General features: G+C 38.9%; 9 protein-coding genes and 1 long non-coding RNA gene across 14 annotated transcripts; 8 read left to right on the forward strand and 2 right to left on the reverse strand.

The window, feature by feature from the left end:
• Positions 1-364: 364 nt before the first annotated feature.
• erbb3a (erb-b2 receptor tyrosine kinase 3a) lies at positions 365-26,071 on the forward strand. Its single transcript, XM_088005579.1, has 29 exons — positions 365-750; positions 11,856-12,006; positions 12,272-12,465; positions 12,796-12,921; positions 13,562-13,627; positions 13,850-13,968; positions 14,447-14,588; positions 14,744-14,857; positions 15,708-15,825; positions 16,539-16,612; positions 16,702-16,792; positions 16,943-16,963; positions 17,595-17,803; positions 18,699-18,828; positions 18,965-19,058; positions 19,202-19,356; positions 19,438-19,494; positions 19,592-19,733; positions 19,821-19,931; positions 20,010-20,108; positions 20,270-20,455; positions 20,544-20,699; positions 21,498-21,576; positions 22,277-22,423; positions 22,517-22,614; positions 22,701-22,889; positions 22,987-23,049; positions 23,147-23,396; positions 24,446-26,071. Exons 1-29 carry the CDS (start codon positions 657-659, stop codon positions 25,198-25,200), a joined length of 4,230 nt encoding a protein of 1,409 aa, XP_087861705.1. The 5' UTR covers positions 365-656; the 3' UTR covers positions 25,201-26,071.
• Positions 26,072-27,593: 1,522 nt separating this feature from the next.
• On the forward strand, positions 27,594-36,453 carry pa2g4a (proliferation-associated 2G4, a). The gene is made up of 13 exons (XM_015010468.2): positions 27,594-27,788; positions 29,566-29,694; positions 29,825-29,930; positions 31,260-31,329; positions 31,418-31,510; positions 31,722-31,785; positions 31,920-31,998; positions 32,098-32,176; positions 33,958-34,091; positions 34,178-34,272; positions 34,970-35,097; positions 35,179-35,232; positions 35,350-36,453. Exons 1-13 carry the CDS (start codon positions 27,707-27,709, stop codon positions 35,410-35,412), a joined length of 1,176 nt encoding a protein of 391 aa, XP_014865954.2. The 5' UTR covers positions 27,594-27,706; the 3' UTR covers positions 35,413-36,453.
• A 4,571-nt stretch (positions 36,454-41,024) lies between these two features.
• crbn (cereblon) lies at positions 41,025-53,251 on the forward strand. Its single transcript, XM_015010467.2, has 11 exons — positions 41,025-41,164; positions 41,448-41,560; positions 42,356-42,558; positions 42,689-42,838; positions 44,205-44,361; positions 45,145-45,207; positions 45,309-45,393; positions 45,523-45,638; positions 46,611-46,675; positions 49,076-49,207; positions 50,759-53,251. The coding sequence occupies exons 1-11, from the start codon at positions 41,095-41,097 to the stop codon at positions 50,940-50,942; spliced, it is 1,338 nt and encodes a 445-aa protein (XP_014865953.2). The 5' UTR covers positions 41,025-41,094; the 3' UTR covers positions 50,943-53,251.
• A 9,255-nt stretch (positions 53,252-62,506) lies between these two features.
• Positions 62,507-66,294, reverse strand: LOC148159654 (oxytocin receptor-like). Its single transcript, XM_088005580.1, has 2 exons — positions 64,541-66,294; positions 62,507-62,755 (listed from the first exon to the last, which is right to left on the reverse strand). The coding sequence occupies exons 1-2, from the start codon at positions 65,385-65,387 to the stop codon at positions 62,538-62,540; spliced, it is 1,065 nt and encodes a 354-aa protein (XP_087861706.1). The 5' UTR covers positions 65,388-66,294; the 3' UTR covers positions 62,507-62,537.
• Positions 66,295-66,435: 141 nt separating this feature from the next.
• LOC106931996 (zinc finger BED domain-containing protein 4-like) lies at positions 66,436-70,223 on the reverse strand. Of its 2 annotated transcripts, none has more exons than XM_015010459.2 (5): positions 69,984-70,223; positions 68,958-69,072; positions 68,688-68,854; positions 67,362-67,476; positions 66,436-67,232 (listed from the first exon to the last, which is right to left on the reverse strand). In XM_015010459.2, exons 1-5 carry the CDS (start codon positions 70,050-70,052, stop codon positions 67,000-67,002), a joined length of 699 nt encoding a protein of 232 aa, XP_014865945.2. In that variant the 5' UTR covers positions 70,053-70,223; the 3' UTR covers positions 66,436-66,999. The 2 variants fall into 2 exon arrangements, with proteins under 2 accessions (XP_014865945.2, XP_014865944.2); XM_015010458.2 differs by having other exon boundaries at positions 68,688-68,851; positions 69,984-70,222.
• Positions 70,224-70,319: 96 nt separating this feature from the next.
• Positions 70,320-73,358, forward strand: vhl (von Hippel-Lindau tumor suppressor). The gene is made up of 3 exons (XM_015010460.2): positions 70,320-70,730; positions 72,046-72,165; positions 72,576-73,358. Exons 1-3 carry the CDS (start codon positions 70,544-70,546, stop codon positions 72,764-72,766), a joined length of 498 nt encoding a protein of 165 aa, XP_014865946.2. The 5' UTR covers positions 70,320-70,543; the 3' UTR covers positions 72,767-73,358.
• A 3,267-nt stretch (positions 73,359-76,625) lies between these two features.
• tatdn2 (TatD DNase domain containing 2) lies at positions 76,626-83,310 on the forward strand. 3 transcript variants are annotated; one of them, XM_088005582.1, is made up of 7 exons: positions 76,626-76,882; positions 78,556-78,870; positions 79,023-79,445; positions 79,749-80,678; positions 80,773-80,900; positions 81,872-81,978; positions 82,710-83,310. In XM_088005582.1, the coding sequence occupies exons 2-7, from the start codon at positions 78,571-78,573 to the stop codon at positions 82,766-82,768; spliced, it is 1,947 nt and encodes a 648-aa protein (XP_087861708.1). In that variant the 5' UTR covers positions 76,626-76,882; positions 78,556-78,570; the 3' UTR covers positions 82,769-83,310. The 3 variants fall into 3 exon arrangements, with proteins under 3 accessions (XP_087861708.1, XP_014865949.2, XP_087861707.1); XM_015010463.2 differs by having other exon boundaries at positions 76,627-76,882; positions 81,795-81,978; XM_088005581.1 differs by lacking the exon at positions 76,626-76,882 and adding an exon at positions 77,161-77,417 and having other exon boundaries at positions 81,795-81,978.
• A 1,977-nt stretch (positions 83,311-85,287) lies between these two features.
• On the forward strand, positions 85,288-89,519 carry ccdc174 (coiled-coil domain containing 174). Its single transcript, XM_015010466.2, has 11 exons — positions 85,288-85,433; positions 85,616-85,723; positions 85,812-85,912; positions 85,997-86,055; positions 86,481-86,634; positions 86,836-86,931; positions 87,343-87,479; positions 87,673-87,767; positions 88,015-88,162; positions 88,275-88,427; positions 88,801-89,519. The coding sequence occupies exons 1-11, from the start codon at positions 85,371-85,373 to the stop codon at positions 89,331-89,333; spliced, it is 1,647 nt and encodes a 548-aa protein (XP_014865952.2). The 5' UTR covers positions 85,288-85,370; the 3' UTR covers positions 89,334-89,519.
• Positions 89,520-94,025: 4,506 nt separating this feature from the next.
• Positions 94,026-98,979, forward strand: LOC106931993 (uncharacterized). Its single transcript, XR_001421166.2, has 3 exons — positions 94,026-94,203; positions 95,440-95,565; positions 97,716-98,979. It is a non-coding gene; the product is annotated as an uncharacterized LOC106931993 (long non-coding RNA).
• Positions 98,980-108,293: 9,314 nt separating this feature from the next.
• fgd5b (FYVE, RhoGEF and PH domain containing 5b) lies at positions 108,294-133,956 on the forward strand. Of its 2 annotated transcripts, none has more exons than XM_015010454.2 (21): positions 108,294-108,893; positions 110,578-112,966; positions 118,775-118,916; positions 119,331-119,389; positions 119,494-119,524; positions 119,638-119,789; positions 120,583-120,739; positions 121,983-122,073; positions 122,209-122,259; positions 122,701-122,759; positions 123,820-123,891; positions 124,143-124,211; positions 125,812-125,895; positions 126,040-126,119; positions 126,549-126,636; positions 127,245-127,382; positions 127,570-127,672; positions 128,912-129,048; positions 129,135-129,260; positions 129,892-130,046; positions 131,136-133,956. In XM_015010454.2, exons 1-21 carry the CDS (start codon positions 108,884-108,886, stop codon positions 131,170-131,172), a joined length of 4,230 nt encoding a protein of 1,409 aa, XP_014865940.2. In that variant the 5' UTR covers positions 108,294-108,883; the 3' UTR covers positions 131,173-133,956. The 2 variants fall into 2 exon arrangements, with proteins under 2 accessions (XP_014865940.2, XP_014865941.2); XM_015010455.2 differs by having other exon boundaries at positions 129,135-129,233.
• Positions 133,957-138,588: the final 4,632 nt, after the last annotated feature.

Below are 138,588 nucleotides of genomic sequence, written 5' to 3' on the forward strand. Positions count from 1 at the left end.
GACTTAAAAATAAAAACATTGAACATATTTTTACATGCCAGGTTGTTGTGTGATGCAGATTTCTGCCCAGGTCCTTCTTGAAAATGAGATCTGGAGGAAATAAAAATAAAAGAAAAGCCTGATAGCAGAGAAACTATTTGAACACTTAATATTTTAGTTGTTAATTAACTCCTCATAAATAATCATCTGAAAACTGCTTTTTGAAAATTGTTTGATTATCTAAAACATTTAGTGCGGCTAAAAAGAAGCGTCAGGTAGTCTGAGATTGTAGTCCGGGTTACAGGTAGGCGCACAAGCCCCGCCCACATAAATCAGTGCCGCAGAAAGCGCCGCTCCCGCCGCTGATTGGCTGCTGTCACTGAGCCGTAGTGATTCCTCCAGGTCAGACCGGAGCAGACGGCTCGTAAAGTTCCAGCTCACAGCTCAAAGCCAAGCTGAAAACACGGACTCGATTTTGAACCTTACCTCTCCTGGAAGCGAGGAGGAATAAAGAAGAGGAAACGCCAACTGGAATTAGTCGAAGAGGAATTTATTGATCTAAATGGACAGTCTCGGGTTGAAATCCCGCAGGACAGCTTTGGATGACAGGAATATTTTTCCCCCCTTCCAGATGATTTTGTGATGTTTGTTTGAAATTCATGAGCCCGGATATTTGAATGAGGATGACTGCTCTCAAGAGAAAGGTGCAGCAGGTGCTCTGCGTCCTGCTGCTGTGCGCTCTCCAGCTCTGCTGCGCTGACACGGATGGAGGTGGGTACACACACACACACACACATACACACACACATAGGCATCCACACACTATGTTCCTAATTAATAAGCTAAAACATTTACTCTGCGATAGCCCTACTCCCACAGCAGACAGAGCTTCAATCGCGATGGGAGGACACCTGCTTTTCAAAAAAAAAAAAAAAAAAAAAAAAACCTGTTCCGCAAACGTGAAACTTGTTTGCTGTGAGTCACCTGCACCTCTCCCACGACTCTGTGTGCTTTATCATGTTTGTCTCAATTGTTTCAAGGTTTTGCGACAGAGCCCAACCTTTTTAACCACCACGGGAGTCACAGTCAGGCCAAAGTATGTGCCCCAGATTGTGGAAAGGTTATCTAAGAAATGTTGAAAACACCTTTGTTTTGTTTCAATCGATAGTAGAGAAACTATTCAGGCTTGCTAGTCAAGTAAAAGAGAGAATATCTATCTATCTATCTATCTATCTATCTATCTATCTATCTATCTATCTATCTATCTATCTATCTATCTATCTATCTATCTATCTATCTATCTATCTATCTATCTATCTCCACCTGAGCAGAGCATCTCTGCAGCTTCTCCAGAGTTACCAGTGGTTACTTGGCTAATAGATTAAACTGTGTAAGATATCCAAAGTTTGGGATTTTATTTAATAACATAACTTCTCTTTCAACTTCTCCAAAACTTTCTCTCTCACATGTCTGCTGTTCATTAAAGTCTTCTACTTAATCTCTGAGGGCTTCACAGAGAAACTGGATTTATTCTCAGATTAAGTCAGACATAAATGGACTCTGTTCACTAAAAGTGACTTCTGGTGAAAGTAGGTTGTGCTGTGTTTTTTTTTCTTTTTTCTTTTAGGGCTGTCAGATTAAAAGACAGCAAATTTAAATCTAAAACTCATTTTCTGATTTTTATGGGGAAATCATTGTTTAACTGTTTTTAGAGATGCTACAAATAAAATAATCGAATGATCAATAAAGAAAAGCTGTAATTTGATTATTTCTTATATTTGGATGCAAAATAGTGCTGAGCGTAATTATGTATTTGTTTATTTTATGGTGTAAATATAGTATAGTAAGTATTAGTATGTAGTAATTTTCTATGCAAAATGTCAACTTTTTTAACATAATTATAGATTAACATCAAAATACAAATATGCTGCTTCATTTGTTGCTGGGTAAAATGTTGAGTAACTGATTGTGTGTTAATTTGGGGTTTCCAGTAGCAGATTAAAGACAGGGCCGGTCCAAGCTTTTACAGGGCCTTAGGCAGAATTAGCTTTGAGGGCTAAAAACATCAGTGCTAACAGTGTTTATATACAGGTTTGGTGAAATCTGGGAAATGGGCAGAATCTAACTGGCTGAGTTTAAAAAACAATCATGAATGATTGGTTATTGCTTGCTGAGATGCATCACAAAAGTACCACTTTATACAAAGAAAACTTGCTCATTCCCTTAAATATTACTTTTAAACACTTTAAAATTGGTTAATTAATCTAATCTGAAATATTCAAATCAAATTGAAAATTACTCTTGTTTTCACTAGCAAATCTAAAAAATGTCATCCTATGGTTCAATGGGAAGACTCCTGATAGTTTGAGAGCCCTAAGCAGCGGCTCAGTTCACTTATACCTTGGGCCGGCTCTGAGTAAATGCTTCCCTTTGCTCCAGGCTGACAGAGCTTTCTTTACCTGAGAGGAAAAGATTTAAACAATCCCAGTGCACACTTTAGAGGAGTGCAGTGCTTGACTAAATATGTTGCTTCTTGAGTGTATAGGCGAAGGCATGTTGAGATTTGTATTTGTGTGTGTGAACTTTGACCTTGTGTTCTTGTTGCCACCTGGCTGTTAGTGACTAAAGTGTCTCTGATTGTGAAGACAACAATGTGAACATGAGGTCATCGATTGCTCAGGTGACAGAGCCTCTGGTAAACGTCAAACTCTCAAAAGATTTCATGAAAGCAACAGATGAAAGAAAAGGTATTAGTTTCTAATATTTGATCCGGGAAGCTTTTTCATCCAGTATGAAACTTTACTAAATAATCGAACCAGAATTGCCCAAAGTTTATGTAACAAACAAAAGATGTTTCTGGTGAAGAAGGGCAGCGTTAGCTCGCCTCGCTAGTGAAGGCCTGGAGGCTAAAGCACAAAATGTTAAAATGATTTTTCTGGGGGGGTTTTTTAGCTGGTTATTTAATTTTCTCCTTTTATTTGACAAGTTTGGCAATGTTATTTGAATTTCAAATGTTAACTCCAAAATGCTTTAGGATTTATTGATTTTTTAGCCTTTGTTTTTACAGCAAATCTTAACATAAATTTTCAATATTCATTTTTGTTTTACATCAACCCGCCACATTTACTGCATAAAGATGTGTGTTTCTTGCAGTAGCATGATACTGTATTGGTTTTAGAAAGAAGTTTTAGAAAGTTAAATACAAGTTTAAATTTCAGTAGATGGGAGGGGGGATCCCACAAAAAATAATTATCCATATATCCATTATTTAGTTTTTAATAAAATCACTAGTTCAACAATAATGACTGTAATAGTGTCTCACATAAATGTAACTGAAATGTTTGTTTTATTTATACTTTTAAAACTGAACTGTAAAGGAACTTTTTATTAATAACTTGTTACATCGTTCTTCCATGCTCTGACACAGGAACAGTTTTGAAAAATTCAACCTTTATTTAAGTAAATTCAGTCTTTCAGGGAAAAATCTGTTATCAAGAAATACCTTTTGGGTTTTTTATAAACACATTGTTAGTTACGCAAAACTGAAATACCTAAGTATTCCCATAAAAGGCACCTTTCTGAATTACCTTCATCTTTCAGTCATGTGTAAGTTAAACAGATAATCCAAGACACAGTAAACCATGACGTCTTGTTTGGAAGTCGATTTAAATGTGACGTGACATGGAGGCCCATTTATTTTAGGCAGCTTTTGAAACGGGACAGACTAGAAAACGTGCTTTTCAAGTGAGATCAATGTGTCTGGAAAATATCAGCCAGAATCTTAACATTTAAATGACATAATGCTTCACATTTATCACTCCTCATGTCAAACATGTGTAACTAAAATCTTAAAGTTTACCTGTATTTATTTTACAAACAATCTTACACTGAAAATCTTGGCACCTTTATTGTCTCCCAAAGCAAAAATATGCAAAAAGAAAAAAATAAATACATACATTTACTTTTAATAAACTAGCATCACTTTGAAAACATTTCTGAAATATCCAACCTTGAGTTTGAGTATTTTTTATTATCTTATTAAATGACCAAAATGGAAAAAATAAGAGAAGATGACATGTGCACAAAGCAGATGTGTTAAGTCAAGAAAAGGATACAAAAAACCAACAAGTTTCACATATCTGCAGTCAAGGAAATAAAAAATATTAATAATTAATGCCAAATAATTTAATTGGTCACTTATTATAAAAGGTTAAAAGAAACAAAGGTTGTATGATGTTCTTTGTAAATCTTACCAGCACACACAGAATCTCCAACACTCACTTGAAGAAAAGTTGTAACTTTTTAGTGCTAACAATAAAACATTCCTGCATTTCAAAGGATTTTACACACAGAGTTGGAAATAAATGCAGTGTTGTATTTCTGCACATTTCTCTTACGAAGCAATGGCTTTAACTAATTGCTTTCCTCATCCTTTTAAGCATAAAATCAGGATAACATGTTTTCCAATCCAACTCAAACATGTTGCAGGCTTGTCAGTTTGGTTTCCTTTATTAATGTTGTCATTGTGCAATGAGGAACAGTGCATGACTTTTGTTTTTACTGACAAATGTTAAAGGTTAATTAAACATCCTGAACAAAGATTTAAAAAATAACTTCATTAGTTATTGTCAGAGTGATTTTCAGATGCATACACCGAAAAGCAAACCTGGGATTGAGCTTGATGGCAGTGATTGATGTGAAGTAACTCATTTGCAAGTTCATTAAAGTCGTTCACATTGGCTACATAACAAAGATCTTTAACTCCATTTATGCACAACGTGTGCCTGTAAACAGGCGAGTTAACAGAAGTGAACCAGCTTGTGTGTTCAGGTATTTTTCCTAGTGTTTGCAGATGCATGAGCGTGCACTCAAGGTATGCAGTAATCTCTTGCTGCGCTGTGCCAAGTTTCTGTTTACAACAGTCAGCGTCTCCTCTGCTTCTATTGAACTTGTTTATCTCCTCCTCCCTCTGTTCTTCTTCCTTCCCCTCTGTTGTTTTGCAGAGCTGAAGCCTTGGTAACAGATGAATGGAAAAAAAAAAACAGCCAAACCCGATCCAAGCTATGCTTTCATTATTGTGTCAGGTTACAAGTTAGCGCATGGGATGGCAGTGATGCCATGCAACAGAGAGTTCATTTGGCTTTTGATAGCTAGTGAGGCTCCACCACTTGGCAGCCTTTTTGAAGAGTGGGAAAAATACACAGATTGTTTGCAGACACACATCTACTCTTGCTTTTCACTCAGAGTAGAGCCATTGTGTTAATCCCTGCTTCTGTATTGACTCATTGCCTTTCACCTCATCCTTTTTTTCCCCTTCATCATCCATCAGCTGACTCAGGAAGTCCTCCTTTGATAGAAAAAAAAAAGGGGAAAAAAAATCTGCGGTCTGCGTGTTATGTAAATGTGAACATACCATATCTGTCACATTATGTTCTGTGTAATTTTACTCTGCTTTGTCACCCTGTTCCACATGCATACTCTGCATACTACACCAGGTGGAAAATTCTGGAACATAATGCACTCACAGGTGTTTCAGGCAGCTCAAGCGCCATATAGTCAACAGTTCAGTCATCAACTGATAACATCAAGCTGCTCACAGATAAACAGCATTACGGTCGAGTGGCTCGTAAAGTCATATAATTTCAAATATAGGCTGCAGGAGGGTTTTCTTTGAAAGCTTGACGCGTGGCACTCCCTTCACAAGCAAGCATTTACAAAAAAACGTTAAATGACGTAGCAGCTCGCTATAGAAACAGAAAATATCTACAGCTAGCTTAAGAGTTGAAAACATGAGAAGGGTTCACAAACAACTTTTTGTTATGTTTTCTGTTTTCTGAGCAGGTAAAGGGAAGATCTGACAAAAACTGAATGCAAACCAGAAGTAAAAATACAGAGAAGGGTGATTACTGGTTCAAGAATCGGGTTAGTCTGATTATGTGAGCGTGGCACAGGCATGAATTGTGACACTAATTGAGAATGACTAAAAATGACAGAAACCATGTTAGGAATAAAATAAACGGGGAGTAGCAACCTGAAAATCTGAAAAAATAAATACATTGTGATACACAAATCAACACAGATGCATTAAAATTAAACAAAATATGCAAAATGAAAAGAAATAACCAAAAGTTGCACATTTTTTCTTTCTTGGCAAAACAGCTAACAGAATCCAGTAACATGGAAGTGTGACAAGTTTATAAAACAGGACTCTTCCGTGTGTTTGCACATGCATGCACGCACATGCACTTTTCAGGTATGTAGCAAGTGCAACAAGCTAACAAAACAATTTTTGTTGGAGGAACTGCAAATAACGTCTTCTGTGAAGTGCTGTTTTTTCGCTCTTCCTTGAAAGAAGCTGCTGATGTTGCCTGTCATCCCACGTTAGTCATGAATCACCGATGCAGATCAGTCACACACGAAATGGGTCACAGAGTGCTAGCTTGAAGCTCTGGCGTATGAATTTCCTTATAATTCCTTTAGTTTTCAATCTCACCTCATCTAAAGTGAAATACTAAACTCTGAGAAATCATAACTTGTTGTTCTAGCTTGGCATTGGTCAAGGTCCAAAAAACAACATCCAGCACAACACTTCCTGTTAGACCAGTGTTTTTCCACCTTTCTTGAGTCAAGGTACATTGTTTTAATTGAAAAAATCACGAGGCACACCACCAACCAAAAATGCAAACAAAGATACTCTGTAGCCGCCTATATTACATATATAGTCATTCTTATCAAAGTGTCTTGAATAGGAATCAAATGAACACAAAAATTTATTTTTATCATTTTACATTTCTTATTTCAAATTGCACTTAACATGTCCACTTCAAAAATACACCTGAACAGTGCCACAACACTGTCGTGTGTGATGCATGAAAAACAGTGTTAGACAGCAGTTGTATAAAATTTCATTGCAGGAATAAATCTCACACTGTGGAAACTGGAGGAAACCCAAGAAGAGTTAAAGCAATAGTTCGAAACTTTTGAATTGAGATTCTGGTAAAATCTTATGAGCTCTTTATAAATTACCTGCAATGGTTTAGTGTAAATCCAGATTAGTTGGTTGGTGGGTAAAGTTACCTAGTAGTCCAAAGTGGGCTTCATTGTCTTAAAACAACTACAGTCTCATTGAGTTTTATGCTTTTCTAATAGTAGTTACTCTGAGCTTAACATTTCAACATGTTTCAGAAGGACGCTCATTGGTGGTGCACCACATCCAACATCTATTTCCGGTGTAAAAAAAATAAAAGATATTCTAATGTGGAAATAACTGAAGAAAAATGGGAAAATACCTTAAAGGTACAAAAACAGAGTTTGTATGAATTGCTATAAAGTTATTTTCCAAGGTGGCAGAAGTCTGTAGATGTATAGCCAGTTGATTAATCTTCTGGGTCTAACTGAACTGGATTTATACAAAAGAAAGATCTTTGAAGTAAGGCCTGTTAAAGACCTTGGAAGTCAAGATCTTAGTGGCAACAGATAACTCCTGGAGTCTTTGCTTAGTATGAAAACAACTCGTCCTGGAGGATGAAGCTAGTGATCCTCTAAAAGGAACCAAGACCACATTAGACTTCTAGCGTCTTAACAAGATCTCCAGTTTCAAAAACATCATTGTGGTTTATGCAAAGGCTATTTCATGAGGAATTACACCGTTGTTTAGCTTTGCTTTCGCCCATTATATACACAGAAGCTGCTGGAGTTTTGCATGGGAACTCAAACTAGTTGATGGCGTGCAACCAATCATCCTACCTGTCAAACACCAACTAGAAACTGCACATGTCAAGCTTTTCCAGTTAAGAGAAATTATGTGATCAAGAACAGACAGAGGAAAGAAAAATGAGCACAAGATCCTAAAACTACTGTGAAATTCTGGAGACTGGAGAAGCTGTAAAATGGGAGAAATGGGCTTTAGCTTGGCCACTCTTGGACTGTCTCCATCCCACCAGACGGACCAATCTGGATTTATAACAAGAAAATTATTAACGGCACGCACTATACGTTACCTTTTTAACAGTCCCTCAATTACGGATTCCGTAGAAAATGATTCAAACATTGTCTCTGAAAAGTTTGGCTTTGATTATCCTGGTTTTCAGTTTGCCAAAATGCAAAACTCAAAAAATAAAAGAACTCAGTTTGTGATGCTCATCCCCGGTAAACCCTTTTCCGTGTTTAGACTGAGATTACTAAGTTAACTGGATGTTGATGACTATGTTCCATCTGAAAAGGTTGGGCAAGCCTAACATAATGTCTTGTTCGTGAGAGCTTATAATACCTCTTCTGAAAAACAATCTTTGAACAGAATAAACAAACAAACCTGTTATGTCAGAAAGGTGACAGATCGAAACTGAAAAATCCTCTGAATAAGAAAACCATCAAGCAAAGAGATTTTTTTGTTTTATTTTCCTCAGTGGGTGAACTCTTTTATGTTCTTGTTACCAAGTCAGACCCAGTGAACCCAGTGTTCTCAGAAACTCTTTAACAACTTTCAGAATGGCTTTATAATCACTGATAAGCTCGTTGCCGCACTTAGAACACACTCGGAGTGGTTTTTCCATTCCTTCAGGGGACTTCGCATTAACATAGTTTAATTTCCAGGAGACTTAGCCAAAATTTAATGCTTCAAATAATAACTTAGGCGGTTATTCCTGTGAAACGAAACCCTCGCAATGTTTTTCATTAATTAATAAAAGAAGAACACGTACAGTGGGCTTTGACCTGGCTGTGCTCTAGAGTTAATAATCATTAGTCTTTTATGTCCTTGTTGATCCTGTTAGCTGCCTGCCTGCTATTTTGACTCACACAGGTTTTTGAGAGTCTGGTTTCCTGTGTTTTATAAATGGTCTTCAAAATGTGGGGAATTTGTTGAGATGAACACAATAAACAACTTTGCAGCTCAAAGAGTTATTTTATTCAATATAATAAGAAATTAATGCATTTAAAATGTTTAAATTTCAGAATGATCTGTGTATTTTAGCTGTACATAGTTTTTATGTTGTAGTAATAAAATGCATAATTTTTGCCAGTCTTTCTCCTTTCAGCATGAATCAGATTAGAAATCACAAAAATACACTTTTTAAAAATTCAACTTGTGTGTCTTACATATTTATAACTTATTAACGTGACCCCCCCCAAAACTGTCACTAAAACTCGCTGAACATGTTCCAGTGCAAGTTGCAAAACTAGCTAGTTCCCTTCAAAATAAATAACACAAGAATATTTTTTCAATATCTTGTTGGAATATTTTGTTAAACCATATGAGTTTTAACTATGCTTTGGTCATCTGGTACAAAATAATCTTTTTCCATCTCAGTGCTCAGAATAAAGGAGATTATAATGGAGTCAAGATTGATCAATGTAGAAAGACTGTAGAAAAAGAAATGGTCGATCATTCTTCTATATTGTCACTGCACCACTGGTGATTTTATTAAAAACAAATATTTATGTAAACAAGAAGCTATGATGAAGCTGTTTTCATAAAAGTTTTTTTTTAAGGTCATTTATTGTGTCACTAAATGTGGCTGGCAGCAGTGTTTTTGTGTTTCCGTGTTTCTATGCGACACTTGGTCATGTTGAGTTTGTCGTCCTTGTTTTGCTCTCTGCATCGTCTCCCGTGTTTCCCTGGTATTTGAATAGCAAAGCAGCCTCATGGTGATGCTGACTGGGTGAACTCCCACAGACCATAAACAAGGCTCTGGGTGTTTGTTGGGCAGAAGGACGTGTCCTGAGCACAATTCTCAACTTGTTTCACACTCTTACAGTAGATTCATTCATTTTCACCAATACAAACACACCCTCTTGTAGTAAAATGGCATAAAACGGTCTTTGTGAAAATAGCACACTGTTTGCTCATGAATCCCTCATTAAGACATCCATAAGCGTGTCTATCATTGAGTTATTTGTTGTGCTGTTTCTCTTCTAAACAACTAAAGATATGAATTTCCCCCTTGCGGGACAATGAAGTTGCATTTACTCTATATTCAAATGCATCTGAACACATTTTACATAAGAAAACAATCTGGTGATTCTTAATATGAAGAATATGAAGAGATAAATACAATGACTTGCAAAAGTATCCACACCCTTTTAATACTTTCACATTTTATCCCATAAAATTCAGTTTATTTTTAGGATTTTATCTGACCAGTGCAAAGCAGTGGATAATTGGGAAGTATGGGGGAAATTATAAATATTTTCCAAACTTATTTCAAAAATAAAAAATCTTCAAATGTACAGGATCTGGCACCATTAACAAGAGAGCAAATTGTTAATGGTGCCATATTTGTTGTTGATGGAAGTAGCCTGTTGGTTGTCCATGCCTTAGCTGTTGACGCTGGCTCCGCCCCCATGAGGACGTATATCAATCCCCTCCCAATCATTCCAGGGCGTTTGTCAGCAACTGACCAATCAGCGGTGGCAATTTGTTCGCAAGTGTACGTTCCTTATCAGGAGGAACTCATAACCAGTCATAGCTATGGGAGGAACTGACCTCCGACATCTTTAAAACACGGAAGCGTGAAAAAGGTCTATATTGACAGTGTTTATCATAACAAACACGCTGCGGTCAGAGAGATTTCGAGGAAAGTAATAGGAGGTCATGGTCCAAGATGTCAGTGGACGTATGCAATCCCGACAGCCGTTACCCAAAACGTTTAGAGGGTGGAATACAATTTATTATATTTCCAAAAACCAAATGGAGCCTAGAATAACGCAAAAAAATGGATAATGGCCTGCAGCCCGCCTCAAGTCGAGTTGAATTAAACTGATCAACGGCAACTAGTAAGCAGGAAGGTAACTGTTAGTAAATATTAAATTTTTTTGTCTTAACGACACTTCTTGATAGTCAAATCAAGCCTTGTACGATTAAATAGGCAAACAATTAAACACAAGTTAATAAATAAGACAAACGTAGGTACCCCGTTCTCATATATTCAGTTTTATCCTAAACAATGTAATATATTATCTGGAAGCTAACGACTCAAGGGTCCGTGCTAATTGCTAACGGTTCAAGACTCCTTGCTAATTGCTAACGGCTCCGTGCTAAGGGATCAAGGATAAACTCAAATAAACACAGCTCAGACTGCTTAAAATAACAATGCTAAACATGTAATCATTTCCAGATCAATGAGTGAAGGTAGTTATGCTTGATTTTATGTGTGTAAATTCCAATGGTAGCTCTTTGGCCTCATGAAAAAACATAGACTGATGTATCCAAGAGCTCTTACGCTACTGTTTATTTTTAAGCATTTTCCTGAAGGCAGGTTTTCACGAGCCAGTATTATTTAAGTCATTGCTCACCCGTTTTGTACGTTCAAAATGTGTCCAACACAGGGTTCACTCAGATTCAACCAGACCACATAATTTTTCCTCTTGGGCTTTATCGTTGATTTCTCCGTTGTTTCCCACTAATAACCTCACAGACCTGAGGTAGGACTCATTAGAGAATTTTCTTGCCCGCCGCCTTTACCTCACTGTTGCACTGATGAGGCAAAAATTACTCCAAAAATGTATTGGGTTGGGTAACTCATTGAGTTTTACTACCTCCGCCATTATAACACTGGTTGTTGGGGTTTGCTCTACTTCCGCATGGTGGCGGAGGCCATGTCGCCAAATACCGCTGAGATTCTTTGTATATGGCTTCTTTTCATTTTTATGAAAATGCATCAGCAAATCTCCATTTTGCTGATGCAATAATTGGATGGTTGAAGTTTGATGAGCTCTGTCGCGGTTTGACAGGTTTGCCTGCTATCCCACAATATAATGCACAGAAACGTATGTCTTTTGCATGTCTGCAAAAGAGCCATGGAGCATTTCTTTTAAATGTGCAATAGAAAATAGAGAAATATTTGAAATAATAGGAGTTTCTTGTTTTATTTCTCCAGTGGCTGTTTGCTCTGGCACCCAAAATGGCATGAGCACAACAGGAGACCCAGAGAACCACTACAAACTGATGAAGGAGCGATACACCGGCTGCAACATCGTGATGGGAAACCTTGAGATCATCTTGATGCAGCACACCCGGGACTTCAGCTTCTTGCAGGTGAGCCTGGGAACATCGGCTTCTGAGTAGAGCAGATTATTAGTAATCCTTTCACAGATGTGTCACTAGAAGAATGTCACTAACCAGTCCAGACATGGATGTAGAATCAACCGGTGCCAGAAACATTCCTACCCTGAGGTTCCCCGAGAAGTCGGGAACCAAATCAGTGGAGATGATGTCACTATGAGATCATTATTTGTGACTGAAACGCATTTAAGTGATGCTTTGTTGTCTAACGTGTGTTTTCTACTACTGAACCTTGCAGTCTATAAAGGAAGTGACAGGCCACGTTGTGTTCGCTATGAACGAGTTCAGCCGTCTCCCTCTCGATAACCTGCGTGTGATCAGGGGCAACAATCTTTATGAGGACCGCTACGCCTTGGCCGTGATGCTCAACTACCAGAAAGATGGTCAACACGGCCTTCAGGAGCTCGGCTTGACAAACCTCACAGGTATGCTGTATGCTATGTATGTTTAAAGTGTGGGAGGCTGAGTCAGAGCAGATAAGAGCTGGGTATGGCCCTCAGTTACTGTTGGAGCCCTCACATGCTCTCAGTGAAGCCGCACCCTCCAGAATGCCGTCTGTTGGTGAGGTAGCTGGAATGTGTCGTGTACAACCGCCCAACTGTCAAAGTAACGAGCTCTGTACCACTGCACTGCATTTACATGTGCTGTAGTAAAAAGCGAGTGCCAATGTCTGATGGGTTGAGTCATGGGCCTGTCCGGGCTTGCTCTGATAATTCTCATTCTTTTCCACACATTTGCATTTGTGCCGCCCACAGAGATACTTGAAGGAGGCGTCCAGATATTCGACAACAAGTACCTGAGTTACGCTCCACAGGTGAACTGGCTCGACATAGTGAAGGATGCATCAGCTGAGATTATGATCCAAAAGAACGGTCCTGAGAGTGAGTCTGAATTAATGTGCAAAAACATTTAGAAAAAATATGTTTTGTTAAAGCTGTCATCATGTTGTGAGAGTATGTTACGAGACAATCTGTGAAAAAGATCGAGCTCCTCCACATCCTCCCTGTGCTGCTATTATTTTATGAAGAAATGCAACACTTCCAGTCAAAAGCAACAAACAAAATCAATCAGAACCAGGAGGAGTGTCTTAGCGCTGTCAATCAACCTCATGAATGCGCTGGTAAATGTGGTAATGGCAAAGGATTACAGGAAAGCTGTTTATCTGCCATCATTGGCACCGGGAAAAGGCAGAGGAGCTCGATTTTGTCTCCGTCTCTTACTGTCATGACATAGTGACACTTTCAACAAATATGTAAAGAAAAAATTTAAGTTTAAAACGCATTCCTCTAATGACTCTATGCTGTTTGTGGCTTCAATTTATTGAATTGAGTAACCAAAATAATTGAATATTTTCATAATATCAAATTTTTAACTATGCCTATGTACAAACAAAAAACACGATTGATGAGTAAATCAGTTTGCAGGTATGATGTAAGTGTTTAAACCTGGTTTCGCTATGATTTGTTTTCACTTGCTTTCATTTGTAAAACTACATCTACTAACAGTAGAAATATTTTCCAGAGCCTTGTAATGAAGCATGCGGGAACGGGCCTTGTTGGGGACCAGGAAGCAACTCTTGCCAGACCTGTGAGTGACAGAAAATAAATCTTTATCTCTTATCCGTTAATTTTGCCACTCAACTCTCGTTATAAAAAAGCGAAAAAGACGACTCTTTGTAGCTTGATGAGTTACCTCTTTCACCGTATGCCAATTCAAACTTCAACGCTAATTCACATTTCATTGACTTTTGCGTGCCACATTGTACTCTCACTTCACTGGAAGGACAACAAACTTCCTTCTCTGTTTCAGTAACAAAGACCGTGTGTGCGCCTCAGTGTAACAGCCGATGCTTCGGAAGAAACCCGAGCGATTGTTGCCACGTTGAATGTGCTGGTGGCTGCAACGGGCCCCTGGATACAGACTGCTTTGTGAGTCTAAAACTTACAGTAAACAGATTTTAGACAGAAACCCTCTTATATATAAAATGAACAAATCAACTTTTTGATAAAGTTTTAGGTCAAAGTATTGCACTGTTTATTCCAACTAATGTAAAAAGGCTTTTAGTGAGAAAATGTAAGTATTTCTGCACAAATGTAAATATAAAAAGCCCACGCAGAAGTTGAATGTCTTTTTTTTTCACCGAAGTCTTTTAATGGTGCAATTTATGCAAATGACACTATGCTTTGCTGCTGAACATTTCCACCTGCTCTGATCTTTGACAGTTACAAGCACTTATTAGGAACTGCTTAATGATCTCCAATATCATTTTAAAAAAGAGAAGTTTCTAAATAAATGATAAAAGCAGTCATAAATGGCAATTAACCACTTAAGTAGCAAAAAATTAAAAACATGTATACAAATGCACAACCTTTGCACCTAATTGTTGTTTTATGTTGCGTCTTACAGGCTTGCAAGAACTTCAACAACTCAGGATCATGTGTGCTCCAGTGTCCCCAGACTCTGATCTACAACAAGCAGTCATTCAAAATGGAGCGCAATCCCAATGCCAAATACCAGTATGGCTCTATCTGTGTGGCCCAGTGCCCCCGTGAGTCCCCACACATAAATATAAACCAATTTAAACACAGTTATGATAGTCATAAAGCTCTGGTTATTAAGCTGCTATAAGTGTTAGCTCAGTTTAATGTAATTCCCTGACACAGTGCAAAGTATTTATTAATGTCGTTTTCTGTTTTTGAACAGCCAACTTTGTGGTGGATGGCAGCTCATGTGTAAGGAACTGCCCAGCAGATAAAATGGAGGTGGACAAAAATGGAGCGAAGCGATGCGAGCCCTGTAGAGGTCTCTGCCCCAAAGGTAACCACTTTATAAGTAGCAATATTGGCATGTTGCTTTTAATAACAAGAAATATCTGTTACACTAAATTACGATTTAATGCACACGGTAACATTCTAGTAAAGGAGGACAAGCTAGTAACACCAGTAATTAACATCTACAATGCTAATGGGGGTTAAAATGATTAAGAAGTTTAAATGTTAATATTAGGTGACATACCAACATTAGCATGTTAGATATCAATAATGTACATAATCTGTGACACTACAGTCTCCTAGCATTCAATAATAAGCTAGCAATAGCTAACATGATGCTAATCTATGTTTTCAAACTTGTATGCTGTGCTTAGCTAAAATGCTAACATTTCCTAATTTGGTAACATTGTCTTATTTTATAGCAAAATACTCGGAAAGAAAAACTAAATCTTTCTACTACACTAACAGTGCTTTATTGTAGGCTAAAATGCTAGTTTTAGCATTAGCCTCTTAGCTAACAGGAATGTGCCAGCTAACTCTAATCAAATTATTATATCAGAACTTTTCACTGATATGCTTCTGTGAGCTTTCCTTTAAAATGGCAATAATACATCTTCTATGCCTAAGTTATTTCTATTAGGAAACGTGAGGTCTTTGTTTTAAAGAGCATCTGTGAACTTATTTTGAAAGTGCAAATTCCAAAACCTGCTGATCCCCAATCTAGGTCTATCGTGTGTCTGAAACCTAGTAATAAGCCAATGGAGCAGTTATAACTTGTGGTTGAAAGTGTAAAATTAATTCTTTGTTGATCACTAGTTTTAATTATGCCAACATAGTATTATGTTTCTTGGTGTTTTTATTTTTTTTATGTATTTTTTCTTCCCTTTTTTTTGCAGTTTGTGACGGCACAGAAAAACAGAAAAGCAAAACCGTTGATGCAGCTAACATTGACAGTTTTATAAACTGCACTGTAATCAAGGGCAGTCTTGACTTTACGGTGCTTGGCATAGGAGGGTAAGAATAAATTAAAATGTATGAATTATTTTGTGTTACAAGCTGAACATTCAGAACTAAATTTACAGACACAACAAACGAGTTCATTCTCAGTGTCAGTTTCCCAACAATGTTTTTCCCATTCACATATATTCCTGCTTTAGTCGTCAAAATAAAATGAGTTAAAGGTTGTGATAGAACGCTTAACGACTGATATTGTGTTGTTAAATGTGTTTACCTTTAAAGTAGTACAAGATTGTGTCTGATTTCAATAAGAAATCTTAAAAATTGTTATAGATCTAAATTAAAAGCAGCCCCAGTATCAGCCACCTGCCTGAACAATGATCATAGAGATATGATGTGACAAAATGCGTTAAGATGTGGGTTCATTCCTCTGCTCATCTCTTGTTACTTCTCAAGCCCCGTCTGCATCAGGCTCTGCATAGGAAGTAGAGAAACATGATGCACAGGAAGTAGAGAAACATGATGCACACACAACAGTCTATAAGTTTTTATAGTTAAGGAATAATCCTTTAAGTAACATGTTCTATTTTAAAAGCAAAGGGAAAACTATACATATGGTTATTTTGCTCTCTGCACCAGTTACCTAAACCTTCCCCTCTGAAAATTCTCAGTTTATATTTAGCTTATCATGAAGCTTTATTCTCAGTGCTTCATTCAGGGTATTTTGCATTAAATAATTGTTTTTATCTTCTTTTCTTTTTTGCTCAAAGCGATCCTTACGAAAAAATACCACCCCTCGATCCAGAAAAGCTGAAAGTCTTTAACACTGTGCAGGAGATTACAGGTGAGTTTCTAAACTACAGGAGTGTTTTTAAGGTGCTGTGATATTGTTTGCATGTTTTTAGAGACTCTGAAATACAACTTGATTTTCAGACTACCTCAACATCCAGTCGTGGCCTAAAAGCCTCTCGAACCTGTCGGTCTTTTCCAACCTCCAAACAATACAAGGAAGAAAACTTTACTCGTGAGCAGCTGATGTTTTTCTTTCTTTGCCTCATTGTTTCTCTGAAGCCACTGACCCATAAACATGATTGTGTTCTGTTATTAATAAGCCTTAAATTGAACTGCTTTTCTTTTTTATTTCTTTGTCATGTGATATCTTTGCTTTCTGTAGTGGAGGGAACCGTAACAAAAGGTATGTTAAACACCTCAAAGTGCATCCTCTTTTTGGTGTTGGTGTGTGTTCATCCCATACTGGTATTGTGAGATTAAACTGGTGGTGGACACATCTGTTTAAAGTTTTTTTTTTTTGGTTTTTTCTTCTGGTAACCTGGGCAAAATCTGTTACATTGTGAAAGTGGTATCCAGTTTTACAAAGGAAAACAAAAATGCTAATTTCTCACTTGATTGTTCATATTTGGAGATTAATCCCAATCTATTCTGCTAATCGTTTATGTTTTTAAATAAAATTAATTTCTGTTTTGTTCCACTGTCTACTTCCTTTCGAGATTTCCCAAATTTAAGTTTTGCCTTTTCAAATGAAATGTGAAATTTCTTTTAAAGAAACAAAAATTAAAACAGGGATGTAGGAGACCTTTGGAAATAATCAGAATCAGTTTTGGTTTTGCCTTTGATGTGACAAAGTTCAGAGAAGAAACTCAAAACTTAGAGACTCTTCTGTATTTATATTTTCTATTGAAATGGCAAAACCTAAACGTAGTGAACCCACATAATACAGAACAAGTCTTTTTAAAGTAAGCCATTTGTCCAATTCAGCTTTTTGTTCACGCAAAAATACGCATTCACATCATCGCCTGCCGTTTCAGGGGCTACTCTTTCCTTGTGATGAATATCCCGTCTCTCACCTCCCTCGGGTTGCGCTCCCTGCAGAAGTTGAATGACGGCGGTGTCTATATCACCAAAAACAAGAATCTGTGCTACTACAACACTGTGAACTGGATGCACATCATTTCCAGTCCCCAGAAACAGCAGAATAGCCGCGTCATCAAGGAAAACCGGAAAGCGGAGCAGTGTGGTGAGTAGTGGTGTCATAGTGGATTTAGTAAACCTTTTCAGTGCTGGTGAAAGCTAAAGTTATTTTTATTTTTATTTTATTTAACTAGGAAAGTCCTTCTGAGATCAATAACCTCAATAAGAGATAACAAAATGATTAAAACACCGGGCAAACTATTAAAAACATTCACAATTTAAACTGTTGCTAAGGTGACCCTGAACGCTGTGGTTTTATGGATGAAAAACTGCATTAAAATACAGATGGAAATCTAATTTGTGACACAGAAGCTTCCTGCTAACAAACTAATGCAACCAATGCCTATATTTTACTTTACAAAAGAACTAAAATAAGTTTGCCTGTCAAATAAAACTTTTTTTTTTACATTTTTGACATTTTTACAGTCTCACCAATCAAAATATACAGCACCCTTCACATATGAAGGCACCAATTTTTTTGAGATGAATACAAGGAAAAATTTGTGACGATACTTTTGGCAATATGGCATATTTTTTTAATTCCTGACCTTTCGTTCTGTAAAATCCTTTTAGATTGTTCAATTAAAACGGTTTAGTTTTTTCTTTTACTTTTAAAAATCATATGCATCACTTTAAAATCACATATCTTTATGAATAATGTTTAACAAAAGCAACATAAATCACTTGAAATTAAACATGCTGTATATTTTTCTAACTGGAACAAAATCTTCTGTTGAAGTTGTACAGCAACTAGAATCTGTGGATTAAAAAAAAGTCACTTCATTTCGGTAACACGTCATCTTTCAGCCAAGAGTTCGTACACCTTGACCTGTGTTGCAAAATGTAATTTTAGTTCTGTGTTCACGCCTACCGATGTTACTTCTTTCCAGCGATGCTGAGGCTGCTTCACCACAATGATTTGTCTTTCTTCTCCCCTGCAGATGCGGATGGCCATGTGTGTGACCCCTTGTGCGCAGATGGCTGCTGGGGCGCGGGGCCGGATCAGTGTGTTTCCTGTAACAAGTACAGCCGTGGGGGGACGTGTGTGTCAGACTGCATGTTCCTCACTGGGTAGGTCTTCAAAAAAAAAAGTCACATTTAGGATAAATAATGCAAGTTTCAGCGGGGTGCCTTTCAGATTTCAGCTCTTTTTGCAGTCTGCTGAATATTATATATATATATTTTTTTTTTTTTGCTCTTAATGCAGAACTAGGAGGGAGTTTGCTACAAAGTCAGGCGAGTGTTTGCCATGTCATCCTGAATGTAAAGTCCAGGAAGGAATGAAGACTTGCACGGGGCCGGTATGATCCCTTTGCTGTTTTCTTACCCTTCTAGTTCTCTAATTGGTCAAAGTAGAAGAAGAGTAAAGTTTGGGCAAAGATCCACTGCTGCCCCCTCGTGGCTCAAATAGTGTCTCCGCTCTGTGTCTTTTGTCTACCTCCAGGGAGCAGATCAGTGTGTTGCATGCTCCAGCCTGCAGGACGGTCCACACTGCGTCTCCTCGTGTCCCGATGGTGTGATGGGCGGGGAGGGAGTCATCTTTAAATATGCCAGCAAACAAGGCCGTTGTGAGACATGCCACATGAACTGCACCCAAGGGTGAGTGACGATTACAAAACTGCATCCCTGCATGTGTATTTTCCTTCTTTAAACTGACTCTTCATGCATTTTTTTCTCCAGATGTACTGGCCCTGGAATCGGGGACTGTGTGGGAATTGCTCCTCGAGCCCTGACTGGGTAACATATCCTCTTATTTAGATACGTCTTTTATAGTTTTGATTTGGGTAATCATGAGGTTCTGATTGCATGTCATCCTTTAAACTCTCGTGATTAGACATGCAACCACCGGCATCATATTGGGAGTCCTCGCCACACTCTTCATTTCATTATCCATCTTTGTGCTGACCACTCTGTGGCGCCGAAGCATCGTCATCCGTCGTAAGCGAGCCATGAGGAGATACATGGAGAGTGGTGAAGTAAGTCGGCACATCCGTCTCGGGTTTCCCACTCCTGTCTGAATTTAAAGACGGCAACATAAAGTCATGCTTTGTGTGTGTCTTCAGAGTTTCGAACCTTTGGAGGAGAAGGAGAAAGTCCACGCTCGGATCTTCAAGCCCTCGGAGCTGCGTAAGATCAAACCTCTGGGTAATGGAGCATTTGGAACCGTCCACAAGGTGCACATTGCAGCATTCGTTTTCTACATCTGATTCCTGTTGATCAGTGTCTGAAGCCGGGCTCTCTTTACGTCGTAGGGCGTTTGGATCCCTGAGGGAGACACAGTGAAGCTGCCTGTTGCCATCAGGACGATTCATGATCGCACGGGTCGACAAAATTTCTACAAAGTGACAGATGTAAGTCAACTTCAGTGAAATGTTTGTGTTGTCCATCCATCTGAAATGATGCTTGAAAAGCATGTGAACTTGTATGGAAGAGAACTGGATTCAGTTTGAAAAAATGTGACTGAAAACTCAGATATTAAAGTCTTAATATGTAACGGGAATGATCTCCACAGCACATGACTGCGATGGGAAGCATGAACCACATCAACGTTGTGAGGACGTTGGGTTTCTGTCCAGGCGACAGCCTCCAACTCGTCACCCCACTCAGCAGTCAGGGCTCCATGCTGGAGCACGTCAGGAGCAACAAGAACAAGCTGAGCCCACAGAGGCTGCTCAACTGGTGTGTCCAGATAGCAAAGGTAAAGGACCAATGCAGACTCTGTTTTTTTTTTTTAGTTTTACACACACCTTTCAAAGACGAGTCACATTGTTCTTCTTCACCATCAGGGAATGAATTACCTGGAGGAAAACAGGATTGTCCACAGAAACCTGGCTGCCAGAAACGTTCTCCTCAATGACAACTTCACAGCACAGATTTCAGATTATGGCGTGGCGGACCTGCTCTATCCTGATGACAAGAAAAACTTTTTTAATGAGGGCAAGGTGGGTTTTACAGGAGGAGTTATGTATGGGGCTAATCAAGAGTATCAAAACGCCTTGAACTTTTCCTCTCTTTTTTTTTACACTACAACTATAGTCTTCTACGTATTTTATTTGGATTTTATGTGACAGAATAACACAGACCTACTTGGAGAGCAGCTGAAAGGCCTGCAGTAACTTTAGGGGAGCTGCAGAAAACCACAGCTCAGGTGGAAAAAGTTTGGTGGGACGCTTGTTTGTCTTCAACTTCACAGATTCAGCCTTTATGGAAGATTAGCAAGAAGGATGCTGTTGTTGAAACAAAGTTATGACAAATCCTAGTTATAGTTTCCCACCGGCCACGCGGGGGAAACATTAAACATTCAAAAGAAAGTAATTTAGTCAGAGGAATCATGGTGAGACACGGTGGAGGCAGTATTGTGCAGGGACAGGGAAGAGTTTATGTTAAAACCAGGAGACTGACAGCTTTAACTGCAAGAACTAATGAAGATTTATTCATTTGTTCTTGTGAAGATTCTTTTTAAATCCTCAATTTTCTACTAATTTTCAATTATGTTCTGTTTTGTGTGGATGTCACCTAAAATCTTTAAAAAATACATTGAAGTTTTTTGTTGTAACAAATGGAAATGTGAAAAAGTTCAAGGGCATGATTTTTTTCAGCTGTTGTAGGATACAGAAACAGAAAAACAGACATTTAGGAAAATTATTTTATGCCTTTTAACATCTATTATTTTCTATCTCCACTGTTTCTGTTTTTTTAACTGATTTCCAAAAAACAAATTTTTTTGTTCACATTTGCAGACACCAATCATCAAGTGGATGGCCTTGGAGAGCATCTTGTTTCGCAGATACACTCATCAGAGTGATGTGTGGAGTTACGGTAGGCTCTAAGTACTGACTTTATTTAAATGGGACCTATTATGCAGAGTTCACATTTTTAAGTTTTTGTACTTCTATTTGGGTCTCAAATAAGTCTAAAAAGACCCCCAAACACTAAAACTATCACCAAACTATTAAAAAACTAGCTGTTCTTAAGCAATAAATTTACCATTTCAAAAACCTCTTACTTGATCCACAGTTACCTAGCAACCCAAGCAGAGCTGCAGCACATCTGGCCAACTGGTTTTACCACTGTATGTGCTGTACAATGGCTGCTGGAAAACACAAGTGCATTGTTGTTGACTTACCTTCTAGAAACCACTTGCTGAATTTTTGCTGGCTCCGCAGGAGGCTCTACTTCTGCTTTTCAAAGATGTACTGTTGTATAATTGTACATCCGTTTGCAGCGATTTTCACGTGGAAGTGTAAAAATCGAGTGGTTGGCCATCAGCAGCTCATTTGGATTTAAAGTGACAAGAGGCCCCAAAACATCTCATTCTGAAAGGATCTCAAAATAGGCAGAACTGAACAGAGTAAAATCTCATGATCTAAGAATGATTTTGTGTAAAAAATTGTCATGAGCATGTTTTGTATCGCCCGTAGATCTGTCTCACCCTGTTCAAGGAAGTATAACCTGTCACTTTTACAAACTTAAAAGCTGTTTTCCTCAGATCGATTCAACATTGTCCTCTGGATCTTAGGTGTGACTGTTTGGGAGATGATGTCTCACGGGACAGAGCCATACTCCACCATGCGTCCACAGGAGGTTCCTGATCTGTTGGAAAAGGGCGAGCGTCTGTCTCAGCCTCAGATATGCACCATCGACGTCTACATGGTGATGGTCAAGTGTAAGTCATTTTAATTTTACAGGTGGAAGCTCGTTTTGGGCTGGTTGCAGTCCCACAGAAAACAGTTAATGACCTTATTTCTTGCTTATCCAGGCTGGATGATCGATGAAAATGTCCGTCCAACATTTAAGGAACTGGCTGGAGAATTCACCAGAATGGCCAGAGACCCGCCTCGCTACCTGGTCATCAAAGTAAGACCCACCTGGACTAGCACTGTGTTGTTTAGCGCTTGGTGCCAATGCAGCACGCTCATCTATAATTTTTCTGGTTCCGGCAGGAAGACTGCAATCAACACGATTCACCGCCTGATGAAGTCGCCCAGCGGAGTGCAGACCTGGATGAGCTGGATGATTTAGACTTTGATCTGGAGGACATTGGAGTTCACACCTCGGCGGACTGCAGGACTCCAGGACCTCACCTCCTGTCCAGGAGTCTGAGCCGAATCTCCAGGACCGACACTAACAGAGTAGGGGACGGTGTTGATGTTCCCTGGATTTTATGCCTGAAAATGCACTGCCTGCTCATCTGTATCCACATAACATTCATTGATTTTTGTTTTAAAGGTGGTGCTCAATCCATCAACCGTGGCTGGATACCTGCCCATGACCCCAGGCTTTGGAGGACAGGTAGATCCATTAAAAAGATTTTTATGTTTTTTATCAGCCCACATCATACTCAAACTACTTAAATGGTTAATCTCAAATTATCTGTTTTGTGCGTCAGTCCCGTTCTCGACTGAACTCTGCGCGCACCGTGTCCGAGAGCTCAGAGGGCTGTGGCACTGCGGTGGACATGGAGATGAGCGAGGACTTTTCTTTGCCAGGAAGTCTGAAAAGAAGACGCCAACGTGAGGACAGCGCTTACGTGTCACAGAGGGACAGCATGTCCGGTGGGCCCCCAGAGACCCCGTCGCCTGACGCAGAGGAGGAAGATCAGAACGGATACGTCCTTCCTGGAGGAAGCCCAGAAAGAGGTGACGATGCTCTGAGGTCTTAAAAAAGCTTTGACATGAGGTCGAGAGGTTTCAGTAAACCTGCTGAACCTGGTCAAGGGTTTGATGTAAATCTATTCAATAACACTAGACCAAAGTAAAATTAAAAAAAAGTTTAAATAAATGGAATATGTGACAAAGTATGTACTGAACTGGAATAAGAAAACTGGAGACCAGTCTTGGGTTTTGAGACGTACTGAACTTATTTGACAAAGGCCACAATGTCGAACATCTGTTTAAATCTGGACTGTCAACGTTAACGCATTTACGCATGCAATTAACGTATTAACGTTACATAGTGCAGATTAATCGAACTACATATTTCAGTATTTTGTGCTAGCCCGGGTGTGCTGGAAATGTAACATGCATGAATTACGCCGGTCACTCGGCTGGATGAGGACAAGCGGCTGTCGCCTCATCTCACAAATTTCAATAGGAAATAAATTCAGAGGGATATTTCTAAATTAAGGTTTAAAACAAATCACTTCCTTAAACCCTCCCTGAATATAAAAATGTGGAAAGCTGAAAATCTTCAGACATGTTTAGTATGCGACACTAAACATGTGTCGCATACTAAAGTTTCACACAGAGGAAAAAAACTGCCTCTGCACATTTTCAAAAAATGTTTAGGAATATGTTACAAACTTCTTTAAACTTCAAAATATTTCCTTCGCTTTTGTTCATATTTTTTTTAGCTTTACTTTTCTGTGGACACTTTTATCTGTTAAACATTTCCAAACCCTTTTTGTCGCAAAGTTAAGAGAAGAGTGTGCTTTGTGAAGATTCCCATAAAGTTCTTTTTAATTATTTATGATTGTAAAAATTATACTTAGACTTTTTTAAAAATTATTTTAAAAATTTTTTTAAAGGGTTTTGTTTCAACAGAAATGTTCCAGAATTTTGAAAAACACAAACATTTGTTACTTGCTTGATAATGTATATTGTAGGTACAGCCTTTTGGGATAAAACTTTATTTTAAACAATGCCTCATATTTAAAATTACCCCCATTTTTTTCTTTTTACTGTTTCAGACACCCTAATGTACTCATCTCGAGCCACTGCAGGCAGAATGGGAAAGTCTTACTCGTTGGGCCTCCTGGACAGCCCAGATGATGAAGAGTATGAGTACATGAACAAGCAAACAGCTCTGAGGCACAACCCCCACTGGCTGAGGTCGAACAAGAGACGAACTTATTCCCTATCGTCACAAGCGACAGCCTACTGCGACACGACGCTGAGCTTGGAGGTCGGAGGAGGGCAGAAGATGAGTAAGAAAAATCCCCATTCGGCCCAGCAGGGTTCCAAGGAGGTCCAGTATGAATACATGGACATCAGATGCAACGAGAAAGTGGACATCCCACCAGAGCACGCCCTCCCCCCACCTCCGATTCTACCGAGGACGAGAGGAGACGCTGCGGAGAGGCAGGAGAGCGGATATGTCGAGAGTGACGACTATCAGTACACGAACAGACAGACAGCGCAACAGCAGCCTGCTGTGGACAATAAGGAGCCCAGCAGTGACAACAGTGAGGTGGATCAATACGAGGACATGGACTGCTTTGCAGCTGTGTCACCTGCTGTCGACACAGTCGTTTACCAGAACATGCGGAGGCAGGGCGAAGTAGCGGTGGACTGCACGGAGATGCACCCGTCGGGCTTCGATCCCCACGTTGGGGTGCGAGTCGGAGTCGGGATCGGGGAACCTACGTCCACTGAAAGATCGTTCGACAATCCAGGATACTGGCACAGCAGGATGTTCCTGAAGTCCAACGCAGTGCCGACTTGAAGAACACGTTTATTTCAGTCTCGGAAGAGATTCATGAAGGACCTGAAAAAGGAAAAGAATCAACAAGCCACATAATGTAGCCTTTGATACAATCTCAATGAAACATAAAAAAAAAAACGTAAAGACTGGAATTAAAACCTTACAGAACATTTAATAAGGTGTGAAGACTTTGGATTTTTTTATGAACCTATATTACAAATGTTTGTGCTTTCATGTTTTTTGTTTTGTTTTAATAAGAATTTTATGTATGTTTTTAGCATAGATGCCCATATCATTTTGAGGGGGAAAAACTACTGGAAGTGCGTCTGATGATGAAAAACCTCAGGATATTGAAGAACTTTATCAGAATAAAGGCTGGCCTTATAATAACTGAAAATGATTATACATATGGAAGTAAACCTTTATAATGCTAACTGGTTTATTAATTTGTAAAATTATTATATCCACATGCTCTTTATTAGACCTTCATCATGCTTCCCTACCTCCATGATAGCAGGGATTGTGCGTTTATGTCAGCTGTGCAACAAGACATTTACAGTTTTGTAATGAGACATTATGGGAACGTTTCTCACCAACAGTAATAATAACTCTAGTAGATCTGCATTATTTCTCCATCGTTCTCAAAAATGGGCTTCTGTGCATTTTTTTGTCATTATGTTTTTGGCCTTTGATTTTGGGCATTTCAGGAGTTAAAAGCACTGCGTGTTTAAAGCACTAACACGAAACAGATTACAAGCTACAATTACTGTTTACATTTTCAGTAAGTTAAATGTTTTTGAGAACAATGCACGTCAATGTATGTTTTTAGACCTCTGTGAGTGATTACAAATGACATGCATTTTGTAAGCAATAAAGATAATTACAAACACTATTTGAGGTCTGGTTCTGTTTAGCCCTTATAATAGAAAGTCAAAAATATACTGCTCAAAAAAATAAAGGGAACATTTCACTTTAATTTTGTGTGTGGCTCCAAATCCAGGCCTCCATTGGTTAATACATTTGATTTCCACTGATTATTTTTGTGTGATTTTGTTGTCAGCACATTCAACTTTGTACAGAACAAAGTATTCAATGAGAATATTTCATTCATTCAGATCTAGGATGTGTTATTTGAGTGCTCCCTTTATTTTTTTGAGCAGTGTATATATATATATATATATATATATATATATTTATATATATATATATATATATATATATATGCTATTTATTCTATATATAAACTCTTTACACATAGAGTAAAATATTTCAAGCCTTTTGTTTCTTGTCATTCTGATCATTATTGCTCACTGATAACAAAAGCATGAAATTCAGTGTTTAGAATATTACACATCATTTTAAAAAAGAAAGCATTTTTAATGTATAAATGTTATGTAATGATCATTTTAGGGTCTCTACACAATCCTTATGTCAAGCTACTCCTGGACGGCATAAGCACTGTTCCTGGGCTAAGGAGAGAAATAATCTCCCTGTTCCTCAGTGGTCTAAACTACTCTCTTCAGATTAAAGTAAAGTTTGCATTTCATTTTGAAATCAAGTTCCCAGGAGGTAGAGTTGAGAGACACAGAATCCACACTGCTTGAAGTCTACTCGGTTTTGTGTTTTTATCTTCTGCATCTGTAAGCCATAATCATTCAAATGACAAGAAGTAAAGGGTTGAAATATTTCCTTTAATGTGTATTGAAGCAATATAATATATGAGTTTCACTTTCTGAAATGACTGATTAAAAGCATTGAACTTTTCCACAATATTCAAATTTATTTAAATGTGCCTACCTGCTACAACTTTATACAACAGGTGGATGTATAAGCATTAACTCATGGCAGATGATGACAAATACCTGACATACTTTCCAGAATTTTGTCTTAAAAACTTTGTATAATTTTCCTACACTTCTGTGACACACTGGATGTGTGGCCATGGAGATGGGAGCCAAATGGTACAAAAGAAACCAAAACCCAAAATGACATCAGTGGAGGCTTCTTGTTACACTTACCAGTAACTATGTTAAAATCTCTCTCTCTCTCTCTCTCTCTCTCTCTCTCTCTCTCTCTCTCTCTCTCTCTCTCTCTCTCTCTCTATATATATATATATATATATATAGATAGATAGATAGATAGATAGATAGATATAGATTAATATGTGACAAAATACCATCAAATAAAATAATATATTACTATTATTATTATTCTCATAATGGCCATGAGAAATAAAAATCATGGATAAAATTGGAAGTACTACAAAATTATTAATGGTAAAGAACTAGTGCTCCATAGAGAACTGCTTTGCAGAACTGTTATATGATAAGTTCGCTTGCCATACAATTCCCGCGTTTTTGGCGGGCTGAGTTGAGGTGACGTCACGCCGTAAAGTGGGAGGAGCTTGTGGGGCATCCGGAGGCTTTCGCGCGTACAGCGAGCAGCTGCGTAACGGTCTGAGCCGAGTTGATCTGCGGGGAGCTGTCGCTTCGTTGGGCCCAGGAGCGACGGGAAATTCACTGCCAACATGTCCGACGAGGAGCAAGAGCAGACTATAGCCGAAGACCTGGTGGTCACCAAGTATAAGATGGGGGGTGACATCGCCACCCGTAAGTTGATGAAAAAGCCGTTTGTGACTGGGACGACCTGCCCTTAACGGCCTGTCGCGCTGCCAGCTAGCGACGTTCCCCACGCAGCGGCAGAAGCAGCAGCTGCTTCTCCAGCTTCAGCCATGTGCTTTTACATTCAGGGAGCACATATGCTATCATAACCGACAGGCGAACAGGTGCAGCGCCTACAGTTTTATACAGCCAAGTTAGCCGAAGCTAGCTGGTGTATTTCAAGGTTGATGTTCGGGTTTTAAACGAGGGGAGCCTTTAAAACATTGTGAGATGCTAACAAACAAGCTAGCTCAGCTTGGTACATGGTTGTCCGTTAAACTAAACGCCAACGAGCCGAAAGATAAGAACGGAACCGACTGAGTCAGTCATTATAGCACGTACCTGAGTTACTGGCATCTTTTTCATTCAGTAACATTACAAATATGTATTTAAAGCCATTTCTGTTCACTTTTAATTTTAGAATCACTTATGCACCACGTTGAATGGCTCTTAACAGGCTAACATTAACTATAACATATGGAGAAATTATTTTTATGAAAATATTTAGGTCAGCAGACACATTAGAACTTAATGTTTTAAAATTAGTTGGGAGAAGTTTTTTTTCATACCTGGATGTCATGTTTGTTTGGCCTTTTTTAATAGTAAAACAAGAAACGCAGTTTAAGTAACTTCTCATATCACATGAATTGATTGTGAAATCAAGTAAAAAGGTGAACAGGTCCAAGCTTGTTACCCAGATTTTCCTAAGTTTAAATATTGATGCATTTTAATATAAATTGTCTTATTTTGTCTTTTTTGTGACATTTACGTACTAGTTGGTTTAAAAACATAATTTATTTTTTTATAAAAATAATATTTTGTAGGCATGGCTTGTCAAAGCTGTTAATCATCTTTAATTCACTTTTTGTCTGTTGAAATACTTGTAATAATACTTGCTAGTTTGCCACTCAAAAATACACTATTTTCCAGCCATGTAGGTAAGCCATTCTGTGTCCATTTATTTTTCTTTGTGATTAAACATTTTTGGGAATTATTGAACCAAATAGTCATTAAAATGCTCAGATCTAAAATATAATTTAATTAAATGTGTGTTCAACTCTGTGTTGAACCATCCATTTATTTAGCTTCAGATTCCTGTATGGACCAGTTGATTTAAAAGAAATGTGACAGATTATAACCCTGTTGGTATATTGTTCATTTTCGTCATGAACCTATCAGAGCAGGTACAAAATCATCCATACAAAAAAAAATCATACGTTTTTCTTCCATCAAAAAGTATGAAGCAATCAAAAGTACAAAGTGAACAGCACCCAACAAGAATATTCACTATTCTAATTAGAAAGTATAAACAGAGAATTATTTTTTTTCTCTCCATCTTCATTAGTGCACTTTGTAATGTGTTCTGGCAAAAAAAAAATGGCTACACAGAATCTCAGACTATGTTTCACATCAGGGCTTGTATTACCTGCCTGTATTATAGCTGCAGGTAATTACGGTATAAAGCCGTCCTTTGGGCATTGCAACACAGACTTTTGAGCAGCAACACAAAGCTTTGGGTGGATGGATCACAGATTCTGTCTCCGCTGCAGTTCCATTGCACCCATTCAGTATTTTGAAATACCATAACTTCTCATAGTAGTACACTAGCGAAGCTGTTGTCAACAGAACCCCTCATGTCCCTCAGTTTAACGGTGTCAAAGTCACACCAGTAGACCAGCTGCTGGGCTGACCCGCTTGTTAACTTGTGCGGTTTGTTTCCACACAGAGGCTCTTCGTAAGGTTGTGGAGGCAGCCAAAGCCGGGATCTCTGTGCTCAGCCTGTGTGAGGTGGGCGACGCCTACATCATGACCGAGACCGGGAAGGTCTTCAAGAAGGAGAAGGAAATGAAGAAAGGTGAGGAGACGGTGTCGCTTAAATCATCTCAGTCTGGATTGAGTTGATCAGCTGTTTTGAGGACTATTGATTGATTGAGATCAACTTGTGGATTGTTTCTAAATGAAGACTCCTCTCCTCTCTCTTCCAGGCATTGCCTTCCCTACCAGCGTCTCAGTCAACAACTGTGTTTGCCACTTCTCTCCCCTGAAGAGTGACCCCGACTACACGCTCAAAGACGGGGATCTGGTCAAAATGTAGGCGCCACACTGCAGTAATGTTGCTGCTTCCAGCGTGTTTTCCTTCTTTATGTCCGTGTTTTATGTTAGAAATGTCTCTTTGTAGCTGACTGTAATTAGGACATTTCCTTATTTCACCCACTTCAACACATCAAGTTTAGTCTGGAAAAAAAACAAGCCCAGAGCATGATACTACCACCACTTTGTTTCTCTGTGAATATTGTGGGCTATTATTTATGCACACTAGTTTTTCTGTGATAAAACTACTATTTTTGCTATTGTGCCTTAAAGTTAAAGTGTGGTTTGATCATAATCTAATTCTCCCAGTTGGTTTTGAGAGGGTTTACCAAACCCTGAATGTATTATTTAGAAGAAAATAATTGTCTGTCAATCATACTCCTTGTCCAAAATATGGAGGACTGATTGAACACCACCGGCACCAGGCATAAAACCATCCAGCTCCTTGCTGACATGAGTTTATCTCGTCTTTTCACCCATTTTGGAGAAAACTCCAGTTTTAGTCATTTTAACTGATATATTATTTGTGACCGTCTTCACTAAGCCGTAGTTGGTATAAAGTGCTGCTGTTGTTTCGTCTGCTTCTCCTGACTGGAACATTTGTACAGCGAGATTATTTTTGCTCCTTCGTCGCCTCTTGGCTCTTTGGCTTTAGCTTAAGGATGAGAAGCCAACCAGGAGCTTTATATCTGGTTGAGCCGATTCGCTGTAATTGGCAACTAGTGAACTCGAGAAGCAAAAACACTGAGATTAATCTGAACAGTGGTTCAACAAAGTCTTCATTACTTGGCCTGCAACAGTTTATTTGACTTTTAGGTAATATGTCCCATCAAAAGTTGACAATATTTTCAAATTAGTTGACATTTTAGCTACACTGTGCAAAATGTTCTGTAGGTGTTTCGATAGAGGCTGTTGTTGCACTTACTGCCACCATTTATGTGTTAAATGTTCTTAATTTCTACCTAATTATTTATTTCAAGAAAGTGCATCGAATCAAATATATTTATTTATTTATTTTTTTAAGTCCAAACGTCATGTTTATGCATTTAGTGGATAAAGAAATCAAATATTTTTCAGTATTTGGCCTGTAAATTGCAGTCTGATTGGTGCATTTTGGTTTCTAATCATGTCTTTAGCATTCATAAGGAATTGTTTTATTCAGTATGTTGGTTACTGAATATACCCCCTTGTCATTGGCAGAATCGTATCTATTACAATACTCCAGCTGTTAGACTTCCAAAAAGAGGATTCATAGTGAAATAAAAATGGCAGCTAAACTTCAGCTCTAAATGTTCACACTCCTCCTTGTTTTTTGTTTTTTTTGTTTAGAGATCTTGGGGTTCACGTTGACGGCTTCATCGCAAACGTCGCTCACAGCTTTGTTGTTGGAGCCAGTAAGGTGAGAGCTTTTTAAAAACAAAATCTTGTTTTTAGTCATGTTTCTGCGTCCTCTGGTTCATCGTTGCGGATCGGTTCTGTCGCCGCAGGAGAACCCCATCACAGGCCGAAAAGCTGACGTCATCAAAGCGGCTCATCTGTGCGCAGAAGCGGCGCTACGTCTCGTCAAACCCGGCAACCAGGTAAAACAGTCGTGTGGCTAAAAAAAAATGAATTCTGTGAAACATAAGGTTTATGTACGTCTTAATCTTAATCTCGGGTTTTCTGCTGCCTTTAAACTATTCAGAGCTGATTAGTTAACGCAACAGATCAAAAACGGCCTCATACGTAAAAATCGTAAAGATAAAATGCAGATTTTGTTATAAAATGTCTGATTTCGATTTTCTTTCTCAGAACACTCAAGTGACAGAAGCCTGGAACAAGATCGCACATTCGTTTAAATGCTCTCCTATTGAGGGTGGGTGTCTGCGTCGTCATGTAATGGGATAATGGTTATGCATTCATAACCTGTCAGATGATGTTTCCATGGCACTATATTTCATTCCACAATGTTCAGCATTATTCACTGCTTTTGATTTTGTGGTTTTTAAGGTATGCTGTCTCATCAGTTAAAGCAGCATGTGATAGACGGAGAGAAAACAATCATTCAGAACCCGACAGACCAGCAAAGGTACCGTCGTCGTCGTTTATTCTCAAAACGTTCACAAAGATTATTAAAGCAACGGATAAGATCTTCAAATATTTCTTCTTTTCTGATTGTATTCTCCAGAAAGGACCACGAGAAGGCAGAGTTTGAGGTACATGAAGTTTACGCTGTCGATGTTTTGGTCAGCACTGGAGAAGGGAAGGTAAGTCGTCTCTGCTCCTCACTGTTAGGCCTGTCACCATAACTAATGTTTCTGGACGATTAATCGTCCCAGAAGTTATCATGATAAACGATGATATTGTTTTGAGAGAATTTGCCAGTAATATAATGGTAATAATAAGGAACACATTCTCAAATATCAATAAGCTTTAAATTCCAATGAACATTTAACACTGGAACTGGAAGACATTTTAAATATCCAAAATAAAAAAACAAAAGAGAAACGACTAATAAAATGAATTATGAAGTCTTAGGAAACAAAATTATCCTTCAAAAAATGGTATAGTTGAGACCAAAACTCCAGACTGAAGACTTTTATCATCCAGATAAAATGATAAATCATGAAATTAGAAATTATTGAGTTTGTTTCAATTTATCATGTAATTAATTGATTTGATTATTGTGACAGGCCTACTCACTGTCACACTTTTTATTATTATTAAATATATCACAAGGACAATATGTAAACATGTTAATTTTCACAACAGAGGGTAGTGAATTTCTGTGCAGTAAAACTATTACTCAATAAATCAATAGACAGGTGTATATAAAGATATAATCCATGTTTCTGTCTCATATTTGTATGGCATTAGAAGGACTGGGAACTTTAGTTTTTCCACTGAAAGCTCTGGTTTGCACAATAAATGCCATGTGGGTGAAATTTTATGAATGATACTCTGATGTCCCATTCTCCTGAAGGCAGCACAGAGCTGCACCACCAGAAACCGACAGAAACGCTGAAGAGAAGAAGAGCTATGATTAATGTAGTTACTGTTCTATCCATGTTTTAATGCTGCAGAGCTCAGTCGGTTTGCAAATAGATCAAAGTTTAAACTGGCATGTTGAACATCTTTTATCTGGTCATTTTGTGGAATATTTAACAACTAGAAAATGGCAAAGAACAAGAATATTTTTTCCACTCTGATTGGCTGCTGTTAGACCTACTGATTTTAATCAAAATCAAATCAAATTTTATTTGTATAGCATATTTCAGCATCAAGGCATTTCAAAGTGCTTTACATAATTAAAATAAAAACAGCATGTGACGCAAACAGTGAGAGAGGAATAAAAAGAAAGTAATAAAAAGATAAAAACATAAAAAAAAACATCAAATACATTGAAGACATCAAGATGAATGTTCATTGCATTTTTCATAGACACCTGTGAAAATAATTTCTATTTCCATGGCTTTTTTGTTCTCTGGGATATTATTTTGATGATAAATACAGAAACGAGCATAAAAATCAAAACATCTACAATAGTGACAGTAATATTAATAATAAAATAATAGTCAGTGCAAGGTAGCCTGCAAATTCTTTGGTGGGGGGTGGAGGGACCTGGATATGGGATGGGGGCGCTGGCCCGAAAAAGGTTGAGAAACTGATTTAGTTGGTAATGTTGCATGTTCTAAATTACTTGCAAAAACATTGACTGAAAGGACTCTTATTTAATATTGAGGGATTTTTGCCTGTAAGACGACCCTTTAGGGCACAGACATTTTACATTTTGTTGTGCGTTGAAATGTACTGAAGTCTTATTTAAGTTTGAGTGTTTAGCTAATTGTAATTGTTAATTGTATCGTTAGTAGCAATTGTTTGCATTATTCAAAGACACTTTTTATTTAACTGTGGCAATAGCAACGTTCATTTCTATCACCACTATAAGTTTCAGGCTCAGGATTATTTTTTTTTTTGCTTTAAGCCCTGTCTAATTCACACTAAAGCCAATATGGAAAGTTAAACTCCACGTCTGGTTTATCTTCAGGCCAGAGACTCAGGTCTGAGGACAACCATCTATAAGCGGGACCCCAACAAACAGTACGGCTTGAAAATGAAGACTTCTCGTACGTTCTTCAGTGAAGTGGAGCGACGCTTTGATGCCATGCCCTTCACACTAAGGTCAGGAGGCAACATGTCACCTTTACCTCCCGTCTGAAGTGCTACATGTGCAGCAGGTTAATAAACGCCATCAATTCTTTAATCAGGGCTTTTGAGGATGAGGCTAAAGCTCGTCTCGGGGTGGTCGAGTGTGCCAAACATGAGCTGCTGCAACCCTTCAGTGTGCTGCATGAGAAGGAGGGTGAGTATCTTGCCTTCTGTTAGGTGTAGTTACGTCCTAGAAAATTACAAAATCACAATGTTAATTTCATAGATTGATATCACACAGAATCAAACGCTTTTTTAAGTGTTTTATTCTGCTAATTTTAATTTTAATAGCTTACAGCTAATGAAAACCCAACATTGCGTTTCTCAGAAAATCAGACTAATGCATAAGACCAATGAAAATGTCAGCCAAAGAATGACTAAAGTGTATTCAATGCTTGCAATACTTGATCAAAGCAGCGTGACTTGGAGAGAAATTGGCTTGTGGCTGCTTTAATAGCAGCCTTCAGGTTGTCTTCATTGTTGGTTTGCTGTGTCTGATTTTCTTCAGTTATCTCTGTTGCTTCAGCGCCTTACTCTACCAGGCTGTTTTACCCTCCACTCAACTTTCCATAAATACGAGCAGCCAGTCTTCTCCATGATTGTGTAGTTCTTAACATGATATTTTTGCATAGAAATAGAACTTATTGATCTTGGTTGAAGTCCAAATTTTCAGAGAAATTAAAGTTGGGGGGTTTGCTTCAGCTTTAGGCTTTAATCAACATGAATACAATCACTTAGTGTGTAAAGAATCTTTACATGTTTTCCCTCTCAAATAAATTCCTATTTTAACAATATATGAATTTATTAAGACACATCTTTACTACCTCTACTATTATTTTTTTTTCCTCCAGGAGAGTTTGTTGCCCAGTTCAAGTTCACAGTGCTGCTGATGGCCAACGGGCCTCATAGAATCACAAATGGACACTTTGATCCGGAGCTCTACAAGTCGGAGCACGAAGTTCAGGATCCAGAGCTAAAGGTGAGTCTGAAATGAGTCATAAAAGTTTCAACTTCTCATAAATCGACATTATGCATCCTGAATTTCTCCTCCCTTCTCAAGGCTTTACTACAGAGCTCTGCAAGCCGTAAAACACAGAAGAAGAAGAAAAAGAAGGTAACGTCTGGAGTGATGTGCAGTAAATTCTGGCACAGTGTTGCTTTTTGCTACTTTCAGCTGAAGATAACTAGTTTGTCAGTTTCCATATAACTTTAACCCTCCCGTGTCCTCCAGGCGTCAAAGACGGCAGAAAACGCAACTGGACAGCCGACTGAGGACACAGAAGCACCAGAATAAACAAAACTGCCTTTCCACACATGCAAGACCCCAAAGACAAGGGAGACAAAACACGACAAGTTTTCCGGAGCTCTCTGCCAGTTAAGCAAATTAACCTGACAGGTTTATTTAGAAATACCTACATTTGATCAATATTTGGCTTAACCCTTTGCTTTATTAATTGATAGAATCACTGGAGAAATGTTTCCTTTTCTTCCCTAACTTGGTCAAGGAATGGAGGGAAAATGAGCATGTCATTTCCTCAAAATGTGCATCAGATGTTTTTTTTTTCATGCAGTTTTGCCTTTTTCTTTTTGTATGAAAATCACCAAACTGAGTTTGAAACGTGATTAAGACTTAAGTTTTTGAGCTCTGCATAGAATTTTCTTTTGATTTATTAGTTAGAAAATAAGCTTATTTTGGTTGCTTTTTGCAGCAAAGTAATTGTAATGCATCTCCACTTGTTGCTAGTTCACAAACGTGTTTAAAACATCGAAAACTGGAGTCAACCCAAATTATTTTCCTTGCCAATATTATGCAGTAAAGGATTATATATTAAAATAAACATTTATATTTTTATTATGGCCAGATTTTTCTTTGAAACGTCGATGTTTTAATCCCTAGATTTTAAAAAAGCTGAACAGAGAATATTTTAGGTGTACAAGGAAAGGAAGTGGAAACAAACCTGACTTTAGGGAACAATCTGCTACATTTACTGCCATTCCCCTTTTTATGGTGAAAATAAACATCTATACTTTGTGATCTAGTTTAAAAACAGAACTTTTCTACCATTTACACCTGTAACACACTTTAGTCTTATGAATCATGGAGACTAAAGCTGTTTTAAAGTTTTGGAAAACTTGTCTGAAGACGAGTCTTCAGTCGAGACAGAGCTGTACGATCATTTCATGTCAGTTACCGTTTTGAGGTCTGAGAGAAGTGTTGGTTCATATTTGCCCACAATGAAATGCGTTGGGAGAAAAGCACAATGCTGCTTTTTCAAGCTCAACCACTGGGCAAGTAACTTTACACCTATGAAATGGAATAAAATGTTTTCATACACATCTGGTTTTCTTTGTGTTTTGTTCACCCTCAGGTTGTATAATAAAGAATTATATTTTTATACAGGTTAGGAAATGATGCTGAAGACTGTTGAGCACTTTGCAACACGAAATGTTTGAATAACAGGCAATTTCTTCAAATACAGTTTTCAGAGTATTTAATCTCCCTTTGAGCATGGAAACAAAGTTTGTAAGATAAAATTAATGAAAAAATATTAATTTTAATGTATTCTATGTGTTATACCAGTTGATATACTCTAGAAAATGTATAAATTTCACCACCAGACATTCACTTGCAGAAATGATCCATGAAACTTGCTGAAGTTAACAGGTAATTCCTAAAAGCTTGTAAGAGAAAATCACTTAACTGGATGTGATTTACCTGTATATATATCTCAGATATATAGCATATCTAAACCTGTAAACATTAAGATTCCGAACAAACAAGGTGCACTTTACAACCACGATTAATTTAACTTTTATAACTGAATAGAAAATAAAAAAAAACATTAAAATACAGAGTGAGATAAATCTTTACAAGTTAACATGTTTGAAGCAAGTTATTTCACTGATGGAAATGCTGAAAACAGGAGAGGTTTTTAAAAATCAGTACCTGAGAATAAAAACAGTAACCAGGAGAATTAGATTCATAATACCATAGTTTGATTCTTCATTACCTATTGGAGAGCATATTTTAATATATCAAAAGTTACATGAAATAGGTTGTTTATACCAGACCCAGTTTTGAAGATCATACCAAATGGTATTTATAGCTTTACAGTGAGTATTGTCTCAGTAACCGAGTCATGAATTGTTATTAATGCTAGATTTTGTTTGAAAAAAATATTTTCAAGAAGAAATCATTCAGCAATTTTGTAATAAATTTGCTTTACTTTTAGAGAGAATGGAAAAGAAAAATATTTGGGTATTGTTTTTCTTTAAAAAGGCAGGATTTAGAAATAAGTATTTTTATTTCTAAATAAAAACATTTTATTTAACGTTTTGATTTCTAAATAAAACATCTATTTCTAAATAAATGTTAATAATGGGAAATTTGAGTGTTTCTTAAGTTAATACATTTTTTGTCTATAAAGTGACAGTAATTTATGATCAAAGTCTTATCATTCCTTTAATTAGTAAAATCATAGCAATGTGAAACTGAGCAGTCTAAGCTAACCTTTAGATTTTCTCTGTATGTTTTGTCGACTAGCAACCGGAGCTGAGTTTTTTAAATTAAATTATTTAACCGTTTTAATAAATAAAATATTTTATAAGAAAAGTTATAGTACAAATGTTTATACACATGATAAAAGCCAAACAACAGAAACCGAGTTCTGCTTTTAATTTCTGAGCCGCCAGATTTTGATATACTTAATACTAAAACTATAGTACTCTCCTTTCCCGCTCATACTTCATCCGCCAAAAATGTCCCGTTTGTCCCGCAATGAATCCTGGGATACGATGGGCAGCGAAGGATACACTATTCGTCCTTCAAATCTGGGGAAAAGAATGACAAACTTTGTGGGCCGCATTTAAAGGAGCCTTCGTTGTATCGCTTTGACTAATCACACTTAAAGTGCGGCCTCCGAAGGATGTAGGCACTGAATTTTATTGGACAAACCCTACATTTCCCTATGCGCCCTGCGCCAGTCTGATGTGACGTCATAAGTTAATAAAAGTCGCGGCCCTTCGTCGTCACATCCTCTTTCCGTTGCTCTTCTCGCTTTGAGGTATGGTGGATCGTTTCACCGCGAACGAAATCCAAGTTAATCTTTGATATTTACAAACCATCTGCAGTTGCTAACCAGTTAATTGTGTCATTTTTACAGAAAAATCTCCACACGATGAGAGCCAAGGTATGATAAGGAATTCAATTTCTGTATTTTAGATGTTTGTTTCTTCTCGCGTTGCTATGCTGCTAGCTTGTATCTTAGCTTGGTTTCCCTCGCTTCTGATTCATGCCCAGTAGACAAACAGGATAATTTAACCTTAATTTATGCCGAATGTGTGATAGTTATTTACCTGTAATGGTTCAAAGTTAAGTAATTCCACCCAACGGATATTTATTTGAAAGAAGGCCTGTGCTGCTTTCCGTGCTACCGTTAGCGAAACCAAACCAGTTACTCCATTAATGCCATGTGTTTTTGTTTTTTGTGTTGCAATAGTGAGACTGTAAATTTTTAATATTTTATTAGAAGCACAACGTCTTCCTTTTCAAGCTGCCGTTAAAATATAAAATGTTTCAAACGTAAACAGTTTTTTTTTTCTCTTCTAGTGGAGGAAGAAGCGTATGCGCAGGTAAGCGCCCACTGCATGCCTACACCACCGTGATTATTTTATTTTTTTAATATATATATATATATCGGTGTAGGGTTTATTTCTATGGGGTTAGCTTGCTGTGGTAACTAAAGCTAAGCACGTGCAGTCTATTTTATCTACATTTAATTTGAGATGACATTTAAAAAGTCAAATAAAAACACCACATGCATGTTACAAATGAACAAAATCAGGGAATTTTTAATATTTTCTTCTGCAACTTAAGTTACTCAAATTGCATCAAAGCACATTGAAAGTTGACAAACGATCACATCATGGAATAATTTCTACATCTTTTAAATTATTAGTATAAAACTTCAAGGAAATGTTCAAAACATTATGATGGTTGGAATTGATACTAATTACTTGAATCTTTTATTCAGCCTAAAATTGTAGTCTATACTTTTGTATATAAGAGAAACAGCAGTCGAGATTATCGTAGCATGAAAAGCTCATTATGCATCAATGTTTTATCAAAGTAAACCCTGCAGGTAAATTTTGCTAGGAAGACTAAAAGCAAATAGGTAGCATTTGAGCAGCCAGTACTGCAATCAGAAATCTAACAAGCCCAGCTAGGACTTTCTGTACAACCTTTACTGAACACAAATTAGAGTATTTTATTAGTGGCTCATTTTAAACTATTTTTAGGAAGTGAAAAGTATTGATGTGCCAAGACAATTTGATAATTTATATACAAATTTAACTTTAGGGATCACGACTATCCAGAACAGACCAATGGGACACTTGTTTTAAAAAAGTGACTATTTCATACACCTACATACCATTCACATATTGTTGTTTTGTTTCTTGTCACTTTGGTTTGATATTGCTTCTTGTTTCCACTTAGATTTTTACTTGCTTGAGGCAGTTTATATTGGTGAATTATGACAACTGGTGATCCCTGAGCTAGTTGAGCCACAGAAAATTTGTTCACGTAATGAGGTTTCTTTACAGTAGCTGATGAGTAGATTAAAAAAAAATTTCACCGAAGTTCTTGCTTTATGAACATTTTTATTCATAAATGTTCTAGAGATTCAGAGTGAGCAAAAAAGCGCAGTCAATAAGTTTATTTTGACTGGACATTTTCCTCAAAGCTGCTGCTTTATTTCCAACAGGCTGAAGCGTAAAAGGAGAAAGATGAGGCAGAGGTCAAAGTAAGCCCTCATCGCTGCCAGCTGTGATCCATCTGAGGTTCTCCAGATCTACAGACCCATTCATCCAGGGAGTGGATCACTTGGAACATCTACTGAAATTGTGGCCAAGTCCTGACTTTCCATCGGAGGACAACTTCCACCGGGCCAAGCTGTGGATGCGTAACTGGAGGAAGGCAAAGATACTGGAAGGATATCAGAAGTACAGCTGCGTTGTTCATGGACCATAATACAACTTGTTTTCCAAACTGTCATGTGGTGTATTGAACAATAAATGAACACTGTTAAGTTTCCAAACAGTTCAGCCTCTTTTATTGTGTCAATATTTAGCTTCAAAGAAATCATGGCACTTAAGTTAGCCCTCTTGAGGGGGTGTGAAAGCTTGACTGGAGATGTATCAAAAATAGTGTAGGTACGGCTCCAAATTAGATTAGAAGGTAAAAACATTTATTACAAAGTGAAATATTGCAACTTTATTGTAAAAACAATATACTGAAGTAACAAGGTGTAGCAGAACAACCACTCAAGGTTTCCTGGGCCTCTAAAATGGTCTGTTTGGGTCAGGACAATCATTTGATATGACTAGGAGTTCATAGGCATTGATGACTCCCTTCCATAAAGACAGTAAACCTGAGCGCGTAAAGGTTCAGCAATGACTGCAACCTTGACAATATTTTCGAACAAAATCCATTCAATTGGAGCCTGTTTTATATGGAGTTGATTGAAGTTAATGTATCAAGAGCTACTATGTTTTGAGGAAATCCTCCATAGGGTTAAAAGTATGCTGAGCAGAGTCCTGCTTTTAAAGTTTGTATTTCACTTACAAAGGAAGGTCCCAGAGTTGTACAGAGTCCATACTGCTTGAGGTCCAGTGTGAATTTTACAGTCAGTAGTTTTGGGGTATCATATTATCTGCAGTTGTGGGTCAAAAGTTTTTTCAGAAGTCTTCAGCAAATTTTAAACTGAGAAATTTCCTTTATTTTTTAGTTTTGGAGCCTAAAGCTCAAAAACAATTTTCTAGAAAATTTCACAGATTAATTTAAAAAAATTTCAGAGAGTTTGGCGGAAATGTTTTCATTTTTCTCAAACACCCCACGGTGGCGCTCTTGCCTTCATCTGGGCCCCGCACAGAGAAGACGCCATAGAAGAAGAACTGGCACTGTAAACACAGAGATATGGCTGACGAGGGAGGCGGAGGAGACAACGTTGACAACAACATGGGGAACCATCTGCAGCTGTTACCAGGTAACAGACAGCAGCAGAGACATGTCTCACGGTGTCAGGAGGGGACAGTCCGTGTCCTCTTCCTGACAGCCGCGGAGACACCCGCAACAAAGGCCACTCCTCAGGTTTCAAAGCCGCTCTGGTCCATCTTTGATCCCGGAGCTTTCGCTTTCTGTCTTTGTTGGCATTTGTAAAGCAGCCCGTTTGGCTCCAGTAGAGTGTTTTTAGCGGCTGCGGTTGTGTTGGGATGCAGAAGGAGCGCTAACCCGTCTCTCTATGTCTTCACTAACTTGTGCCACAACAGACAACGAGGAAGAAGAGGAGGAAGATGACATGGAGACTGAGGATCGAGACAGTGACGAGGCGGAAAAACCCAGCACCATCACCTTTGACCCCAGTCTTCCCACATCTCATGCTGTGAGCAGTTTGTTGTAACAACCTTTTATAAAATGTGAACACATCGCTGTTCTTTTCTACAATATCAGTAGTAAGAAATCAGCGTTAATGCTTCCCAGAATTGAGATTTTAAATATCCAAAATAACAACACTGCTAACTATCAATAAGCTTAAGATATCTGAAAATTTGTGGAAAGTTTTACGTTTAAGGAATCATTTTATTTGTCCAGGTTGGACTTACTTCCTTTCCACATTCGACATTTCACTAATTCCTTTCTTCCCCTGGATTAATTATGTTTCTTTTCCTATTTGTGCCACTTTTGCTTTGCTAAAAATGATCATACCAACTCAGCCTTTTGGAGTGTGAACCTGCACCTCAGAGATAAGTGTTTTTTTACAGCCTCTAACTGGTTTTACTTCAGGAAATCTCTTAACAATTTCACAAAGCTTTTGCTGAAGAAAATCATCCCCAAAGCATGATGTTGCCACCACTATGTCTCATGCGGTGACGTATTCACTGATGTCCTCTCACATTCCTCTGAGGCCTTCACTGAACACCTACGTGACTTGTGGAGTTTCTTTGTAGTTTCCTTGTGACATGATGGTATAAAAATGTTCAAGGTGTAAACATACCTGTTGAAAGGCAGTGTGTTTTCTAAATCATCTGTCCTAGGAATACAAATCTTGATGATGAAAAAAGCCTTTTTTAACTTTCTAAATATTAATCTGCTACTGACTAGTTCCTGCTTTTCCACCTACATTATATTCACCTGTTGTCTTGTTTTTTTAACAATACCTTTGTTGTTTTGATTGCAGTACCTGGGTTCAGACATGGAGGAGTTTCACGGCCGCACGGTGCACGATGACGACAGCTGCCAGACCATCCCTGTGCTGCCTCACACAGCCGTGATGCTGGTACCGGGTCAGACGCTGCCCCTGCAGCTCTTTAGGCCGCAGGAGGTCAGCATGATGCGCAGCGTCATCCAGAAAGACCGAACCTTCGCCGTGCTCGCGCACAGGTACAACACAAAAATATAAAATTCCTATATCCCATATGTTATCTTCTCAGTCAGAGGAGCTAGATGTTGCTGTAATCTTTTAAGTTGTTCTGGGTCACCGGTAGTTCAGAGCTTCTGCATGTGTTTGCAGTGATGCGGGCGAGCCGGAGGCTGAGTTTGGAACAACGGCTGAAATATATGCATACCGAGAGGAGCAGGAGTACGGCATCGAAACAGTGAAAGTGAAAGCTGTTGGCAGGCAGAGATTTAAGGTCCATGAGATCAGAACTCAAGCAGACGGGTAAGTTTATTTGGTCCCATGAAGTGAGAAAGCAAAGGTCGGGGGACTGAATACTTCTTTTCACTTCTCAGCTCAGTAGAGACAACAGGATCTACTTTGTGTATTCATGGACAGGTTGTAAATGTTCAGGAATTATCAGATTACTGAGACTAGATAGAATGGAGACAGCTCAGTTTCTTGTTAATCCACATGCTAAGAAGTCCCTGAGCAGACACTGAAAACCCTAAATCCAGCATGAAAACTTAATATTAAGCATCTTAAAACTATTACCTCAGTAATAAAACAATATAGCTTTTAACTTTTCTGAATCTTGATTTAATTGACTCTAGAAGTTCACAGCTAGAGGGCAGTCTTACCCCTACATCTTAAATCCAACATGAGGAAATTCTGCAGGAGTGCAGAGAGTGCAGTAATGTTTTACTGCTTAAAAAAACAGACTTGCACACACTTCGATAAACATGTGCATTTATGCATGTTTTGCAGAGCAGCTTCCTGAAAGCTAAGGCTAGCATTAGGTTACTCTCTTTTTATGTGAATTGATGATATTCAAGTTTTAATCAAATTATTTGGTGCTCCTGTTGATTGCAGTTGGACAAAATTTAGTGAAAATTTTTGTGTGTGTTTTCTTCAGTAATTTATTAGTTTGCTTTGAACGACATAATGGAGATCTTGGAGAAGCTATGACATGTTGGCGTTAATCTAGTCTGAAATAACATATTTTCCTTTTTCAAGGCTTTGCCTTTAATTTATACATTTTAATCCTTTTAACTTGGGTAAATAAGCACATAGTTGGTTGGTAAAGAATTAATATATTGTACTTTTTATGCAATTAACGTATTTTCTGTTGACCCCGTTTGTAATGAGGGGTTGTTTGTTTATGAACCAAGGAAGTGCTACTGAATTAAGGCTTCTTACGTCACTGCTGGACCCATGAAATCCATCATTTTAACTACCATCCTCCTCTGCCCAGGAAATCATTGAGATTTTCTTTCAATATAAGCAAGCTCTTATTAAGACACATCTCCATCTTTTTACTTACGATTATATAATACACATAAATTGTCGGCCATAATCTTGTTATGACATCCTATTATAGCGATACCTCCAGAAATTAGAGCCCTTAAACTATTGCTCACTTAAATGAACCTTTTTATCTTGTGCTTTAAGTTCTCCTGAGAAGAAACATTTGTTTGATCTGTATTAAATTTACTTTGCACCAGTTACATAAGTTTTATTGCTCTTTGCTGGCCGCCTTGTTGCGGCGGCTCTCACTTTTTACATACTTCCTGTCACACACTTCCTAACATTTACTCAAGACATCACATGTTTGTGCTGCGATTCGTCTCCTTCCTTCTGTGTCTCTCAGAATCAGACAGGCCAAAGTGCAGATCCTGCCCGAACGGATCCTCCCGGACCCGCTCTCTGCCGTGCAGCTGACGCCCCTTTCCAGGCTCCACACGTCCCCCTCCTCCAAACTCAGAGCTCAGAGCTGCAAACAGGCCCAGCGCTGGTTGAGCCAGCAGGTCAGACGCTTCTCCTTGAACAGATGAATATGTGTGTGCCTCACTTCATACCAGAACCAGCAGAGTTAAATTAAAAACTGAAGATGCACAGCTTTTTTTCTTTCAGTCTCTCTCATAGTTTGGATAACAGAATAACTGGAGTTTAATATAAAATATCTGAAATACTGACGATTTCAGATATTTTATATTTCAGAAGAAGTGATGTGGAACTTCCTGTTTAATCCACAGTTTTTACTCTACATTGTTTTTTTATGTTTTATTTTTAAGCAGTTATGAAGTATGGTGGTGAAACCTTAAAGTGCTGCTGTGTAAGTTACTCAACAAGTTGTTGCTAGGTAACCACAAGTAACTGGGCAGGTTGTTGCTAGGTAACCACAAGTAACTGGGCAGGTTGTTGCTAGGTAACCAAAGAATGAGTGAGTGAGTTTTAGTCGATGCCACTAACTTTGTTTAGCCAGCCGTGAGAAGCTGAGCAGCTAAAGTCTTTCCTCTGCCTACATCCCCCAGAATGCTGTGCGGTTCTGGCTCGGAGTTCAGTGAAATTAATGAACGTCCTATCAGACGTATTATCTGTGATACATATTGTTATTTGCTTATTGTCCGGCCCTAAAAGCAAACAATACTTTTCAGGTTTTTTTGTTGTTGTTTTTTTTTTTACAAGTAAAAGAAATTCTGAACATCTGTTCAACAGCGTTGTGAAATATTGACAACTGGAAAAAAAAAAAAAAAAAAAATACTTGAATGAATTCAGTTCACCAGTGGTGGATTCGTTTCTGTTTCCAGAGGAAGTTTCACTGTGCCAACCTGACTCCATGGCCTCCCTGGGTCTACTCTCTCTACGACTCTGTGAGTGCTGCAGTCCGCTTATACAGCGCGGCCCATTAGTCACTAGAGAACATCTCGCTGGACTGAATGTAAACCTTTGTTCCCGTGGCTCGACCTCGCAGGAGTCGCTCATGAACCGAGTGAAGAAGCAGCTCCACGAATGGGACGAGAACCTGAAGGATGACTCACTCCCAACAAACGCCGTAGGTCAGCCACTCTCCGGCTCACCGCTCATCCATCATGCACGTCCGTGCGTGTTTGGCTCTTGTTTGTGCTCGTTTTGCTCCCTCCTGTTTATTTAACCCATCTCCTCTTCTCCTGCCTGGTTTGTGTCAGACTTCTCCTACAGGGTGGCTGCCTGCCTCCCCATAGACGACGCTCTGCGGCTCCAGCTGCTCAAGATCGGCAGCGCCATCCAGAGACTCCGCTGCGAGCTGGACATCATGGACCGGGTAAGCGAAGGCCGCCGCGTCCCTCTGCTGCGACGTCGTTTTCCTCGTGTTGTGATGGGATCCAGTTCCAGGGCTCGCCTGCGTTTCTCTCTGGTGTCTTTAACCGGACCTGTTTTCAGCTGGCAGACAATTTGTCGCTGCAGAGATTCATTCCAGAAGAGTTGATTTACTGCGAAACAAAAGTAAATGTTGGTTGATTTGATTTTAACAGCTGGAAAATATGGCAGAGGGGATGCCTTTTGTGTTTGGGGTGAAAGGTGAACACACTGTTGAAGAAGCTTTTTTTCTGAATACGTCCCTCCAGGCTTTCTTCACATGATTACGTTGCACATAACAAGGCAGTCTGGTGTTTGTCATCCTGGTTATTCTGTATGTTTAAACCCTGTGTGTGTGTGTGTCAGGGCGAGTTGGGACAGGAATGTCTATAAGTTCCTCCATGTTGGTGCAAACATTCAAATGTTCTGCATGATTCATTTCGGTAATTTATCAGCTCTGTGCAGAACATTTTGCAGGTATAGTTTGAGGGAAAGTTGCCTCTCATAAACTCAGTCGCCTCCACATTTACACATTCCTGTCATAGTGAAGGTTTGTGATTGGCTTCATAAAACACCAATAAGGTCATATCCTTTTGGAAACATAGTTTTTATATTATTAGCATTAAGCTGTTGTACAAAGACACAATTTTATGTTGATATCTGGCTGATAAATACCAATATCTAGGACAAGTAATTTGAAATAAAAAAGGAAAAGTAACCCTTTCAACATATTTTTAATAGAGGTCAGCTCTTTTTACTTGTAAGGTGGATGTGTTCAGGTTCTTTTTTTTAACAAACTTGTTTTCACATGAGTTTCTCTTTTTCAAGCCTGGAGGTTTAAGATTGAATTTTACAGCTTTGTTCATCAGAGTCGTCGATCGACATTTAACGTTTGACGCACATCACCTGTTAACTCGGCGTTACGTCTCCTCTTCAGTGTACGTCGTTGTGCTGCAAGCAGTGTCAAGACACAGAAATTACGACAAAGAACGAGATCTTCAGGTGAGGATTTATTTTGCTGTGACTTCTTTCAGAAGTTAAATATCAAAATTATCATTTCAATGGATTTCTGATTGAGAAATACATAAAAATGAGGACCGAAATGCAACCCCCGGGTGCATAAAGGAGTCAAGAGATTAAAATGAGATACTAAATGCTTTGAATGAAATCTACACAGTTGAAACCAGAGGTTTACACACACTGAATAAAAAGACACATGCTGCTTTTTATTTTCTTATTGTCTGAAGTTAAATCAGACCAAACATTTCTTGTTTTAGGTCAGTTAGAAAATTATTTCTTCAGTTTCCCTGAAGTTGTGAAGAAGTTTTACTTTGAAAATCTTAGATGTCTGCTGTATCCAAAAGACACACAAAAAAGTCCAGAACGAAGGCAAATTTACCAAAACACGGTAATCCGGTTAAACTGACCAGCCAGACGAGGAGGATTAGATATGAAAAGCAGCGAAGTGGCCCGCAGCTCTTCTAGTAACTCTGGAAGAGCTGCAGAGATCCACAGCTCGGGTGGAAAATCTGTCAACATAACATCTATTGGCCTTTCACTCCACAAAGCTGGCGTTGATGTTGGAGTGACATTAAGGCCATACGTGCTGGAAACCAGTAACACACATCATCCTGGACTCAGCTGGACACACCATCCCCACAGTAAAACACGGTGGAGGCAGCATAATGCTGTGGTTGATGTGATCATTTTTGTTCATTGAAGAAAATCTGTTGTAGGCTGAGAAACATTTGACTCTAAGCTCATCACAAAAAGCAATTAATCAATTAGTTGCATGAGAAATTAAAATGAGCTCGATAATTTCCATTGTGGTTTTACAGTTTTGATTACAGAGACATCATATTCTATTTTACTTATTATGTGTGGCTTTTATTTCCTTTTCAATGGTTTTACTTTTGAATATTTAAAATATCTCCCGGTTCCAGCAGTAAGTCTTCTTTACAAAATTCCGGTTTACTGGTTTTTGAGACTTGTATTATTACACTGTTCTCAATGCATCGCTTAAAAATGGATTTGTGGTTTGTTGTTTTACAAACTGTGCAAAAGTTTGAGGTATGAATAATCTTACTTAAAATGTGCAAACGTACTTCAATTTGTGCATCTATTCACACAAAAGTTGGCTGTTTTATTTGATGAAAAACAGCAGAATAAAGCAAACCTTTCTCCTCTGTAATCACTGCCATTACAAACGCATCGTGGTCGAGGCTGGAAGTTGTATAGAGTCAGAGTTACGTCATGAGTAAACACAGCACCTCCACACCGACAGCCTCTGTTATTTAATGTCATTTTCCAGCCGCCTGCGATCTGTTTTGGGTCACCTCTTTGTTCAGCAGCAACACACAAAGACGCCAAGGACACGGGACATTGTCCAGAGCCTCGGTGGATGTTTTTCCAGACAAAAGTGTGATTTAGTCACCAAGATTATCAGAGTTAACCAGCGATTATGTGTGCTGCGAGATCTCTGATCCTCTCAGAAATAATAACTGTGTCCTGCTAATGTATTTTCAATTAGGGGTCTGAGAAAAAAAAAACATAATTGTATTACATAGGAAAATCTTGACAGCAGTGATGTTTTTGAAAAAAAAAAAAAGAAAAAGCTTGAACGTCTCATATTTGATCGCATCAAAGTATCTGAAATTTACAGCATTGAAAAAATGTTTGTAGTTTTATTGCATCATTTTGAATAAACACAATACATTTTATAGTTAGGATTTTCTTAGCAAAATATGCACATATGATTATATAACAGGGCAAATTTAAATTCAAAATGCATTTTATTTTAACTCTACTTCAGGTTCCTGTATCCTTTTGGCCAAATCAGTGATATTAAATATCAAACTCACGTTGTGCACAAGCAGTAAACGTTTTGAATTTAGAAAAACGGTAACATTTTAGAGAGGGAAAAGCTTTTATTTAAAGCTTTTTAACATGTTTTGCATATTATTTTGGTAAATTACCAAAGCAGCTAAGGCTGCTGCTGAATTTTAGATTCACTTGAGTAAAAGGTTGATTTTAAGGTTTGAGTTCAAATTTGTGAAAACGTGATGATGCGATTTTTATTAGCCTGTTGGTATTAACCCACATTTTCTTCACCGTTGCTTCGCTACCATCTCTACTCGTCCTGAGCTCAGTGAACCTGGTGGCTAAGATCAGGTTGAGTCTCAAAAACTTTAAGTTTGAATCCATTACAGTTTACAAAATATGCCTGAAAGCAGCTCTTTGTGATTGTTAACCGTACATGGCCATGCAGTCCGAGGTGGTTGAACAAACTGCTGTACTCAGACACAGCAGGATTAACGCTTATATTTTAATTTCATTAATTTTTTTTTAAGTCTCCAATGAGTTTCTCAGCTGATGACTTGTTGCCCGTTTCTCCTCCACCAGCTTGTCTTTGTACGGCCCCATGGCGGCGTACGTCAACCCTCACGGTTACGTTCACGAAACGCTGACTGTCTACAAAGCCAACAACCTGAACCTGGTCGGCAGGCCCTCCACGCTGCACAGCTGGTTTCCAGGGTAACGCTCACTGTGTTCAGTTGACCTCTGACCTTAAACTCTTGTTAAATGTGTTTGGAAGTCAGCATGAATTCAGCAGTGTTTGTGTTTTGCTTCGTATCTGCTCTGGTCAGAAGTGCCTTTTCCTGTTCATTTAAACAGGATCTTCTGCTACAAACACAAAGATTCAGCCCCGTTTTGAAGGTGGAGGCTCTGCACAGACTGTGAAACCTTCACGGAGTTGTATTTCTAAATGGATCAAATGTACTGCTGCTGCAAAGGAACAAAATGTTTTTGACACCAAAACCATTGATTTGCTTTAAAAATATAACAACCCTGCCTTGTCTGTGCAAAGGCAGCAGTGCAGAGTCACTGTTGCTCTTTTTTTCTTCATCATTTCTTTTTAGATGATCTGCGTTTCGCTCAGCCTGTGTTGGTCTGTTCAGAATTTGCTGCATTTTTTTTTTTTGAGCAGGTCTCAGGAGGGAGTTTAGGAATTACAAGACATGGAGACTTTGATTTTGTCCTAGTGTGATTGAATTATTGAATAATTCATGTTCACTCTCGATGAACTCTGCTGAGTGTACTTTTAAAGTTAAATGAATTAGATCTAATGGTTTAGATTCTGGACTGGGATTCATTCGTGTAGAACTGCATGTATCTTTTGTAATGATCTTAAGACCAAAATAATCCAACTGAGACTTTGAGGAGTCAAAATAACACTGTGTAAAACTAAAAGAAAGGTGGACGGGAACGAACACAAACTCAGTAAAGGTTTCCAAAAACGCAGAGCTCTTTGGACGGAGGATCTTGAGGCGAATTCAGTCAGTGGGATTAGAGTTAAGAAAAGCTTTGTTGTGAAATTATGTTCTTATGAAGGCACCGTGTCCTTATTTATGTCGCACCTTTTGAGCAAAAGCAACTAAAAGTGCTTATGTGTTGAAGTTAACAGCAGCATACATTAAGATAAAACAAACTGAAACATATTTAGATTATACAGATTTTAAAATAAGGTAAAAAATAAAAATAAAAACTAGGCTAAGCACATGCAGCATCAAATGAAAATGTCTGTAGCCTTGTTGGGAGCATTAATGCAGCGAACGGGAAGCTTCTTCCTGATGTTTGGTGCATAAAAACTGATTCTGCTTCGTGTTTAGTTTTAACTCTAGTCCAGGCTTTTGCTAGTAAATGCTTTGTTAGGGAGATTATAAACTCTATTCTTGGACTGATGAGGTGATCTCGTTATTTATGCAGAATACCTTTTTTTTTTTCTTCTTTTAATCAAGTTTTAGCTTCTCAGGTGTGTTTTCCTATTGACCACTTAGATCATCTGATACTTCATGTTTAATGCTGGATTCCAGGACTGGATAAAGATGGAAAAACGATAACAAACATATATATTCAGACATTTTTCCTCATCCAATTGAGATTTTTAGTGTTTATACTTAAATAAAAACATGTACAACTGAGACCACTTTGGAAAAGGATGGATTTTTAAAATGAAAAAGTTTTCTAGGAACATTTCGCCACACGTAAATGATGATTTATTGTTGAATCCCTCTTTCCTCTCAGCTACGCCTGGACCATCGCTCAGTGCCGGACCTGCGGCTCCCACATGGGCTGGAAGTTCACGGCCACCAAGAAGGACTTGTCTCCGCCTCGCTTTTGGGGTTTGACCCGCTCGGCCATGCTGCCCCGCATCCCGCAGGGGGAGGACGAGGACGGCGACAAAGGCTCTCGCCTCTTCTGCCTGTGACTTCACACCATCCGTCCCTCCTCTTCAGAAATCGCCTCCCCGCGCCCCGCTCCTCCCGTCATTGTCAAACTGCGAATACTTTCTAACTTAATAGTCATCAGTGCATCGTAACAGCTGCAACATGCGGCAGAAAATCCATCGCAGCAGAAGAGGGGAGTGAGGGTGTGGTCGTCGAACAGCACTTTCCGGGGTGGATTTTAGGAGGACGGATGGAGCAATGAGAAGGAGACGAAGACCGACGGCCTGAACAGGCTGGGAACTCGTTCGACATCCCCGCATGCAGCAGCTGCACATCCAGCCGTTTCCTGTCCGTACGAAGCAATATGGCTGAAGGTTCACACTCCGACACACACAAATAAACACAAAACGGTCGCTTCATGCTTTACGATCTCTACTGTTCTCTTCCTGCAGCGCAGAGTCTCATCTGCATGCAGCTGGCACCGCGATAGCAGCCACTTTGTTTAGTGAACTTGTTGTCATTTCAGCTGTTTGTCTGAGATATTTAATCTGTCGTAGAGCAGCGGGGGTCGGCTCGGTAAATTAGGATATATTTGAACAGCGAGTCTGTTTCGGTAATTCACTTATTATTCATTACGCACAGGGTTGTATTTCAAGTGTTTATTTCTGCAAATGCTGATGGATTTAATTTACAGCTAATTACAACATTCAGTTCCTCAGAAAATTAAAGTTAGGTGGAAATGGACAGAAATGCCGCAGTACTGAAAAGTCAGGGCTCCTTTTGCATGAATTGCTGAATTAGTGCACCATGATATGGAGGTTCCTGGGTCTTCAGGAGGCTCAGGTTGGCTGGGGGAAGAGTAATGACTTGGTTATGCGTATCCTGCTTTTTAGAGCAGATAAGATGTTGCCTATTGTTCAGCACAAAGAGTAAGTTCTCGATGCCTCGTCATGATTTCCCCTAAACTCTTCACAATCCTTTCAACGCTGAAGTTATCCCAGTTGCTTGTGCACTTTTTTTCACAGTTTTTCCTTCCACCTAACTTTCCATTAAGAGGCTTGGATACATTGCAATATGATCAGTCAGATACTTTGGTTTTTTTATTTGCTATATTGTGATCGTAACATATCTGTATTTAAATTGTTTTTTTTTCTTGACTGTATTTAATATTTCAATTTCCTGATTTGCTTGTTTTTTTTTAAACCGAACGCCACAACCATCAAAATTAAAAGAAATAAACACTTTAAATATATTGGTGTAATGAAAAGGAGTTTCACCTTCTGAGTTAAATTATATGAAATAAACTACATTTTCAAGGATATTCTAATTTACTAAGAAGCATTCATGTGCGTGTAGATCTGTGATTACAGACTATTTTTGAAAATGTTAGATCTGATGTATTTTTGTATGCAAGAGTTTTTTGTTTTTGTTTTGTTTTTTCAGGATTAATTTAACATTCTTGCTGATGTGTGGAGGAACCGTGCAGGTAATTATCACAGCCATGTTTCCTTGTTTATCCAAACAAAAACCGGAGGCTAATATCAGAGATGATGATGATGATGATGATGATAATGTGTAATACACTTGATCAAATCTGCTGGGTTTGCATTCAGCAGAGGCTGTTTGTCCCGTCTGGTGGTTTGCTTCAGGAGTGAACATCAGATACGTATCAGTGCCTCAGGGCGGACCGTTTCACAAAGGTCAGAGCTAATTAAGACGGAGAGCAAAGCGGAGCGTTCGCCCTTATCCATTCATTTTGTTCATGACGTGTGGCATGTTAGAAATTCGGTGCCTATTCTAACAGCTCGACGGTCCTTTTGTTGCTGCTTTGGAAAATCTGCGAGCCAGTCCTGAACACGAGCTCATAAACAGCAACCCGGCGATAAGATTCACGGCTTATTGTTTCGTAGTTTCTGGGTTCTCTCACGTTTGCTTTCCATCGAACTCCTGGGTCTTTCTCTGTGGCTGTATAGAAACATGAGTTGTATTATATGACTGTTATTCTTCTGATTTGTAGATTGTCCTTTATCTCCCAATCCTCTTTTTGTGTTTTTGAAAATTGTTGGAATTTTATCATTTCGCTACTAAAACAAAGCACAGCGAGAGATCATATAAAAATTTGAGGCTGTTCATCTGCAAACATGTTTTTTTTTTGTTTTTTTCTTTGTTTATAGTTGACATTTTTTCAATGAAAGCTTCTTCTTTTTCCTTCTTATTTGCTGAGGGAGAAGGTTATTTACAGCACCGGTTTAGTCACAATCATTCAGCTACAAACAATTCAGAAATAGGGGAACAGTTTGCATGTTTTGTCTCATTCATCTGACTGGAACAATAAAACGAGAAGCGCTCAGCTTGTGTGAGGATATTTGCTGGATACTGAGGTTTTGAAAATGTTCAATATTTCATTCTTACTTTTTGGTAAGTTTTAGATAAGCTGGATGTTTGATTTTGCTTTAGTCCAAGTTTTGCTCTCTTTCCTCTTGTTTTCAGTATTTAAACTAAACTGAGCTAAATCTTGTACTGCACTTAGAAATATAGCTGGACTAATTTACTTAGGATCTTCAGTAAAGTGTTTTTATTTTTTAATTTTTTTGTAAGAAAACAGGTAAGACAAAAAATCAAATTCACGGCTGAAAAATTCTTGATTTGTAAAGCATGTCCCTTAAAGTTTAATGGAACGACTGACCAGTATACTTTTTCAGGTTAACTTGTATTAAAAACTCTTGATCCGACCTTTAATTCACACTTGTAAAACAAATGGCTAATTGTGAGATGATGAGCTGCAGATCTTAATAAGACAAACATGATCCTGCTGTGTTTTTAATAAAAATCTTATCTTAACTTTTATGCCTAAAAGTGGCTCAAAAAAAGTCCAGATTTTTCACATTTTATCTAAATTAAATTTACTTTTAATAATTCAATAGATTAGAATAGAAAAATCCCTAACTGTCCCGCAGTGGCAAAATTCAGACGTACCAGCAGCAAATTGATCGACAAAGTCAAAGAATGAATATTTACCCAGGTAAAACATATAAAGACATAAAATAAGAAGTAATATAGACAAAACAGAAGAAAAAACCCTTCCAAAGGTTTCTGTGGAGTGCAATTTAAAAAATATATAATTTCTGGCGAGGAATAAATGAGGACACATTCATTTCCTCTTATACCAGCTAAAATTACTGTCAGGTATGTCATGTAAGCAGAAAATGCAGACAGTGTCATAACTCAACATTTTGAAGAAGGTTTCTCTGCTTAGGCCTCAGACATTTGGTTCGTTGTGCTCCTGACTGTTGAAGTGAGAGTCTGGTGAGATTTAAAAGAAGATTGTTTTGGGAAAAATACGTTTAAATTAGTCATTTAACTTTATAGAAAATAGTTTCCAAGAGGGAGACGTTCAAATAAAGTTCATGCTGGAAGCAGACCACAAGATGCTAAAAGAAGTCTTCAAAAAAAAAAAAAAAAAGAAAACAATCCTCTCAAGGTTGAAGTTACACCTGGAATATTCGGATTATTTAAAATCATAAACTTGAAAACTGTGTAATATTTTCCTCCCAATTCACAATTATGCACCACTGTTTGTCCATCAAGCAAAATCCCAATAAAACAGTTTAAAATTTGGGTTTTCAAGACGTTTTCAAGGTGCTGTATCCTGTTACTTTGCAGACTTTGCATCCAGTCATTGGTCTAGTTTTCATTCCTACGTCAATCTAAAAGCAGGATGTTTCACTAAGCGATCAGTTGCCTGGTTCCAGAAAAGGCCTTTGCTTGTTTTTCCTGATCATTTGTTGCACCAGTGGCTAAAAATGGAGACAACCTTATGCTGCTTTTCAGGTTTCTGTCCAGACTGTTCGGTCTCACGCCACAGAGATCCAGACCTGATGGTTCTGGACGTCTGTGGTTTTATAAAGCTGGGACGCATTAGTGGAGTAGTGCTTTTAAAGAAGAAGCTAGAAGCTCCTTTCTAATTCTAACAAATCCAAAGAGAGGTTGCCCTTGCTCCTGAGCCATCATGTCTACACACATCATGTGATTTTTGCGTTTTATGTCTGATGTGGACGCAAATATTCGCAGGCTCATTCGGAGCCGTCTGATGAGTCTCTGTGTGTGGGAGAAGAGATGCGGAGCCTCTCTGAGGACTTTAATGTGACGACCCTCGGAGAAAAACATTTCTGGTACCACTTTGAGATGCATTATATGACATTTCACCAACACACCTTGGTTATTTTTTTTTTCCTTTTGCTTTGTGTCCGCAGCAGCTGCTGGGTCGTCTTTTCATGTCCAGGAGGAACAGCACCTCCTAAATTATTGCTTTTTACTTTTTTATACCACAACCATATATTAAGTAGTTAGGATATCAGTGAGGAATTAATTTCCGACAGTAAATGAATTCCAAAATCGAAACTCAGACGTTATATTTACCTTCAGTACGCAGATAGATTCATATTTTAAACCCTTATTTCTGTTCATCTTGATGTCTGCCAAAAGATTGTGGCCGGCTGAATAAAGTGGATTATGAGGTCATTAGATCAGTGGATGTTTTCTTCCCTGATGGCACAGCCATATTCCAACAATGTCAAGATTCATCAGGATAAGACTGTGAAAGAGTCTTTCTTTCACAACACTGGAGAAAAATTAATCTAGAGACGCTGCAGAAGCGAATGTGTGCCAGTTTAACAAAAATATTAGCGTGTGCGACCTTTCTTGTTTGGTGTTTTTTTTTTTTTTTTTTTTTATTCTGACCAGGCAGTGAAAGAACAAAGCAGATCCAGGCTGTGATGTGCACTGAGCAATACAGCAAGCGTGGAGAACAGCTGTGCACACTACGTTCATTAATCACGGATGTCAGCTGGGCTTGTTACGGCACACGGGCTGCTCCATGTAAGCATGACATGTTCGCACGCTTAAGTGCTGCTTGTTCATACTAGGCTTCATTACCATCAATTACAATGCGCCCGCAGCAAAGATGGTCACAGCAGGACATCGTCTGAGTCTATGGAAGGTGCTACTGATTGACAACCGAAACCTCGTAGAGGTTAAACAGGGAAACTTCACACGACCGAGCTATTTTTGGACATTTCACTGTGCTGCTTTGTGCTGCCAAAGATTGATGAAAGACATTACTCCAAAAAAAAAAAAAAAAAGCAGCTCACTGACTCTACAGCACTGTGCCTTTCAGGAATGTTCATCCCTCTTGATCTTTTCAATATTTGTCACTTCACAGCAACAAATATCACCTTCGTTTTGGGGTGTTTAGAAGGGATCCATACTTTTGTTTTCATCATTCTTCACTCAGATACTTCCAGTGCCACTAACAGGGCACCTGATTAGTAAATCTAATGTGTCACACGCGATCTAATCTCACGTCTTGAAGGCTGAAAAACACCGCAGAGAGGTCAGGAGACAGTTGTGGAAAAGTTTAAAGGAGAGACGGCTTATAAATCAATATTCCAAGCAGAAAACTGTACAGTCTCTCATCTGAAAATGGATGGACAATACCAATACACAGCTGTCCACTTAAACTGACTGGATAATGAGATCGCAAATCAGAGAAGCAGCAGAAGACGATGAAGTGGAAAATAAAAAGCCTGGAGGACCTCCAGAGATCACAGCTCAGGTGGAAAGTATGTCGGTAGGATAACTCTTCGTTATGCAGTCCAGAAATCTGGCCCTTTGTGAAAGAGAAGCCAAAAGAAACCTGAGTTAGATCTGCAAGACGGATCAGTTTCAGTTTAGCCGATAGAGCAAACGTGTAGAAGAGGTGCTCTGGTCAAATGAAACCAAAAGTAAACTTTTCAGCTGTTTGCGGAGGAAAACTAGCCCTGAACATCCCCCTGAACACACCATCCTCACTGTGAAACAGCAGTGGCAGCATCAGGCTGTGGGGGGAGTTTTCCTCAGAGGAGGAAGGGAATCCAGGCTAAGCTTATAAGAAGATGAATGGATCAAAATACAAGGAAATTTGGAAGAAAACTAGTCAGGCTCCATAAAACGTGGAGCTAGGTCAGAGGTTCGTCTTCCATCGTGGGTTAAAATCACCTAGTCAAAGTACAGACGTGAATCCGATTGAGAATCTGTTGCAAGATCAACTGTGGCTGAGCTGACTGGGCAAAATGTTTAGCGTGCAAAGCTGGTAGAGACAAACTCTAAAAGACTTGCAGCTGTAACTGCAGCAAAAGGCGGATCTACAAAGTGCTGACTCGGTGGAGGGATCAAAACAAAATGCACACCACACTATTCAGATTTTTATTTGGAAAAATATTAGCATTTTTGCTTACACTATAATTATGCACAGCTTTAAGTTAGTCTAGCAACACATGAAATAAAAAGAATGTGCAAAGGACGTAATTTTTGGGAAAAAAATAACTCATGCTTATTTACATTTGAAGACGTATATCGCATATTAAGTGATTTGTAGCAGTCTCTTAAGAGTCAGTGGAAAAACGTCTATTGGCTTTGCAGCAACAAGAAGCTTATTTTAATTACTGCATGTTTCCAATGGTATTTTGACCATTCATGTTTGCAACGAGCTCAAAGTCTTTGCAGCTTACGAGACTTCTGGTCAAGCTGCGAAATGTATCAAATCGCAGTTTTAATGGTAATTTCCACATGTGCAAATATGCAAAAGATTGCTTGGACGCAGCATTCAGTAGACCAGTACATTTCAGGTGGCAGAATCTGTTTTATAATATTATTTGTGAGTAGCTGGATGGACTTTCACTCTATTTTACTCCTCTACACCTGACATAGACCTAGGAGAACTAGATGGGTCAGCGAGATTAGAGAAAGGTGAGGGAAATGTGGGTGAATCACAATCCTTATTTCAATTTTCATAAGTAATGACATAAATAGTGGCACTCTAATCATCAGCCATCTCAACAGATTCAAGTCACAACTCCAAATATTAATATTCCTCCTTCCAGTCAGAAGAAATCTGCCTGCAAATAACAAGATGACATTAAATCTGAATCTACCAGCAGTATGAATAATTCTGGACAAATAAGAACGATGTTTGTGACATGTTCAAACAGCAACTCTGTAAACACGGTTTGGTTTCACTTTATTTTTGGTCACTTCAGCCTGCTGAAATATTCTTTCCTGTTTGGGTCAACAAAGAAAAATATCTGAACAGGTTTCCCCAGGCACTCATTGTTTTTTTCTTCACAGTTTGTTTGCTGTTTAGTGCATGTAGCAGCGTGATTGACACTGTTTGGCATAAAAACTGACATCCAGTCTAGCTTACAGGACATATATGAACCATGTTTGGGTTTCTCTTCCAACACAGTTGATCATTTTCTGAGTTTTTAAGTCCAGACTGGTCCCACCATCTATGACGGCATAATTGGTCCATTGTAGATAGAAATAACGAGTACATTTTTGCCAAAAAAGCTCAGAAATTTAGAGATTAATCTCATCAAATCTCTCATTGCTAGAAGGAAACTTGGAAATCTCTTGCATATGAAAAGCTGAACATTTGCTAGAAATTTTTGGATCACTCTTAGAAATTATATATATATATATATATATATATACATATATATATATATATATATATATATATATATGTATATATATATATAAAATCTTTCAAAAGTAATTTTTTTCTGCTTTTCAAACAATTCCGTCTTTTTTCCCCCAAAAGATTTCTGAGATCAATCTGAACATTTGAGATGACGCTTGCACATTTTCGACTTCTCAAACTTAAACATTTCCAAGTTTCCTTCTAGCAAATTTCTGAGTTTAGTCTCAAAATTTCTGAGTGCCTTTGCGGAAAGTTGCTTACTTTTTCTACAATGACCCTAATACGCCGTCATACATCATCAGCTGCAATAACCAGCTGATAATTGTTTAATTTAGCAAATATTGCCTGATAAAGCCTACAAAAAAAAGGCTGCTACGCTTCTTCACTTGAGCTTGAAGCGTCCAGACTCTCCTTCTTGATGCTCTTATCAGAGTCTGTTATTTCTGCTCCTGAATCCTTGGCAGAGAGCTCCTTCTCCATGCTGTCACCCTCTTCTTTGTGGTCCTCCTCCTCTCCCTCCTCCCCATCCTCTCTGTCATCACTCAGGCAGGTTTTGCTTCTGTCTCCTCGCCTCCTGCTCAGGCCGTTCCTGGCCAGGCTCCTCCTGACGGTGGACGGGTCCACCAGGGTCCCGCTCGTCACCGCCAGCTCGGAGGTGATGTCGCTGCTGGACATCTTCTTGTTCTGCAGGCAGATGAGCTTTATGTGCCGCTCGTCGGCTCCGCTCAGCTTGCGCGGTCGGCCGCTGCGCTTCTGGTCCTCCACGGTGCCCGTCTTCCGGTGCTTCTGCAGCAGAGCCTGGATGGCGCTCTTGGAGACCCCCGTCTGCCGGGCGATCTTAGCCTGAGAAAGTCCCTGCTGGCTGAGGCTCACCACCTGCAGCCGGGTCTCTATGCTCACTTTACCCATAGAGCTAAAAGTCTCACCTCTTCTAACAGGAACAGGCCCAGTTCATGGTCCAAACAGTCCGCGGTTTCTGCCCATTCAAGAGGCTCTAAAGCACCGCGGACCCACAAAAAGGAAAGTGCAAACAATACGCAGACAAAGTAGACAACCAGGGCGCTTTTATGGAGGAACTAGTGTGTGAGGAGGGAGCTGTAACGAACACATGGACAGTTGTTGTTTTGGAAACCAGGAAAAAAACAAAAACATGTCGAATTCCTGTTGGAAATTACTTCATCACTTATTCTCTAAAAGATCAAATGAAGCGCTTTGTCGCCAACTAGCGGTCAGGAGTACGAACGTCCAAACGACAACATGAAAGTGTCATGGAGAAGAAGCAGGAAAAATATATGGTTTACGTTTTTATTTTATTGTTGTTGGGGGTTTTTTTAACCAAGGAAACTCTGAAAAGTATTGCGTGCTTTTCTATTCAATCCTCTTGAGTCAATACTTAGCACAGCCTTTTTCTCTGCAATTATAGCTCTTTGCTAATTACCTACTGGTGAGTCAGTCTGGATGGAGAACATCTGTGAAGAGGTATTTTCAAGTTTTGACAATGATTCTCAGCTTTATTTAAGTCTAGACTTTTACTGGACCATTGTAAGACACATTCTGGACATGAACTGTTTAAACTTTTATCTTTAATTTGGTATTTGCACTATTTGCAAAAACCATCCGCCACAGAGAATTTCTTCCCTGATGAGGAAAGTCCTCAACTATGAAACAAAGCAAGAATTTTTGCAATGTCACATCAAATATTTTTTTTCTGTCTTCATGAAAATGACTTGAAATACGTGCACATTTTGTGCTTTGGTTCTTATTTCATCTCCTCTCTAAGTTAATATATTTATACTTATGTCTATATGCTGATAGTAGTTGAAAACCAAAGTCAGATTCCTCATTTGTGCACACTATCTTGGCCAATAAACATATTCTGAATCTAACATGTGTTCTGTTTTTGATCCAAGCTTCTTGTCTTTGACTGTACAACTCATTAGTTGTCTCTAATAGAGTGTGTTTTTTTACAGCATCTCTTTTTTTATTTAGGTATCCTATCTGGCTTGAGCTCTCGTAGTTGCTGGTTATCTCTTGAATGCCCAAACCAGTTTGCCTTCTCCTGGGTCATCTATAGGACCTTGGCAAAGTGGCAAAACATTTGAAACAAGTAGTGCTAATAATGTTTGAACCTATAATTATGGAGTCTAAAACTGTTTAGAGATTGCTCCAAAAACAAACCCTCTCCCAATATGTGTATATCTGCAGCTCTCCCCTCATGTTCACTCAGTTTGTTGAACCAAGCCGGTGTTCAGAGTACCGGCCAATCCTACGAGTGCTGTCAAACAAACCCTTTTCATGTTGATAGAGAAAAAGTAGCAGATGCAGTCAGCCATAACCACTTACCAGACATTAGCAGGCGTTGGTCCTGTCCAGTTAAAAGACATCCAAGAACATTCAGCACTACTTGCTCAGAGATTTAGATGGATATGTGATCCTGTATGTATAAGTTTAATCTTGTGCGAATTGCAGATAATCTACAAATGTATATAAATATAAAATAACATGTGCACCTAACTCATGTTCTTAAAAATAGATGAACTTGTCATTTTACACTGAAAAAAACAAAAAAACAAAACAGTGTCATTAATGTTTTATTAACCCAAAATGACGTGATGTTCATCTCATTCTGGTGTAGCTCTCTCAAAAGGTAAATAAGTGAGTGAATAAGGACACGACTGTAGAGCCAGGGCTTCTCATCCTCCTCTTCTAAATGTTTGAATTATTCCTCCCAACACTTTAATTGTGTTTCCCACACTCAGGGTTTTGAGAAAAGAAAACATCTCCATGTAAATACTCACTGCCAATACTCACCCTATTATTTCTCAAACTTGAAACGCCTTACATGAATCAGCAGCTTAGTAAGGAAGAATGATAGACTTTCTGTATCCTTACTTTAAAATTAACCTTGATAAACGTCATTCAGACTCCTTTGTTATCACACAAAGAGAAAAAGACACAACAGCACTGAAACGTGACTTGTTTTCAGCTGGTGCAGTGAAAATAAATCCGGCAAGTCAAACATTTCTCATCTTGCTGCTGGCAAGCTGCGCTACTCGCGTTAAAATTCCTCATCAGTCTGCAAACCTGGAGGCGACACGTTCATTCTAGATGTTTAACAAAGACAGCTACAAAGTCCAACTATGGCCAGTATGGTCCTTTAAACATTTAATTTAAACAGGAATATTCAAGTCTGGCTAGTTTCCCAATTCCCGCTGAAGAAAAGCAGCCGACGCCATGATGCTGCAGCTTCAGTTTTCATTCAGTTTAATAAAGCATTTTGAAAACAATTTATTAAATTCTACTTCACAATTATATAATAATTTATTATGGTCTGTCACATATCCCAACAAAATACATCGAAGTTCATGGTTGTAACACAAGTTGGGATTGTTCGTGGGGCAGGAATACTTTAGCAAGGCAATGTAACACACAGTTAATTTCAAGTTTATGCCTATAATATTGTTTTCATATTTTTATTTCATACGACCTCAGAAAGAAAATAGATTTATTCTTCACTTGTCAGAAAATTCACCTCCATCACAACAAACATGAGGACTTTTTTTTTCCAGAACAAAAACATCAAACCTTTTTGTACATTTATACAAAGACTTTTTGTTCTTTAGCTTTTCCAGCAGCTTATTATTGAAGAATGAAACACAGATCCAACAAATGAGAATCACTCTGTGGTTGTGGTTTGTTGTGTCCGTAATATTTCCTTCCACAAACCTTTGTATATATAAAAAATAAAACATTATGCAGCTGAAATCAAAAATAGGAGCCCTCAAAAGTCCGGTCTCTTCGAGGCTTTAGAAATATCCTGTTACATAAAAAAAAAAAAAAAAAGTCTTTATCCAGTTGAAAATGCTCCATTTAAGTAAAATCCCCTTTCAGACCAACATCTGAAGGAGACTCTGTCCACATCTCATTTACGGCCATCCATCCCTGATTTGCTCTCCTGATGATTGCTTCAGAGACAAGCAATAACGTTAGAAACATCAACAGATAAATCATATTTTGTCTTCATCTCTCTGTCAAACACAAAGAGAGCTCAGCGTAAGCTCTTCTCAGCATGCAGGTTCTCCATGTTAATCCCCCCACCCCTCTTTGTGACATGACGTTACAACCCCTCTGACTCTGAGGCGTTTTTAAAGCTCGTATACAAAGTGCTGACAAGCGTCACTTCCTCATGCATCAGATCCTTACCGGCAGAGAGCGGCGGTGGACGCAGGAGCTTCACCAGCCTCTTGGGGAACTTCCCGCAGAACAGGAGGTAGATGCAGGGATTGGCACAACTGTTCAGGCTGGCCAGCAGCATCAGGATGGTGAAAATCGCAGCTGGAGGAACAGAGCTAAAAACATTTAATGTGTTTGCACTGAAATCTGATGAAAATGTGAAAGAGTCATAGCTTCCTGTATTAATTTACTCAAAAAACAAACTAAGCTCACAGGCCTGCCAGGCCCCAGAGGATGTTTGACCTCTGACACAGAGAATAGATGCCACAAATTTACATTCATCATTAAATTTAAAGAAAAATTTACAGAATTTTTAATAATTCAAAATTTGTAATGGTATTTCATGTTCAATTTGAAAGAAAAAAAAAACAACAACTAATGATTGCACAGATACAATTATTTATCTTTCCATTTTATCAACAGCAAAGTAATTGGGTAAATTAAGTACAAAAGCAGACTATATTACACCTACGGCTGAGCAATATTTCTTAAAATACACATGTGATAATGTGAACTATCTTGTCCAGTTAATATTGTTGCATAAATATGTTCCTCAGATCTGTTTATGCTGTTTTTGTTTGTTTTCTGGATGGATTATTAATAATGTAGCTGTAAACTAAACAATACATAAACTTCCCTGCTCTATTAAGTCTGCATTGAAATACAGGAGTCTGGACTTTATTCTCTTACAAATAATGAGAATGTAAGTTTTATGAACAGATAAAAGTGTTACAAATTCAATGTGCAATAAGTTAAATAAACATAAGTAACAGAATAATTTAATTTAATGTATAAATTGTTGTTCAGTATATGTTAAAAGCATATATGTTTACTTAGGAATCTAATTTATTGTTCTATAGTTCTTTGTTGCAACAAAAGATGAAGTCATTTATTTGTTAAGCTTTCTCAGTCAGTCGGTCAGTTTAAGTCCAGACTAAAAACGGATTTGTTCTCCCTGACATTCAACACCAATTAAGGACAAAAGCTAAAGGGGGGAAGAAAATCACTGCAGCTGATAATAAGTATTGTTTTGGTTTTTATTCATGTTATTAATTTTAGGTATTTTCTGCCAATTTTATAATTATCTTATTACTTTTTTTTTTTTAAACAAACTTAATTTTATTTTCTGTTTTTTTATAATTTCCTGTGATGTTGTGTTTGTTATGAAGCTCTTTGGTCACCTGAGGTTGTTGTAAATGTGCTAAATAAATAAACTTGGTCAGTTTTGCTATTTCAGAGTTACTGGGTGGGGCTTACAATGGAGAAATTAAGGCGATTGGTCTTCAGTTAAGCAGGTTAACCAATTAGATGTTAGGGTTAATGTACGTCATAGTGGCTTGTTGCATAAGAAAGAAGAAATTATTAAATACATTCAAAAATAGTCAACAGTATAATGAAGTCGAATTTTAATTGAAGATTTTGCTCTGCTTGTGTTTTAATAAATTATTAACACTTTTAAAAATTTATTTAGCACATTTATTCAAGTGATCCCATCTATAAATATTAATTTATAGGACTAACTGAGGGGCCAAACTTAATTCAGCTCAAGGCCATATAATCTTAGGTTAGCTATGTCAGTAAATATAAAATAATGAAATAATAATTATTTTAACACACAATGACATCAAATAATTGTCCTATGTCATTATTTATGTATTTGAAAAAGAAGCACACTTTATTTTTTATCATTTTTGTTTTGATATAATGCATTACATACATATAAACATTAGATTTTTTTTTATTTAACAATCATTACATTAACTTATTTTATTAGATTAGGGAGAGAATTAATGGCCCAAATCAAATTTCGCTTGGGCCCCCATTCAATTTCGGACCGCCTTTGTTGTCTATAAGGAAAAACGTGGCAGTAATTTTGCAGTAACTTACTCTCTTTAGGCGCATTTGCGTCCCAGGCGGACCACAGCTGGACGGTGAAGAAGGGAGCCCAGCAGACGATATACACCAACACAATGACCACTGTCATCTTCAGCGTCTTCACCCTGGCTTTGGACATCCCGGCCACTCCACTGGCTCTTGCGGGCAGCGGCGCCCCGACGCTCACTCCCTGCCTGTGAGTCTTTCTGGACAGGTTGGTCTGAATGGCTCTGCAGATGCGCACCTGGCAAACCACAACCGTGGAAACCGGCAGGATGAAAATGACCAGAGTGGTCCAGGTGATGTAGGTCTGCAGCCCCCAAGGCTGGATGAATTCCGCCCAGCAGTCAAACACACCGGGTGCGACCTCCACTTGGGAGAAGATAAAAACCTGCGGCAAGCTGCCCACGAGAGAAACCCCCCACGCCACGCACACGGGAACGTTCAGTCTTGAGCGCGCCCGCTGAAACTTCACCATCGGGTTGCAGATGGCTTGGTACCTGTCCACCGTCATCACCACGATCATATAGGTGGAGGAAAACATGCCCAGGACCTGCAGGTACTTCACCAGGCGGCACATCACGTCGGGTCCCACGAACCGGTCCGTGATGTCCCACATGAGCTGTGGGCACACCTGGAAAAAGGCGACCACCAGGTCCGCCAGGCACAGGTGGAAGACGAAGACGCGCATCCTGGACATCTGCTTGCGCTGCCGCCAGAGGACCAGCAGCAGGGCGGTGTTGAGGATGGCGGCGGTCACGAAGATCGCACCGAGCAGCGCGATCTCCACCCGGGCCAGACTCTCGTCCCGCGGGACGTCATGCGCATCCACAAAGTCGCTCTCATTTAGCGGACGCATTTTAACTTTAAGCGTCTGGAATAGAAATAGTATATATATACATATATGAAACCTGTTTAATTAAAAGAAAAGTCCTACATATAAAGTTGGCAAAACTCTCGTTTTTTTTATCTAACTTAAATTCTACACGTATCTTCTCCCTGCAAAGCCTTGATCAAACTTCAGCTTCTCCAGCTATAGTCATTTTTGTCCACCAGTATTTTGCAGGAGGTAAAACGCTGCAGAAGTTGAACTCTTGTTTTGGTCTCCTGAGCTGCGCCCCCTGTTTTTATACTGGAGATCAAACTGGGTGGAGCTCACTTCCATTGCTGAAGGTTTGGTTATTAGGTCAGCAGATGATAGATAAGATAAACAGGTTACAGACTGATACATATGAAACCGTTTCCATGAAAACAAACTCAACATGCAGATTTGCTAAATGCCACAATGAGGGAACAAATGTCTGCCAAATATATCAGTTCCAGTGCTTGTTTTGGATTTTTGATCAAATGGGACAGTTCAACCTAATACTTCTTAAAGTTTTAAGTTCTTACACACAGTCAGTAAGTCAAAAATCAGATATCGACGGGTAAAATGTTCAAACTAATCTGAGAGTTAGCAAAATCTAAGATAAAGCATATGAAATTAATTAACTGATGTGATAACAATAGTATTTGTTAAGGATTATTAGACTTTGTCAGTTCAAAATTGGAATACGGAAAAAAAAAATCAGAAAACTTAATACAATTCCTTGATAAAGAATTACCATACTTTTCCAAATGTGGAAAATGAGAGAAGCCAATTTCATACTTCTCCAGAGTTTTTGAGACTGAGTAGAAATCCTGTAAAGCAGGATTTCAGAGTAAAATAACAGGAAATAAATTCTGTTATTTTGCTAATCTCCAAAATGAACATATTCTATTCATCTTGGAGGCTGGCAATTATATTAAATGTTTCAGAAAAATAAAATCAGGGAGAAACGTATGTCTCTAGTACTGTTTCACATTGATGACTGCTGCTCAGCAAAAACACACTTTTAACACATTTTAGAAAACGGTAATTTCTAAAGTTCAGTTGCATTGTTAATTTATTTTTTCCCCAAGTGTTTCCTACAAGTATCACATCTGACATCTTTGCCATTGGAAAAGTCTTTAGCCATGAAACCTTCACTTTGGACAGCTATTGTGTGTTTTCAGCTCAACAAAAGCTGCCTCACTGAAAATACAAACAAGGCTCAGTACCAGCCTGTTTCCACCTCTAAAATAAACTTTATCGCCTCGAAATTGATCAACTTCTTTGAGCTTATCTTTTCCTGTTGAGCTGGTTTGGAAGAGTGTGACTGGCTTTTGTGCTCTTGTGCAAAGGCCCCCCAGATCAGATGCATCAACAGAGTTCCTCACCACTAAAACTAACGAAAGGACAAAGCTAAGTGTACATCTCTGATTCAAACTTCTAACAGGCGACCATATTAATAAGGTCACCTTTCCTTTAATGCCCCATTATTTCATGAGAGACCTTGTGTCAGCAGCGATCCTACCACCAGTAAGTGTTTCAGGCAAATACGCCACTCCCAATAGCATTGTGGGACGTTCGGTAGTATCATCCACATAACATATTGACGGCGGTCCATATATCAGCAGTCAAGGTCAGAGTCTCCGTCTTCTATGTGAGCTTTGATCTTGGACATCTGGCCCTCGTATCTCTGTATCACCATATCCTTTAGAGTCTGTTTGGATGGAAGAGTATATGTGGGATCCAGCAACGCCACAAACTCCTTGAAGCCACAGTCATCAACAATGGAAAAAGGCTGCGAATCCTTCACTAGCATGTTCACCAGAGCCTCATCTAGCTCTCGCTTCCGGTCCCCTAAGACACAAAAAAGAAGACAAGCAGATAAAACAGAAAAGCCACGACAATGTGAAGCAGAAGCATATTGTAATTTCTGTTTTTTTTTTTTTTGGCAATAATGATAAAAGTACGAGAGATTTATGCTACCTTTATTCGCCTTCCCCTGGTTAACCACAGCTCCATGCTTGGCAGTGTAATGCCTAATCATGGAGGAAGTACTTCCGTGATATTTCAACTCAGCTGAACACACCAAACACAGGACCTGTATGAAACATTGACACATTACTCTAAGGCAGTGTCTCTCGGTTCCGGTCCTCAGGGACCACTGCCCTGCATGTTTTCGGTGTTGCCCTTCTGCTGCACACGTGACTTGAATAAGTGGGTGATTAACAGGCTGCTGCAGCTCTTGATGGCATGCAGAGGAGGTCATGCAATCATTTGGATTAGGTGGTCTGGAACAGAAACGCATTTAAAATATGCATGGCAGTGGTCCCTGAGGTCCGGAATTGACAAACACTGACCAAAGGACAACTCAAGCACATTTGTGGCTAGTTTCCCTACTACAACATTACAGCCGTTTCATAACGGCTGTAATGTTGGGGCAGATGGTGCATCCACTAGTAACAGTGTTTTTGGAGCTCCTCAGAGCTCACACATGTTATTTGCATTGGTCATTTTTTATTGCAAAACGTCAAAGTTTATCCTTTTTCTGCTTACCCAATAACTAACGACTTATCTATTTGTCATGTTCCAGTTAAAAGCTAAAGCACAAATGGTAAGGACAAATCATATTTTATTTATGGTAATCCCTTTATGTATTAATAGTTATTTGTCAGAAATTATTTGAAATAGGTTCTTTCAAAAGCATTCTAACGACTGGTTATGATTGATATTTTGCACTTTCAGTATTTCATGGGTTTTATGTCACTAAATATAATGATATATCCCCTTAACATAGATCTAATATAGACCAAAGATATTGTACTACACTGATAGATACCACTGTGTATGTATGTTCCTATGTTCAGAGTTGGGTAGGGTACCCAAAAATTGCACTCAAGTAAGAATAACACTACTTTAACATATCTTCACTCAAGTAAAAGTAAAAAGTAGCCATTCAAGAAATTACTCAAGCAAGAGTAAAAAAAGTATTTGGTAATGAGGCTACTCAAGTACTGAGTAACTGGTGAAACCATTAGTCATTTAATATTTAAAATTACATCAGACAGACCAAAATGTAAAATTATTTTGTATTTTATAAACCAAAATGGAAATAATTCTTATAAATTACATAATTACAAAATAAGAACATCGGAATAAACATTTTTCCAAGTCAATTTCTAAACATACAGCATATAAAAAATACTCCTAAATGTGTTTTCTTTCCCAAAAAGTTACTGAAGTAAATGTTACTGAGTAAATGTAATTACCCAACTCTGCCTATATTAACTATCAAAGAGCCAGCACTCCTACCTTATCAGGCTTGACCAGTTTAAAGTATTCCCACATATCAGAGCGACCTTTCTTCCTGTGTTGCCCCCCACTGTCACGCAAAGGCAAAGAATCCACAATGGAAGAAGGTTGTGAGTCTTTCACCAGCATCTGCACAAGAGCCTTGTCTACATCTGGCTTCTGATCTACTTAGATAGATAAAGACATACACAAATAAAAAGACAATGAATAAAAAGGAAAATGTAAAACAGACCTGTGGTTCATTAACAATAATTAAAACATTCATCCTACCTTGGTTTGCGTTCCCATGGTTAACCGTGGCTCCATGCAGGGTAGAGAAGTGTCTAATCATGGATGAAGTATTCCCATGATACTTCAGCTCACCTAAACACAATGAGCACTGGACCTGTAGAGACACAATTTGTAAATTAAATTTCTGTTTGAGTCTAAAAAGCTGTACCCTAATGGTGATACCAGCCTACATCAATAATAGGCTTGTAGCTCACAAAACTGGGGAGGCCAATGTGGGAGGAAACCGGAGTACCCGGAGAGAACCCACGCATGCACAGGGAGAACATGCAAACTCCATGCAGAAAGACCGGGGCTGGGAATTGAACCCAGAACCTTCTTGCTGCAAGGCAACAGCTCTACCAACTGCGCCACTGTGCAGCCCAAGATTTATGCAGCGCTATTATATTACTGACGATTAGACAGACATCTTCTCCCGCTCCGAGGCAACCACTGCGCATGTCTGGAGCTCGGCGTGCGAGTAAAGGTGGAGGCGATGGGTGACAACAGACACTAAGTCACGTTATTGCTTGGATTTTACGGCGCCACCTTAAGACCCTGAACTTCACATTTTAACGGAAAAAAAGCGCAACGCGACAGTTTAGTAGAAATGTAGTGAAGTAGAAAGTACAGATACTTACTGTAAAATGTAGTGGAGTAAAAGTAGAAAGTACCCATTATTAAATCTACTTAAGTACAGATACACGAAAATTGTACTTAAGTACAGTAACGAACTACTTGTACTTCATTACTTACACCACTGGGTCCAGATGCCTAAAAATTGCTAAAATCGCGGTCATTTACCGAAGTTTCACAAATCAGACACGTGGTTTTAGATATTCTGTAATCAGTGCAGAATGATTTAAACCAGGTTTGAAATGTCTTAAATATTTTTGTGTCTAACTAAAGCAGTTCAAAGATGCTCAAGGTCGTGAAAAATTAGGTGGAATCGCCCTTTAGTAATTTTCTCAATGGGAAGCTGTTCCTGTTGCTTTATTACTAATAAAAGAGCCAGGACAGCACACCTACCTTGTCAGGAGCGATCAATTTAAAGTGTGCCCACATGTCAGAACGACCTCTCTTCCTGGATGACTCCATGTTCTCACTCAACAGCAAAAGTGCACTAAAAGATGCTTACAAAATATTAATCGTTTCCAGCTGAGTTCAGGTGTCAGGGCCGCTGTTTGGGGTTTGAAACATTGTATCGAAGCTTCAGAAGCGGACAGCCATAGCATTGTTGTGGTTCTTTCTCTGCGCCACGCACAGCACGCTCGAGAGGCACGTTTTGATGGCCGTGATGTCGTACATGGCTTTCTAACCAATCAGAACACTGTTTAGTACTACGTCTCTTCCGGAAGAGAAAACACAAACAGCATAGTGGAGCTAAAGGAGCCAGGTGCGGGTTTTCTTTGCGATTTTTCTGAACTTAGTTGTGTTTTAAGTTTAACTAACAAACTAAACTGCAAAAAGAACAGTTGCCGTTTAACTGTTGGTTTTACTTCGGAAAAAAGGGGCCTGCTCGCGTTAGCTCCTCTCTTGTTAGCCACTCAGCTAATCTTGCTGCACTTTGGAGTCGGTGGTCAGAACTAATGCCTCAGGAGGGAGAGGAATCTCTTCCCCCGGTTCGCTCTCTGAACAGTGGGATTCCCGTTAATGTTGTCTTCTGTAATCGCACCAGCCGTGTTGTCCGGCCGCTGTGGATAAATTACGAAGGCAAGCCAACGAGTTACGCTGACATCCAGCCATTTTCGGGACGGAGAATGACAACTTATGTCGGTGAGTGAGTGAACGAACTTCCTCAGCTCACGGTTCACTGAAATCTACCACTTAATCGATTAATCAGTAAGAGAATCTGTTTTGAGATGGTGCATATTTCTTTCAGCAATAACAAAAGTGTAATTAGAAAGCTGTTTTTCTCTCTCAATGTCTTGTTTCTTGATTTTAAGTGAAACACATTGTCTAAGTCCACTTATTTTAAGTGCAACAACAGTATACAGCTGGACGAAGGCTGAATCTCATTTCACTTCATGTCTGGTAATGACTTAAATTTCTGTATAACCGCATCTTATCTTAAATCTTGACAAATATAGCCAGAGTAAACCCAAAAAACTATTTTCAAATTGCTTTCTTTAAGGCAAAAAACGATCCAGCTTAAACTGGCTCTGTGTGGTAAAAGTAAAGTGCCCCACCATGTAGATTAGAGTTAGGGTTATCAACTTCATGATAATATGAAGTTGACAAAATGATCTTGAAATGATGCAACATATCAAACGATATTACTGCAATCTATTAAAAATGAAAAGGCTACAAGACATTTAAAACCAGAGAAAAGTATATGAAGTCATCAAAAATAACAGGTAAACATGGAAATATTCATCAATGAATCTTAAATAAATGTTGCTTTTATTTATGTAAATGATAGTTGTCCCTTTATCTGTCTTAAAAGACAAGTTTGTTACAATAGAATACATTTTTAATTTAAAAGCACTGACAGGAAATATTGTCCTTTGAAACAGACATTTAGTTTACTTTCTTTTGCAAGGGAAAATTTAAAGTTAATTAAATTAATAACCTAAGTTACATCTGGTTTGTGATGGATTATTGACCTTTTGTGAGCTAACTAAGCATGTGGCGAAGCTTTAAAAAAAATTCTCTTTGAAAATTTTCTTTACAGGAAACCTTAATCATTCCTACAGAAGAACGTGGCTGAGATGGCCCAGTTTAGCCTTAGCTTTAATTTGCTTTGCTGAACATGAGTTCCTGCTGGTCTTGGAGCAGCTGCCCTAGATGTTATCATCTGTGCCAGGAAATCTCTCTCCTTTGGAGGCTGTGATCATGTGAGCAGATCTGTAAACATGATACACACGAGTCAGTAGAACGGTTTCAACACCCAGATCTCCGTTGTTGCAGAGGGAGGAAGATACTGCTTCAGCCAGCTACACAGATGTTTCAGACCTAAAGAGATTCATAAAATTCAGATAACTGGCTGAGGGGAAAATATCTTGTAGTGATGCTCCAGCTGGATGGTCAAATTTTTTTGTCATAAATGTTATTGTAAAATAATGTGTTATGCTGTATTTGTTTTTTTAAGGGCACCCTTGGCTCTTCAGAGATGCAGCCTCAGATGAGCCTTTAAAAGTCAACTGCAAAGAGCTGTATGTTCCCAAGCCATCCGGTGATGCGGCCGTTCATGTTAACATCACTTTAACGGGTAAGACCCTTAAAGATATTTAAGATATCTATATACTTTTAAACATGCATTGTGGAATTTATAGAGAAATAAGTTTAGTTGTATTTTTTTCCTGGGGCTTTAATGTCTGATTATACAGATTTTATTTTGTTATTTAAACATTGTACCTTTTATATTTTCTTTGACTTTCTAAAAGCTTCTCAGTTGTTTAATTATCAATATTTAATAACTTTAATAATTAATATGCACCAATCAGGCTTTCCTGGTCAATGTCAATTTTTTCTTCTCTATTATGTCTGATATTCTAATTTTGACCAGCTCATTACAGATTTCTAAAATACTTAAAAGCACAACAAAGTGCATATCTTTAATTCATGCATCAATAGACTGCATATGTGTTCATTCTTGACTTATTGTCTTTCTCTCACCAGTTGACAGTCTGAAGGATCGAGCTCTTTACGCTGTGCGACGTCTGGTGCGACCAGAGGACTACAGGAAGCTGGAAATCGCACGATGCCTTCATGAGGACCTGGAAAATCCACCCAACCATCAGAAAGATCTCCAGCGCATTAATCGGCGGGTAGAGCAGCATCTACTGGCAGAAAGCCAGCAAATTGGATGAGTGTTTGTTACATCTGGGCTTCAGCAGAGCAGCGCTCTCTCAAAGACACTAAAGACTGGGTCATCGCTGTTGATTTGCTGTAAAAAAGTGAGGAGACTCACTTTCACTTCCTGTCTTATTTGTGATATTTACCCAGCAGGTTTAGCAAAAATGTCTCCTTCAGGAGGTAATAATAAATTTAGCCTTCAATTAGAGGGCTTTGTTATGAATGTGAAAAGCTGTAATAGGATCATAGGTGGGGAGTAATTTCAAAACTTTATTTTTTTTTGTACTGATAGCAAAGTATGAGCTTGGATAGAGTATAAATGAATTTTTAAAATGTATATGCAACTTTTGGGAATTCTTACGTTTCCTCTCAAATTAACAACAAAATTTGAGGATTTTTGTTTGAGCTTTTCTCCCTGCTAACGTAACAGCAGAGAAAGCAAAGCTGAATTCATCAAGTCTTTAATTAAGCGCTGTAACATGAGCTTTTCTTTGCCTTCCCACCCAGCAGTCTGTTGCCTTGCTCTGAATTTACTTATAGCCACTTTATCTGAACTACTTTCACTGTTTATTTTTTGAGAATTAATAAATTTAATATATATCTGTTCCTGCTTGAAATTATTTTTGAAATGGAGTGCAACTGAACCCATTTTGCTCAGCCTTTAAATAACACAGTTGTGGTCAGAAGCAAAACTTCTCGTTGGCCATGAGTGTCATTAATTTGGGACCATTGATGCATGTATTTTTTTAAAGCAACACAACTTTTTGATTGTGGAGTTTCTCAAGCTAAAATCTTACCATTTGTCCTAACTGTTAAAACACGTCTTAAAAGTTGCAGTGAAATGACATGCTGCCATTTTGAAACTGTTGGTGTAGTCGTTAGGAAATGTCTAACTTTGAGCAGAAACAGACTGACCAAGGGGTTGTTTTTGAAATTTCTTACATCTCGGTGATAGTTTGTCACAGATTGCCAAAACTTTAGGATGGTTCGGTCAAATTTAGAGAAATTCTCCTATATAGAAACTACTTTTATAGTAGACAAATCAGGCTAATGGTGAATCCTATTAAAAACCCATGTACTGTGTTAAAACTAGCAGAATGAGATGTTAGCATTTCTGATAAGTGTTCAAAGATCCCACCTTAATTATGCAAGAAGCTTGTTGGTTTCCAGAAATATAAGAACTTTTCTCAACTCCCAATCATTAATATATATTTATATATGTGCCCAGTGAGAAAATCCACAATCAATTCAGACTTATTTCTTGCTTTTAAAAATCCTTGAAGTTATAAAAACTATTCAAATGAATCACTAAAGCTCAAAGCTAATATAAAATTCAGAGCCAAAATGACTACCTCTGACGAGAGCTGCAAAAGGAGCTACATGATCACAACACGTATGTTATATTTTTGTGACAGTTTTAAAAGTAAAAACCAAGCTGATTTATGTTAGAGGATGTTCTGACTCGTACGCCTCGTTTTTACCGCAAACTAGTTTTTATAAATGATTATTTGAAACTGGAGTTCAAACATTGTCCTCCAGTTTTACTTACTGAGATCAAGGAAACATTTAATTTTTTCAAAGAAGTGCTTTTCCAAATTATACAATTGTATGTAAAGAAAAAAAAAAAGCCACAAAGGTCATGTAATCCATCAGAATAACCTTCTAATTAATCCTAACACAAACATGTTTTACAAGATCTCAGTTAGACTGGCCAACAACGTCCCAGTCGGTGAGGCTTGCCAGTTCCTGAAAGTAGAGCTGGCTCCAGTTTTCTCAGCAGAGGCACCACAGCCAGGCTTGTTGCTAAGTAGTTTGGTAACACAACACAGGCTTGAGCGTGCGAGCCAGGTGCGAGAAATTGTGGAGATCATGCACCCAGAAGAAGGAGAGACGAAAAAACCATGGGTCTTAAAGTCGTTTCAGGCAAGAAGCATGAGTCTTCTGTTGCTGAAGAGAGTGTGTCTCACACAGACGGACAGTATTTTTGTTTGCAGGCATCCGCCATTCATAAATTTTTCTTCTTTTCATCAGTAAATCAGCGAAAGTCGCTGGATGTTTGCAGTCCTACCAGTTATGGTAAAACGGTCGAGGACCTGTGCTTGTACAACACTTCATCAAGTCTGAGGACTCCAAAGCACTTTTTGCTGCAATCAGTCATTCACCCATTCATACAAACATTCACGTGATGATGGTGGTAAGCTACATTGTAGCCACGGCTGCCCTGGGCAGTTTGACAGAAGTGAATCAGCAGTTAATCGCCCCCCAACCCCTCACTATCACCAGCTATTAAAAATATCAAATCGAAAGAGAAATTGAAGTTAATATTAAGTTGTATTCTGTGTAGTAGTATGTAACATTTTCCATTTTAAATAGATTTTTATTTGTCAGTGAAACTCTCAGCTCAACCCCGTGGCCGACTTGACACAGTCTTGGTCTGTCACACACTCTAAAAATCTGGATTAAAATTAATTCCAATTTGTGCTTGAAACTTGAAAAATGCATAAATGTTTAAGGAATAATTTTGCGATACTGTGTTTTGTTTGTCAGAGGATAAAAATCAGGAACAACACAGTCAGCCTGATGCCTCGTCTTACTGAATCTGCAGCTATGCATCTTGTTTCCTCCACAAAGCGAGGACACGGTAGGTATTACATCAAAGCTGGTGACGCATTCCTACTGTAGTGAATGTTTTCCCCACTACTCCACAGCCCATGTCTTTTTCATTAGATAAACGAAGATTCATCATTTTACCCCAAAACATGCCTCAGGACAGGAATGTTTTCAGCGATCGGGCCAGGAGAAACCTCTGCTACTGGCTCGTTAAGAAGAAGAAGATCTCAACATGTAAGTCTGGATTCAGGCTCTGACTGAAACACAAGAACAATATTTAGCATCTTGGTGCAACCCTCTCAAGCATGTGTGAATGGCAGCAATGAGATCTAGGCATTAAATCTCTTTTTACAGCCACTCCTGTTTCTCAAATAAACTTTTGTGTAACAGTCTGGACATCTGAAGTTTGTTCTCAAAGATAATTGATATTTAAGAAAAGGTTTTCCCTAAATGATTTCTTCTTTTTAAATTTAATGCATTAAATCAACGTTTTACATTAAAAAGCCATTATCTTGAGTGAGTGACTTCAATTTAAAAATTTTAGAAACGTGAATACATAAAAACATGTGTTGTAAAAAAGTTATGCTGTGAAAAAAACAAACAAAAAAAAATTTAATGCATTAAATCAACGTTTTACATTAAAAAGCCATTATCTTGAGTGAGTGACTTCAATTTAAAAATTTTAGAAACGTGAATACATAAAAACATGTGTTGTAAAAAAGTTATGCTGTGAAAAAAACAAACAAAAAAAATTCTAAACATGTTTCTTTTATTCCTTTATCTAGGTAAAGAATGCATTATGACTTCATACAAACATCCCTGAAATGTAAAAAAAAAAAAAAAAAAAAAAAGAAAAGCTCACCCTGGCATACATTTTAGTCCTCCTTCCATTTGTTTTATTTCAATTAAGGCCAATGCAGAATAAAACATGTCTGTCAGCTTTAGTTGTGTGTTATAAAGACTGAAAAGTCAGGTTTGACCCACCTTCTAAAAGAAATAAAATGTGAACTTTTCTTTTCGCATGTGTTGTAATAGTATTTATTTTTTTTAAATACATTTTTCTATAACGATGTGGCTAATAATAAGGAAATAGTTCAACTTTGTAATGTGTGATAGCCACGTCAATTTTTTTGTCTCGCTTCTGCTTGCAGGTCCCTGAAGTAAACCCTGGAACAAACAACCATACATATGCATAAACTCATATGGGAAATGCAGATTAGGCACTAGATCTAAGAAGAAAGTTATTTAATGAAAGGAGTCCAGCTGCAATCAATCTGTAAAAATGTAGTTCTGCGAAGCTACCAGAAGTAGTGGAAAGGTTCATAGCAATGTCAGCTTAAAACAATATGTTGCAGGGTGCTGTTCAGTTCTTCATCTGAAGATGGAAATACTGGAGAAAAATGCAAATCTAACTAAACGTGGCCGTTAATTTAATCTCAGAGGATGAGGTAGGAGAACATTGACAAGAGAAGGAAAGAGGTCCATGGTAACTGAGAAGAAGCTTCAGATTCACTGTTCAGGTAGGAAGTTCTGTCAAAGTAACAATGTTAAGTTCTCCACAAATCTTGGCATTTATATTAGAGTAAAAAGAAAACCACAATTCCTGATTGACTTAACACGTTTGAAAAATTATCTTACTTTGTTTTGCTTGAAAATGATGAAATATCTGCTTTCATGCCTGATACATTTCATCTGAAGTGAAGAATAAATTTTACTTTTAAAGCTGTTTGTATTTTGTCTAAAGTACAGGCTGCCCTTTTTTAGATTGAGGAAAACAGAACAAAGTCTCATGGGGACATGTGTTCTCGCGAGATTTGATTATTTGATTGCGTAAGCAGGGTCAAACTATTCTTTTTAGTAAAAAAATTATCTCCGTGTCGGGGTTCGTTTTAAAATATTTTTTGGAGTAAATACAACATCTAAAGTTTTTCTTTCTTTAACGGAGTTTTCATTTTGGTCTAACTGTGTAGTCCAGATGGCAGCAAACCGATAGGCAATCCGCCAACGTTCGTTGACCTCCCGCCCAGTTTAAATCGTTTCTGTCGCTACAAAAAGGTAATTAAACTCTTCATTTCTAAATGGCGCCAAATTCACAAATTGTATTTTTATCTCTTCATATAAGAGTGCGTAAAAATTAAGTCTTCACCTACAGTAATAATGGGGAAATTCCGGTAGTTTTTGTGCTCGAACCCTTTAATTGCTGATTGTATGAAGCGGTTATGGAAGTTTGCTAAAAAATGAAGGCGCTAATTCGCGATCTAAATCCGCTTTTATTGCTCTGAGGCTTTAACATACAGCTTTAATTTGGCTTCGGATTGTAGGTTTTGATTCGGGAAACGGCTAAAGGGCGATTTCACCTCATTGTCAGTGCATGTATTCAGAACGTACTTGATTTGCTTTAGTTTAAAAGCTACTCGAGCTTTTACAACACTTTCAAAGTATTGTTGTTTCTGAGCTGCACTAGGTCTAATATGGTCCAGATCCTCCCCAACCCCCCAAAAAGCACGAAATATTTCCATTTGTTGATCTTTCTCAAATCAAATAAAAATTTCACAAGTCACAAACCGGGTTTTAAATATTCATATATTCCTGTAGAATAATCTAATCCGATTTGAAGTGTAACTATTGTAGTTTTTACACTACATCAGATTACAGAAGCACATGGTCGCGAAAAATGACGTAGGAGGTGCGGAATATAAATCATGTTAAAATAGTTTTACCAATAAAGTTTTATAAAACATTTTGGGATTTGTAAATCTGGAACATAAATATATAATCTCTAAATGCTCCCAGCTGAAAACCTTCCCACGTAAATGGTGTGTAAGGATATGTGGCATTGTAATTTATTAAATGTGCATGTGTACAAACAAATCTTTTTAGAAAAATGTCTGACTAATAATTAGATGGCAAAATTGTATTTGTATAGGTCCCCTTCTAGGTAGGTTGACAACATAAGGTGGTAAAACTAACACCTATGAGGGATTCTTTATTTAATTTTGCAATTAATGGTCAACAATCACATTGCAGCAAGAAAATTATCAAAGGAGATAATATTTGGTTACTCTTTTTTTTAAAAATGAAAACAAAAGTTCCTCCAATGTACATCAATTTCATTTGAGATTGCTAAAAGTTCCAGAATGTTTTCCAAAGTGTTTATAAGGTGAAGTTCAAAGCTCTGTTCCGTTTTGTTTAGGATCGGCTGTACGACATGGACAACGCCAGAAAGAAGGTGTCCTTCAAGTGGATACAGACTGCTGCCACGCTGCCCAGAGAAGCCGGTCAGAGCAACGCTAGCTGTAACACTCCTTCAGACTGCAGTAAGCCAAGCCATGGAGACATGAGTGGTTTCCCCCTCAGTGACTCTCCAGGGTCGGAGCGCCTTGGAGCTCTGAGTCTGGACACGCCCAAAAGAAAAGCGGAGGTGGTTAGTGAAAGTGTGCCATCTGCAGGCAAAGCCAAGCTGAGAAAACTCTCCAGGAAAAATTCAGAGACTTTTAAAGCTATTAAGGTAATTTATTCTCTGTTGTGCTGTACTTGACTTTTAATTGTGATCGTTTGGTTTATGGATGTTTAGGTTTGTGTTTCTAATAGAGGAGATGAGATTAGTTTAAGTCTGCTTACAAAAACAAAACAAACTAGTTTTATTTTTATTTCGCTCAGAGTCTTCCTTCAGCAGAAATACGCCAGCAAGACGAATCTCCAACAAGTCAACATGTTCTGCCAACTTCACATCATTCGTTCATCTTGAAGAAGAAGGAGAGGACACCGGAGGAGGGGTCAAAGGCTATCTGCCGGATGGCACTGATTGCAGCCATCGGCAAGACGAGAACCAGGCTTGGCTCAACCGGAGTCCCCAGCCCCGCGGCCGAAAGTGGCTCTTTACCCCTGGCATCTGTTCCTGCACAGACTGTAGAGCAAAGCGCTGAGCCTTTTGACAGCAGCGTGGATGGAATCGGCTTCGTGAGGAGTCCTGGCGAGTACGAGGATGTTGGGTCCCTCAGCGAGGGTCACAGCACTCCTGTTCGGGTGTTTGAGGACACACAATCACAAAGTTCCAGCCCAGAGCCAAAAATATATTCAAGGGTAAGTCTGCTGTTTCCAGGAAACCTGTCTTATCTTTTTGAATAACAAATAACTATGCAGTGGTGTATTATCAACTCAGTTTTTTTTATTTTGTAGTTGATTAACGTCACATTGTCAAATTATTTACAACTAGGGCTGAAGGATTAATCAGATTAACTGTGATTAGTTGAGTCCTGCAACAATCGTCAACTAATTTAGTACTTGATTAACTTATCAGGAACTCATGAGTATAAAATGTGATGGATTTTATCTAACTTGTGAGAATCTCATGAAGAAGTGACACTGGTGTCTTATTTGATTCAGGAACTGGTTTTTGTGGAGACCACCCCCCAAGGGGAACTTTTTGCCCCTGAGGATGAGGCTGAAGTTGAAGACAGCTCACCGTCAGTCCCTCAGTTGGAGTTTATTTCGGACTCTGAATTTCCCACGCAACAGAACAGCCTGCAAAATTTGATTGCGTTAACTTCAACGTCTCTGGCTTCTGTTTCACCCTCCATCGAAAACGCTGCAACTGTGCAGACAGCTGCTGACGACACGCAGTCGTATTTATTGCCAGAGAAGAGGACGGTTTATATTTCATTTGAGCAGCCGAAGCAACCAGACTTGGAGCCTCTGAATCCTTTCGGAGCTGAACTCCAGAATTTCCCGTCATCTGTCCAGGCCAATTCACCGGATCCATTTTCTTTGCCGCTATGTTCAACTGAAAGCGTACGTAACCTCTCCGTGACCTCTGCAGCGCCACGGAGACAAAGTGACTGTTACTCTTCTATGCGTTTCCCTCCATCCTCCGAATCGGACGGCTCCGCATCCGCCAGAAGGTTATCCTTGGGGGCTGACCCTCTGTGGACCAATTACCCTGACCGCAACGTCCAGGCTGGCTTCATCGACACGCATTGTCATCTGGACATGCTCTACGGAAAGCTGGGCTTCAGAGGGACGTTCGGTCGCTTCAGGCAGACCTACAGCAGCAGCTTCAGTCCCGAGTTTCAAGGCTGCATTACAGACTTCTGCAACCCGCACATCATGGCGAAGGAGGCCCTGTGGGAAGGTTTGCTTTCTGAGGACATGGTGTGGGGGGCGTTTGGCTGCCACCCGCATTTCGCCAAGGGCTACTCAAACACTCAGGAAAGCAACATACTAATGGCAATGAGGCATCCAAAAGCGGTGGCGTTTGGTGAAATGGGCCTGGATTATTCCCACAAAAACTCTACTGACTCTTCAAGGCAAAAACAAGTAAGCGCTAAGTTAAGTTCTCCGCGGCGAAACAAACGTGATAAATTGTGTAGATTAGCTTCTCTAATGTGCAGAACGACTCTTCTCTGGACAGGTGTTTGAGCGTCAGCTGCGTTTGGCCGTGGCCATGCAGAAACCTCTGGTGATCCACTGCCGGGACGCGGACGACGACCTGCTGGAGATCATGAAGAAGTGCGTGCCCAGAGATTACAAGATTCACAGGTGAGGGAGCCTCCTTAAATTCGCTCTAGCCATCTATGTTTCAGACGTTATTTTGTTTCTGCGTCTGTTCATCAATTACCATTTAATTCCTTTCCACTTTTTCTTGGCTAATGCTGCTAAAATGAGGAGAAAGCCGTAGCAGTTTAATCTTGTTTCCTATATTAAAAAAAAAACAAAACAGGATTAGTTTCCACCTCTCCCCTTTCAGTCATGTCAACCTATGTCAGGTGTGGAGATAAGAGGAAACGGTGACAGTCCATCTAACTGGAGAAATATACTAGAAAGCAGGAATCGAATGCATGGCACCTGAAATATTTTTGATCTACCAAAAATTGCATACAGGTTAATTCTACAAATATGTCACCATGACGAATTCAGCTTGTGTAGTGCCGATTTGGCAAAGGACTGAAGTGAAGTAGATGTTTGACTGATGTTTTATACTGGGCATGAATTAAAATGCTACACAGAGTGATGCAAGCACAGATGGAAAAAAGATGAAAGAAGCATATGTCACACCTGATGGCATCATCGCAGTATTTACGAGATCACAACATTTTCTGATATACAGTCCAGGAAGTCTTTTATGGTTGCTAAATTAGTGCTGTGAGTTGTGATTCTGTTTATTGTTCATCTCTAGTAAATATAGTAGTGAGTATTTACTGATTTCCAGCATGGAAGTTAACAACGGAAATTTCTGGACTTTTAAATGGTAGAGCTGGGTTGTCCAAACGACCTTCCTGGTAACTATTTCGCTAGATTCCTTTCATCTAGTATTCCTTAAAAATATTAACGTTTGCACATTTCAGCTGTAAAATCTGAAGAGCTGCTCTGAATATGGATGTCTCCACGTGCATTTGATATGAGAAATCTCTTAAACACGCTTGTGTTTTCCAGACACTGTTTCACAAACAGTTATTCTGTGATCGAGCCTTTCCTGACAGAGTTCCCCAACCTGTATGTGGGCTTCACAGCTCTGATCACCTACACCAGGGCCAGGGAAGCCCGAGACGCAGTTCGCCAGATCCCTCTGGACCGTATCGTCCTGGAGACGGATGCACCGTATTTTCTGCCAAGACAGGTATGTCTCTGCCGAGGACTAAGGAGTCTTAAAAAAATATAAAAAAAGAACATTTATGGTCCGTACTTTCAGACATTTCTGTTACCGTGGCCGTGCAGCTTCTCATTTGCAGATTTAGCGTCATGCGAGTTCTTTTTTTTTTTTTTTTCTGTTGTTCCTTACGAGGAGAGAAGGTACACGGCTGTTAAGTGAAGAAATGCTGGACGAAAAACTTTAAGGTTGGAAGAAGATGTTAAGTAAAGCAAAGTTAAACTCTTTGATAGAGCTGGGTCTTCCTGAACTAGGTCTGTGAAAAATACAGGTTAGAATGGTAATTGTAACATTTCTAATGATTTTTGTGACATCGTATTTGAAGAAAATTAAAACAATATGAGCTACTCAAACTATTAAAAACTCAAACGTGGCGTCTCCTCCTTGGAGAGCAAAGCGACAGGCACAGAGTGCTAAAATGATCCGGTTTTTATCTTTGTGTCTAGGGAAGCGTCTTAAAGCTGTTTTTTTTTTTTTTTTTTTTCGTCACTACAGGGCCTCAAGCTGGCAAATTTAGGAAACTTTTAATTCACACACCTGAAACAAATGGCTAAATTGCCTCCTTGCCAGGCTATAAGGTGTTTGTCGATATGCTGTGGTGGATTTCCACACTATTCCCCACAATGCAGAGGTTCTCCTGCACCAGTCGCCCTTCATTTCACCATTACTGTTTTCATCTGCTTGGTTCTCCGTTCCCACAGGTTGGCAAAGGTGTGTGCCGGTTTTCTCACCCAGGAATGGGCATCCATACGCTACATGAGCTGAGCTGGCTGAAGGGGGAAGATGAGGCCACGGTGCTCAGCACCATCCGAAACAACACGGCTCTGCTTTACGGCATTTGATCCTTCCACAGGTCAACACTTGGCAAAAAAAACAAAACAAAACAGGAAGAAGAAAAAAAAACCGGTATGGTCAATCCTCAATGTGTTCTGCTAATGAAACACCCGGCACTGATTTTTGTTTTAAAGTTATCAATCCAACAAGCTCACATGTTGGAGTTTGAAGAAGCAATTTATTATTATTATTATTTTTAAAACCGAAATACTCACTTTTGGATCTAGTGAATAATAAATGTTTTAAGAGAAAAAGACAAAAAACACAAGACGCTGTACGCGCCTCACCTGGTTGTATTTTATGTCATTGTTTACGCGAATTAACTCAAAAGCAGTTTTAAGTTTTATTGTTTTCCATGGTGCCGAATATTATTTGTTCTAATATGTCTGCATGTTTATGTCGTCCGCCTGCTGTGCAGTGTAGTTTGGTTTAATGTGGTGGAGATGCATTAAAAGCCTTTAAGAGTTATTACGTTCTCAGGCGTGTTTTCACTCGAATTAGTCATGAGCCAGCGTGAGGTGAAGCGAGCGTGAGGTGGAGGAAGCACGTTCGGAGTTCAGCATGAGCGAAGATGGAGGCGCCTGTACAGACAGTCCATTAGTCTGTTTTTAAAACCTCCTCTTCGTCATCCCGCACGGTTGTTCCTAAGTGCTTTTTTGTTTTGAACACGATTAGTCCTGTCTGATTCTTCTCAAGGCCGGCTTGCCATTTAAGCGGTGTAATAATGGCAAAGTCTTCTTCTTGTGCATCGGGTTTGAGAAGAGATCTGTTCAAATACATACGTCCTCCATTTGTTCCTGTTCCTAATAAGAACGGTTTAAAGGGAATGTAGGTCGGAGCACACTTTGCTGAAGGCTTCAGCACGGACGTCGGAGCAGCCTGTGACCAGCCGGTGAATCTGAAACAAAAGTGTTTACCAACGTTGGATCCATAAGAGACATTCATGTTCTTGTCTCTGGTGGCTTTGCCTGACTTTTTATATAAGAAAAAAAAACCTAACAAACAGTGAATAGCAGCACTAAACGTTCAAGATAAAGTGCAGAGTAAAATCCTGGAAGCTGCTCAAATATATTTGGCTAAATGGAGCTCCCCTGAATCAAATTAACGCTAAATAGTCATTCAGCTACTTTTTCCTGGAATAGAGGTACGGGCGTACACAAGATTTTGTGAACTTTTTCTCAGCCTAAAAAGCTACGGTGCTTGGCAAAAATATTCACAGAGCTTTTACTTCCACATTTTTTTATTACAATCCCAAACTTTAACATAATTTAAGTTTTTATGTGATAAATGAACACAGTAGTGGAAGGAAAGGGAACAGAGGGCCACAAAAATAAAACCTCAACATATCATACGAGTGCCTAAATCTAACTTTATCAATCAAATCAAGTTGGTTTCATTTGTGTTGCACCAAATTACTTAATTGCTAAATGTTTGTTTCAGAGAAGTTTATAATATTTTAAGTTTAAAAGGGAATTTTATTAATAAACCCTGTCACATGTATCCCTTTGAGGACATTCAAAATCTTGATGTGGTCAGAAATGGAAATGAGTTTGAAGATCTTCTTCGCCTTCTTTTGCCTGAACATAAAACTTCTTTTAAAAGTTGCTTTGCACCTTTTATGTAACGCGTCCTCCTCTGTCATGGCTCACAGAAACATTTAGTTCAAGTTTACTAGGACCTGATCCGTCATATCTTGGCAGCACAAGACTGAATGTTTAACCAGTTGCAAAAATAAACAATCTGTCTGACATGACGTCCTGGCTGTTGATCCTATCGCTCCAGAGAGGAAGGTAATGCTGCAGCAGAGAGAGAGAGAGAGAGAGAGAGAGAGAGACCGATACATCAGCCTTATCTGCAAGGCTGCAGCAGCATCACTGGATCCTGAGGCAGGAGAGATTGCAAACTAGACACTGAGCTGTTTGCTCAGGATTTAAAATGTTCTTCTGATATGCTGAAATAAAACGTAGCATCATAACCTTGTTTTAACAAGGGAACAGAGTGACTTGAGGCTTGATTCAGGTTTTCAAATGTTCCAGATATAAACAGGATTCATAATGAGGCTTTTCTTTCTCTGATCTTGTGAGGAAAAGGCCACACTTATTTTGGGAAGAAAACAAAATTGTCAACACAATTTTTTCTCTGTTACTGTAAACCTCTACTAAACTCTGGGCAAAACACTCAAAATTGATAATTTCATATTCTTTATAATATATTTTCAATGCATTACATATTTTCAGCAATTCTAGGCCTATATATGCCATATAATGTTTAATAATATGTTAATATGTTTTCTTTCAGAGTAACCCAGATTTAACTTCTGGTTGCAAATAAACTGAAAAAGTTCTAATGCGAACATTTTAGAACATTTTATACCGTTTAGATGTCCTCCACGTAGTTCTAGAAAGTGTAAGTGTAGGACGTGTCCACTAGATGGCGGACAAGCGGCAGGCATCTAGTGATAAAGAATATTAGCAAAGAAGAAGGAGTTGGATCATGGCTATGCTAATGGTAACTCAGCAGTAGAGTATATGGTCCACTATAGAGTTAATATGGATAAAAAGAAGAAAACTCTTGAAGTAGCAGCTTCGTCGGTAAGTTAATCGACGTCTACATTGAATAATTAGTCATTTAGGCTTTTGTTATGAAGCTTGGCGTTTTGTAAACGATAAAAACAACTTCGATTAGCTAGGGCCTTGCTAACGCCAACTATAGACTGATATGCGCACTTTTATTTTTAAAAAAAGCTACATTAATTGGTTCAACGTTTCTGCAGCTGGTGGACCTTAAAGCGGAGCTTTACAGAAAGCAGGAACAGTTTAAACGGGAGAAACTCGGGCAGGAAAATGCTGAAGCTGGACTCAAGACGAAAGTCACCTCTAAGGTACACCTTAATTAATTTCTTGAAATATTAAAGAGTTTTCTGGCGATGCTGACATATTTGAATCCTTCTCTTTATTTTACTCGTTCAGAAACCTAACATCTTTATTAAGCAAAACGCTGGTGTGTCAGCTAGAGCTGCTAAGGATGCAGAGCAGCTGGCAGAGGAGCAGGTCACTCTGGATACAGCCAGGTGAGTTCATCTTCCACTTCACAGAAAGACTTAATGCTTTCAACCAGACAAGAAGATTAACTTTTGATTTCTGACCCATCACAGGCGTAAACTGGAAGAGAAGGCCAGACTCTATGACCAGATGACAAAGGGAGACTTTCCAGGTTGATTCTTTACAGACTCCGGATAAACTAATAATTATCTAAACCTCATTGTTTATTGGGATTTTATGACAGATCAACACAAAGTAGTGCGTAATTGTGCAGATAATACACAGTTTTAAAAATATTTTTACAGATGGCAATCTGAGCTATTGTGTTAAATGGAGAATTTCTGTAAACTTTCAAGTCACGTCACTGACGCTCAACTGGATTTAGATCTGGACTTTTACTGGGCCATTCTTACACTAAATGTGACAACCAAAACTAGCTTTGTTGGACCTTATGTTGCATGGTTTACATGTACTTGTATAACATATACAAGACATACAGTTGTGGGAATATGGATAATATGGATATTTTTCAAAGCACTGTTCATGTAATAAAAGGTTGCAGTGGCTTTGGGTTGAACTTCTCCTATTAATTGCCAGATGAAGAGACGGAGGCACTATACCTCGTTGACTTCACCCAGAAGATAATCAACAAGAAGAGAGAAACTCTTGCACAGAAGGAGATGCAGGATGAGGATGAGGATAAAGCCAGGTTGTCACCCATCCCTCCTCCCCAGAATCCAGATGAGGAATGGTAATGTCTGATTTTCTATATTGGGCGAAGAAAGTTTTATCTTTGCGTACTGCATCATTTATGGGGTTCATGTTTTATATGTTAAAAAAAAATCAAGCTGAGAAAACTAACTTATGTTTGTCAAATCTTTAACAATTTCAAGTCAAACGTGGCGTTTCAAATCATGTAAAATAACGGTAAATGGTATTTGTGTCTTTTCAGGGTGGATTATGTGGATGCTTTGGGACGGTCTAGAAGATGCATGAAGAAAGATCTGCCAAACTTTGTGAAAATGGACCAGGATCTTAACGGAAAAGGGTAAACAATGTAGAGAGATCAGCCACTCAGGCAGCACATAAAGACAAAAGAAGAGGAGGAGACTGGTCATGTTTTTGTCTACTCCTAATGAGAGACGAATAAACATCAATCATATAAAGCTGCATGAAACTATTCCTGTTTTTCTGTTAAAAATAAAAAGATCAGATAGTTTGTAGAAGGTGTCATTGGACATTCTAGGGTTACATTTTAAAAGGTGAATATCAGTGAAGCACGTTTTGGTTTCTCCTTTGGTTAAACAAAGACAGCAGTTCTAGTATGAAGTTAATTTGGGAAGTGTTTTCAATAAGGTGCCGTCATATCAAGTTGAGCTTTTTATGGCGTCGTCTTTGTATATTTTATTTCTTGTTCCATATAATCTGTTTATTGATGCCTTGCTGCTGCGCTCCATAGGATAATCCCGAACGACAAGACCTTACTCTCAGAGGACATGCGTCGAGAGCTGCAGCGGCAGGAGTGGGAGAGGGAGGAGGAGGAGGCCATGAAGAGGCCGGTTGGACCCATCCACTACGAGGACATTAGAGCACAAGGTGAGCAGAAACCTGCCAACACCGCAGTGATTCAGGCAAACTTTCAATACCCGTTTCCTGCATTAATGCACTTTGCATCTGATGCGCAGCAAATCAGTTTCCCATTTGGGACAATAAGACGTTTGAAGTTCCATTTTATGTGAAATGGTGCTGAAGTGTTTTCTTCTTATTCCCCCCCTCCCAACTATTTCAGAGGCCCGAGAGCTCGGTGTGGGCTACTTCGCTTTCTCTCAGGACCAAGAGCAGCGCAGGAAGCAAAGAGAAACTCTGGACATGCTCAGAGACCAGGTGGGTTCATCAATAAACAGGAATAACAAAACACACGCATGATATTTGTAACCATGAGGCGTGTAAGAAGCAGCATTTAAACATCCTGTCCCATGAGGAAGGACAGAAACCTCATGATGGAATCAACACCAGTTGACAATATGCTGGGACATGAAGTTATTTCTTCTGATTATACTGCAGACCAGTCAACTGAGCTGGTCCGTGCTGAATGTGAAATGTTTCCCGCTGCATCCGTTCTCTCCTTTAGACGACAGATCAGCGGACGAAAAGAGAACGGCTCAAAGAGAAGAGGCAGGCCGTCCTGCAGGCTCGACTGGCCAAGGTGAGGCAGAGGAAGATGAAGAAGGCAAAGCTGGACGGCACCGAGGAAGAGGAGAAGGAGGAAGAAAATCGAGGTCGGCATATGTTACTCACTGAACTATTAGATATTTTGCAGTGAAGTCGACATTACGTTTTTGGTTGTGACAGACATGTTAGTGAAGGATTGTTGTCGATCACTTGTTCCAGCGGAGGAAGAGGAGGATGAGCCAGTCGGACCGATCCCTCAGCCGGACGTGCCGCCAGAGGTCAGCACTCTGAAGAGGGTGGAGGTGGAGATCCAGGAGAGGAGGGACACCAAACCCGGAGTCCCTCATATCAGAGAATGGGACAGAGGCAAAGGTAATCCTCGTTATTTAAACGTTTGTAAGAAAACATTTACGTTAGTAAATCATGAATGTAATAAGAATTGTCCAATAATATGATGCAAGGGAAAAACTGTTTTTAGCTAACAATATCAAGCTGTACATTAAATAAAAGGCCACAACTTAAAATGTTTTTATGTGGATCTAATGTTTCTGTGGGTAAATTGGGTAATAAAACTAACTAGCTTCAGAAGGCATCTTCATTTTTAAATAATTTCTAAAAATGTTTTAGTACGTTCACAAACTCTTCAACTTAATCTTTTATGTTAGTACTGCCGTAAAGTTCAAGATCTTTGAATTTGCTGAAGTTTTCACTTCTTGTTTGCTTTTTTTGTATTTCTTTTTCCCAGAATTCATGTTTAGCGAATGGAAAACTCGACGCAGAGATGAGCGAGACTCTGAGTTTGCTCCTCCCTCTGCTTACTTCGCTGATGACAAAAGACCAAAACCAGGAAAGGCTAAAATTCATCAGAGTAAATCAAACATGTTCTTTAAGTCAACATTTCCAGAAGAAGTTCCCGAGACCAAACCAGAACCTCCTGCTGTGTCTTCACCACCTGAGCCCCAGAAGGAAAATCCCCCAGCATCCTCTCTGTCTACACAGCCCACACCTCCAGGAAGCTCCTTACCTTCAGCTCCACCTTTCATTCCTCAGTATCCACCGCCTCCTCCTTTCTATCCCCCGTTTCCTCCACCGCCTCCCTTTCAGTTTGCAGGACCTCCTCCTGCCTTTCCTCCGTTCCCCCAGCCATACCAGTACCCGACCCGGTACCCATCCCAGGAGCCGCCGCCTCCAGGAGAAGAGAGCCAGACTCAGCAGGTTTCTGGAGGCGCGCCTCAGAGTTTAGACGCCATGTTGTCCTTCTACAGGAACTCCACCTGAGGGCTTCTTCCATGAACATAAACACTTCAACTGAGCTAATAGAAACCGAGTCTCACTAAGAATTAAAGTATTTAATAAACAGGTTTCCATTGAAAACTGTTGCTTTTAGTTTTTGTTTTGTTTTGCTGTATTTGAAAATGTTTTATCTTTCATGCTGCTCCAAGTAAAATTCTTCATGAAACTACATCCAAAGTGGTTTGATCTTTCTGAAATGTGGAAATTTATTGTAAAAGTAGCCACCAGATGGCGCTTTACTAGTATGTAAAATTAAAAAGTAAATTTCTGGAGCTATAGCGACTGAAATTAATGATCAATACAGTAAAATTTTTTTTTGGTCTTGGAATAACAGAACAAAGAGACATTACATCATATTAAGCACATGTGTCAACCTCAAGGCCCGCGGGCCACATGTGCCCCCCCCCCTCCCCCAGCGTTTTATAGGTCCATGATTAACTTTAAATAGGTTTTAGAGCATGAATTGACTAAAAACTACATCTCCCATAATGCATTCCGATTGTTACCAGCCAACATTATGGCTTCTCGCCACTAGACAGCAGCAGAGTCACCTCAAGCTGCTTATTGATTTTCCCTGCGAATTAAACTGAGACATCGACAAGCTAACATCAAAATGTCCAACAAAAGAAAAATTGATTTACAAGTAAGACTGTGAATGAAGATGTGTGAGTTGGTGTCAGGGCGGCAGGTCGCGCTAGACTTATTTTGTTATCCGTTATCTTAACAGGTGTTACGTCAATCCGCGTTTCCCCATCAGATACGGTTCCCCCTTCGTCTTCTTGCCGCTCCGCCCCGCCCACGCGGCAAAATAGGCGCGTGCTCGTGATGAGCACTGAGAAAGCACGCGCGTGGCAAGCACGCGCTTGTTCGGCGCGCTTGTCTGAGGAACTACGGACACCGTGAAAGCTCAAACAACATGTTTCGGCAAAGTTGTCACACTTTCTTCACGTTTTTGCGGGAAACTAATAGTAATAATACTAATAATTATAATAAATATAATAAATATATATGTTATACATATTATGATTATAATAAATAATATATATTTTATACATATATTATAATTATAATACATAATATATGTTATATATATATATATATATATATATATATATATATATATATATATATATATATATATATAATAATTATAATACATAATTTATGTTATAGTTATAATTATAATATATATATGTTGTATATATTATAATTATAACATGTTGTATATATTATAATTATAATAGATAGATAGATGGCATAATGCTATATGAATTAAAAACAGGGCAATGCAATTTAATGCTCAATATTACCCATCAGATACCGTTTTCCCTGTTTTACAGTGGGGGAACGCTATCTGATGGCCATAAATCTCCCTTCAGATACCGTTTCCTCTGTCTTAAAGTGGGGGAACGCTATCTGATGGCCATATTTCACCCATCAGATACCGTTTCCCCTGTTTTAAAGTGGGGGAACGCTATCTGATGGCCATAAATCTCCCATCAGATACCGTTTCCCCTGTTTTAAAGTGGGGGAACGCTATCTGATGGCCATAAATTTCACATCAGATAACGTTCCCCCTGTTTTACAGTGGGGGAACGGTATCTGATGGAGACATTTCACCCATCAGATAGCGTTCCCCCTATCTTAAAATTACCCATCAGATAGCGTTCCCCCTGTTTTACAGTGGGGGAACGCTATCTGATGGCCATAAATCTCCCATCACATACCGTTTCCCCTGTTTTAAAGTGGGGGAACGCTATCTGAAGGCCATAAATCTCCCATCACATACCGTTTCCCCTGTTTTAAAGTGGGGGAACGCTATCTGATGGCCATAAATCTCCCATCAGATACCGTTTCCCCTGTTTTAAAGTGGGGGAACGCTATCTGATGGCCATAAATCTCCCATCAGATACCGTTTCCCCTGTTTTACAGTGGGGGAACGGTATCTGATGGAGACATTTCACCCATCAGATAGCGTTCCCCCACTGTAAAACAGGGTGAACACTATCTGATGGGTGATTTTAACACAGGGGGAACGGTATCTGATGGGTGAAATATGGCCATCAGATAGCGTCCCCCCACTGTAAAACAGGGGGAACGCTATCTGATGGGTGAAATATGGCCATCAGATAGCATCCCCCCACTGTAAAACAGGGGGAACGGTATCTGATGGGTGAAATGTCTCCATCAGATAGTGTTCCCCCACTGTAAAACAGAGTGAACACTATCTGATGGGTGATTTTAATATAGGGGGAACGGTATCTGATGGGTGAAATGTCTCCATCAGATAGTGTTCCCCCACTGTAAAACAGGGGGAACGCTATCTGATGGGTGAAATATGGCCATCAGATAGCGTCCCCCCACTGTAAAACAGGGGGAACGGTATCTGATGGGTGAAATGTCTCCATCAGATAGTGTTCCCCCACTGTAAAACAGAGTGAACACTATCTGATGGGTGATTTTAACATAGGGGGAACGCTATCTGATGGGTGAAATATGGCCATCAGATAGCGTCCCCCCACTGTAAAACAGGGGGAACGGTATCTGATGGGTGAAATGTCTCCATCAGATAGTGTTCCCCCACTGTAAAACAGGGGGAACGCTATCTGATGGGTGATTTTAACATAGGGGGAACGCTATCTGATGGGTGAAATGTCTCCATCAGATACCGTTCCCCCACTGTAAAACAGGGGGAACGTTATCTGATGTGAAATTTATGGCCATCAGATAGCGTTCCCCCACTTTAAAACAGGGGAAACGGTATCTGATGGGAGATTTATGGCCATCAGATAGCGTTCCCCCACTTTAAAACAGGGGAAACGGTATCTGATGGGTGAAATATGGCCATCAGATAGCATCCCCCCACTGTAAAACAGGGGGAACGGTATCTGATGGGTGAAATGTCTCCATCAGATAGTGTTCCCCCACTGTAAAACAGAGTGAACACTATCTGATGGGTGATTTTAACATAGGGGGAACGCTATCTGATGGGTGAAATATGGCCATCAGATAGCGTCCCCCCACTGTAAAACAGGGGGAACGGTATCTGATGGGTGAAATGTCTCCATCAGATACCGTTCCCCCACTGTAAAACAGGGGGAACGTTATCTGATGTGAAATTTATGGCCATCAGATAGCGTTCCCCCACTTTAAAACAGGGGAAACGGTATCTGATGGGTGAAATGTCTCCATCAGATAGTGTTCCCCCACTGTAAAACAGGGGGAACGCTATCTGATGGGTGATTTTAACATAGGGGGAACGCTATCTGATGGGTGAAATGTCTCCATCAGATACCGTTCCCCCACTGTAAAACAGGGGGAACGTTATCTGATGTGAAATTTATGGCCATCAGATAGCGTTCCCCCACTTTAAAACAGGGGAAACGGTATCTGATGGGAGATTTATGGCCATCAGATAGCGTTCCCCCACTTTAAAACAGGGGAAACGGTATCTGATGGGTGAAATATGGCCATCAGATAGCGTTCCCCCACTTTAAGACAGAGGAAACGGTATCTGAAGGGAGATTTATGGCCATCAGATAGCGTTCCCCCACTGTAAAACAGGGAAAACGGTATCTGATGGGTAATATTGAGCATTAAATTGCATTGCCCTGTTTTTAATTCATATAGTATTATGCTATCTATCTATCTATTATAATTATAATATATACAACATGTTATAATTATAATATATACAACATATATATATTATAATTATAACTATAACATAAATTATGTATTATAATTATTATATATATATATATATATATATATATATATATATATATATATATATATATATATATATATATAACATATATTATGTATTATAATTATAATATATGTATAAAATATATATTATTTATTATAATCATAATATGTATAACATATATATTTATTATATTTATTATAATTATTAGTATTATTACTATTAGTTTCCCGCAAAAACGTGAAGAAAGTGTGACAACTTTGCCGAAACATGTTGTTTGAGCTTTCACGGTGTCCGTAGTTCCTCAGACAAGCGCGCCGAACAAGCGCGTGCTTGCCACGCGCGTGCTTTCTCAGTGCTCATCACGAGCACGCGCCTATTTTGCCGCGTGGGCGGGGCGGAGCGGCAAGAAGACGAAGGGGGAACCGTATCTGATGGGGAAACGCGGATTGACGTAACACCGGCAACATAAAAAAATCGGTCATGTACTATTTTTATCCGTGAAATTACAATCATATTAACGTCGGCTATTTAGTCGCATTTTATGCGGTTTAGTGAATCCAGATCCCATCACAAATTAAGCAGATAAATGTATCTACATTTTTCTCCGTAGTGACAAAAACCACTGACTGTGGCCTCAATATCTTTTAATAAAGTAAATTAAGCAGCTTCACTTAAATTACCAGCACTTCGCTGGGGTCTGAACGCACTTCCTCCTGGTTCTCATCTGCAGAAAAATCTGCGCTTGGTGGTTCGCCTAAGGTTTATTCCTTGAGCACAACACAGCTGTTGTGCGCAAGCTTTGAGCCAAGCAAGGCATTCCGTTTCAGATTTTGGAAATCTGAATTTTAGTTCCACAAATACGATCAGGATACCTGACATCGCCTGTACAGATACCTCACTGACAGTGGAGAACCATTCTTTTTCGAGTCCTGACGCAAAAACTTTCTGCCAGTCTGCTAGTCCACAATGTACATTAGCATGTGTTTACTACTGTGGCTTGTGTTTGTGAGACGGTCACGCACGTGGTAGCTGCGCTGTGACGTGAAATGGGCATTAGCCAATGAAACGCGGCCCCTGTGGTAAGGTTCGTTGGAGTAGCACAGACTGCGTCTCCCGTGTGCTCATTTGCATGCTGTTTTTCAGGTGAGAATAACACTGAAGTTTATTTTAGCTAAGTACTTTTATTATTTGGTACTGTTCGAGGAATGTTTAAGGAAATGTGTTAAAAGATATTAGACGAGTTTTGTTGCGTTTCGGAGCCAGCAGCGGCTAGAGGAAGTAGCTAACAGGCCATGATGCTAGTTGGTTAGCACACACTGTAGCGGTGGGAAAGAGCGGGATAGTAGGTGCAACCACTGAATTACTAACAGTAATCGCTTGTAAAGGAAACTGTCATATATTTTAGATTCATTGCACACCAACTGAAATATTTCAGGTCTTTTATTGTTTTAACACTGACGATTTTGGCATACAGCTCATGAAAATCCAAAATCCCTGTCTCAAAAAATTAGCATATTTCATCTGACCAATAAAAGAAAAGCGTTTTAATACCAAAAAAGTTAACCTTCAAATAATTATGTTCAGTTATGCACTCAATACTTGGTCGGGAATCCTTTTGCAGAAATGACTGCTTCAATGCGGCGTGGCGTGGAGGCTTTCAGCCTGTGGCACTGCTGAGGTGTTATGGAGGCCCAGGATGCTTCGATTGCGGCCTTAAGCTCTACAAAAACTAATACTTTGTCTTATACCTACATTTTTTCCACTTTAAAGACATTTCTATTAGCCAGTAAACTGCCTGTGCTGGAGATCCAGATGTAAATTTAATTGAAGTCGAGGAGGCCTTAAATAGACAGCTGTTGCTTGAGCACATTTTTCCTCTCATGCTTTTTCCTACCACTCAATTTTCCATGAATATGTTTGGATACAGTGGACAGCCAGCATTTTGAACGACGACCTGTTGTGGTTTTCTCTCCTTGTGGTTTATCCCGTCAACAGATGGAGTATCACAGAATGTTACATTTCTGAAACAAAACTCCTTTTTAGTGGGCTTGTGTTGTAGTCAAATTGTCTCAGAAACTTATTTTTTGATTTGTAGCTCATAATCACCAAGAACGATAGGAATAAGCTCTCTGCACTCCGTTTCATTGCAGTCGGCCTTCATGTTTTTGAGCAATGAGGTCAAATCTCTAAGTTGAGCACAAGGCAGCCTGGTTGAAGTTCACCACAGGAAAACTAGGACTTTAAGTCTGCTATAGTCAAAAACATTTGTAACCTGCTACTTTCAGAGGAGGAAATGTATTTGGAGAATGTTTCAGACCTGATTTAGCTTTATTTATAGAATTGTATTGTCTTATCTCTAAAGCTTCCTTTGTTTTCTAGCTTAAAGCCTGAGCTGAACGTTTTGCCCGTCTCTCTCTGGTGCTGCGTCTTCTCCTTCTTTGAGGGTTCCTGGCTGGGACAGGCCGGGTCTGGTCCCGTGTTAACGCAGTTATACAGAGATAAAAGGTAAACAGGGAACAGCCGATCCAACAAGCTGCGATGGATATCTTGTATATAAAAAAAGCTTTGATTGGATAAAATGCTTTCCCTCCCAGTGGGATTCAGGGAGTCAAAGAATCCATCTGAAGGTCACTTCGTGCAAAAAGTCCTTTGTTTACTTTATTTGTTTCTGCCTGAATCTGCCCTGAATTGATTCTCTGCTAATCCTCATTTTCTTTAGCCCGTGCAAAATGTTAACCATTTTGCTGAAATCCACTTATTTACTCTCTGTAGCATAAAAACGCAACGACTTTCAGCACGACGGATTAAATGACTGCTCTCCTCAGCCAACACACTTGCTTTTCTTGCAACAGGCTCGCACAATTACAGAATCGGACATGTTTAAAACCTGCAGATGCGCAGGGAGCTAACCTGCTCCTCTATGAGAGGCTTTTAATCTTTGAGGCAGTTTTATGATGCAGACTTTCAATGACACAGCTGGGGACTGAATCTGTCAACCGGGAAAGGGAATCAAACTCATAAATTTCTAACTCTGGGGCAGACGAGACAAATATAAGTTCAGTAAAATAAAGCTTTTGAAAGCTCACCATAAATGAACAGTGTAACTTTAGACTACATCTATAAACTCAAGAATACATACAACAGTTTTATGTTTTTAGGTTCGCTTTTGACTCCATACCAGCAGCAGATTAAATCTAAGGGGAAGATTTTAATGTCCGAAGAAATTAATTTCTAACATGTCAGTCTAAAACAGATCCTGTTTTCTCTCTGAATCCATCATCTCATCTCCGTCTTATGCTGAGTTTCAGAAACGTAACACTATTCACCGATTTAATCAAACTTTTATATGTTGAATACATAATTATTTTACAAAAAATTATTATATTAGAATCAATAAAGCCATACATACCATGTGAACTTTTCACAATTTCTCACCCTGCATCAAACTTCAAGGTATTTTATTGCAATTTTATCTGATCGACCAACAAAAAGAATCAGAACAGTGAAAAGGAAGAGAAACTACACATTATTTTCTATTTCTGCATGCATTTGTATTCAGTCCCTGCTTACTCCAACGTATAAAATCCAGTGCAACTCATTGCCTTCAGAAGTTACCCAAGTAGTAAGTACCAGTTCACTTGTGTGTAATGTAAACTCAGTGGACATACAGCTGTTTTGCAAGCAGAGTTGGATCACGAAAGGATGTCCTGTTTTTAAACATTTCACAGAGATCTGCTCAATCCGTCTTCTGAAAACGGAAAGAGCTCAGCTGCAATGCTAATAGAACTCAAGCATGTGGAGGAAACTGGTCCAGTCAGATGAAACCAATTTTTTTTTTTTTACTTTCTGGCTGGTTTAAATGAACATTTGTGGAGGAAAACTATCTGTGCAGATTGAGGAGCTACTTTGTAGTCCAATGCTCCCAAATGTGGTTGCAAACGGTTAACAGAGAAATGTTGTGACGATGCGCTGAAGGCGGAGTGCTGACAAGATCAGGAGCTTCTTAAAGAGACAGAGGCCAATTTCAAGGCGTCAGATTTTGAAGTCTTTTAAGTCATAGTTGATATACACAGCATTTTATAACAACTGAAGGTAACATAGTTACTTGATTGTGCTATAAAATGACATTACGACTCCTTTAAAGTCCAGGCTGGATTTGCAAATTAGCCTGTGGCTACAAAACCTTCATAAAACGTTTGCTTTGTTTTTCTAACATTGTTTACTGTGCTGTCCTTGATTAAATAAACTTGAATTCAGTCGAGTCCATCTTAGAAAGAGCTGAAATATTTCACCAATGTTTTTCATCCAGCCTGACACTATTTAAGCAAATAAACAAATAAATGAAATAAAAATGAAGGGGCAAAAAGTTTCAGCCCCTGGATGTGCAAAGCTGGTAGAGATTTGCAGCAAAAAAGTGTTGAATCATTGGAGCTAATTACATTCACCAATGTGCTTCTTTGTGCTGCTCTGTCACATAAAATATGTTTATGGTTGTAATGTGGCAACATCTGAAAAGAATACAAAGGGTGTGAATATTTATCTTCAACTCCTGTGACTACAATTAACCAACCAGGAATCGTGTCCGCAGGGTAAACAACGTTACTGCCTTTATCTCCGTCATCTGCTTAACACATGCACTTGTTTTGCTGCTGTAGGTTCCTTTAATGGCTCATCAGTGGATAGACATGCAGTGGCATGCATCACCACCTGCACTCTGTGAGAGGACACGCTTCAGCAGGAGCCACGGGGCCTTCGGTCAGCATCGCCCCACGGTGCGCTGTAATGAGTTGCTGAGCTTAATGAGAGCTAATGTCATCACGGCCATTGAACCCCTCTTGCCACGAGGCCCTGCTGGCGCCCCCCGCTGCGTTGCCGCCAAACAGCAACGTGGAAACCAGGCTGGTGGCAGCGAGCTTGATAGCAGGCCTGCTGCAGTTTGGGCTCTGAAGCAGATGGATCGCATGGAGGAGGACAAGAGCCTGTGGAGTTCGTAATGGATCCAATCACAAGTCAGGGCAGCTGGGTTAATGTTGGGGATAATTCTCTGTCTTTATTTTGACCATGAACTAACTACTAGTGGTGGTGAAATTTAACAGCTTTGATTCACACGCAAACTTTTCAGCTTAAACTTCAAGATTGGATTTCAGGTTTGCACATAAATGAAGTGATTGCAGATGTTCTCCAGGTAAAAATCCTGATCTGTTTATGTATGTAGAATGAACTACTTTCAAAATTATACTGTGAAACTGGCCCAGTTGTGGCCCCTATGGCATCAGAGATGTTCAAAAACCCCTTTAGAAGCTCTAACAGTAAAATCAGAAATAGAAATTGAAATACATTTTATTGTCCCACAGAGGGGAAATTCACAGTAACAAAGTGACAGGCAAATGAAGCAAGTAGATTCACACAAAGATACAAGAAATATTAAAAAAATATCATAAAAACAGAATTACGACTAAAAAATAGTATTCAGTTATTAAAAATAGCATATTCTGATCAAAACAAATGTGCAACTTAACAGGATAATTTAAAAACATGTACACATTCAACAGCCTAATTACAATAAGTGACAATAAAAACTAAGTTGTAAGTTAATTTTGTCTTATTTCAAGTGTGCCAAGATATTGGCACACTTGAATACTAGGTAAGATTTTGGTTTTTTGGATTGAAGGTAAATACTTCAATCCCGAAAATACCGGTAATTTTAATACTAATGTGATCAGATTGATATTTTAGTTTCAGATTCCCTCATGAAATACTATTTTATTTTGGTATTGTAGTTTCTCGACTCACCATAAAAAAGATTTTGCTTTGATTTGTTCTTAAACGATAATTTTTTTGTACTTTGTTTATTTAGGAAGCAACAAACATATATATCTTTTGCTTTCATATTGTTTATCATGTAATTATATTATTAAAGTATTTTGTAGACATCTATAAACTTTATTTAAATTCTGTCCTACATTTTAGCAAAAATAATTCATAGAAAAAAACACAAAAATACACAAATTCAGATGTTTGATGATGTGTTAAAATAATAATGAAATAGTATCGGCATTAGTATTGGCGCTACTGATTCTGTATTTACTTGGTATCGGATCGATACAAAAAATACGCAGAGGAGGAGAGACAAAGAAAATAAGTAAATAATCAGCAAAGTGATGCGTTAAAATGATACGGGCTGCAAACGAAGAGACTGGATTCAGGAACTGGCAGCAAAAATACTAAAGATTTAAAAGATCTGCAATGTTCTCATAAGCATTACAGTTTTAATCTACACATAAAAATACACAATCAAATCTGAGAATTGATCTTTCATTTACTAGGTGTGCAGTAATAGAGTACATCTGTATATGAACATATGACATTTATAGAGAAATCATTAGAAGAGAGAGCGAGGATTAAAACCTGCGCTCTCACTCATATTTTGTGGGATTTGCCGACAATAAGAGATTAAGTTCAGTAATACCAGACTTATTTTTCTGAATGCCGCCGTTACACTAGCAGCGTAATAAGCGCTCTGCCTCAGATGGCTGAGTTTATCTCAGGATTGTTGCCACAAGCGGCTCTGCATTGATTTTCATTCTCTTGGAATCTCACCAGCTTCTCTCTGCCTTAAACATGTTTTTAAGTGAAAACTAATAGTTTGACCGCATTAATTACCCGGCTTGCAGCCTCAACGTGAGGAGCTAATGCATTTGGGATGCTGAGGCTGATTTAAGTGTGTGTGTGTGTGTGTGTGTGTGTGTGTGTGTGTCGTACTACGGGACAGTTTGTCTTCCAGGGAGCATGTGTGTGTCGTCTCACAGCCACCGCCTCCTACCCCTCCTCCTCGTCCTCACCAAGCTGGATAAAGATATTAGCGCGGTAATGTTGACACTGCATCCACACTCGTAATGGCCTCATAAATTTTGTCCGTGTGAAAGAGGAAAAAAAAAAAAAAAAACTAAACAAAGACCCGCAGAGGGGCTCTGGGCTCATTGGCAGTCGGCTCAGTTCTCGTTGTTCCTGAACCTCCACATTGAAGGGACAACTTTGGCTAATTTCTTGCTTATGTTTCATCCGTAACTGTTTAAACGGGTTTCTTTTAAATTAATGAACGCCTGAAATTCAGTTTGTCAGAGAATTGACCGGTGGCCGATAAAAAGGCTTGAGAAGACTGCTGACAAAACAGCTGTCCAGAAAACAGTCAATAACACAACAGAGGGGAAGCCACAAAGAGTCACTGCTGAAGAAGCAGGCGCTTCACGGAATGGGTAATAATGGAAAGTTCAGTGGAAGGAAACGCTATGGTGGAAAAACATGGGGGAATTTTTCTGCTATAATCCAAGAGCACACATTTTCAGTTGGAAAACGGGAAAATGTCTTTTGTCCTCAAAACTTTTAATACTTTTGCTTACATTTTTATTCTGAGAGCAGAACTTCATGTCTTCTCAAAACCTGTAACGATTGCACCGATAGAAAAAAAAATTAACTGCTTCAAGAGCCATCACAAAGAGATGTATGCTATATAATGTGCAACTGCCTCGTTGTTTCAATTAAGACTTTACTCTTCTCACCCGGACAAAGTTTTGCACCGTTCCTAATAGTCAGTTTTGCTTTTCATTTCAAAGTCAGGGTCCTAAATTTTGGAGGGAGATTTTTAGCAGATTAAACATACCTCTTTAAAAAAATGTTCTTTTTGCTTTGTTCTGATCTACTTTCTGACCTAAATTGTCCTGTTTTCATTAGCTGCAAGTGGTAAATCAACACGTCTCAGCAGAAATAGAGGCTTGAAAACCTCAGCCTAAGTGTAGTTAATCAATATAATGTGCTTCACTTAGCGAATTGTGTTACTGACATGAATTAACATTCATTTATTAAATATGACAGCATAGAACAAGGATTGAACCGGCGTTAGGACAGGTGCCGTGTTTTTACAGCAACATGACTCAAAATGACCTTCAGTTATCTTGACTCATTTCTGTCCGCCTGGCTCTCTTTACAAAACACTTTTATGTTTGTCGCCAAATTATCCGGGGAATCCACGCTCAGCTCAGACGCTTTGCAGCATGTGGCTGTAGAGAATACAAACAAATCTCCACTCCAGGACAAAATGATTTAAACCCCGTTAAAAAAGAGGAAAGAAAGACATACCGAATGATATAAGCAAGTAGAAGTTGACCTCCTTTATCAGCTGAACTCAATAGAAAGAATACCAGAGTAATGTTGTCTACTTCTCACACATATTGATTTTTAAAAATTGTAATCAATTTCCTTGTTGTCTTTTGAAGGACAAACTCAAGAAGATGTAGGTTTTCCTAACATTTTCCGTGTTAATTTAGATGTTCAGTGACTTGAGTCAGCAAGATGGATAAGATGAATCAGTAAAACTTTACAGTGAGCTGTGTGCTGACAGTGATATGCGACAGCTAGCGACTTCGTCTTAATTAGAGGCTGTAAAGGGAGGAAGGAAGCTTTCTTGGCAGCAAAGATGTCACCCTCGCTCTCTGCAGAACCCTGTGGCCAGTATTGATTGTAAGATCCAGCGCCTGTTAAGGGACGGCTTGCATCCAAATGTGTCCTTCGGTAAAAGATTAATGCTGTCGCTGAAAAACAGACTCAATCTAGCCCTGTTTTCCCTCTTCATTATTAATGGCAGTTTGCTGAATTAAAAGTAAACTTTGGATTTCAAACTTAAAGAATGAGACGTTAGTTTCAACATTATGAGAAGAAGTGGCAGGAAAATCCTTTTGTGGTTATAATTTAAATCTCAAATGATCTCATAATTTCCATTCAGTCCTAAAATAAATCACTTGTGAGTATTGATCAAAGGGTTGCAGTTATGCTTTGGGTAAACCAACTGAAATAATTAGGTTAAAACTCTTACTTCAGAACGGAAAACGTTCCTCTATAACCACAGCGTCAAAATTCAACATGGCTGCCGCACATATAAAACAAAAACAAAGCAACTGCCAGTGGTGGCTTTTCCATGATTGGCGTCCTGGATAAGCTCCTCCTTCTGCCACCCCAACAGCCAATCAAAGTACAGGAAATTATCTGAGATTAAATACGGTGCAGCTCCACACAACACATTTCCAGTAGCAAGCAGTGTCCGTTACACTGTACATGAGAAAAAGAAATAATAATAAAGTTCTCCAGGCTGCTTAACTATCTGCTAAGTTTTACTTCTTGTGTGGTTCTTGGGTGTCCTCCTTTCTAATGCTGCCCTGGGCATCTGCCCATATCACCCATATATTAAATAATTGTTACTTTGTACATCTAATAGCTTATGTCTGGTCAAATCTGTAACACACAAAGCACTGGGCAGTTTTCACTGAACACTTCGTTAGATGCACTAGCTCCTGTTAACATAAACAGCAAGTCAACCAGTTAGAAAGAGCATCAGCAAATAGATGTAGCAAAGATGATTTGCTGAAGTTCAAGTCGAACATGAGAGTGAAGACAAAAAAGGATTTAACGGACTTTGAATGGGCCATTCTAACCTTTACCTCCCTATGAAACTAGAATAAAATATGCTGTGTTGGCCCCTTACGGAAATATAATATACTTTTCTACCAGTACAACAAATACAAATATGAGGAATATTTTTGCCTTAAATAAAGAGCGGCAGAGTTGTCACAGTTTTTTCTGCTCCTTTTTTAATAAAAACTGTAAAAGGTTTTGGTCATTTCACTTACATTTCTACTCTTTAAAGCTGAAAATGTTTTTGGGGGGTGGGGGGGATTTTTTCCCCCTGCTGCATGCAAATAAACACATATTATGAGATGCATTTGAAGGCAACACGCAACACTCATCACACGAGGTCAATCCAGGTTAATCCTCTGTGGTTTTAGTCAGATGTGAGATCCCGGCTCAGATGAAGGAGGTGGCTGCTCATGCTTTCACATGACAAGAACATGATGGATGTATTTATTTCTAAGGTTTCAACCAATATTCAAATAGATTCAGAGCCAGCTGGTGGCACTGAGAGCCAATTCATTTAATAATGATGAGGTGTGGAGATTATTACGGATATATTCAGGCTTTACTGAGCAAAGTGAGGAGAATTAGGACTAATAACACTCTCATCTGACACGCATTCAACTTTATCCAGGTTATGGGGCGTTCGAGGATGCTTGTGCCTAATCCATCGGGCCAGACAACCTTGCACACACACTGCTATGCTAAAGTACTAAAACCTTTCATTTTTAGCGATTTTGTTATGTTATAACCACCAACTTTAAATTCATTTGAAAATGTAGAATGTTCTCAACCTCAAAATTGAATCGGCTGCATTTATTGTGAGATCATAGTTTCTACTGGAGGCTTTTGATTTTAGGGTATTTTATTTTAGGGGGATCAGAGCCACACTTCAGATTTGTGTTTGCAAAACAAAACTAAACCAAGTCTGATTTTTCCTTCAGTTCACAGTCGTTTGGTCGAAACGTGAGAAAATGTTGACATAAGGCTGTAAATAGTTTGTCGATTTACCTGTGCTCCTTAATTTACTGCACTCCAAACGCATTCTTGGCCCTCACTTGCTTCCTCTGAATAAGCTTCTTGCTAAAAATCCTCCGTGTTCTCAACTCTTTGGAAAGCAAAAGCAGCTTCACGAGGAAACCGCAATTTTAATTACACACGTCTCACACACCTTAGAACAAACATTCTCACAGAAGAACAAAAACAACCTTCCAGCTGTGTTTTCTTCCTCAGCTCGATGTGAAGGGAAGCTAAATTTACACCACCAAGACACAAGGGTTTGTTCCTGCATCCACTTGGTTCAACAACTGGACAGTTTACATGTCCGAAAGACTAAACAGTGAAAAAATAAAAAAATCAACGTTGACTACGTGTCTGCTGGGCGTAAAATAAAATGTCATTCCTGTAAAATTAACGTCAAACACAAGCTTAGTTTTTTCATCAGAGGTGTTAACCGCTTAATACAAAAGAAAAATGAAAAGCAAAGTTGCAAATAGTAAAAGTAAAACCTTCCCCTTTAAACTTTCAGTGATGTAAAACGGCAGGACAATGAGGTGGAAGTTGAAACTGTCTGGGATTATCTTTTTAAATTCAGTGGCCACACCCTGTGCGCTCTTTGCTGAAAGACTAGAAAACAGTCGCAGGAAGGACTATATCAAGATGGAGTTCCTTTTTTAAGTCCCAGTCTTATTGTTCCACCTCGGAGCGGGAGAGAGGAGCAGACGCTCTCCTTCCTCGCCTGACGTAAACAGGAGACCCACAAACAACGAGCGACCTCAGGGTCAGACTTCTCAAAAATGTTTGCCTTGTCCTCTACCTGTTACAGGGTAAACACAATGAATTTGTAATATCGACTGACACACTCCTCATTTGGCTACTTGATCTGTGGTTTGAGACCCGAATGGAAAGATCTGGGCCAGATGCAAAATATTTATACATCAGAATTATATAGTGGCTTTTTGGGACACTCAAAGATGCTTAAAATGCTGTTTGATGGAAAACTAAAACTTCACCATGAACACACCTTCCTCACTGTGAGACATGGTGGTGGCAGCATCATGCTGCAAAGATGCTCTTCTTCAGTCTGAACAGGAAAGCTAACCAAGTTAAGAAGTCGAATTGAGCTAAATAAAGGACAAAAGTGGAAGAAAACCTATTAGAAGCTGCAGCAGAAAAGTTACCGTAATCACACAGCCTGTGTGATGCAATGGATTCACACATTAGAATGGTCCAGTCAAAGTTCAGACCTACTGGTGAATCTAACTGACAAGCTGTGGCAGAGCATAAAACGTAAAACTGATGCCTTATTGGGCATTTTCTTAGCCACTGTTTTCAAATAAAATGTCAAAAACAAACCATGAACACGTACACAAAACCCAAATAAGATATTTTTGTGGTAAAGCTTTTAAAGAGTTAACGTGGAGAAGGTCCTTTGTTACCTTGTATGTAGAGGATATGATTATGTTTATGCCCGAGTCCCACATGGATTTGTGCAAATGCAGATTAAGCTTAGCATGAAAAAACTTTGTTGTACATACATTCAACAATAAACTGGATTCATGTGTGGTGCTGACCTTTTCTGCTTTGGGCACCTGAACTTTAACGTACAACCCCACTATAATCCGTTTTATTAATCTGCTTACACGCAATGTTTGGGCTTCACTTTTTATGAATGAAGAAAAGAAAATATGGTATCCCCGCTCCTCCTGCATCATATAGAAGCGCACGATGCTGAAATGCTGTGGTTTGTTCTAATCCTGACAATTACATGATGTTTCACGGCAACAATATAATACAACCTGTATCTTATCTAAGCGTTGTGATCGTAAGTCTGCATGCGAGAGCTGCTGCTCATCCAGGACGAAATAAATTCGAGCTCGATGTTCTCAGAGGATCTGTTGGTGCTGGTTGGGGCCGCGGAGCACAATTTATCATCCTCCCCTTTATTGACTCAAGATGAAAACACAATAATTGCACCAACAAAAACGAGGCCAGAGGTGCAACCACATAATGTTTGTTAATGAGCTGAACACCCACTTAGTCACAGCACATTTATGGTGCATTTGGCTAAAATTAGCCATAAAGTTTAAGTTTCTTGTTTGAATCTATAAGGACTTTCAAAAACATCATACTGAGCTATTGTACCTAGGAGCCTATCAACGAATGACAATCATATGCCAGCAGCCACGGCCCGACTGCCTGATGTAGAGAGGGATTGACTTTTGCCCTTTAAGTGTGATGCATTAATCATTTTCTGCTATTGAAGGGGAAAGCCTCAGTGTGCAGCAAAGCTTCAGATGTATTGCACTTACAGTCCCAGTCGTCCAAGTGTCTGATTTTTAATATAAATGTGTCTGCTGAGCGATGTACTCCTATTCAAAAACTGGAGCAACTACAGAGGTATCTACAGCACTTTCCTTAAGATCTACAGCACTTCACATTATGTGAAAATGATTGCTGCATAACTCTGAAGCTGGGAGCGAAGAGGCTGTTCAGAAACTGTGAAATTGCATTATCAAATAGGGATTAAATGAATGAACTGTGGTTCTGACCGCAGACTTGCGGGTTTTCTGAGCCTCCCTTTGAGAAATTTGTATCTGAAACATGCAGCCATCCTCATCCATTTTAATGTAAAAATGGAGCACTTTTACAAATGAGGTCAAGCCTTCTCCGAAAACAAATGGACCCAAATATGAAATAGTTTCATGCGATACACGGCTCAAAACAACCTGTAGTACACGCCAGCTGTTTTTCCCCTCTGCAGCTGCACCGATCAGCCTCACAGTCACCGCCCTTATTAATGCAGTTGTTTGTTTGCGGTGGTCCACTACACACATGTTTTTAGTGTAATAAATCTTCACCAGCTGACCACAATTCAGTTTTTTTTGTCTTTACTTCAGTGCTGGTGAGTCACAGTGAATGTACGGTTAAATAGTGTCCATGGGCTGCTAAGGATGTGGAGCTGGGCTGAGCAGGAAACGGGGAGAGCAGTTTCCTGTTTTGTAATAAAAAAAAGAGCCTGTTGTGCAGCAATCAAACAGACAGATGGGTGTGCAGTGGGAACAAGGCTGGTTTATCAATGTGGGGGGCTTTATTCCAGCTTCAGGATACTTCCATGAGAACTATTATTTACCACAGCCACTCTGTTAAAACAAATAGCTAGAATCCAGTCAATAAAACTGATGCGACAAGGCGCTGGGTAGATCTTATCCAACACTTCAGAGTAGAAATTATGTACATTTAACAACTAAAATGTTTAATTAACATGCGACAAATAGATCAGTCACATTTTTAATTTGTAGTGACACAGTAAGACTAGCTAACTATTAAAATAATTTTCTTTATTTAGTTTGTTCCCATGTTAGAAAAGAAAAAAAAGTTTATCATGAGAAAATAAAATGTTACTATACTAATAAAGTTTTACAACCTTAAACCTCTTCCTGAAAAGCACCACTAGATATGCATTTACTGACAACGAACGCTCTCAAGCTTTAAAAGCTCAGCTTGCTAGCAAGTTTGACTTTAGCATAAGCTAAAGTCAAACTTTAGCTAATGGTCAGAATTGACTATTTTTGAAGCTGTAAAAAGAGAATGCAAAAATAGGTTCATTGTTAATAAACTTTTATTTGTAAGAGAATTGAATTGTTATTGGTGTTCAACTGGTTAGCTCTCATCACATGAACATTACCCGGATTATAGCATGTATTTAATATTTTTAATCAAGTATCATCTTGGCTTTCAGGAATAAAGTGTACAATTCCAACTTATTAGAGCAGATTTAAGTTTGACTCCAACTTAGAGCGGATTTAAGCTTGAATCCAGCTGTAACTACTTTAGCAAAGATGCTAATGCTAACACCAAACTTGGCTAGCTGAGCTTCTCAACCCTGAAGTTTCCCAGCACTTCATTTAATTTGTAGAAATTTCTCAAGAATGAGGGACATAGCTAAATTTTGGGCTTCATGACAAAGGTTGTGAATACTTATGTAAATGTGATTTTTTTTTTTTTTTGCTTTTCTATTTTTAGGAAATATGCAAAAATCTAAAATATTTTTCCACATTGTAATAATGGGGTATTTGTCATAAAGGAATCATTTAATACAATGGAATAAATCTGTAATATAACAAAATGTGGAGAGGAAAAGGTGAATGCTTTCTGGATGCATTCTAAGAAGGGAGCCTTTAAATACAGACAATTTCATCAAAACCAGCTGAACAGTCTATGTAGATAGGAGGCATATCAATAAATTAATCTCATTTTGTGAAACCTGTTTTGGATCCATATGGACTAGTTTTTATCAAGAGACTCACACCAACCCTACATAGCTAACTGAGCGCTAACAGTCCCTATGGGGCCTATTTTCCACTAATAAGGGGCCCATATGTAAATGGTGGTAAGATTACAGGCCCCTCAAACGTGGGACCATCTCTGGATAGTGATGATGCTGCTGCAGATGTTCTTCACTTAAGGTAATTTCTAAAACAGAAATAGACACGTATTGTATTTTACGTCTAATATTTAAATCAGTATAAATTAGACATAAACTAGTTTCAGAGATTAAATCAATTTTGAGTAAAATTATTTTAGGAAATAATTAGAATTTAAATAGTTTTAAGAAGTAAAGTATATTTTGAAATTAGAAATTTATTTTCTGTGTTTCAGTTGTTCAACATAAATTCTTTGCAGAAATAAATAGTGCATAAAATCCAGACAAATGTATGAAAATCTGAGTTTAATAGATTCAACTGTTTGTTTCATTTTGCGCCATTAATAATCAACGTGTTAGACTGACGACAAACTCTCTGGATTACAGTTGTTTCATTTCTCCATGCTGCACGGTGGATTTTCGTGAAAGGTTAATACAGTCAGATGTTATTATGAATTGGGGTCATTTTTCCTAATAGGATTATTATACAGCTTTTACGTCATTAAAGCGTCCCATCATCTGCAGCGTAGACTGTTGCCCTCTTACCTCCGCACCATGTACCAAAGAGCGCACATAAGACAAACAACTTATCAGCCCGGAGTTTGCGCTGATGTTACGGTTCTCGGTTGTCTCGGTACTTGTCCGGACCTGCAGCGTCTGTGTGTCTGCAGAGGGATGTCAGCGGTGGTGTGTGTTATCAGATCGAGTCCCCACATTTGGTTTCCAGTCGCGTCCTGCGCGCTGTAGGACGCGCGGGGGATCAGCTGAGCAGGAAAGGAGACGGAGCCAGCGGTGAGAAACAGGCGCAGTCACTCAGCGTCTGTGCGGACATTTCAGCGGAGTTTACTGCCGGGATCCGCTGCCAGTCGTTTGCAAAGTGTCCTGCGCTGCGTCTGCGTTTGCGGACGGGATGTTGGAGGTGGTTGCCGCGCAAAAATGAACACAGGTGAGAGGATTTTTTTTTTTTCCCGTTTGTTTTCGGTTAACAGTTCCCATCAGTTTCCATCCCGACATTTGACCACATTTTCTAAAGATCAGAGAAAAATATTAGTTGTTATATGTTGTAATATTTTCACTTTTTGCATTTGTTATTGAACTCGGAATCAAACACCAGGAAAATAACATTTTTTCTTCAATAAGACATAATTGTGCTGTTAAAGATAAAGCGTTTGCTTTGCGTCTGATTATAACAACTGTTACGATTAAAACTCAAATAGACTGCTACTACTGTATAAAAAGCAGCACATTTCTAAAACCCTGAATATAAATGATGTAAAATTTAAAAAGTAGAGTATCACAATATTTGATGAAGTTTATAGTTTCAGTAAAATAACTGTTTTGTTATTTTGAAAGTTTTGGGGTACAGTTGGCTTACAAGATCCATAAAAGACATATTTTGGTTCATAATGGTTTTATCTATTGTTTCATGTATTGTTCTTAAAGCTAAAGGCCTCCTGACAGGGGTCTCTTTGGCTTGAATCACAGGAAGTGAGTCAGGGAAATCCCTCGGACCTCTTTGTATTCTTTTGGAACTGTGTCAAAGCATGCATTACTCATTACCAGTGCGTTATCGCCTTTCTATAGCACCAGATTTCAACAAGTCCACTGTAGTTTTGGGAATTAGCCATCCTATTGACAAAGACTGACCAAGGAAACCAGGTGTTGGCACAATTTTGCTTTTCTTTTTTTTAGTGGTCCATTAAGATTAAGATGGACATTCTCTTCCAAAAATGCTGGATGAAAAACAGTCTAGTTTGGGTTACTCTACAAAATTAGTCCTTGGTCAAATATGGTATTTTATTCCTCATAAGCACCTCCAGTGATAATCAGAGCTAATGTTGTGTCTGCTTCGGCAGACACAGCAAAATCAAACTCTTAGAAGAGTTTGGGTTTTTATGGTCAGAGAGCCAACTCTCTATCCGTCCATCCATTCATGTATCCACTTCTGTTTGTCGTGCGTTGAGTTGAAGGAGCCTAAGCATTACTTTACAGCATTATTTTACTATGAGTACTATGATACGGATGTTTCATTTAAAAATGGTGTTATGTGAAAATTGAAGGAGATCCTTCCACTCCAGCCCAACAAACTCACAATGTTTAGCTAAAACTAATTGGCATATGTCCTAACGGCATTAACAAAGGATTCAGGTTAAGCAAACATTGAAGCAGTTTGTAGAAAGTACATTTGTTTGGTTCTGTGTGTGCGAGAGGCCTTTGTTGTTCTTATAACAGAAATCTCAACCATATTAAGACTGCTCTGTTGACAATCTTTGGCAGCCTAAATTTAGCTAGCACGTATTTGAGACTGAAAATGTGGGTTGTTTTCGGGTCATTACACATGCGATACTTTTGCAAAACATTGTTGGCTTTCTGGTATGGCAAAACTCCTTTTACTACCCTGGGTGGTTAACATAGCAGATTGCCAGCAGGAAATTAGTTAGTTTTACAGATTTTGTCAAGAAAGTGTTTAACTGTGATCTCACTGGTCTGACTCTGACCACACACCATTTACTTCTATGTCTTTGTGAGTTGCTGAGCCATTTCAGGTCACAGGAACGCCACACAAATGACCCTGTAAGCTATTTTAAAGTCAATAATCTTACAGTTTCCTTTTCCTGTTGTTCTTTTAGACTGCACCCAACCTTCAGCGGTTCCAACGCCAAGATTTGTTTGTCACGCCAACCTGAAGCTGCTTTCCCCTCTTACTTCTGCATCCAGGGGTCCTAAACCTTCTGTAGCCCCAAAACCTAAAGTCAACGTGCTGATAAATGGCAACCAAGGAGGGTTCAGTAATGGCAGTGCACAATCTACTGATGCAAGGGGTGACGAAACAACTGTGAAGCAGAATGGCCTAAACAAAGTTATCATGAACACATCATCTGGGAAGAAACACTTAAATCTCAGTAGCCTCAAATTCGACAAAAGAGATTTAGAAACTATATCAAAGGGGACGGTGGACAGTGGAGGCACAGAAGCGGAAAAGGAGGAAGATGAAAGTAAGAACATGGACGATTGCAGATTAACAGACGGTGCCCTTACAGAAGAAGGGGACTCCCTGAAAACGCTATGGGTTAGTGACGACAGACTCACAGCTGACTCCAAGGAGGCAGAGGAGATCACTGACACAGACGACATGGATGCTGAAGGTTGTGATGGAGGTGAGGCACTGGCTGACGCGGACGGCCTCTCAATGGGAGACATTTCTGCTGGTGCTGAAGACAGATTGTTTTGCCACTCCGTCGTGAAGCAGAAGCAACTTCAAACAAATGGAGACAGAAGCACTGCAGATGATTCATCAAAGTCTTCTTCTGATGAAAATGGACTATGTCTTAAGGACAGAATAATGGACACTCATGGAAGAGAGAAAGAGCCAGATCCAAATTGGTGTTGTAATAGCCTGAAGTTGATGTGTGGCCATCAAATTAATGGAAAGGGTGAAAATCAGCAGGAGGTTAGTTTGTATGACTACATTCCTAAAATCCACCAACAAGTTTGTTCTGAAGCAACTGAGCCTTTTTACATCTGTTCAGAGGATATTATTAACATGACAGCTACGCTCTCAGAAAGTGGCATTGCCTCTGTAAAAAGAACTGGAGTACCAGCTGGAAAATACAATGAAACACCTGAGAATGGACATTTAGTGGACTGCATGAACACTGATAAAGGTATTGAGTATGGCAGCAATGACAAGGCTAATGAAATGGAGGACTTGTTGAACCACTTGGACTGCCAGCCATGGTTTAGACAGGTTGCCATCTCAGTGCCAACAGACACAGACACCTCACTGACGTCTTCTTTCTCCGAGAGCCAGCTGCTATCTCCAAATGACTCTGAAGTCTTCAAAGATGACGAGGATTTGGAGGGTCACATCGTGCCCTTTCTGGATGAGACCAGTGATATGGAGCTCAACATTACAGATGAGCATGTTTATGAGGAACCAGGGCAAAGTTCATGCACCGAAAGTGGTTTTCTTTTGGATAGCAAGACTGCTGGTATTAGAACACACTCTTTGTCAAATTATATTTCCACTACTGTGGGGGATCGGGGAGTACAATTTCTCCATAAGACCTACATTAGTGGACTAGGACAACCTGCACTGAGCAGCAGCCCAGTGTTAAATTCAACACGGCACAAAAGCTATTCCAAACCCAAATATTTGTCTCTGTACCCTCGCTCCCTGTCTATGGAGGGACACAACACACCTCTATGTATCTACAAGGATGACTCCTACAGACATAGAGATGGGGTTTCCTCATCTGAGAGCTTCTCCAGGTGCTCACCCCTCTCATCTAGTGCCCTGTCCACACCTACTTCTTTGATGGATATCCCCCCTCCCTTTGAGCTGGCCTATATCACCAAAAAGCCTATCACAAAGAGTTCCCCCTCTCTTCTTACTAGAGAAGAGTTTTCAGAGAAGAACAGGAAAAAGAAATCCTCCATTAAGCGCTTTCTACTTAAATTTGGGTTGAAAACGGAACATAAGTCTGGAACAGATGCCAAGTCTTCCTCTTTGAAATCCTCGCCTGAGTCCAGCCATTGTTCACACAACAGACTTTTGGAGCTAGATCGGCAGAGCATGAGTGGTTCTCCACAACTAAATTTACGTCAGGCAAACAAGCCTCAGGGTTCACCTGAGTCTTCATCCCACTTTCTGTTCCACAAAGAGAGTAAAAGGAAAGGGAACTCTGTGGCCTTCCTCAACAGGAGCGTTGTCCGAGTGGAGTCCTTCGAGGACCGCTCCCGAGTGCCTTTTGCACCTCTTCCTTTCACCAAGCCCCGCTCTATCTCCTTCCCCAACACTGATACCTCAGATTATGAGAACGTCCCTCCGCTCAGCTCAGATTATGAGAATGTTCAGGTGCCACAGTGGAGGCCAGTTCGACAGATGCCACTCGCAAACTTCTTTGATCGTCCCGGTCGAGTTTTGTCTTCAACAAATGAAACAGACGGTTATGTCGACATGAAGAGTCTTCCAGGATTTGAGACAAAAACACATTTACCTGAAGAGGAAACTGAAAGGTATGTAAACAAGGTTGACTGAATTAGGACTGAAATCAGATTTGCTTTAATATGGCAGAAATGTCCTTTGTTTTTTGCTCACTCATTAGCTGTCAAACAAATCTGTTTCGTCAAGGTGAAGTGACTATGACAGTTATTTGTCCGTTCCTTTAACATTTAGCAATTCTTATCACACTCACCTGCACCACTCATCATGTCTACTAATGTACTGGTATTTTAAAATGGGCAAGTCTGTGTGGCCTGTCTGTTAAGCAGCCAAATGAAGCCTTATTTATTAAGCAGCTAATATCAGTTTCTTATTTAATCTCTTCTAAATAAATAAGCATTTCAAAAGTACCGCTAAATTTAGAGAGCTTTATTTTAGTAATAGGTTTCATTTTGATAGGCAAGTGTCTTTTCATAATACCATTCATACACAAGGTAATTCAAGGTAACTCCATTAATTTCATGAAAATGAAAGGAAATACATTAAGAAAGCTTAATATGTAAAAGCATTGGATAAAAAGTAAGAAATGTTTATATGCAATTTTACAGATTAAAAAAAATTAAAAATTACTGTCCAGAGATTTGTTTGGTCCATTACAGTGGGGCAGACAGACTTTAATTCTATGCTTCAATCGCTCAACAGTGTCTGGGGAAATAGTTCATTTGCGTGATTGGTAAATCAAATGCCACAGTAAACAATTTTATTTTCACTCCAATTAAAAGGAGCTAGCTGGTTGTGCACATCTCAGGTTTCCAATGAGTTTGTTTCAGTGCTGAGGAGCATAAAAACTAATGCTGGCTCACTTAAGCAGACCTCTGCTGACCAGAGTAGTCTCCATAGTTCATACATGACTTACAAAGTTAAGGTTTCTTCTTTTTTTTGATGAAGTAAAAAGTAAAATGTTTTGCAGAGTAAAGTTTAATTGGTCACTTTACATTTCCCAATTCCACAATCTGTGCAAAAAACCACAACAGTAATGTGTTTCTACTTTTGTCTAATTTTGTTTTGACTGCTTCCACTAAACTTCAAGAAGTCAATAACTTGAAAGAAAAAAGTGCTATAGCATGAAAGAATCTTTAGTCTAGCTTTGGCGTAGCCACATTTAGGATCTTCTTCTTTTGATTTGTGACATCGTTATTGTCAACATTATTGCCTCCTGCTGGCACCACAAATATATTGCATCATTTTTGATTGGAATCCCACAAGTTTTGTATGGACATTTTAGTTAAAAACTGAGGAAAGCAGTATACCCAGATGGTGATGGCCTTAATGAACTCCGGCTCTGGCTGTGTGTGCCGATGTGTTGTTAGGACATGTTTGGAGGGAGACTAAACAATGCCGTTGTAGGGGTGGTCTTTTCATGTCCCGGTTTCAGTAAGAAATGTTGGCTCACTGATTTTTAAAGCTTCTTGTCTCTTTAATTTGGTGTTATTTGTTTTTATAATCGAGAATGCTGTGTTGATGTGTGCCCATCCCCCTCTGCATTCCTGCCTGTTTTGCCCATATCATACAGACCTCTCAGGATGAATAATAATCGGAGCAGTTTGGACTCATTGCTCTTCTCCAGCCAGGCAGCTACATCAGGCAGAGATACAATCTCAAGGTGCTCTGTAGAGAGCAGATGGTGTCTGCAGAGCTTCCCTCTTTGTGTTCACAGCCTCTTATTGCGTATGTGCAACAAAACAGTACAATATCGGCATAGAAATTGTAATAAATTTTATTTATAAATATGCCGATATGTAATTTGAAATCAGTTACCGTGTTTTATATATTTTTACTACACTGATATAATAACAACCTGGATATGTAAAAGCCCTGAACGAGCCACAGACACATTCTTTCATCTGCTCAGGTGTGTATGTACTGACTTTTTGCAATTTAAATACATACAGAATGATGAGTCCAAACTTAAAACACCAGTCCAATCTTAGAACCGTAGAGGACAAATACATCAGCAACAAATCACAAATACAAAATAAATTGTAATAAATCAGATTTCTCATATTCCAAACCTCCCAAATATGCTTGCTCAAGAGTGCATTAATTTATTCCAGTCACAAAATGTCACCAAAATCACTCTGTCCCTCTAAAATCTTTCAGAAAATTGCAAAAGTGTATTGAATTGTATCATTTGCTGAATATCGCAATATATATTGTATCGTGAGCAGAATGTTGTGTATCGTATCGTGAGATTATTGTATCACTACAGCCCTACGGCTAACTGTGGCTAAACCGTAACAAAAAATAAATAAATACAGTTTGTGACTAAACGTGTTCGTGAGATTTCTAATAGTTAATAAATCAACTCCCAATAGTAGGTAAGTTGTAAACTGATACCTGAAAAGCAAAGGCAAGCATTTTTGAGCCACAGATATGTTCTTTTCTCTGCTCAGGCTTTTTACTTTTGCTCACTTACTCTAGTCTCCCCCTGCTGTTTGCATTTGGTTACTACATCAAATAAGAACCCAAACTACCAATCAAAGACATTGCAAGTTGTAATCTGTACCATTCCAATCTGTAGAGCATACAATAAGAAGACATGACCATACAAATTTATGGTGGAGGTCAAAAGAAAATGGGCAGGAGAGTATGGGAAATTAGAAAGCTGTGAGTAACTCAAATAATTACTCAGTACAACCAAGGTATCTGAAATGCCACCTCTGAATCCACGACACGTTGAAACTCAAAGCACACAGGCAAAAGTAGCTATTATTTTCTTGGCAAAGTTTTAGCTATGTAGTACAATTTGAGCATCATTTAAATGCACCACCTACTGGTGTCTACTTCCAGTTGAATAATGCACAAAATCACAAACCTCAGATTATCTCAAGCTGTTTTTTTTCCTCCAACATCACAGTTACCATATATCAATCAAATAGAGTACCAATAATAAAAAGGTCCAAAACCGTTAAAATTCAGCACAAAAGCAGAAATTAAAACAGCCTAGACAAAATATTAAGTAGTTAATTAGAATGCATTAGAAACACTTGACCCCCTTTATAAATAGAGATACTTAGTCCTTCTTAGTGATATTTATACTGGTGTAACTCTCCTTTGCTACTTTCCTTTGGAGCACACAACACACCATTTGCCATGCACCAATCATGACATTTGTAGTTAAACTATCAAAAGGGTTTTTGGCAATAGATGTCCATGACAAGCTTGAGTTGCCTTACCTGTTTTTTGTGATCCTGCCACTTTTGGTGGGTTATTGCAGCGTGTGGCGATCGCTGTTTCAGTGACAAACCTTTCAGATAGCATGTTGTGTCCAAATCCCTGGAGACTCTTGCAGTAAAAGGTGAAATTACTTTTTAATCAGCTTTACTTTTTTCTGAGTTAGGGGGAGGTTTGATATCCATTGTCCTCTGGTTGACCTGAGGTACAATCTGCTGTTTTACTTTTGCCTGTATATTCAAATTCAGTCTTTTGATAACCGAGTTATAACATTTGTTGATTAATTGTGGTTGTTTTCTGCGTATTAAAATAAAATTACCTAGAGTTTATTCCCCTCTCCTCGTATTTAGCAAATACAAATAATCTGGGTGACTCCAGCTCACCTAAAGGAATTAAATCTGATTTCATCTCAGGCAGTGATCAAAGATGGCTGCATGTCTTTTTATGCATGTATGTGGATACTTCATTTATATGAAGAATGGTCTCTTTTTAATCGGATGGTGAACTGATCCAGCGTTGACTTTAAACACTTCACTGTAAAATGTCTTAAGTCTGTTTGAGCCTCTGCTGAACCGTAAAAACTGGTTGGACTGAAGCATGGTTTAGCCTGCAGAAACCATATTAGTTCATTATTACTTAGTTTAAAAACCATTGGCAGCCATGTCTGATTCACTGGGTAAAACTTAGCCTAAGGAGAAGTGGCAGCATTATTTTTTTATCTCCTTATGTGATTTGTATCTGAACAGCTTCCTCCTGGAGCTTTTTCATGTTGTAGCAATGGAGTGAGGAGTAGTAGCGGTTTCTATGGGAGTGATATAAAACCTTAATATAGAAAGTGTTCATGTGTTGTAGTTCCCTAACTCCATCCCCCTGGTGTCTCATTCAAAGTTTGTTCCAGTAAGCAGTAATGGGCCATGCAGGCTGTAATGTGTGTGACGCAGAGAGCCAAACGGCTCACATATGTGAATCGTATGGAGCTAATTTGCATCTCAGTGGGGTTAAATCCAACAGCACTGGGAATAAAACATGGCAGGAGGGTTGGCAAGGCGGATATCCGTTCGGAGGAAACACAATGTTACACCACTGTAAGTTAAAAGCCCGGTTTTATTTGCATTGCTTACATTCCCCACTGTGCTACAGCCATTAGCATATTCATTTTGGTTTCACTGCAGAAGGAAAGCAAGCAGCATAAAGTACCAACATGTGTCTCTGGTTGGCAGCGGTTGTCACTGGAGGGTTTTCTGAACCAGTTTATTGCTTTTTACAATCCTTCAATCTTTTATTTATTCACATTGTCTAAACTAAATATGCTTATTATAGTGATAATTCAATGTGGGAGATTTTGAAGGACTGTAAATTAAAATTTGATGTTTAAATTAAATTCACGTGATTTATTCCCAGATGACTAAATGTCTGAGAACAGAGAGAGGCCTACATTAAAAGCATCTAATTGCACAGACAAATGTAAAATCTGTGTTTGTAGAGAATGAAGGTCTCAACAGGATGATACCAGTGGGTTTAATAGAGCAACAGAACTGATATTCTTCTTGCTGTAGATGTTAGGTATTAATGAAAACTTTTATTGGGAATGCTTAGTTTGTTCACTAATTTTAATGAGAAAAAACCCCAGCTAAACTTAATACAATCACTTATACGAATGAGTTATATTGTTTTTATCCCCTCCTTGATTATCCTCAACGTCTCACAGTTCTACTAGTCTAAAAGTTATTGATAATTTCTAAAACTATTTAGAAATTAAAATTATTTTGTAGCGAAAACTTATTTCCTTTTAGCCATTTCTTGACTTATAAGATGGTGATGGTGCGGTCTGTTCTTTTTAGTTTCTTCTGCTTGTTTCTCATCGGTTAATGTTTATCAATGAGTTTTGCTTATCGTTAGTGCATCACCTTCATTTTCATATTTACTAATGCAGAAGAGGAATTTTTCTTCTGTCAAAGCAACTTATCTGTTATTCTTTTTGTTAAATCATCATTTTTATTTTGTTTCTATATTAAAATATAAAAACTACATGGGATAGAGATTTAATTACTTTTTCTTGGAAAAAAATGTATAAGTTTAACGGCATTTGAACAAATCAAGGTGATTCGGTTCTCTTCAAAGAGCCATAAGTCAATATTTGACTTCTTCTCTGTTTAGGTTTAATGAAATTAAATCACACACAAGTTTACTCTGGTTAACAATTAGGTGGTTGTGCTGGATTTTATTTGGGGGGATCACAGTGAAGCAGTTTTATCACATAAAACCCTGATAAGATATACTGAGATCTGCAGTTGTTACATGACAGAATAGAGCAAAATTAAAGGATTTGAATCCTGTCTTGAAATATTGCACGTCATAAATTGACTTCTCAAGATTTTTGTAGAGAAAAACAAAACAAGTAAATAATTCAGGACGACTTTATTTCTGATGGGAAATCTGTAGACCTACATATTTGTTTGCATCTTAAGTTGTAATTGACATCTAATCATTCGGGATGGATTTCAGCAAAAGATCTGAATAATCTGCTTAAAACTGTCCATCTGCATCTAACCAAGCCAGGACACGTTAATGCCCAGTCTGGACAGGAAGTCCATTTTTTCATGTGGTTCTTCCTACATATCCTCATGTCTTCTTGTCTTTTTCCTCAGTGCCTACACAGAAGCCTACAACGTCTGTTCGGTGGCTGCCGGTGCTACGAGTGACGGTCGGGGAGAGACGGTGGGGGACGAAGACCAAGGACGCACCTCCGAGGAGGAAGACGTGGGGACAGACGTCAACTATGACCGACAGGTTGGCTCCCACCAGCATTGAGTCTGGGAAAACCAAATTATTTTGATTATAACCTCCCAATTACTACCTAAGGATGTTCTTATTTAAAATTTTATTTATTTATCTAATTATTTTGAGTAGCCTGGTGTCTCATATTGGAAAGGAAATTAGAATAACACAACAGCAAAAAGTGGATTGATTGTGCTTCACCTCCTTTTATTGCACAAAGGGTCTCATAAATCAAGATTTAGAGGCAGATTAATGGAGGATAATGGGCTTCTTGAAGATTGTCCCAGTTATTAGGAATTTAAGCACCGCTTTGAGATGCTGTGAAGAGGGGAGACAGTTACTGTACATTTGTTGAACCTCAGCCAAAATGAGTGAATAACTTGTAATGCTGGGCCAATTAAAACTTAATTATATGACTATTTACAGCCCGACGGTCGATCCAGAGCCTTTTACATCGTTAAAGAGCTGGTGGATACAGAGCGATTGTAAGTGTAAATATCTAGTTTCATTTCATGTTTGTCTGTCTGTTAAAAATAATCAAGCTCCCATATGAATCCTGACTAAATAATGTTTTTATTTTGGTGTTTAGACATGTGAAGGCCCTCAGGTTGCTTCAGAAAGTGAGTGAAGTGGCTTTATTGTTTTTATAAAACTCGTCCAATATAAAGTACTTGCACCATGCCAGATTTTTTCAATTATTAAACGAAGCCCTCCACTTCTGCCACTGCGATAGGACTTTCGGAAAGCTGTGGGGTCTGCAGTCGGGGATGACGGGCAGCCTGCGATGGACGATGAGAGACTCAGAGAGATTCTCAATGAGCTGCCCGACGTCTACGTGCTGCACAGCAAAATCCTCACCGAGCTGGAGAGTCGAATCGGACACTGGTGAGTCGTCAGGCATCCAAAGACACTTTCATACAAACTCCCCCCCATAAAACTGGCTGACATATAAGCAAAACGAGATGCGCCGATCAAAATTATGGGGCCAATTTCCGATTTCCAGTTTTTGTAAAGTCTTGATTTGCCAGGAGGTATTTTAGTCTAAATTTGAACAGCATTCAAAGTATTTTCTTAACTTTCCTGCTGCGTGTGTTCATTTTTATATGTTTTTGTAGGAGTGAACTTTTATTTGAACCAAACATAACATTTTAAATGATATTAGCAATTATTACAATTACTGAAACCTAAGTTTTGAATATTGTAGATAACATAGAGCCTTACAGGAACTGAGATCTTAAAGAAGCTGCTGACATTTTCAGCTCTGCGTTTCAAAGCTTAAAGCTCAAATCGATAAAACTAGACATATTTATTGTACTGCAGTTAGCCTTCCCGTTATCTATAAAGCCTTGCTCTCTCTCATAGCTTCATACGTCACAGAAAACCTATTTTGATTAACTTCATACACCTCTGAGCTTAAAAACAAAAACTAACCCAGACTCCTCTTTGTTCAGTAAAAGCTTTCAAATTGTTGTTATTCATTAGCACTTAGGTGTGCTACATTTACTGATTTTTTTTTTTTTCAGTTTACAACCGGCCCGTAAATTCTTGTTGCTTTTCAATAACCAAATGCATCACGCTATCAGTGAGAAAATATCCTCTTCCATGATCTCACCTCAGCAGACTCTTGGACGCTGCTGCTTCCTCTGTTTCGTTCTACCTTTGGTTTCTTTCCATTCAGGGAGGACAGCCAAAGGATTGCTGACATTTTCCTGTCCAGGAAAGCAGAGTTTTTGGTCTTCACCACTTACATCGGCCACTATGATCGAAGCATTAGTTTACTGGAGGACGGCTGCAGAACTTCACCTGCGTTTGCAGCCGTAGTTCAGAAATATGAGGTCAGACCTGCTGTTTCTCTCATTCAAAATGTACAATCTTTGCTTGTAATTTAGCATTTCAAATGTTTGGGGTTCATAAAATCTGAACTTAGTCTTTTTCATACAGTATTAACTTCTGGTGTAGCACAAAAAGCACAGCCAGGAATGTATTTTCTCATTACAGGGTCACTTCCTTTCGTATTTTCTTTGCTTAATCTCTGTTTAGTTTATGAAATAGAGCTTGAGATATTTAAAAACTGCAGCATCTGTTCACTACTTAAAACAATAAAGTATTCTTGATGTAACTTCAGCCTCTGTTGCAGATCAATGCTGAGGTTGTTAATCCCCCTGAGGGGCTAATAATACAAACTATCCCTGTCCTTTGCAATAACGTAGCTGGATTGTGGATGGATGTCCAGTGGGCCTGAGTGTGTCTCGTTTATGAACACAGGAGTTTTAAAGGTTCTCTCTACGTTTTATCGACCACCGAGGAGAGAGCTGGCGTCAAGTCTTTGCAGAGCTCTGCAGTTTTCTGTCAGATTTAAGCGCCTGGACATTGAAAATGTCCTTTGATTCCCTTGAACGCTTTGTTTATTAATGCCAGCGGCTGTTTTGTTTGCCCTTTAAATGTGAAACTGGTGGTAAAATGTTTCCCCCCCTCCACACCTGGGCTGGTCTAAATCTGATTGATTTTTTTTCAAGCTGCTGTTTGTGGCTCAAAAACACAAAGCTGCTGAATGCTGAGGCAAATATTACACAAACAAATGTATCCTTACTGCAAAGGCGTGGACTGAACCTTAAATGAAACCGTGTTCTAAGCAATTTCCTTACACTCACTTATATAAATTGTTATACATGTAGTAAATAAACTATGTCTATAATTATATTAAAATGCGTGGCACTCTTAATCCTGTAACCTCTGATGAGTTTGATTTGCAGATACAAATAATTCTACCATATAAAATGGCTATAAATCCTGAAATAATGTGGTTTTTTTGGTTTTTTTTTTACATATAATATACGTTTAACATAATATGATGCCATTAATTTACGTGAATATAAAGATTTCATTTGTCTTTTGCTGCTTTATTCATTATTCTCAGTAAAACATTCAATTGGCCTGAAAGGCCACTCAGGGAAGTATTAGTAATTACTTCAAAGGTGACGTAAAACAACAATCTAACATTTAAACGTTATAGGTTCTGATTAAATTAAAATTAAATCCTTTGAAGTGTCTCTTTTAAACTGTAGTTTATTGTTTTAGGAGCAGAACCCAGCCGGGGAGAGAGTTTCTCTTCAGCGTCAGCTCCTGCAGGTTATTGTGCGTGTTGCTCAGTATCGTCTGCTCCTCACAGGTGAGTCATTTACAAAAAAAAAAAAAAAAATTAAAAAGTAATTGATTCACATTGACACAGATATTATCATAGCAATAACAGATGATGGTTTGGTGAATTTACTCTGAAAGTAATCATTTCTCCCTCTCCACCCAGATTATCTGAACAACCTTTCCCCCGATTCCAAGGAATACGAAGACACCCAAGGTACAGTAAACACGCGGCGAGACCACAAACAAAAACTACCTAGCTGCCGCTCCGTTCACGCCCTCTCCCACTGCCAAGGGAGCTTTACATGACTCCGTGTGTGGCTTTGTGTTCACTGCAAACCCATTTGTGCTCATTTGGCATGGAGGAATGGCCAAGAGAGAGCCAATTAAGATTTCTTTGTTTGGAGTGGAGACCCACTAGACAGCCACTGCAGCTCCTTTCTGCCTGCAGACCGATGTGTGTGTGATACACCAGGAGGCAAGCCGCTGCAACACTATCTGATGCTGCAGAACCGATAAGGGAGACGTCTCAGTCCAAACATGCAGACTCCTCACTTACTGCACCGTTCACATGCAGACAAAGAGTTTCAAAGCTTCCTATAGCAGCTATGAGAATTTGTTGAGACTGATCATCCTCCCTTTTATTTATCTTTTACAGCCGCAGTAGCGATCATGTCTGACATTGCAGATCAAGTCAATGACAGCTTAAAACACGGGGTGAGTACCAAATAAACCTCTGAGAGACAGCAATAAGGATTTGCTGTAGTGAAATTAAGTGCTTTACCTCATTCCTTAATAAAGAAGTGACACTTAGTAGCACAGATTTAGCTGAGCCTTCATGTTAAATAATAATAAAAAGCAAATAAACAGCAGAAGAAAGACGTGGAAACATTTTGAAATGAATAAGATAAACCAGAAGAATCAGAATCGAGTCCATGTTTTGTGTCCTACACCGAGGTTCTTCTGTGTCCTGGTTCATGTTGTGGTCAAAATGCTCAGTCATGTGAAAGCAGCAGAATAATGTTGTTGATATTTGAGAGACGCAATAAGTGATTAAATGCTATTGATATAATACAAATGAAACAAAAGTTAAACACCTAAGTTTGGATGATTCGCTCATAAGCCAGTCAGTGTCATTTATATGAGAAACATATTACCAAGATGAAATATTTTTCCATAATCATGCAGGATTTCTACTGAGTCTAATAGTATATTATTTAATTTATGCATTTACCAGAGGCAAATTAATATGGAAAAAATAAAACATATGGAAAAATATGTTTTTCCAGACATTAAAAACTTATTTGTGTTCCCTAAATATTAATTTCTTCTCATGTCCATAAGCTCCATAAAAAGACACTACAGTCTAGAAAAATGTGCATTTCCTGCGTATAATGTATCAAACTTAAGCGTTTGTTACTGTGTAAAAGCAAAAGACAGAAAACTGAGTATATTCCCTTAACCTCATCTGTAATTTATGCTTCACTGTTTGAAACAAAACACAAATTTGTGAAACAACCTAACATGAAATCCTGCATCTAAAATTGCATCTGGATTAAAGTTTTTCCTGTGATTCACAGCCTTATAGTTCCTAAGGTGACATTTCTCACCCTCGACTCATACGTTCCAAGTAAAAACACTTCTATTCGATCCAAAGTCAACAAAACGTGTCCTGTCTTGTGATTCAGGTGGCGACAACCGTAACTCCTGACTCTTTCATCTCTCGTATTTTGACTTGTCATCTCTCCCGCTCTCTGCTGTTTTGTCTGTTTTTCAGGAGAACCTGTTGCATCTGATCAACATAGCGTACAGCGTTCACAGCCCACGGGACCTAATTCATCCTGGCAGGGTATGACTCTGATAAGAGCATTGTTTTCTGTCTGAGTCTTTCTTTTTCAGCCAACCCACCCTGTCTGCCCTCCACCACCCCTTGTTGTTGGCCTTTTACACAATCAGCGAGCTGGGAATACCCTGCCAGCCCGGCCTAAAATAACACGGCCGGACGGCTGCAGATGCACTGCGTTTGTCAGGATCAGAGGAGCTGCCAGGGGTGCCTGGTTTGATTTAACCATGTTTTTTTTTTCTTTTCTGAACTGTCAGGTTTTTGTGAAGGAGGGAACCCTGATGAAGGTCAGCAGGAAGAGTCGACAGCCCCGACATTTGTTTTTGGTAAAGGCTACTTCCTGCTTGCAATTACGCTGCAACACACAGTTTATATCTCTGTTTTCGTGGACATACTAAAACCTGTACAGTTTGCAGAACTGTTGTTTTTACTTAAAACGTAAGTTTAAGACACACAGTGGGGAGTTTTCAGCCTGATCTATTTTCATGTCCAGACTGAGCTATTAGGAGCAGGAGTTTCCTGCCAGGATGTTTCTGGATGTTGAGTTCCTGAATCGGTGCGTTGCTGCCGGCAGAAGGAAGGCTGCGTGGATCTTTTAGCTCCCTAAGACCTTTGACTTGTTTCTCGCAGTATAAGTATTTTATCCATTTTATTGAGATAATCGTAAAGTAAGAACAATGATAGAAAGTGTTCAAGAAGTCATTTCATTATTTTTTGGCAATAAGTTGTAAGACTCTCTCCTTATATAGCTACATAAAGTCAGAAGCCCACAAATATTACGCCCACAATAAAGCTTATACTCTTTTAAAAACATTTCTAGGTTGGCTAGAAATATACAGGATCAAAAATATGTAAAAAAAATACAGATACAGTACTTAATGCATATTTTAGCAGTTTTTTTTAATATTCTTTTTCATAGGATAATTTCTGCATTGAATTTTCACAACAAAATAACAGTAACAGTGATCACAAACATCAATGTCCAACCGAAGAAACTGTATTTATCATATTTTGCAAATGATTCATGGTTTTCTTTATTTTGAAACCTAAAAATAGAAATAAAATGGCGATTCTTTAAAAATGACCACAAATTTCCTATAGCAGATGTTCATCAAAACAACCAAAGTTGTATTTTTTTTCTCAAAAGGTTGTGTAACATTTGCGGCTCTTAATGAAATCTTTCTGCTAGATTGAGGGTGAAAAAGGCTTTTATTTTGAAAGGTTGCAGACTCCTTGTGTGTCACATAAGATCTCAGTAAACAGGAGAATAAAAAAAGTCAAGAGCTTCTCTAAAGTTGTTAATTATCCAGTAATCAAGGTGTCTTGCTGTGACATTTAAAGTTTGTATTATTGTCCCAGATCCTAAAGAGGCCCAGAAGTGTCTCATCTAACAATTACTGCAAAATTAACCAGCAGGAGAAGGTCGTTTGTGTAAAATTAGGTTTCTAGACTCTGGGGCAAAAAAATCAAGAGATGTTGTGGTAGTGTCGTAAAGGCTGCAGTGACGTAACTTTAAACAGATCCGAGGTAAGGTGTTTGATTTGATGTCTCTCAAAAAGGTTTTGCTGTGTTTACACCGGATTTTCTCTATGATTGTCCTACTTCTTTCCTTTACTGGAAAATTACAAAATTACTTTTATGAGATTTAAAATAGAGATTAAATGCATGTTCTAATTGGATCAGATTATTGTTGTGATTATTCGATGATGGCAATATTCAAAACTCAAACACTGTTTTCATGTGGAAAATCTCCCAGTAGAGGAGTTTTTTTTTTTTATTAGTCTGCAGTGACACCTATTGGAGAGTTGCAGAAAATGCACAAGTAACTGAACCTGGCTTGGTGACTGTTTCCACATTTTTAATTGTTTTACTCATTCATCTTGTTTCGTCTGCAGGGTTTATAGTGAGTGCTCTGTCTTTTTTCAGATGAACGACGTGCTGCTCTACACCTTCCCCCAGCAGGACGGGAAATACAGACTGAAGAACACGCTGCCACTCAGTGGGTTGAAGGTCAGCTTCTCGTCTTGTGTTGCTCTAACCACACATTTACTTTCAAGGTCTTCTCCTGCTATATATTTCATTCTTTGCATGTTTCCCCCTCCGTCTCTCTCATTCTAATATTCGATTAATGATGTTTTTGACAAAAATTAACAGGTCAGTAAACCCAACGTCCCAAATGTCCAAAATGCCTTGAAAATCGAGGGGTCAGAGATCTCCATTGTTCTGTCTGCCAGGTGGGTCTCTCTAAAATAACATAACAAATATAAAATTTAATAAATGAAATCATTCAGATCAGACGAGTAGTGTGCGTGTGTGTTGCGTTTGTTTGTAATACCTTGTGGGGACGATTTTCCTGACATATGCTACGTTGTGGGGACCAATCGCTCCTCGTGGGGACCTGAGCCTGGTCCCCACGAGGGGAAACCCTGTTTTTGGGTCAGGGGTCAGAGTTAGGGCTAAGGTATGAATTGAGTTTTGGTTAGGGTTAGGGTTAGGTATGTGATGGTTAGGGTTAGGAAAAGGGTAAAGGTAAGGTTTAGGCTGTAGAAATTAGTAGAAATGAATGGAAGTCAATGGAAAGTCCCCACAAAGATAGCAAAACAAATGTGTGTGTGTGTGTGTGTGTGCGTGTGCGTGTGTGTGTGTGCGTGTATCTTTTGCAGCTCTTTTCTTGAAAGAGAGGACTGGTATTATACTCTCAACCGCACTGTGACTGAACAAGCAAGAGGCTCTGCAGCCAGCTCTGGAGAGGTGAGAAAATTAATTAAATTAAACCAATAATTAGATGCACAAGTCCTTTTTTTTTTTTTGGTGTATATTTGAATGTAACTGTAGATGGTGGCTTAAAAATATGCATTTCTAACCAAAAAGTGGTTAAATATCCAAGGAGAATTACGACAAAAACTCGTTCCACCAACAAAGGGACATCCATTAAAACTTTTAATTAATATCAGTCCTTATATCACTGATTTAAATTTCTTTCTGGATTTAATTTTTTTTTTTGCAAAAGCATTTCTTCCTCACCATGAAAACTTTACCTGATTTATCACTAATATTGTACATAACAATATGCAAGCAGCGTCTCCCATGTCAAAGAAAAAAGTGGTCAGATATTCAACTAGAAATATGACATGGCTATAGAAACCATAGTGTTCAAAGTGTAATTAATAAAGTGACATTCATTCACACATTTCGTTGAATACTGTGTCTATATCTATAATTTCAATTCTTACTGCGTTAGGGTGTTTTAGTGTATGTGAACGTCTTGCTGGAGCTGCATCACAGTGACGTTCAGTGAGACGTGTAACTTCCTGCCGTCTGTTTAGATGAAGCGCTGATGGGTTTTGCATGTCTTGCAGACCAGAGATCGTCTTTGGCTTTCTCTGGGAGAAAAAGCTCCCACTCTCGTTCCTGTCTCACAAGTGATGATGTGCATGAACTGCACTGCAGATTTCAGCCTCACTGTTCGCAGACACCACTGCCACAGCTGTGGAAGAGTAAGTCATTTACTCTGAGATACTCTAGAATGCTGAGCTCTGACTTGACCTACATTAGTAGATCAGGAGAGAAACTGATACAGATGTTTGAAGACGACAGTCGGCTAGACACATTAAGACTTGACTGTGTGGAATGCTGCTGGTGTTTTAGGGATCGTTTAATGTTTGTTCTTCATTGTTACAACAGATTGTTTGTCGAAGCTGCTCCAGGAACAGATATCCACTGAAATACATGAAAGACCGCATGGCCAAAGTGTGTGACCACTGTTACAACGAGCTAAAAAAGAGAGGTAATTAAAAAAATATCTGCTTTTTAATTGTGTTAAGGCTTAGGTCTCATTACAGATACATATGTGAAGATGCTATATCTGGAACTTAACCCAGATATCAATACACAACTCAGTGGCCCTCTAGGAAAAATGTGCTTGTAGAAAACTCTCCCTACTGAATGTGAGCTCATCAGGCCAAGATTTATAATGTGATTTAGTGAGAAGAAGGAAGTCAGCAGAAGTACTGTGTGGTGAAGCAGTTGGAGACCTATCAAACGGGCACCTTACCTAGAGATTTTAAAGTGTAATCCCAGTTATTTTGTAATTTACCAAAGTGAGAAATGATTGCTGGTGACATAAACTATTATTATAAAACTAATTCTGGCAAGTTGAAGTTACAGTTTCTGCTGATTTTCTGATCACCGTTGTTATACAGCCATTTACCAGCCCTATGGTTGGACTTCTGACTGAAACCAGCAGAAATCTCGCTGCTCTACACCTCATCAGCCCACGACTTATTCATTAGGACATTACTGCACATAGCTGTTGTTCTGAGGACACCATCTATCATGCCACTCAGACTGTAGTCTTTTTTCCCCCCTAAAAAGTCACTTCAAGCAAATACTACACACGTGGTGCTTGACAGGGAAAAATATACAATCTGTCATTTATTTGGCTCAGACAGAAAAATGAGTTGCCGCTTCGTCTGATTATCATGAGAGGAACATCTTCAGATTCAACCTATTCAATTTCCCAGGATCAAAAAGTGATTTCATTGTAGAGACTTTTCTGGTTGGTTAAAAAATGACAAGAAAAGTTTATTTAGTTTCAGTGTATTTTTTTTTTACATTAAGATCTTTGTGTCTGTTTCTAATATTTACCTTCATTTTCTTTATGTCTGAGGGTTAGATGTGGTTCCAGTTGTCTGTTTTGTTTGCCCAGTTCTTGTGTTCAGTTGCTGTTCGTCTGTAAGTTCCTGAGTTTTTATAATTAAATATTCTTCATCATCCACCGTCCACTTGCCTTCGTCTTGCTGCATCTGGAAACAATTTTCCCACAAAATCCAAATGGACTTTTTGATGACTTAATCTGTTGGAATGTTTATTCCTAATCTGTGGTCATAAAAACAAACATGTTTGCTCTTGTGGTTATCAAGCTGAGGAAATGTAAGATTCCTGTAAGCGTCTTGCTCCTTGGGAACAAATCATTCGCATATCTTGCTTCCTCTTTTGGGTAAAAGGAAACTGTTTGTCTTCGCAGGAGGAGAAGTGTCCGAGCTCTCAGCCAAATGTAGCCCTCGGTTGACCCGCTCCAGTCGTCCCCTCTCCACCGTATTCCAAAATATTCATCCCCCCAACATATGGAGACATCGAAAAGGCACTGCCTCTTTCGCCCCGGTAAAAGGAACAAAATGCCCCGCTCGGAATGCTGCAGCAGTTTTTCCTTGTTGCGATTAGTAAGAAAAGCTGGCGTTGTTGTGCAGGCAACCGTGTCAGAGGAAGGCTCCATCAGCGGGACTCTGCAGCGGAGCAAGACGAGCAAAAGGAACTGGAAGAGACTGTGGTTCCTGCTGAAAGACAAGGTGCTTTACACCTACCGAGCCCGAGAGGTGAGGGGAAACATGCAGTCCCCTTTAACCTGCGCAGCACACAGCGACATGCACAAGTACTCATACGTATTGTGAACATTTAGTGAAATTACAAACACAAATATTAATGTACTTGTAAATATCCTTGTGCAACTGTGAAAATTTGAAGCGAAAGGAAAGTTTGAAGCACCATATGCCATATTTTCTGTCTTTAGTTAATACTTTACAGGTACATCTGTAGGTTTTTTGGGATATGTTTGCACATCTGTAGACGGAGCTTTGTGCAGATTTGCTCAGGCTCATTCTTTGAGGTCTGGACTTTAACTGGGCATCTTAACTTGTGAATAATTTTATGCTAGCTGCAGCTGTATTTGTACTTAGACTTAATTATATATACAGGAAATACTGTTGCCACTGGGCACTCCTTTTATGTTGGGAAACCACTTAAAATCCCCTTAAATTAAAGTTTGCAGCTTTTAACTTTGTGAAATTTGAAAAAAATTCGAGTGGTATGATTTCTTTTTCAAGACACTGCTTTCACACTGAAACACTTGAAACAGCATTATTCAATATTCATCAGATAAATGAAAACAAAATAACTGCATATCACAATTGCTTGTTATCCTCATCATTTTTCTTTTGTCATCCTCAGGAGAAGGTAGCGTCAGAAAGTTTACCGCTTCTGGGTTTTACAGTGAAGCTACCTGACAAGCAGGGAGGCGACACAGAGGCCAATATCTTCCAGCTTTACCACCAAAACACTTTGTATTACACCTTTAAAGCTGAAGATAACTTCACAGCTCAGAGGTGAGACGCTTACAGCTCATGATATGACATTAAAATGTTTTGTCTGTGGAAATGGTGAGTTTTTAGCTGCTGAATGAAATGCCAGATTAGTCTAAAATATTCACATCTGTTGGATTTTTGGCCATGTTACTCTTCAGCCGAAGTTCATTTCATTTATCTGCTGACTTATCTGGGTCCACATAAAGAAAACATTGAGCTCCAACAGAAAAGAGGAAGACAGCCGTTGTCAAATATTTTTCAAATCTTTGTAATCTGTAATCTCTGCTCTTTAGTTGAGTTACTGTTCTTAAGAACAAACATCTTAAAAATGATGGTGTTGTAAAGTTTTTATCTTGGGTCTTTAGTTCTCATCAAATGCTGATTTAAGACTGAAACAGAGGGTAGAGTTGTCTGGTTGGTTGGTGCAGATCAACTCCAGCAGATCAGGACAATCTGTGTCTTTTAGCAATCAAAAAAATCAAAGACAACAACAATCACATGTAGAGTTCCTCAAGGCTTCGTCCTCGGGCCACTACTATTGAATATCTATGTGCTGTTCCTGCTCAGATTATTATAGTGCACTAACTCTCTTATCCTCACTGCATGACTACAGTTTATCATTAACTATCGTATAAAGTTTATAACTAAGTCATCTTGCAACATCACCAGCACATAATAAAACAGAGTAGTAGCATTTACATGCTGCTCCACAATCCTGACCAACGCCAGTCTTTAGATCACCTCATCGGCTCCCTGTTTGTAAAAAGTCATATTTTAAATTCTGTTAATAATGTTGGACCAAAATACATTCATGAGTTGCTTGTTAGATATGAACCATGTGGACTTTTCAGTGTTTTCAAGACCAGCATTTAGTTTCTATGTTCCTCGGCTCTGGAACAAATTTTGTCACCTGCAGGTTTCCCATTAAAACTAAATATTCTCATCTTACTTTAGCTACTTACTTTAGTTTCTTATGCATAAGTGCATACGTGTACTGTTATTATTATTGTTTAGAGTTTTTAATGTAGTAAATACTGCTATACAATACTCACTTTATCTAGTTGTAATTCATATTGTCCTCTGCTTGTATACAATCTTTCACCTTCACAGGTGGGTTAATGCAATGGAGGAAGCCACAAATTTATAGACTCAACCCTTCTGCTGCCTTCACCCCCGACAAACCTCCATCTCCAAAAAGTGACAGGACGTAAAACCAAACTGGAAAGACTGGAGAAAGGCACTTTTCTGTTTGTCGGCACGTCGCAGCCCGACCAGCTAAGCTGAGGAGACGAATTCTTTAAAAAGAGGACACAATCTACCTACTTTGTCCTTCTGCAGCGTTCTTCCCTCCCCGCTGTCGCAGCAGGTGTGACGCCAAGGGCTGCAGGAGATGTTGGCCCAGATACCTGCCAGCGTGGAGCGCCGCCTGTCAGCTGTTACTCACCGCCCCATTTCCCAGAATCCACCGGAGTTATCACATCTTACACAAGATACACAATACAGTCAATTCACGGCGTGTTTGGACATGGTTAATTTATTAATCTGTTTGAAAACACTGAACAAAGAAGTGAAAAGACGGATTTTGCTCTTGTTTACATGAAAAAACACGCTGAAGCCTCAGTCACGAATCTCAAATGGCCTCATATTTACTTTGACGTAGTTATGCCTTAATTTCAACATGTGCTTTTTGTACTTTATTTAAAGCATAAAAATACTAATTGGTGGGAGGAACAGATTGATTAGACGAAAGAAAAAATATTCAAAAGACTGTTATTTATCTGTGTACCATAGTGTTGGAGAGAGTCCTTCCTGTCAATCAATTTTCTTTTCTCAGTTGGCACTGATATTAAAGGCATAATTCAGACTTTTTTAGGCAATTCACCTTCAAAAAGTTAGAAATAGTTGATAACTGTCTGCAGTAAATACAACTATTAGCATCTTGATTTAGTAAAAACCCAGATAATCTGGTCCCAGAGGCCAGAAAAAAAGAAATATGAAAAGCTAAAACCAGAGCAAACTTCTGCTGTCTCAAAATAAATCCAGTCACTTTTTCCTTAACCTTGAAATTGCTGACTCATTTACTTACAGAGAAACTGGATGTGGTGCCACACTAATATCTTTCCTGTGTGAAACACGCACTGAAAACTAGTCATAGAAAGTGTTTCCACTTCTATTAAAGCAAAAATATTAAAGCAAAAGTAACAGCATTATATTATTTATTATTATTATTATTATTATTATTATTATTATTATTATTATTATTATTAATTATTTAAACCGCTTTGCTTTCCTACTTGCAGCATTTAAGTCCAAAATGATCGATCCCCACTGATGGTAAACTTTAAATTTTCCTAACATGTTTTTCCTTAAAGCTAGTAAAGTCAGCGAATTTTTTTTGCAATTCATTTTTTTATTACAATGCAAATAAAAACCAATAAATTTGTTATTTCAAAACTAAAACTCCTTTTACATGTTCTTTTTATTCTTTGAGAGGTGACTTCCTCTTATTCTACCAGAAGAAAACTTATTAGTTAAGTAAAAAATAATCTTAATTCTCAATCTGCCAGGATTCTGAATAAGTTTTTACCTTAACTGTAATTAATCTATTTGGAAGCACTATGCAGGATTTGTGAGTTATTATATTTCACACAGGAACATTATTGGTTGCACACAGCCTTCAGTCTCCATTTCCTACTTAAATATTAATTGATTTAATTGCTAAAAAAAAAACCCTTGATAAACACTCAATGCAAATAAATCACAAGATAAGGGTTAGAAAACAGCATTTGCATGAACTGCTGTGATATATTTGTTTGGTGTCATCGCTCTTGGACTAAACGCTAGCTTCAGCCTGTGGGACTAACTAATTTGGATTTAAACTAAATAAAGATGATTTTGAGGCCAGCTACTGCAGGTGAGTTATTAAATCCGTGCTACATCAACAATTCTGAACTATGCCTTTAAAAAAATATGAACAAACAAAAGGGATTACAGAACAGGGACCAAAATCTTTGTCTACCTACTGAAAAAGTATGTAATTTTTAAAATATCTTATAGCAAGTGCAATGTAAATTCGTTTGTGTGTAAAGAGTCGCCATCTATCTGTACACAGAAGCTCTGGCTTCGATTGAAACGTGAAACTCAGATTGACTGCACTGAGCTGCATAATCAGTGTCTTGGATTTTGTACTGTACCTAATGATTTATAACATTAATTTGCATTTTTAGGCAAAGTAAAAAAAAAAAAAGACAAATGATGGAAAACTGCCTTCGTTCTTTTGCGTTCTCCTGGTGTCCTCTAGGTGGCAGGTGAGATTGAAGTGAAGCCGAGCGCTGCCTACTTCCTGTCTCAGTGTCCTTGTTAAGTGAACATGTAGCCCTCACACACCAGAACTCCTGCTGCACTCGCAGGACTCCAGCTACCACGGCTCTGCCACGAGGCGTCAAGCTGGCAGATGTCTCCGAGCTGCGGGAGGAGACGCAGGAGAGGTTGAGGGATACGCAGACCCGTGCGCCGCGCGGCCAATGAAAGGCCAGGCCTGCTCTGCTTCTCATCTCCCCCCTGAGGCTGCCTGACCCAGAATAATATCAGGCACAAAGTTTGCTTTCTGGGGCTGCTGAAAAGTTGCAGACACCTCGTCCTACATAAAGGACAGACCATTTATCACTCTGCTCTGCCTTTCCAGCCCCACTTCTGCTTTCTTCTCTTTGTTTCTTATGTTGTGTAAATTTTTTTTGGCCTCTGCTGCTAATAATCCAAATGACTGGAGCTTTACATTTTATTTTACATTACAAATGTATTTTATAGAGATCCTATGTGATGAATTAACACAAGTGTTAATTGAATATATGGGTTTCTTTTCTCTGATACCCCAAAATGAAACTAAGTGCAACGAATTGCCTTAAGTAAATAAAAATCTGTGTGTAACTTAGCCCTTTCATGCATGAATTATGATCCTTTATGTCAGCATTTTTTCCAAAGTGTTTTCATTTTTCTTAAGCCATAACTGTGGGGAAAAAAATGGTGAAAAAAAAAAAAGAAGAAAATTATCGATTTTTTTCCTAAGTGATCATTTGTAATTTTCTCCAAATACAAAGTTGTTATTTGGAAAATACATCAGTAGTATTGTTCTTTACGGGTTATCTGATGTCACAATATTTTTTTTACCTGCCAGAGTCGAAGTAGGGACCGGGTTGGTTGGCATGCTTTACGTTTGTCGGCCATGTTGGATTTAATAAAAGTTTTCTTGCACTTGCAGCTGATGGCCAGTAGTTGATAGTGTATTTTATGATGCATTAGTGTCCACTTCAGTGGTCTGTGTGCGTTTATAACATAAAAATCCACAAGAAGCACAAGAAAATGACTTTTAGACAGCTGTCCACTGTAGTGACCACTATGCATGAAAGGGTTAAATAACTCAGATGAGACCAAAGTTAAACTTTTATCTGCATGCAAAATGCTATGTGATGTGGAAAACTCAAAATGTACCACATGGTGGTGGGAGCATCATGCTCTGGGGATGTTTTTCCTCCGCAGGAACGAGAAACTTACTCAGAGCTGACTGGAAAATGGACTCAGTTATAGAGCAATATTGGAAATAACCTGCTGGAGGCTGTAAAACACTTAACAATGGGGTGGAGGATCACTTTCCAGGAGATTAGTAATCTTAAATGTACAGCTAGAGAGTCAACAGTTCTGATAAGAGGATATTGTTGGAATGGCTCAGTCAAAGTCCAAACCTAAATCCATGGAGAAACTGTTGCTATCCATTCAACCTGATGGCGCTTCAGGCATTTTGCAATGAAAGTGGGTCAAAGATTTTGGTTCCTAAAAGTGCAGAGTGGAGGATGAACCTAAAATACTCATAGCTGTTCTTACCACTGAAACGGCATTACAAAATATTCACTAAAGACATTTCTAAATTTAATTTGTGAATAATTTTGAAACCACGTGTGTTTTACTTCCTTTTCAGAATTATTTGCAACTTTGTGTTGGCCAACCACAAAAAAAAAAAAAAAAAAAAAAAAAAAAAAATCCAAATCAAACGGGACAAAATGTGGAAGTAGCTCTTCAGAGTTTGGTGCATTTTGCAAATACAAGCACAACAACCTTGTCTTGTTGTTTTTAAAATAGTTTTTAAAATTAAAATAAATTAATAAATTACAGACACATTTTTTTTTTTTTTTGGATTTCATCAGACAGTGAACAAATGCAAAACGGATATTTGGTGGTTATTTTTTAACTTCTGCTTGTTAAGGTGTTGGAGGCAGGAAGCTTTCGTTGCTCGTTGAACACCAAACGGAGCGGATATGCTGGCTGCCCTTTTCATACTTCTTGTGCTCCAATTAATACCGAAAACAAACTACTGGAGTTTGCTGCTCCCACTGCGTGGTGGGATGTCTTCCACAGTCATAAACTGGTCTTTCTTGTGCACCACTGCAGGCGGCAGCAAACGCAGAGGGAAGCAAATAATCAATTGTTCATGCAGCCCACTCAATAAGGTCAAATGCATTCAGCGCTGTTACATGTGCACAGCCTCAGGAGTCATTAACAGCTGCAGCCAAACTGGCTGAAAGAATGTTTTGAGCTGAGCTTCCTCCTCCATGGCTTATTTTTCCACTTGCGTACAATTTTCTAGTCACAAAGCAGCTTTGACCGTCTCCGACAGCCTGAGTTGGCACTGTGGTGACTGAGGGTAGATGTCAGCAACAACAACAACAACATGGTTTCGCATCTTTCGCTCTGCTGTGTGGGCAGCGTATCCTCAGGGGGATCAAAAGTCCTTTTTACACAACAGTTGGGTGCTTATGAGAAATTGCTTTGTCCTCTTGACATTAGTTTGACATTTCTGGGTTTGCACTTTGTCTTGTGTTCCTCTGCATCCTTCTGAGATGTGGAGAGACGCGTTCTTCTGTCCCAGTTTGCAAACTCTTCGCAGCCCACGCTGCCAAGTCGGTGTTGCACCTTTTCCACCTCCCCTGAAGCTTTAAATAGCCGTCTCTCCTTCTCAACAGGACCGACGCAGAGCCTTCAGCTCTCTCTGCACCGCAAACTGATCATTTATCATCCCTGCTGCCCAAACATGGACTCCAATATTTGGTTTAAGGTGTTAAAAATAAATCTTGGTGAATTACCAGACTTCATGACGAGATTGAAGATTAGCACGCCCTTTGAGTTGTTGCAAGTTATCCAATCTGAACTGAGAAAACTCTCAGCCTGCTCTTTTCTCAGGCACAAAATATGACCATCCCAAACCTCTACAACCTCCTAAGGGCATTCTCATTAGATTTGCTCAAAAAGCCGAATGGTTAAAGCATCAGCTTGTGGTTTTAGTAAAGGGTGGAGGGAGGTGCGGGGAGCAGCAAAACAGATTAAAAGCTCTTTCTAGGCTAGGAGCAGTTTCCAGGCAACCCTCAAAGACTTTGCAAAGTCATTACTTCAGCAGGAAAACACAGCAGAGCCAAGCGTCCTTAACCAACATTCATTTTAACCTTTTATTCTGCATGTTATTATAGGTTTCTTAAGTTTTTAGAAATGTTTCCTGTTTGTTTATTTGCATGGGACATACTCTTTTACCTACTGAAGCAGATTAGCATACTCACAAAAAAAAAATCTTTGCTGTTGCAAGACAGAGTAGCAAACTTTCCTTAGCGGTGAAAAAGTATTTGCCACACATTTCTTCTGTTATTGCTTTTTTGACTCACTGTTATTGTTATTATTAGAGAAAGAAAAAGTGAGTAAATTAAATGTGATAGGCTACAGCTTAACAAAATATTCACCGGCACATAGAATAAACTCTGAATTGATTACTGTCAGATATATTTAAGAAAGCACCAAACCAAATGCTGTCCACCGCACTAAGAGGATAAAAGTTCTCAAGGTTTTTTTTTTCAATGAAAAAGTTGCTTTTTTTTGGTAAGTTTGATTTTTGTCCATCAAACATCCACACAGCGTTTTAGTTTGTTAATGTGATCTTTATTAAACTTTTGGTGCCAGCAATGCAGCCCTCTGATACTCACAGTTGCCGTTCAGTCTTCTTTCTCTGTTTCTGGATTTATAAACGTTAACATCGGCTAAACTCAGGCAGACACATCTGCTTTTGAAGGTTCCTGTGATTTACCTTCTGAGCCTGCAGACCAGTTTGGGCTTGCAGGAAATCTGCATGAAGTTCTGCTGATTTCCAACATGGGCTGCATGTTGATTTGTAGAAACCGAATTATTAAGACACAATTTGGTCTTTCACATCAACGAGAAGTAATTAAAGTAAAGGCCTTAAAAAAATCTCTTTCATTCAAACCGTGATTCACTCCTACAAACGTGTCATGTGGAGCTTAAAATAAAAACCGAACGCCCACACTCACTTCATCAGTCATCTTATTGACTGGAAATCGCTGACTCTAGTTTTACCTCCAAATTAATTTGCGTATCCAAGCAAAAATTATCTTTCCAATATTCTTTTTCTGATTTATTTTATTTTATTTCACTTGGTTTCTCTTCATCTTGTGTATTCCTCTGCCTTGCATGATGATCTGATTGCGTCTCTGATCACAGCAAGCATTCAGTGGTGACTCCTGAAATAGAACATGTTCCAATTAAAAAAAAAAAAAAATCCCAGATCAGATAAAATCCCTCAAACGATCGTATGTGTCTCTAAAACTGGGGAAAGCCCCTCAAAAACCGTAACATTTCATTAAAACACATATTTCTTTTAAAACTATCTTCCCTGCTGAATGAAATCTATATAATCTAAAAAGACAATCTTGAGTGACTCAAACTGCAAATTCATCCACTTCCCATAGACCTAAACGTATCATTGCTATGCTCAGGGAATTTCTATGTGTATCTTGGCACTTTTCAGTTTCTGCATGCTAGATTTAACAACCGCCTGCTCTGCAGCCTATGCATCCCATGGTGTGTGATAGCTGTGGTTATGTGAGGATGAGTGTGTGGGTGTTTGCAGGAGCAAGAAAAGAACAAGCATGGTTTCTTGAGTTTCTAAGGCGGGTCTGTCAAAGCCACTCACTGACACACACACTCACACATCGTATCCACTAGACTTCCTGTGTCTGCCATGAGTCAGAGAGGGCCTGTTATGTAAGGTTAGTTGGGAGAGGTGAACACTGACACACCTGTGTCCTGCAAGTCTCTCCACGCCAGACTCGGTTTTATATTTACTCCCAGCAGCAAAAGCAAGCCTGTGTGGAGTGTACCTTTAATTGTGACTCATCCATGGGGAATTTGTCGTTCCTTATTTAGGTCTCTTTTGGCTCCAGCCAATATTTCTTTTGTATAATCACATCAGAATAGCTCACTTGGCATAAACCCCCTTTCTTTCTTGCGCTCATTTGTACACATGCGTGTAGATGTGTGTGTGTGTGTGTGTGTGTGTGTGTGTGTGTGTGTGTGTGTGTGTGTGCGCGTGCGTGTGTGTGTGAGGGGGTGGATACAGGCAAAAAGGCATAGAAAGGAATATGGATAGTTTGAGGTGCATGTGCTAGAAAGAAAAGAAAACACAAACAAAAACACACAATATTCTTCGACTGCAGGAGGCAAATCTGCCACC

This window comes from Poecilia mexicana, unplaced genomic scaffold, assembly GCF_051168715.1.
Source record: "Poecilia mexicana isolate PSO_F unplaced genomic scaffold, ASM5116871v1 scaffold_5, whole genome shotgun sequence".
Taxonomy (NCBI): domain Eukaryota; kingdom Metazoa; phylum Chordata; class Actinopteri; order Cyprinodontiformes; family Poeciliidae; genus Poecilia; species Poecilia mexicana.

Excerpts from the sequence above, each read along its gene's own strand:
- LOC106931996 (XM_015010459.2), bottom strand. The coding sequence starts at position 70,052 with ATGGAGTCATCCAGGAAGAGAGGTCGTTCTGACATGTGGGCACACTTT. Across the intron at positions 68,855-68,957 it reads CCATGGGAACGCAAACCAAG|TAGATCAGAAGCCAGATGTA; the intron begins GTAGGATGAATG and ends TATCTATCTAAG. Across the intron at positions 67,233-67,361 it reads CCAGGGGAAGGCGAATAAAG|GGGACCGGAAGCGAGAGCTA; the intron begins GTAGCATAAATC and ends TTTGTGTCTTAG.
- tatdn2 (XM_015010463.2), top strand. The coding sequence starts at position 78,571 with ATGGACAACGCCAGAAAGAAGGTGTCCTTCAAGTGGATACAGACTGCT. Across the intron at positions 78,871-79,022 it reads AGACTTTTAAAGCTATTAAG|AGTCTTCCTTCAGCAGAAAT; the intron begins GTAATTTATTCT and ends TATTTCGCTCAG. Across the intron at positions 80,901-81,794 it reads AGAGATTACAAGATTCACAG|ACACTGTTTCACAAACAGTT; the intron begins GTGAGGGAGCCT and ends TGTGTTTTCCAG.
- LOC148159654 (XM_088005580.1), bottom strand. The coding sequence starts at position 65,387 with ATGCGTCCGCTAAATGAGAGCGACTTTGTGGATGCGCATGACGTCCCG. Across the intron at positions 62,756-64,540 it reads CGCAAATGCGCCTAAAGAGA|CTGCGATTTTCACCATCCTG; the intron begins GTAAGTTACTGC and ends CTGTTCCTCCAG.
- vhl (XM_015010460.2), top strand. The coding sequence starts at position 70,544 with ATGCCTCAGGAGGGAGAGGAATCTCTTCCCCCGGTTCGCTCTCTGAAC. Across the intron at positions 70,731-72,045 it reads GAGAATGACAACTTATGTCG|GGCACCCTTGGCTCTTCAGA; the intron begins GTGAGTGAGTGA and ends TGTTTTTTTAAG. Across the intron at positions 72,166-72,575 it reads TGTTAACATCACTTTAACGG|TTGACAGTCTGAAGGATCGA; the intron begins GTAAGACCCTTA and ends TTCTCTCACCAG.
- ccdc174 (XM_015010466.2), top strand. The coding sequence starts at position 85,371 with ATGGTCCACTATAGAGTTAATATGGATAAAAAGAAGAAAACTCTTGAA. Across the intron at positions 86,056-86,480 it reads GACAAAGGGAGACTTTCCAG|ATGAAGAGACGGAGGCACTA; the intron begins GTTGATTCTTTA and ends ATTAATTGCCAG. Across the intron at positions 88,428-88,800 it reads AGAATGGGACAGAGGCAAAG|AATTCATGTTTAGCGAATGG; the intron begins GTAATCCTCGTT and ends TCTTTTTCCCAG.
- pa2g4a (XM_015010468.2), top strand. The coding sequence starts at position 27,707 with ATGTCCGACGAGGAGCAAGAGCAGACTATAGCCGAAGACCTGGTGGTC. Across the intron at positions 31,511-31,721 it reads TCGTCAAACCCGGCAACCAG|AACACTCAAGTGACAGAAGC; the intron begins GTAAAACAGTCG and ends TTTCTTTCTCAG. Across the intron at positions 31,786-31,919 it reads TAAATGCTCTCCTATTGAGG|GTATGCTGTCTCATCAGTTA; the intron begins GTGGGTGTCTGC and ends GTGGTTTTTAAG.
- erbb3a (XM_088005579.1), top strand. The coding sequence starts at position 657 with ATGAGGATGACTGCTCTCAAGAGAAAGGTGCAGCAGGTGCTCTGCGTC. Across the intron at positions 16,964-17,594 it reads GGAGGGAACCGTAACAAAAG|GGGCTACTCTTTCCTTGTGA; the intron begins GTATGTTAAACA and ends CTGCCGTTTCAG. Across the intron at positions 20,109-20,269 it reads ATTTCTACAAAGTGACAGAT|CACATGACTGCGATGGGAAG; the intron begins GTAAGTCAACTT and ends TGATCTCCACAG.
- crbn (XM_015010467.2), top strand. The coding sequence starts at position 41,095 with ATGGCTGACGAGGGAGGCGGAGGAGACAACGTTGACAACAACATGGGG. Across the intron at positions 42,559-42,688 it reads TTCGCCGTGCTCGCGCACAG|TGATGCGGGCGAGCCGGAGG; the intron begins GTACAACACAAA and ends ATGTGTTTGCAG. Across the intron at positions 45,639-46,610 it reads AGCTGGACATCATGGACCGG|TGTACGTCGTTGTGCTGCAA; the intron begins GTAAGCGAAGGC and ends TCTCCTCTTCAG.
- fgd5b (XM_015010454.2), top strand. Across the intron at positions 123,892-124,142 it reads ACCTAATTCATCCTGGCAGG|GTTTTTGTGAAGGAGGGAAC; the intron begins GTATGACTCTGA and ends CTGAACTGTCAG. Across the intron at positions 130,047-131,135 it reads GATAACTTCACAGCTCAGAG|GTGGGTTAATGCAATGGAGG; the intron begins GTGAGACGCTTA and ends TCACCTTCACAG.